Here is a 144,179-nt window from a genome sequence, read left to right on the forward strand (position 1 = left end):
AGCCTGTTGGGTTGGTGTCATCTTCATCCTTGTTGCCAGTGAAACAAGACTGGGCCTCTTCAGGATGTCATGTGGAATGAAAACTGATGTGCCAGATCTAACTAAACGATGATGACTTCTTGAGGTTGTTGGTGTGCTTGTTGAAGGTCCAAGAGTTACTTCTTCATCACTGTCACTAATATTATACACAGTGGTTGTAGTATTTATGTTGAACTCCAGCTCCATACTTGCTCGCCTCTCTGATTCTTTTTCCTCGCGGTTCACTTTACGCTGCATCTTATCTGCCAACAGTTTATCTTGGCAGCCAAATGTTGCACAGCGATCTGTCTTCATAGATTCCAGGAATGCTAAGTCTTCAGGATTCTTGATGTGAGAACTAGCATCATTGGGCCACAAGGGAAATGTCTCCATAAATTTCATCTCCATTTGATTCACCTTTGTGATGCTTGCTGGAGTTGTTCTTTGGTTGATAGGGATTGATCTAAGCTTGGAATTATCATCTGCAAGTTTGATAATTTTCTCAATAGCCTTGCGTTCAGAGATGATAGGAATATTAGCCTTGCCATAAAATGGTGTCACTTTCTGCAGTACAAGCTTTGCTGATTCCCACCGAGAGCGTCGTTCAAGTTTGCCATCTTCCGTGTGCCACATGAAACAACGTAGTACTTGTAAACAAGTTGGAAGTCTGGTGCCATTGATCTGGGAATCTTGTTCAGTTATGGCACTTCCAAGACCAAACACCTTGGTGGACTCTCTTGTTGCAACAGATGCTTTCTTTACTGTGCCATCCATTGTTTTATCTGAAAGAAAAAGGTAGTATTAGTAACAATAATGTCATTTCATAATTATGTACAACAAATAAATCAATTATCCAATTTTATTAGAGTATAGCCTAATAATTGTTTTAATCATCTTGTCTAGTTAAAAGATCTCTGTAAAGACAAGATGACTACAACATTCAGGATATTCTTTAATTTATATATTATATTTTAAAAATACTCTTCATTTAGCTTTATATCCATATTCTGAAAAAAATCATTATTTTGACTATGTATATTGTTGCGGATATGGGATTTGGCCTCCATATCCGCTTGTAAATATTCCCCTATTTCCCCAATACTCCCCAACTATCCCCAATCCCCCATTCCCTAGTCCCATTGTCTGTAAACAACACTCTATAGAACCGACCTTCCCCTTTTTCCCCCATTAAATGTCGTGCCCAGGTCCACCGCATCTCACGTAGACAACTTTCGGACATCTTGCTAGTTATTCTTAGTCTATGTCAGTTAAGGACTCGTTTCCATTAATTCTGACTCTTCATTGCACCAGAATGTGATTGTATGGCACCAGTAGTGAGTTTAGGACCTCCCAATACCTCCCCCCCAACCTCATCTCCGCATCCTCCCATCATCTCATGGAACAACAACAACTACAACCAAAGCGGGGGCGGCGCGGCCGCGGTGCGGGGAGTGGGCGTCCTCACTCCGGCTCGGTTAGCCGCCATGGCCCATGTGCTCCAGGTTACGGGGTTACCACGAAGGGGCTGGCTGTCAGCTCCTCGTCAAGGGCGGAGCCCGGTAACCCCCCCGCACCCAATGAGAAGCAACGGGCCGATTCCATCTGGGGCGGAGCTAACGAGCCGAGGGCGTGTCACTCCCCGCCGGATATACGCAGCCACTGACCGGACGTGAAGAGAGATGCGCCCCGAGCTTGAAGTGGAAAGGACCAGTCGCCACCTCCGAGCGCTGTGACACCTCCCTGCATCTACTGGACCGTACTGTATCCTGTCCCTGAGCCAAGAGTGCACCTTGAGCCATCGACTACCTGCCTTTCCTTGCCATCAATCCCCGTGTGAGTCAGTCTTGTCCCGTTTATCTGTCGTCTGTCGGGGCTACTATAAGACCGTAATTAAGTGCCTATCTTTCTATGCTGTCTCTCTCATCCCTGTAATCTAAACGTTCCGAACTAATATAACCTCCTCCGGAGGCCTTGAGAACTGTACCCCTGGTGTCGTGTCATTTAACCTAGCCGTTGTGTCCTTTCCTTCATTGATCTAGCGTAGCGCGACTCGGCCAACGTTCGAGTATAATCGGGTAACTTGTGCGAACACGGCGGCCATTCCGCTCGGCCCACCATAACATCAAAGTCGTGTCCGTAACAATTGGTGTCAGGAGTGTCGGATTCGGACCTGGGACTAAATTCATTTAGCCCAAATTTTGGAACACCAATTGTACCATTAGGGTAACAATTGGTGTCGAGGAGTGAGATTCGATCCGGAGCGCGTTTTACGCGCTCGAAATTATAACGGCGAAATTTGATTGTGTTTTACAAAATATAAAAACCCGAATTTTGAAAGTCACGCTATGGCAGACCAAGTCGGCTGGGGTCCGGTAGAGGAGAGTGAGGCAGGGTCGATCCAGGACCAAATTGAGGGACATGAGGAGAGCGAAGCAGTGAGGGTAGCAGACGCACAAAATAGCGTCGTTGCGCCCGACGTTGCGGGCGCGCAAAATGGCGCCTCGCAAGAGCGCGCGGTAGCCGAGCCCGCTGTATCAACGGGCTTTAACATGCAGCCGATTGACATGCAGGCCCTCATTGCGCAGCTACAGGCAGCTGTACAGATGAGTATGGGGAGCCAAATTGAGCGATTGGGTGAGCGGTTGGGAAACCAAATGGGGGCAATGAGGAACGAAGCGAGGGGTACCGGTGAGGGGTTAGACAAGAAATTTGGGAAGTTAGACAATAATTCTGAGGAGTTAGACAAGAAATTTGGGAAGTTAGACAATAATTTTGAGGGGTTAGACAACGGGATAAAAGAGGTGAGAAATGGGTTAATGGGGGTAGAAAACAGAATGGCCGCTCAAGAGAATCAAATGGAAGGGATGCAAAAGGGGTTAGAGGGGTTAGAAAACAGTATGGAAGGCAAATTGAGGGACATGAGGGACCAAGCGGAAAGGGAAGTTAAACAAATGGGGCAGCAGATAGAGGGGGTCAGAATGGGGGTAGAGACCAAACTGGATGCTCACAGGGAGGAAATGGAGCAGATGAGGGTGGCATCTGGGCAGGAGATGCAAGTGATGGGAGAGGAGATCAGAAGAGGTGTGAGTGAGGAGGTCGGAGGAGTGCGCGAGGAGGTGAGGCACTGTAAGGAGCACATGGAGAAGGAGGTGAGAAAGGGGACTGTAAAGTTACAAGGGAGCATAGAGGACCTGACGCAGGAGGTGGAACAGCTGACGGAGGGACAAAAAGGACTAACGGAGCAGGTTCAAAGGAACACTGCGGTATTAGGAGGGTTAAAAGCGACACAGAAAGAACTAAAAGACGACTTGATAGCGACGAAGAGGGAATGTCAGATGGTACGTGAGGAACTGACAACGAGGTTGGACGAGGTGATAGAGGTAATGGAGACGAAGGACCGGCAGGTGAGGACGCACATGGAAACGGTCAAGGTAGCCTTGGAGGACGAGCTTGAGGAGACGTACCGGGGAATAAAAGAGGTGAAGCAGAAATTAGAAGAAGTGGAAGAAGGGGTGAGCGAAATTAAGAAGCGACGGAGAGGGGATAAGAAAGAGATAAAAGAGGAAATGAAAGAATTGGTCCAAAGTCTGTGTTTGGATCGTGATGATGTGCTCATTAACCGGATGAGGGATTCGCAGGTGATGGAGGAGAAGCGAAGAGGAAGAGGACCCGGTGTAAGTGGTGACCAATATGGTCGTGCGTATGATGCGCCAGGGGATTTAAGAAGCTTGGGGGTCAAGATGGACCCGGGTGTTCGTGAGAGGCCGTGGGTGAAGTGTGCGACAGGTCTGGTGTGCGAAAAAGGAGGTGTGCGAGAAAGTCCGACTCTGGGGTGTGTGAGGAAAAAGTGCGTGCCAAGGAGTGAGGGTGCTGGCGAGAGTGAGTCGGTCGTAGCGCGTGTGCGAGGGAGCACATGGAAGCGCGGTGTGGTAAGTGTTCCAGAGGGTGTGATGGGAGAGTGTGCGCAGGAGTGTGCGCGAGAAAGGTGTGTGACGGACAGGTGCATGGGGAAAGAGTGCGCTGTCAAGAGTGAAGGAGAATGCACGCCTGTGGTGAGTGTTACAGAGGGTGTAACGGGAGAGTGTGCGCGAGGAAGGTGTGTAACGGACAGGTGCATGAGGAAAGAGTGCGCTGTCGGGAGTAAGGGTGAGTGCGTTGTCAAGAGTGGTGGTGAGAGTAGTGAGAGTGACAAGGAGCGTGAGTTGGTTGTGACAGGTGAGCGAGGATGTACACCTGGAATGGAAGGATGCACACCTGGAATGGTAGAGCGTGAGTGGGAATGCACGCTGGAATTGGTAGTGAGGCACGTGGTTGGGTGTGCGAATGAGAGAACACCTGTGATTGTCACAGAGGAGGTGACCGAGGAGGGGGTGCGAAGAGGTGTGTTGGTGAGGTGTGCGACCAACGAATGTGTGCCAAAGTGTTCGGTGGTCAGGTGTGTGACCAAGGCTGTGAGTGGAATGAGAGTACCTGGGTGTGTAAGGAAAGGTGCGAGGAGCATGGAGACGGCTGGATGTATGAGCACGAAAGGGGTAGCGTATGCGTGTAAGAATCCAGGTGAAGCATCGACGGTAACCAGGTTAGAGGTTAGGTCGACTTTTAGCCGAAGCGGGCCCTCGGTGCGTGCCGGGCCTCGCTTTGAACGGCCGCGTCCGGGCTCCACTAGGCGGAGCGGGCGGCTGGATAGGAAGGGTCGTCATGGCGACCACTTTTTGTTGAGGCATTCCGGCAGGTCGAGATCGAGCCATGGGATGGCTCCACGCCGAGGGGGTGTGTGGGATCTCGGCCCGGGTAAGCCCCCGTCTCTGCACCGAGTGCCGGACGCATCCAGCCGCTGGCACCAAACAACCCGCATTCATTGCTCGGCTTTACGAAGCCGGGCTTTGGACAGGAATTGGCGCACGGAGAGGCATTAGTGAGTAGACTGGGTGATGAGGTTAGTGTTTTGGCCCCAAAATTAGAAAAAAACAAAATTTGATGATTGGCAAAGGATTGGCAGTAGTGATTGGCAGATGATGGGCAGTGATTGGCAAATTTTTGATTTGTTGAAATTTGATGTGCAAAATTGGTAGTGAGCGATGGGCCCGGTGGGTAAGGGTGGCATCCCTGCCACCCTTCCCATAGTGGGGGCAAATGCGCAATAGCTTATGGGGTGTATGGCAGTGAAAACTAGCCCGGGTGGGTTAGGATATGGTGTGTAGGGATCTAGCGAAGATGACATTAGGTGACGTTAAGTTTAGTTAGTGACTGATACCTGTAGTGGGGACGCAGGTAGATTAGTGTGGATTATAATGACGAGGGAGCGCAATAGTTTAAAGGGACGACTGGGAAGCGCAAGTTTCAGAAGGGAGTAGTTAGCTGAGATGATGCCGTGTGTGTGAGAATTGAACAGGTGTGATTGCACAGGTGTGCAACTGGACAGGTGTGTGGAGCAGTGTGTGAGTAATGAGTGTTGTGGATCAGCGCGAATGCGCTTGGGGAGAGAAGGGTGCAGGTGGCACCAGGTGTGAGAGCACAGGTGTGCAGGTACAGGTGTGTGGAGAGAGTTGGAGTAAGTGGTACGGAGTGGTGTGCATGGTGCGAAGGTGTGGATGGGGGAAGAGTGGACCCCTTTCACGAGTACCCGGGGCGGGTAGTGTAAGTGTTAGGTAGAGGGTATAGGTAAATTGTGGATGGATATTGGCATTTGTGGTGCGGTTGCAGAATGGTATTGTGGATGGGTGCATTAGTGTTGTGGAAATGGCTGGGCGTGTAGCCTGTTAGTGTGTGTAGTTGGTTTGGGCACTCCACCACTGTGAGGATGTCGGCCAGGTGAGGCCGCAGGTGGGCTCTGGGAGCCGGTAGAGTTGTGGATGGGGCCCGAGGATCCGGAGGACGGACCCGGGTAGCCCAGTGCCAGAGAGGGCACCGAGTGGGGAGAGCGCCAGAGGGCCTTCCCCAGGTAGTTAGGTTAGGGTAAGGAGCAGGTAAGCTCGGAGGCAACTGCAGTGGTGGAGGTGTGCAGGTGGGTAGACCCGCTGGGAGAGGTACACGCCACAGCCCAGAAATTGTGCGAGGGCACCGGGAGATGAATCGGGGGAGTGAGACCCCAAATTGAAAAGCACCACAGTTTGGTCAATGGGAATTGGTTTTTAGAACCCATAGTGTAAGATGGCCAATGGATTGGCAGGGAAAGACCCCGGGTAATGTAAAGTTGTTAAAGTCATTTAGGAAATAGTTAGGATTGATGAACCTGTCGCACCATACGCAGCCACTTACCTGAGGTGGTGATGATGACTCCACACCTGCGTTTTCCTTGTTTTGTGTTGCAGGAAGTGAGAATTGCTGTTTGGATTTGTGAGACGCATCACGACGTGGATGAGACATTGGGGTGATTCCATCTCTCCCTCCTTAGGAGGGACTGATGATGAATTGGTGATGGCAAATTTTGATGTTGAGTTGGGGATGGCAAATTTTGATGAGAGTTGAAAATGGCAAATTTGATTGGTTAGGAGGGAGAGAAGACGAATTTGGTTTATGGGAGGAACGGGGAAGACAGTAGGGACGTTTGTTGATTTGTAAAGTAGATGTTTATGGGTAGTGTTGTGTTTTGTGGGTACAGTAAGGGGTAAGGGAGGGGCCATGTAGGTTACCTGGTGGGGGGGGGGGGGGGGGGCGTACGGTAGGAACGTACCTGTCTCACCTGGTTCCCATGTGCCCCCAGTGTGCATTACCTTGCATTGCGTGCACTTTTGCGCCCTTACCACCTTACTCACTTGTCTGCTTCTTTTGTCTCCCACCTCCGAGGATCTGGCTTTGGGGCAGAGAGAGAGGAGAGAGAGGTGCTGGCTCCGCAGTTGTGGGCCTGCACTTTCGCTGCTTGCTGCCTGGATCGATACACCATATGGACCGCAATTTTGGTGGCCACCCACAATGGACCGCAGTTCTTTTGCGGCCAAGCACCACCCATTGATGGACCTCTGGGTCAACGTGGCACCTATGCCAAACAGGTGAACCACTAATAGTTGGCCCCCTGACGGCCACAAATTAGAAATGGACGCGGTTGGCGCCTTTCTTTATTTCTAGGGAAGCAAGAAGGCCAAGTGCACCACACGAAGAGCAAGAGACACCTGCAGGGTTAGGGGTTGTTGTTTTTATTTTAATGAACAATGGTGACTGCACCGGTTGGTGCTTGGGGTGGTGCTTTTGGTGCTTGGAAGGGGTGCTCTGCACATTATTAAAGGCCGTAAGGCCACAGAGCACTCGTGGGTTGGTGTATCGATGCTGGCATGCGTGCTCTCTCTATGCATAACATCTGCATGTGTTCCTCCAAAAACAGGTCCTGGATCGTAGTGTAAATATCAGCGTAGTCTTGTGTAAATAATGCTCCCTACCGGCTGTATGTTTAGTTTGCGAATTCTTTCCGTGATTCGGTTACCCTGTGGGTGTGTTTCTGTGAGGAGAAGGGTGCAACGTCGCAGGGGGACATATTTACTCATTTGTGAATATCTGTAAAACTGTCGCACTCAGGGTAGAGTTAATAGTAGAGGGAACTACATCTGAGTGCCACACTAAAATAGGTAAAAATTTATCGGGTTGGGACGCCCCGAGGGTAGAGAAGGGTGCAATGTTGCGGATATGGGATTTGGCCTCCATATCCGCTTGTAAATATTCCCCTATTTCCCCAATACTCCCCAACTATCCCCAATCCCCCATTCCCTAGTCCCATTGTCTGTAAACAACACTCTATAGAACCGACCTTCCCCTTTTTCCCCCATTAAATGTCGTGCCCAGGTCCACCGCATCTCACGTAGACAACTTTCGGACATCTTGCTAGTTATTCTTAGTCTATGTCAGTTAAGGACTCGTTTCCATTAATTCTGACTCTTCGTTGCACCAGAATGTGATTGTATGGCACCAGTAGTGAGTTTAGGACCTCCCAATACCTCCCCCCCAACCTCATCTCCGCATCCTCCCATCATCTCATGGAACAACAACAACTACAACCAAAGCGGGGGCGGCGCGGCCACGGTGCGGGGAGTGGGCGTCCTCACTCCGGCTCGGTTAGCCGCCATGGCCCATGTGCTCCAGGTTACGGGGTTACCACGAAGGGGCTGGCTGTCAGCTCCTCGTCAAGGGCGGAGCCCGGTAACCCCCCCGCACCCAATGAGAAGCAACGGGCCGATTCCATCTGGGGCGGAGCTAACGAGCCGAGGGCGTGTCACTCCCCGCCGGATATACGCAGCCACTGACCGGACGTGAAGAGAGATGCACCCCGAGCTTGAAGTGGAAAGGACCAGTCGCCACCTCCGAGCGCTGTGACACCTCCCTGCATCTACTGGACCGTACTGTATCCTGTCCCTGAGCCAAGAGTGCACCTTGAGCCATCGACTACCTGCCTTTCCTTGCCATCAATCCCCGTGTGAGTCAGTCTTGTCCCGTTTATCTGTCGTCTGTCGGGGCTACTATAAGACCGTAATTAAGTGCCTATCTTTCTATGCTGTCTCTCTCATCCCTGTAATCTAAACGTTCCGAACTAATATAACCTCCTCCGGAGGCCTTGAGAACTGTACCCCTGGTGTCGTGTCATTTAACCTAGCCGTTGTGTCCTTTCCTTCATTGATCTAGCGTAGCGCGACTCGGCCAACGTTCGAGTATAATCGGGTAACTTGTGCGAACACGGCGGCCATTCCGCTCGGCCCACCATAACATCAAAGTCGTGTCCGTAACAATATAAATGAATTGTATCCCTATCCCTATGATGATGATATATTGCTACAGAGCACAATAATACCTTTACAAAGAGTTATTATATGTAGCAATCAGTCAATCCTTTCATTTTCATTTATGGGCCTCAAAACAGCTGCGTGTCAAATTTCCAACTCTGATACCACCGACTCAAAATATGAAATGGTGAGGTGGACCCAGAAGATGATGTCCAAACCTTACCAAATTTTGCATAGCAACTTTATTTTATGATTGGAACAAAATAAAATTTGGGACAGATCAATCCAACATCTTTTTAAAAATAGTTGGGCGTTTGATGCACCCTAAGTCACACACACACACACACACACACACACACACACACACACACACACACACACACACACACACACACACACACACACACACACACACACACACACACACACACACACACACACACACAATTGTGCAAAGGTTTGGGTTATTCCAATGATATTCATACTTTTTGGTATACTCATCAAATTATCAATGATAAGTCATAGTGTGTTTATTATTGTAAATAATCAGCCTTTATAATGCTCGTGAAACAAACGGCTTCAGCAAATAACAGGATGTGTCATTATATAGTATCAGTCACTACTTTGTGTGCCTGCCCTTTGACCTATTGAGTGCCATCACTCTTTTACCCCCGCTTCCTGTATACAATTGAAGCACTCTTACAGGAATATTGAGCCAAATATCCTGTAGTACATTCCACAGTTCTGTAAGATGAGTTGGCTTCCTCTTCATATGCTTCCAGGTAATCCCATATGGCCTCGATGGGTCTTGTACCCTGACTCTGAGGTGTCAATTCTAACAATTGGAGCACACCCGCTGTAGCCTTGTTCTCTAAATACTGTTTTAGGATATTAGAAGTGTGTTTTGGATCATTATCTTGTGGGAAAATGAATCCTCTTCCGATTAAACGATTTCCAGTAGGAACTGCATGGTGCTGCAGTATCTGCTTGCACTTCTCCTTTGTCAGCGTTCCATTTATTTTAACAAGTACCGTCACACCTCTGTACCTCTCAGAATTCACCTTATTGATTCTGAGGTACAACTTATCGTTCAAGTTGCCGTGCTATATGTTGCACAATTTGGTATAGCTGGAACTTCAACTTTGTTTAGTTTGAAAAAAGTGAATTTTAAACAAATGACTATTGTGACATTGCCTATATCGTGAAGATTGCACAAAATAACCGATTGGTTCACGATTCATTTGACTCATTCAAGAATAGGCAGGTGAATTTGGCCAAAAGGTGTCATGAATTTGAAAAATTCTTGCAATCGTACCATTGCATTGCATTGCATTTCAATGCTTTACATTCAATTAACAACCAAATGTCATATTCACAAAGTTCACTGGTAAGGACTGTGCAACAAGTAAATAAACCAAAAACAAATTTAACTTAATTATTTATTACATGGTCAACTGTCTCGCTAACATTCAAAACCTACTGAGGGGACACGTTGACCAATATTGAGATTGGACTGTGGCTAGACAAATTGGTTTAAAAAAAGATTTACAGGCATGTATAGTAACAAGTAAACGTTACGTGCATGTCACATGACATCCCCCATTTGCTCATTTTTGATGAACCAGTAAACTTGTGCTCAGTGTCCATCATTATGCAACCACAACCTTGGCAAGCACAAGAAACTTCAGCCAATAAAACTTGAAGAAATTAACAAATTGCTGATCATGCATCACCTTTACATATCTCTAGAACAAAGGCTACATTTCATCTTACACCAATTACACCACTCAACTAACTGACAGATAAAAACAAACCATATGTCTTGAATTCTACACAAACACAACTTTAAGTCTTTGTCTTCCGAGTCCAAATTTGGCAAAGTAAAAACCCAGAGTTTTACAGGAATAGGAAGTCCCATTACAACACAAGTTTTGCATCATTGACTACTGACGAGGAACAAATTTGTGATCGCAAGTTTATGTACTTATAAACTCGCCATTCAGAAGATAAATATTAATAAATCAATAGAAGTGTTGCACATTATGCACACTTGATGTAGCAACAAGTTGGTGAAAAGTACTTCACAGATCAAGCAAGTTTGAGATGTAGATACAAAAAAAATATTGGAACAGGAAAGGTTGGGGGGTAAGGCAACAAAGCCAATGAGAGAAAAAGCCACTTGGGCAATGCAAACTAAAAAAGTAAGAAAAAGATTTTTAAAAGAGTTTAAACAAAGGCATTACCGGTAATGTGAGGAAGGGCTGCAGAGTGGGATGGAATGACAATGTTGGGTGCCGTGATAAGTGGGACAGAAAGCGATGCAGAGCCCGCCGGCGAGATTCCACAAATGCTGCAGCAAACCTTTCTAGTACTCCCCGCATAACCTGCTTCTCTGGAAGTGGCTGGAACAGGGATGAACAGAGTTATACATTCATAGGAATAGGAATAGTCAGTGTTGCTTGTTGTGCATGAAGACTTGCACGAAAGACCACATGGCAATCCAAATAATCCTAAAGATCTTACCCATGATGTCTTATGAGTAGAACGTCTCCTTTCTTATACATACCATTATACAACTTGTATCAACATTTTAAAATCACCAAGTTAGAAGCAGAAGTAAAGAAATGGAAAATTCATTTTTGTTTACGAGTGATTATTTATGATTACAAACACAATATGAAAGGAACACAAGATGTTGTCCTGTATGGGCAGAGCATTGTCGTAGAATATGCCATCCTTCTGGAGAAAGTATGAAGCTTGAAAGTTAGAGTTGTTTTGAAAAACAATATTCCATTGTGTGCACCAGTATCCTGATAAACTGAGTAGTTATAACTAGAGAGTTCATAAACACCTTACCCCATGCAGTCTTGAGAAAAGGGACAGGGAAAGAGTCTTTTAAACTCTTGTTTTGCGTTTCCGAGCACGATCTATAGCACCTGCAAGCCACGATTTTGTCTGAATCTCGATATGCCCTAATGCTGAGAGTTGTTTAGACGAGATCACGTAATTTTTTGTCCAAGTACTGCTAAGCTGAGGGTTTTTGGAAGTGCCAACAAGACGATTTATGTTCTACAGTGTCAAGTATATAATTAAATAAATATAAAATAAAGGTTTTAAAGGCTGTGGGGGAAAAAAAAAAAAATTTTCCCGGAAGTTTACCACCATTGATGCACTGTCTTGTACAGGGTAATAAAAAAATTTGTTTTATCGATTTTTGGTTTTGAATTTGGCAGAATATAAATTCGTTATCCTTCATCGATCTTCTTTCTTCTTCTATATACTAGGGCATGCCCGTACTATATCTATATCTAAAATTATATCCCCCCCCCTCTATTTACATGAAATGGTTTGGTCCAAAGCGAACGGCTTGCGAGTGGTGACAATCCCCCCCCTCTATTTACATGCAATGGTTTGGTCCAAAGCGAACGGCTTCCGGAGTTTGGTAAAGAAATCGCCATCGCGTGCACAAACGCGCAGGAAAGCGAATGAATCGCAAATTCGTTTTTATTAGTTGTAAAACATAGTTTAACGCCAACATAGTTTGCAAACGTGAAATAAATGAATACGCTCTCAAATGTGCCATCCGAGGCAGAGTGTGCCCGCCACGTTCGGCACACGCGATCGTTCGCTGCTCTCTGATTGGTTGAATCGTTTTTTGGACATAGCTCGGTAAGTAATTGTCCGATTAATATGAAACCTTGAAAAGGCACATCCTCGGGTCCCCAGCAATATACCTGGCAAGTTAAAAGTATATCGGACCCGTGGTTGTCGAGAAACAGCGGTCACAGACAAACGTACAGACAGAGATTACTGGAATTATAGATAGATATAAAAGAAAGTTTTTGTTTGTTTGTTTGTCTGCACGCGCTAATCTCCTGAACGGTGAAAGATAGCAGGAAACCTCTGAAACGAAAAATGTCGGGACAGGCCACAGGAAGGTTATAGGCTAGGTGTTGAGGCCGGTCGGCCGTATTGAAAATCGCAGCGCGCCCATTTTCGAAAGGAACCTTCCTCGACTCAACCCCAACACACACTGCAAAAATGGATTTAATCGGACAAGCCGTTCTCCTTGAAACTGACGGAAACCAAAAGTTGACGGACGCCTGGACGACAATACCCCTTAGCCCAATTTGGGCTGAGGGGTGACAAATCAGTACCAAAATCTAGGGATTTACTGACTTTATGGGCAACATGAAATATTTTGGCTGAATCACATGACATTTCTGATCATATAACAAAACCTTGAATCAATAACGGTATTTCCTCGTGCACTGCCTACTTGGAGTGCTGGAGAGAAGAGTGGGAAAGAACAGCATATCGCAGGCAGTTCCATAGATTAGAGAGATGAGGAACAAGGTGTTGAGGTGTGCAGTCAGCAGAATTTTGAAAGTTTAACCAGGAAGGGGTTACTGGAAGAACACATGCATCCTGGAGTTGTTGGGAAGGGTCGAATGATGGAGAGCAGATGGAGCAATATGGGAGAAGAAGCGATAACAAATAAAGACAGACAACCGACCTGTCTGCCTGCAATGTGAAAGCAACAGAGCTCGTGCTTCAGCCTCGCCACAGATTACTTAAATAGGGTAGAAAGCTTTATATGGCACAGAATTCAGGAGAGACAGATACAGATATGATGCTGATGTGCCAGCCCATAGGGTAGAGCAGTACTCCATTGAGCTACGCACAACGGTCTTGGGGACAGTGAGTAACTGTGATTTTGCAAGGAAAGACCTCTTGCAATGGAATAGACACGTGTGTTAGTTTGATGATCTATCTGGAGCGGAAGGGCGAAACAGTAAGAATTTTCAGGATTGAAGGGCATGTTCCATTTTTCAGACCAGCATCCATTGAATCCCATATCAGCAGAGAGTGACGCAGCTGCATTCCACCCAGCGGTGGGACGGTTTACTGTATGACACCATATGGAGTCATCTGTAAAATTGAAGAGGGAGTTTTCCAGGGCATCAGATAATTCGTTGATAAAAATTAGGAAGAGGATGGGGCCTATAATACTTCCTTGAGGCATTCCAGCCATGACATAGAGAGGAGATTAAAGGATTCAGTTGCATGCTACACATTAGTTAGAAGAGTAGAGGAAGTCAGTAAGACATGTGTGGAGTTGGCCTTGGATTCCATAGGCAGAGAGTTTCGAGACAAAGGCGGGATGCCAGACTGTATCGAAAGCAAAAGCTGATCTCATGTCCAACATTGAGGACCTCCATCCATTGTTGGCAGAATAGAAGCAGCATTCTCAGAGTAGAGTGACTTGCTCTGAATCCAAATTAATGATCTGAGGTCATTGGAGAAAATAAATCATTTTAGGTCAACTGCGATGATAGATTCCATGACCTTGATGATGTTTGGAAGCAAGCTGTTAGGTATGTCATCAAGGGGATCGGTTTTTGCACCATGTTTATGTAATGTGGTGATGTTAGCTGACTTCCAAGCAGATGGATGATAACCTAGGGCAAATGACAGAGTGAAAAGAGCAGAAAGAGGATGCGCAAGAGCAGCAGAGCAGGTTTTTAGGGCACGTGAGCTGATGTAGACTAGTCCAGTTACAGAATCAGAGTCTAAGTTTGCCACAAACTTCTCCACCTTCTCAGGTGCAAAGGACAGGGTCCAGGAACAGTTGACTACGACTGGGCAGAGAGTAAGGGGCTGGGGACAATATTTGAAAGAACAAACTGAATTGAGGCATTCGGCTTTCCAACAAGTGGTGTCAGCTGTGGTACCATTTGAAGAGAGGGAAGTGATGGAAGGGGAGCATACTCCAAAGTCCAAAGACAGACTTAACAAGGCTCCACCAGATTTTAGAGGGAGACTAGGTTCAAAGTTAAATCTTGAAGTAGGACAGATGTTGTTTTCTGGCTCTCCCAAGAGTGGACACATACTTGTTGCCGGCTTTCTGGCTTGCCATTTGACGTGCCATTTTGGCCTTCTGACATTAGATCTGCAATTGATCTGAGATTTAAACTGAGATCTGAGATACTAAACCAAGTACATCAAATAAAGTATTATGGAGCTGTAACAGGATTTCGCACACTGATGCAATCTGTAAAAATTTTTACCCAAGTACTCCCTATTGCTCCTGTTATTGTAGAAACAGTGCACTCTAACCTGGAACCTTATAAAACAGTGAAAACTAGAACGGGCACTCGGTAGAGCGCATACCTTCGCCGCAGCTACTGTTCTGTACTTGGCATGGGAGTGTAGGGAACAGAACAGTGAACAGTTTGGTGCTGATTTCATGCAAATCGGATAAGAATTGACCTAGTTATGACAAAAAACGCACATTTTGCAAGGTCGTGACCCCCCTGACCTTTGACCCCCAACCGCTAGCAAGGGTAATGTCTTCACTGGGTCATGTCGTATATCACAAGATCGGGCATTGAATTCTGAACATTTTGGCATTAGTTGCATGCCAATTGGATAAAAATTGACCGCGCTATGGCAAAAATACGATTTTGACCTTTTCGTGACCTTGACCTTGACCTTTGACCCGATTGCTCCCAAAATCTAATCAAATGTGTCCCGGATAATAACCTATCATCCCACCAAATTTCATGCGAATCGGTTGAATACTTTTTGAGTTATGCGAATAACATACACACACACACACAGACATACAAATAAATACACAGCGATCAAAACATAACCTTCCGCTTTTGCGAAGGTAATTAGAACGGCACTCGGTAGACTGCATAACTCCGCCAGGCTGAACAGTTTGTTTTGTATCCCACTGATAGGCCGGATCTAGATTCGGACCTGAACCAAAATCAAATCGGCTTGTTCTTGTCACCTAACCAACTCGTCCACCAAGTTTCGTTCAAATCTGTCCATAACTTTTTGAGATATCAGGCTATGTATCGTTTTTGGCCCCATCTCCCAATGGTGAAGAATCACTTTTGGTTCCTCCTGATGACTCCATCTTTGCTCTTTACTTCTTCTGGTTCCTTCTGATGACTCCAATGCACTATTTGGTTTTAAAATGAAATAATTCTCGTATATGAATCCATATACAGATCTTCACTAACATCGAATCATTTCGGCCGTCATATGCAATACATCTCTGCCAAATTAAGTCCGAATCCATCCACAATTCTTTAAGACATCTTGTTCACAGACAGACAGACAAACAAACAAACAAACAGACAGACAGACAGACAAACAGACAGGGGGTGAAAACATAACCTCCATCCACCTTCGGTGGCGGAGGTAAAAAGGGCACCAAAATTTACTCAGCTCTTTATTGAGTCACAGTGAAGCAGTGTCCATAATTTAAAATACTAGGGCATGCCCGTACTATATCTATATCTAAAATTATATCCCCCCCCTCTATTTACATGAAATGGTTTGGTCCAAAGCGAACGGCTTGCGAGTGGTGACAATCCCCCCCCTCTATTTACATGCAATGGTTTGGTCCAAAGCGAACGGCTTCCGGAGTTTGGTAAAGAAATCGCCATCGCGTGCACAAACGCGCAGGAAAGCGAATGAATCGCAAATTCGTTTTTATTAGTTGTAAAACATAGTTTAACGCCAACATAGTTTGCAAACGTGAAATAAATGAATACGCTCTCAAATGTGCCATCCGAGGCAGAGTGTGCCCGCCACGTTCGGCACACGCGATCGTTCGCTGCTCTCTGATTGGTTGAATCGTTTTTTGGACATAGCTCGGTAAGTAATTGTCCGATTAATATGAAACCTTGAAAAGGCACATCCTCGGGTCCCCAGCAATATACCTGGCAAGTTAAAAGTATATCGGACCCGTGGTTGTCGAGAAACAGCGGTCACAGACAAACGTACAGACAGAGATTACTGGAATTATAGATAGATAACAAACTGTTTTGGAAATTAAACAAAAACATAAACCTGGTTACATCTGTGACTGCTTGTGACCTTCACCTACAATAACTACATTAAAATAATAATAAATGTCCTTGTCGAGATTAAGTTTCCAAAATTTCAAGTATTTGTGAGTGATTGTGTTGACAGATAGACAAAGCAAAGCTTATTACCTTCGCCACCGAAGGTGGATGGAGGTTATGTTTTCACCCCTGTCTGTTTGTCAAAAAGTTATTGGGAGCAGGAACATTGTACAAGATATCTCAAAAAGTTGTGGACAGATTTGGACGAAACTTGGTGGAGAGGTTGGGTGTGTGGCAAGGACGAAATGATTAGATTTTGGTGAAGATCCGGATTCGGATCTGGCCAGTACAATTTTTAAAGTGAATCTTCACCATTGGAAGATCGGGCCAAAAACGATGCATGGCACTGAAAACATGGCACAAACATGGCACTGAAAACATGGCACAAAAACGATGCATTTACTGTGATTCTGCAACTGGACCAGACGGCATCAGCCCACGGGTCCTAAAATCCTGCTCTGCCGCTCTATCTCATCCTCTCTCTGTTCTTTTCACCCTCTCTTTTGCTAAAGGTCATCTGCCAGCATCTTGGAAATCAGCAAACATTACCGCTTTACACAAAAAGGTGCAAAAACAGATCCTTGCAACTACAGACCAATCAGCCTGCTTCCATTTAATCAGCAAAGTCATGGAATCCATCATTGCTTCGGATATCAAATCCTTCCTCTTCTCCAATGGCTTGATCTCTGATCATCAATTTGGATTCAGGCCAGGTCATTCTACTCTGGACATGTTGCTTCTGCTGTCTCAACAATGAATGGAGGTCCTCAATGCCAAACAGGAAATCAGAGCTGTCTCACTTAACATATCACGTGCCTTCGATATGGTCTGGCACCCAGCTCTGCTCACCAAACTCTCCTCCTATGGTATCCATGGAAATCTCCACTCATGGCTTGCGGACTTCCTCTCTGGTCATAGGCAACGTGTGGCCCTGAATGGATTTCTCTCATCTCCCCTTCCTGTTCTGGCTGGAGTTCCCGAAGGTAGTGTTCTGGGCCCTGTGCTATTTCTGGTCTTCATCAATGATCTCTCCGACTCTCTGGAAAATCCTCTCTATCTCTTTGCTGATGACTCCACTATCTGCCGCTCCATTCCTCATCCCTCAGATCGGCAGTCTGCAGCCTACTCACTCTCTGCAGACCTGGACAAAATCACAGACTGGTCAAACAAGTGGAACATGTCTTTCAATCCTGACAAATCTCACACTCTTACAATGTCTCTCCGAAAGGACCAACTGGAAAACCCTCCCATCTACTTTCTCAACAATCCTCTCCAAGAAGTTCTGTCACTCAAGCTTTTGGGTCTCACTATCTGCCATGATCTTTCTTGGGAAAACCACATTTCCAAGCTGGCCTCCAAAGCCAGTCGCCGACTGGGCATCCTCCGTCGTGCGAAGTCCTTCCTTGGCACACCTGAGCTCCTCACCACATACAAGGCTTTCATCCGCAGCTCAATGGAATACTGTTCCCCCCTCTGGGCTGGTGCTCCTGCCTCACACCTAGCTTGGCTTCACGCTGTTGAGGCCAAAGCTTTCAGAATCATTGGAATCTCATGCGATGAAGTTAACTCCGAGGGCCTTTCACTCACTCACCGCAGGCAGGTTGGTGGTCTTTCTGTCTTCTACCGACTCCTCTCCGGCCTTGCTCCCCCAGCTCTCTCTGTGCTCTGTCACCCCAATATTCCTTCAGGTCGCACAAGATCTGCCTCTTATGGTTAAACTGCCAAAATCTAGGCTCTCTGCTCACCTTCACTCTTTCATTCCCCTTTTCTCCCACCTCTGGAACAAACTCCCCCACTCCCTTCAATCCCACTCCTCCCTCCAGGTCTTTAAAACAGCTGTTCACCACCATCTCTTATCTTCCCCCATCCAAAACCTTGATCTTTTCTACCCCCGCTAATTCACCCCAGAGTCCTTGCAGTGTTCATATGTTTTATACCTCTCCCGCCTCCCCCCCAAGTCCCCCCGATGTCCCTACTCTCAAATGTTGTATTTGTGTCCTTCCCCCTCTCTCCCAATCTTGTCTGCCACTCCTCTTGTTTTTTGTGTTTTGTGTGTCGGTTTGACTTTTTGTGTGTTTAATGTTAGCTCTTTCACGAGCCTCGATCTTGTATACAAAAAAAAAATGGCAGGATATCTCAAAAAGTGATGGACAGATTTGGACGAAACTTGGTGGACGAGTTGGTTAGGTGACAAGAACAAGCCAATTTTATTTTGGTTCAGGTCCAAATCTAACCCTATCAGTGGGATACAAAACATAAACTGTTCAGCGTGGTGCAAGCTTGCTCTCTACCGAATGCAGTTCTAGTTTTAATAGCAACAGGCAACTAATAGATTGTTTTCCAATTTACTGACAAGAAACAGGAAGCTCAACACCAATAAAGGCGTCGATTAATAGCTGGCAAGTCTGGAAGCCTAACAACCTTTATTCAAAAATATAAAAAAACATTTCAGGAAGGTGGGACAAAGGCCAACAAACCGGAATGATGTGTGTGGGGTGAGTCGTCTCCAATTGCCCATGTAGCCAAGCAAAGTCCTGGTAACGTCTTCGCACGGTGAAGTCTGAGCCACGAAACTCTTGCCGAGTCGTCTGCATGGGTTATTAGATGCAATTAATTATAACAGTCCTGTATTACGTTGAACCAATAATGTGAAGACATCAGATTATAAGTCAGGTGGCAATAAACATACCTGCGTGGCAACCTGATAAGTGATATAAGTCTCCATCGCGGTAACATGCTTCTCAGGCTCTTCAACTCTCACAAAAAGATCTCCACGATCCTCACCTTCATCCTCCCAAGTGCCACCAGGTGGAAATCGGTTGAGAAGTGAAGCTGGAGAAACCGGCCCTCGCTCGCCTGTGTCATACTAACACAAGGTTACAAGATCCAGCCAAAAGGATCAATATAATTAGATTATATAAACGCAAGATACAGCAATGCCAGGTTAGAGGTAACCAATGGGTAACGAGCAGATATTAAAAATAATATAATTAATAAAAGGAGTAAAACATGGATGCAAATTGTGTTATAGAAAAACTCCAACCTATCTGGAGCACCATTTCTAGGAATGTAAATTCTACCAATGGGGAGTTGGTTTTTTCAATAGAAAAGCTTGAGATGTGGAAGAGTGAGGAGAGTAAGACAGCAGGTAGATTCAACAAACAAGCATTCTGAGTATTGCGCTGCAATACATGTCCCCTACCGGCAGTCTGTCGTCCGTAAAACTGTTGGGGAAATTACCAAGGGTTATTTACCCACAGGTTCTTAATCGTTCCCAATCGCTAATTACCTCAGGATGGGCTCACCTGTGATTCGCACTCGGGACTTAGATTTATACACCTTACAGACAGGTCAGCAGAAGCACGAGAAAATAAGTTGTTGATAAAGAACCTTTCGAGTTGCTAAATATCAGTAATTTATTATATTTTCCGGTTCACGATCAATGATCGATGTGTATATATATATGTTGCTCGGCTTGGCACCGCCCCTCCCGAAAGCGCGCGCTGTGTCGCGCTGTTGACGTTCGCGAGACGAGGCTGAGGGCACGCGGTGCGGCTTGAGGAGAACTCTAGAATAAACAAAGTGCCATAACTTTGTCAAAAATGATCGAAACGTCGTGAAGTTCGAACTTGATCTGTAACTTATCATGAGGAAACCATGTACCAAGTTTGAAATTATTATCATTAAGAGTTTAGAAAAAAAAGTCCGGAAAACGGTTCTTTGCACGACGGACTGACAGACAGAGGGACGGCGTGCAAACCTATAGTCCCCTCCGGTGTACACTGGTAGGGGACTAATAAGTTGTTAATAAAGAACCTTTCGAGTCGCTAAATATCAGTAATTTATTATATTTTCCGGTTCACGATCAACGAGTATATATATATATGTTGCTCGGCTTGGCTCCGCCCCTCCCGAAAGCGCGCGCTGTGTCGCGCTGTTGACGTTCGCGAGACGAGGCTGAGGGCGCGCGGTGCGGCTTGAGGAGAACTCTAGAATAAACAAAGTGCCATAACTTTGTCAAAAATGTTTGAAACGTCGTGAAGTTCGAACTTGATCTGTAACTTATCATGAGGAAACCATGTACCAAGTTTGAAATCATTAGCATTAAGAGTTTAGAAAAAAAGTCCGGAAAACTGTTCTTTGCGTGACGGACTGACAGACTGACGGACTGACAGACGGACTGACAGACGGAGGGACGGCGTGCAAACCTATAGTCCCCTCTGGTGTACACCGGTAGGGGACTAACAAGGGAATTAGACTGTTCCTGGAACACCTTATGCTGCGGTCTCGAGAAACAAGAACATGACAAGGGTCTGCAAGCAGCAAATTTGATTGTTCGAGATGATGTAAAATGCTGGAACGTTTTGCTCAAGTACTGCACAGTGAAAGGGTTTTGAAAGCGCAAAAAGGCGATTTGTGTTCTATAGTGTACACATACATAATTCAATTGAAACAAGAAAAAGAGCAATCAGAGATTGCAAACCCTCGCCAGGATGTGTTTTCAGTGGTTTTTAAGGCTATGTTAAAAACAAATATGGCGGGCGAACCACGTGACCGATGACGTCATCATTATTTTTTTTTCTAAACTAATTTATTCCTACATTATGCTCAAGAAATTGCATCTTGATCGGATGAAGTTTTGAACTTGTCGAATTATGACGTCATAATGGAGGCACCTATGACATCATCATTAACGTATTTTATTCCCCATGGAGAGTTCTTTACAATGAGACGTCTCAACTTTTTATATTCAGCACTTTCGGAGATATAGAGGTGCAAAGTTTTTCGAATTTTCCAAGATGGCGGCCGAACCACGTGACCTATGACGTCATAATTATCATTAACAAATTATACAGGTGGAGTTTCACCTATAGTGAAGATTTCCTGTCAATCGGACCAACGGTTGCAGAGAAAATTATATTTATTCTGTGCGGACAAACAAACAGAGAAACAAACTGACTCAAATGCAATACCCTCTCCTCTGGCGAGGGTAATGAAGATTTTAAAGGTTGTTGCATGTTGTTAAAAAAAGAGCTTGTCAAATCGTCTGCTGTTGATTCAGCGTATTTTACACCACCTTATTTAACACATTGCATTTATTTTTCGTGCCTGTTGTTTGTGTCCTTTTGACAGCTAAAAACAGTACGTTTCCTGTTTGGAATGATTTCCCATTTTGTTTCATTGCCAGACAGGCAGACAGAGAAAAAGGTTATCTCACTCCTCTGCACATGCACAATGGGGACAAATTCAGAGCCAAAGTCCTACAGGTTTGTTTTCTGATTTGTGTTCAAAATATTCCATTCAAATGATATCAAGTTGTTCCTCGATCAAAAACCGACGTTTATCGACAGGCATAGAGCGACAGACAGCCAAAGTAACCCAATCGCTCAACTCTGCTTTTTGCTTCTTAGTCAGGGCCCTTCGGGATATTTTGGTTCAAATTCTTCCAAAAGAATCAAATTTGGCGCAGATGTTGCCCATGCCATACTCTTTCGATTTTTGACGGGCGCCAAGGGCGGTATGATCCGGGGACCATACCGGTCCATCCCGCCATGTCACCTGACCTATGACGTCATAATTAGGATATGCATCCAATCACATGGCGTACTATAAGTGGTCAAAGTTCAAAATGAATCGATCGAAAAATGAAGGCAGGGATCCATTTTTAAGGTTTTCATAAAATCCAATATGGCCGCCATGTCACATGACCTATGACGTCATATTTATGACATGTATACAATCATGTATACATGAACCCAGATCATGATCGCACAAAAATTAAACACAAGGATATGGCATACAGTTCATAAAACATCAAAATCCGTACCTTTGTAATTAGACTGATGAACTGCATATGCCTGAAAATTAGGAAATAGACATGTAAATATTTCCTCTAATTGTCAAAAATAAGGTCAGAGTTCGATTACCCAACCCAGAAACATAAAATGGTGAACCTCGCGTAAATCGACAAAAAACTCAAAAACCGACATGTTTGACTCAAAAATGACCTTTAAGATGACCTTGAGTGTTGACCTTGACCTCGAATCATCAAAACAACATCATAATTGGATTCCTCGACCTCGAAAACCCCTGAAAAGTGGTATCATACATGATTCCAACCCTTTTGGTCATTTAACTGATTTTCCTCTAATCCGGGTGGTGGCCATTTAGTATTTCGCCAATATTGGGGCCCCCGCGGGGGGGCGCCCGTCTCGGCGCCCGTCAAAAATCGAAAGAGTATGGCATGGGCAACATCTGGGCCAAATTTGGTGCTTTTGGAAGAATCTGAACCAAACGGCCCCAAAATATCCCTAAGGGCCCTGACTATCTCGTGTGTGGGGTAATGAGACAGGAGGGGAGGAAATCTGGCATTCCATAAATGGCAGAAAATAAGAAAAGAGTGGGACATGTGCGTGTGCCAGTGCACGCGTACATAAGCAACTCCAAATCAGTTCATAATTGCATCACAATATATACTTATAACCAAGTTTGGTCAAAATACCATCACTGGTTCACAATTTAGTGCAGCAAGATAATTTTTGCGGAACGGGACCTCTGTCCTTTGAACTCTTGATCCCATAATCTAATCAGTTCATGTTTACATATTTATACGGACTTGTTTCCAAGTTTGACTTGGGTCGCTTCGGCCGTTCTTAAGTTGTCGCAAGAATGAAAACCTATCACGGATGCACGCACACACTGCCAACTCGAAAACATGCCTCTGGTGACCTCGTCAACGGAGACATAAAAAAATGTTCGATAAACGAAGGAGGAATGAAAACACACAACGCACACGATGAGAATAAAAACGAACGGATGGACGGATGGATACCTGGAAGACTCTCCCTCTCCAAATCTGACCTCAAAACTCGACCCGCTCCAATTACGTCGCATAAAGTTGGCTCTTTTTCTCTTTTCTACAGATATTACTTCAGTTCCTGCTCCAAAGAACTTGCTGCTTGTGTATCTCCGCCATTAGCGAGACCATGGAATGAATTACTCGACAATCCACTGCATCGCATGATTATTGCGTGGCCATTGGTAACTCAAGGGTGGGCCATTATGGTGTATGTTTCTTCCCCTCCACTCCCAATCTCTGGAACTCTTTACCTTGTCACGTCTTTCCAAACACTTATGACCTTCCTCTTTTCAAAAATCTGATTTTTAACTTCCTCAAAAACTCGAAGACGACTCTCTCTTTCTTCACTTTTCTATGAATGCAGTTCTTTTATTTAAGGCCTGGCCTCGATGGGAACGATATAGTCCGTGACTGGAATCTTCAACATAAATTTAAAAAAGCATCCCCCTGACAGTAAGTAGCTTCCTTCATGGAACATCGAGAGCAATTAATCGCCCCGTAATCCATCACCAAACTAGAACGGCACTTGGTAGAGAGCATACCTCCACCAGGCTTACCAGTTTATGTTTTGTATAGGTGATGATAAGAGCCCACCGATAGGTGATGATAACATCGTCTGAATGCGTCCATAACTTTTTGAGATATTGTGCTACATATCGTTTTTGGCCCTATCTCTCAGGGGTGAAGAATCACTTACAAATTATAGGATCTACATCTGGATCTTCAGCAATATCTAACCAATTCTTCCCCGTCACACACCGAATCTCTCCACCAAGTTTCGTCCAAATCTGTCTATAACTTTTTGAGATATCGTGCTATACATCGTTTTTGGCCCTATCTCTCAAAGGTGAAGAATCACTTACAAATTATAGGTTCTACATCTGGATCTTCACCAAAATCTAACCAATTCTTCCTCGTCACACACCGAATCTCTCCACCAAGTTCCGTCCGAATCTGTCCATAACTTTTTGAGATATCGTGCTATGCATCGTTTTGCCATAATCTCTCAAAGGTGAAGAATCACTTACAAATTATAGGTTCTACATCTGGATCTTCACCAAAATCTAACTAATTCTTCCTCGTCACACACCCAATCTCTCCACCAAGTTCCGTCCGAATCCGTCCATAACTTTTTGAGATATCGCGCTATACATCGTTTTGCCATAATCTCTCAAAGGTGAAGAATCACTTTAAAATTATAGGATCTACATCTGGATCTTCACCAAAATCTAACCAATTCTTCCTCATCACACACCCAATCTCTCCACCAAGTTTCGTCCAAATCTGTCTATAACTTTTTGAGATATCGTGCTATACATCGTTTTTGGCCCTATCTCTCAAAGGTGAAGAATCACTTACAAATTATAGGTTCTACATCTGGATCTTCACCAAAATCTAACCAATTCTTCCTCGTCACACACCGAATCTCTCCACCAAGTTCCGTCCGAATCTGTCCATAACTTCTTGAGATATCGTGCTATACATCGTTTTGCCATAATCTCTCAAAGGTGAAGAATCATTTACAAATTCTAGGATCTACATCTGGATCTTCACCAAAATCTAACCAATTCTTCCTCGTCACACACCGAATCTCTCCACCAAGTTCCGTCCGAATCTGTCCATAACTTCTTGAGATATCGTGCTATACATCGTTTTTGGCCCGAACTCTCAAAGGTGAAGAATCACTTACAAATTCTAGGATCTACATCTGGATCTTCACCAAAATCTAACCAATTCTTCCTCGTCACACAACGAATCTCTCCACCAAGTTCCGTCTGAATCTGTCCATAACTTTTTGAGATATCGTGCTATACCTAGAATAATTATCGTGCTATATCGTGCTAGTGATCCTAGAATTTGAGGATCTCGCGAGATCTTGGAGACGGCGGCAGGGATTTTCGAAGCTCCACACGGTCTCCACGTTTTTCGAAGTTAAGTCTGTTCACAATTGTATTTTGTCGAAACTGTATTTATCTTTCGGTGTGTGAAGTTATTGTGTGCAACTTTGGTTGTTTCTCGGTGTTTATCTTTCATAAATTGATCGTCTGTTTGCCGTGTCGCGAGCAAGGCCTTGTACAGTGTGCACTGTACAACCTTGAGGCTTTGTTTTTCTCTCAGTGGTCCGTCGTTTGTGATCCAATAACTTTCGTTCTCTGTATTCCCAGTCTTTTCACCCATAGCCTACTTCCTTGTGTAAATCTCAACTCAAAAAAAAAAAAAAAAAAAAAAAAAAAAAAAAAAAAACATTTCCTTCTCTGTTCTCATTCGTTTATTCATTCTTATTCGTTCGTTCGTTCTTCGACCACGTGTTTCTCCCCCATTTCCCCAGATAGTTTTCACTCATTAACCTTCAATGTTTACACTTTCCCCTCAAGTTATGTATTCCGTCATATTTTATAACACCTTTTTCTTCTTCTTCTTTAAAAGGCTGCTTTCGACTTGCTCACCAAATCAATTCATCCCAAAAAAAATATCCATCTCCTATAGTGCCTTTGTTCTACATTCCCTAAACTCTCCTGCACTCCATCCTCCATCCAGCGTCCTTAAACGTATTTTTAACTCGAAGGTCACAAGAAACTCATTTTGCAATAAATGTTCGTTTCCCATAAATCGTACACTTTCAAAAATCCAATCTCACCCCTCCCCTCCAAATCTTCCCCATAACCCCTCCCCTCCAAATCTTCCCCATCACCCCTCCCCTCCAAATCTTCCCCATCACCCATCCCTTTCAAATCTCCCCCCTTGCCCCCTCCCTCCTAAACTACCCCCTCACCCCTCCCCGCCAAGACGCCCCCTCGCCCCTCCCCTCCTAGACTCCTGCCTCACCCCTCCCCTCCAAATCTCCCCCATATCCCATCCCTTTCAAATCCCTCCCCTTGTCCCTTCCCTCCCAAACTCCCCCCTCACCCCTCCCCTTCAAATCTCCCCACCCTCATTGCTTCTCAATTTCCCCCCGCTCACTCCCCCTCCTCAAAGCGTCCTCCCCGCTTCTTCCCCCTTCAAACTCTCACCTCCATCTCCCCCAACCTTCTGCCTCGCTCTTCCCCCTCCTCAAATAACACCTCATTGTGGCTCACCCAATCACCATCAAACTTTTTGTCCGCCCCATCCTTCCCTTTCTCCGAGCTATTCTGAAATCTCTGACACACCTTCAACAGCTCTCCCTACCTCTTCCACCTCTTCCACATCTTACCCTACCCCTCCTCCCCCCTGTTCTGTATCTGATGCTCCCCCTTCCTCTTCATTAACGGTATGGACCTCAAACATCCGGGGCCTTCGTTCAAACTTAACCGATCTCTCCATACAGGTTGCTTCTGTCAAACCAGACGTGATCTGCTTAACAGAAACATTCCTCCTTTATGATGTCTCTGATTCCATAGTATCTCTCCCGGGCTACTCCCTCCTCCGGTATGATAGACCTGAGCCTCGTCCTGGAGGCGGGGTTGCTATCTTTATCAAAAACTCTCTTCCTCACTCGCCCTGCACTGCACTCTCTCCACCTCACCCCCAGGAATACCTCTGGCTACGGCTTCCCCTTCGCTCCCACCTCTTGTTCATATGTGTGTTGTACCGTCCACCAAACAGTGATGACTCCATCTACATCTCGCTGTCTGATGATATGGACCAACTTCTATCTACTCATCCCAACTCTCTCTTCCTCATATGTGGTGATTTCAACTGTCATCATGCCAGTTGGCTGGGTGTGGGTACCTCTCTCACCAGCCATGGCTCCTCAGCAAAGGACTTCTGCGACTCACTGGGACTGACACAATCTGTCAATTTCCCGACCCGGATCTCAGTCAACGGAACATCTTCTCTTCTGGACTTGGTTATGACTAACTTCCCTGAAAATGTCTGCTGCTCTTCTTCTGCTCCGATCGGAACATCTGATCATGTCCTTGTTAAAGTGGACATCTCTCTGACCATCCTCAGGGAGCCTGCTCAGCGTCGACGAGTCTGGCATTTCACTCAGGCCAACTGGCACGGTCTTCAAGCAGCCATCAATCATCTGGACTGGTCTCCCATCTCTACCACCTCTGACATCAACTCATCCTGGGAATTCTTCCAAAGTAAATTGCTCTCTCTCATGCACAGATTTATCCCATCTCGTCTTCAGTTGTCATACCCTTCCTCCCGTCCATGGTACACGGAATCTTGTGGTGAGGCTGTTGCCCAGAAACAACTTACCTTCGTCTCCTGGAAAGCAAATCCAACGGAAGGAAATCTCATTTCCTTCCACAAAGCCCGAAACAAGTGTGTGTCCACCCTCAGGAGAGCCAGGAAACAATATCTCTCCGTTCTCAAGACCGAACTCTCTTATCTGTCTCCCTCTTCCAAATCCTGGTGGCGTCTGGTCAAATCCGTTTCTGGTGTTTGTTCCCCCTCCATCCCCTCCCTTACCTCAAACGGCTACACAGCTGACTCCGCACGTGAAAAAGCTGAATGCCTCAACTCTGTGTTTGCCTCTAAATCTTGTGTCCCAAACCCATCCCTCTCTGTACCCACCATACCCAGTCATACCCTGCTGCTCCTGGACTCCGTGTCCTTTCCTCCTGACAAGGTGGAAAAGTTTCTGTCAACCCTCGACTCTGATTCTGCAACTGGACCCGACGGCATCAGCCCACGGGTCCTAAAATCCTGCTCTGCTGCTCTATCTCACCCTCTCTCTGTTCTCTTCACCCTCTCTTTTGCTCAAGGTCAACTGCCATCTGCTTGGAAATCAGCCAACATCACCGCTTTGCACAAAAAAGGTGCAAAAACAGATCCTAGCAACTACAGACCAATCAGCCTTCTCCCAATTATCAGCAAAGTCATGGAATCCATCATTGCTTCTGATATGAAATCTTTCCTCTTCTCCAATGGCTTGATCTCTGATCATCAATTTGGTTTCAGACCAGGTCACTCTACTCTGGACATGCTGCTTCTGCTGTCTCAACAATGGATGGAGGTCCTCAATGCCAAACAGGAAATTAGAGCTGTCTCCCTCGACATATCACGTGCCTTCGACACGGTCTGGCACCCCGCTCTGCTCACCAAACTCTCCTCCTTTGGTATCCATGGAAATCTCCACGCATGGCTGGCGGACTTCCTCTCTAGTCGTCGTCAACGTGTGGCCCTGAATGGGTTTCTCTCATCTCCTCTTCCTGTTCAGGCTGGAGTTCCCCAAGGCAGTGTTCTGGGCCCCGTGCTTTTTCTGGTCTTCATCAATGATCTCTCTGACTCTCTCGAAAATCCTCTCTATCTCTTTGCTGATGACTCCACTCTCTGCCGCTCCATTCCTCTTCCCTCAGATCGGCAGTCTGCTGCCTCCTCACTCTCTGAAGACCTGGACAAAATCACAGACTGGTCAAACAAGTGGAACATGTCTTTCAATCCTGACAAATCTCACACTCTTACTATGTCTCTCCGAAAAGATCGACTGGACAACCCTCCCATCTACTTTCTCAACAATCCTCTCCAAGAAGTTCTGTCGCTCATGATTTTGGGTCTCACTATCTGCCATGATCTTTCTTGGGAAAACCACATTTCAAAGCTGGCCTCCAAAGCCAGTCGCCGACTGGGCATCCTCCGTCGTGCGAAGTCCTTCCTCGGCACACCTGAGCTCCTCACCACATACAAGGCTTTCATCCGCAGCTCAATGGAATACTGTTCTCCCCTATGGGCCGGTGCTCCTGCCTCACACCTAGCTCGGCTTCACGCTGTTGAAACCAAAGCTTTCAGAATTATTGGAATCTCCCGCGATGAAGCTATCTCTGAGGGCCTTTCACTCACTCACCGCAGGCAGGTAGGTGGTCTTTCTGTCTTCTACCGACTCCTCTCCGGCCTTGCACCCCCAGCTCTCTCTGTGCTCTGTCCCCCAAATATTCCTACAGGTCGCACAAGATCTGCCAGCAACCCTCTGATGGTTAAACTGCCGAAATCTCGGCTCTCCGCTCACCTTCACTCTTTCATTCCTCTTTTCTCCCGCCTCTGGAACAAACTCCCTCACTCCCTTCAATCCCACTCCTCCCTCCAGGTCTTTAAAACAGCTGTTCACCACCATCTCTTATCTTCCCCCATCCAAAACCTTGATCTTTTCTACCCCCGCTAATTCACCCCAGATCCACCTTGTTTGAAATTCCAACTTCTTTCCTGGAAGTCCTGGCAGTGTCCATATGTTTTATACCTCTCCCACTGCCCCCTTCCCACGCCCCCCCCAAAGCCCTCGCCCTCTCTCAGATCTCTCGATGTCTCCATGTCTCTCGGTCCCTGCTCTCAAATGTTGTGTTTGTGTCCTTCCCCCTCTCTCCCCATCTTGTCTACCGCTCCCTATGTTATATGTTTTATGTGTCGGTTTGTCTTTCTGTGTGATTAATGTTCGCTCTTTCACGAGCCTCGATATTGTATACAAAAAAAAAAAAAAAAAAAAAAAAAAAAAAATACATCGTTTTTGGCCCTATCTCTCAAAGGTGAAGAATCACTTACAAATTCTAGGTTCTACATCTGGATCTTCACCAAAATCTAGCCAATTCTTCGTCTTCACACCCAATCTCTCCACCAAGTTCCGTCCGAATCCGTCCATAACTTTTTGAGATATCGTGCTATACATCGTTTTTGGCCCTATCTCTCAAAGGTGAAGAATCACTTACAAATTCTAGGTTCTACATCTGGATCTTCACCAAAATCTAACCAATTCTTCCCCGTCACACACTAAATCTCTCCACCAAGTTCCGTCCGAATCTGTCCATAACTTCTTGAGATATCGTGCTATACATCGTTTTTGGCCCTATCTCTCAAAGGTGAAGAATCACTTACAAATTCTAGGATCTACATCTGGATCTTCACCAAAATCTAACCAATTCTTCCTCGTCACACACCGAATCTCTCCACCAAGTTCCGTCCGAATCCGTCCATAACTTTTTGAGATATCGTGCTATACATCGTTTTTGGCCCTATCTCTCAAAGGTGAAGAATCACTTACAAATTATAGGATCTAAATCTGGATCTTCACCAAAATCTAACCAATTCTTCCTCGTCACACACCGAATCTCTCCACCAAGTTCCGTCCGAATCCGTCCATAACTTTTTGAGATATCGTGCTATACATCGTTTTTGGCCCTATCTCTCAAAGGTGAAGAATCACTTACAAATTACAGGATCTAAATCTGGATCTTCACCAAAATCTAGCCAATTCTTCGTCTTCACACCCAATCTCTCCACCAAGTTCCGTCCGAATCCGTCCATAACTTTTTGAGATATCGCGCTATACATCGTTTTGTCATAATCTCTGTGTTGAAGAATCACTTTTAAAATTCTCTGATCCAGATCCTGATTCGAATCTTCAAGAAAATGAAACAAACTCTTCCTTGGCACACACCTAACCTGTCCACCAAGTTTCGTCCGAATCCGTCCACAACTTTTTGAGATATCCTGTTCACAGACAGACCGACAGACAGACAGGGGTGAAAACACAATCTCCGTCCACCTTCGCTGGCGGAGGTAAAAATGATGAAAACATTCAAATGAAAAAGCCAGACAGACATTCACAATCAATTTTCGCGCGCGGAATGAATCTCCCAGAAACGACCAAAGGCCGGAGGGTAGAAACCTCACAAGTACTACTAGTACTAGTCAGCATCGGTACAACACAGCAAGAGGGCAACAGGCCTCTGGAACTCGACTTGTTTACTCAGACGGAAAATCCGAGCCCCACCCGGTCCGCGATCGTGCAAGCAAAGACCCCCCCACCCTTCCGCTCTTCTGCAATCGTTAAACTCGCTGGGACCGGCCGGTTCATCTTACGCCAGTGGCGCTGCTGTCGTCGCATATTGCATCTTCGGAATCGGAGAAGGCGTCTTGAGCGAGGGGATGGGATACCGCTTCACTCAAACCAGGCGCCAACATAACAACTCCCGTCAGAGTGGCGCCGCTGAGCCGAGAAACACAAATGCTCGTTTAAAGCTTGCCCCATATATTCTCCCAATATGCGACCCCAACACAATGACCTTTCGTTCTCCTCCTACTTATTTTGTCATTGCCATCAATCGTTGATGAACAAAAGCTCAGGAAAGCTGGAATTCTATTGGAGATGTATATTAACGTTATTGTAAGCTCGGCTGGCTCCCTATAAGAGTTTTTTGTGATGCGTAATAACTATAAATATTAACAACTTTTATTGAAATTCAAACCGTGTAGGCCTACGTTCTGCAATAAAAATTTTAAGTTGTTATTCAAAATATGTAATGCCCGACAATCTTCCATTCAGAAACCAAGTACATTATCTGCCAATTTTTATTTTATTCCATTATTTATTAAGTACAAGCAGGGAAATTAAATTCATCCTCTGTTTATACTACCTCCATGTGAATCCTCACAAAATGTTTGACTTTAATAAATTTGTCCTTAAACTGATTCCGTGGGGGAGGTGCACGAACGTAGCTTTGGCCAAATATTACGTAAATACGTCAGACATACGGCGCAATGGCGCAATGACGCCAACAGGATCGGTAATGTTGCGTTGCAGCAGTCACAATATAGTTGCCAATGGGTGCTTACGTAAATCTGCATGTCCTCGAAACAGCGTCAGTTTGAAATAAGCAATTTATTTAATTCGTTCGACTGTTAACATGTTGATTCGGTTACGCCATTTTTACCATATCAGTGACAAATGTACGTTTACAGGGAATGACGTAAATCCAACGAATGGCTTCTGAGAACGCCGATGGAATCGTGGCTACGATCAAAGGGGTTGATGATGATAATCTGTCCCACAATATATTTTATTCGTTATTTTTGCCACAAATAAGCCCAAATAGTTTTTTGCCCAGAATTCTCTTAGTTTGTACAAATCACGTGGTAATTCTAAACTCAATCAGTCTGGTAGAAATGTTTAAGATGAGGGTGAAGGAGTCCGGGCTCCAGCATGATACGGACAAAAGGATGGCAAGGCACAAACTCGTCCGAGAAGATATTTATTCGTAAAACCAACTCGGGAACACTGAAACTCTCTCTAAAGCCCGTTTATCGGGCTGCCTTATAAAGCACAACCAGAAACCGAAACCGAAAGCCACGCCTCTCAGGCGAGGCGTGCTTCGGTGGTCACGTGATCAACAGGTGTAGCTGATTATACCCGCACCCGCGGCACGCTTTGGTGGTCACGTGACCAGCCACTCTGGCGCCGTGGTTCCCCGCCGGTGACGTCACCGGCTGGAGCAAGGAGATTCTGATGCAGGTCTCGCTTGGGGGACCCATGGGTCGCTACAAGGGTATAGAGAAAATAACTGCAGAATGGCTTTTTACAGCAGAATGGAGAGTGACAGGACCAGGGACCACAGCCTTCGAATCAAGTGGAAAATTCAGGTCTTTCACTCAGATAGTTAATGTATGGAATGGTCTCCCGAGGGAGAGGGAGTTGGCATCAGAAAGAGTATACAGTTCTAGATTTAAATTTGAGTTAGAGCCTTTCAAACATTGAGGTTAAAGAGCGTACATCATGTTGAGGACATTGGCAGGTTGAGAGCTAAGGTGGAGTGATTGTATATATGAGGAGTCCATCAGCGTCTGGAATTCTGCAGGAGGGATGTGGAACCATTCTTCCACGAGAAAGTTAATCAACTCACACTTGTTTGATGGAGGTGGAAAACACTGTGTCAGGTGTCGTTCCAGAATCTATACATATAAATGTGAACGTCTGTTTGTTCGGTTGTCCCTCATGGACAGCCTAAGGAAGTGACTTAGAGAGGGAAGAGGGGGTCCATGGGGGGTAACTTTTCACGACAAAAAACATGGGCTCAACAGATTTAGACTAGGGGCGTGCCCAAGGGGCGTGGCAGCAGGGTGTGCCCAAGGGGCGTGGCTTCCTCTGACTATAAAAAGCCCACTAAACTAAATTGCGTGTGATTTTATTTTCCGGGCAACGCTGGGTAACTCTGCTAGTATCCCATAAATGCTCGATTGGGTTCAAATCTGGTGACAGAGAAGGTCATGACATGTGGATAACATCAGTGTCATGCTCATCAAACCATTGGGCAACTACATGTGCTATGTGGATGGGGACATGGTGGGAGAGCGGGAGAGGGGGAGGAGAGGGGTTTAATAGCCGAAGCCTTTTTTATTACGAAAAAGGTAAAAAGCCAAAATACCCCAAAAAAACAAGAGGTCAGAAATCAACACGGCAATCAAACTAAATCAGTAACGAAAAAATCAAAGTAATAATCAAACTAAGTCAATAACAGGGAATCAAAACTATACACTAGACATTGCCCACCTTGTTGATCTCCCATTGCCTTATTAGCCACCCCCTATGATTAGAGGAGGGAGGCAAAAAATTATGGGTTGGCGACTTCGCCTCAGGGAGCAACGGTGAGTAAGGAATGGGAAGGAAAGGGAAGGTAGGGGTAGGAGGGGGGGGGAGAGCTGGGTCCTCCCTCCCTCCCCACCGGCGATCTGCCATGTCCATCCCCGACGTTACCCCGGCCCTGGATGGGCTGCATAAAGCACGGGTGTCTTTGCACCACACAGGTATCTTTGCCTTCAGACATTTTCCATAACTACGTTGCTGGGCCTTGCCATGGGGTGCTTTATCTTTGTTCTGTCGACCCCTCCTCGGGCACTTTTGTCCATTCACCTGACTCAGTGTCCTCATAGCCGGAGGAGAAGCCGTTACTTTCAACCACCAGCAGAGAAGTCTCTTGAACGGGGGTTGTTTCCCCCGACCCCACCACCGAAGCAACCACCTCCTCCGTATTGTACTCCACTCCCACCCTAGTGGACCAGCCCCCAACCTAACCACATCCAGGTCCTCTGTTGCTGGGGTGAGAGAATTACTGTCTCCTTCCTGCTCACCTCTCCTCTCTCCTCCTCCTTTCCTTCCACCCTCACATTGTCCTCCTTTGCTATGGGGGGAAGGAGGTGGGATGGGGGATTGGAGGATGCAGGGGATGCACACAAGTCAAGAAGAGAGAGAAATCTTTAGCTTGTTCTTCGGCTTGTCTTGGACTTCTTCGTCTTCTGGTTCAGCCTTGCATCTGGTCATCTGGTTCGGAGCCTCTCCAGGGTTTTACCGTCCTCCTTGGTCTTGGTTCACAGCACGTGACTTGCCTCCGCTCAGCCAATCAATTAAGATCTATCACGTGACTGTTGGCACGATACTCATTCGTAACGTTGACATTATAGGTAACAGTGACACGGCTTTGGACCTGGGAGCAGGCTCAAGGTTAACGGTTTGAAAGGTGATCGTTGTCTTTAAAGACGTTTCGTCTCTCTGGAGTTATCCATCGGCGACGACCGTAACAGTATAATAGTAGGTTTTGGGTTAAGCATTATACTACAAGTAACAGCATGTACTTATATGGCTATATTTTTGGTTTTTCAGTTTTTACATGAATTAAAGACACCTCCTGAGTTGAAGTTCCTTGCAGAGAAACTCATTACGAGAATGAGCCGAATACTGTACTTCCCGCCCTCTGGCAGGAGTCAGTAAGTGTATAGTTGAAAATTGCAACTCATCTTCACTCCTGAACTGTAATAACCTCTCCTACAACCACCGGGTGTCGCTATACGACACATAATTATCTTCTATATATATAAAAGAAAGTTTTTCATTGTTTGTTTGTCTGCGCAAGCTAATCTCCTGAACAGTGAAAGATAGGAGGAAACCTCTGAAACAAAAAAATGTCGGGACGGGCCACAGGAAGGTTATAGGCTAGGTGGCGAGGCCGGTCGAGGCCTACCTCGGCCGGGCCGGGCCCATTTCGCAATTAAAAGCTGGGCTGAATTATAGTAGTCAATCTTCTACGGCCGCGAGTAAAAGCTGAATTATGGTTGTAAATTCATTCAAAAAGAACCAAAAATGTCGGGACGGGCCTCGGGAAGGTTATAGGCTTGGTGGCGAGGCCGGCCAAGGCCGCTACGGCCGGGCTGGGCCCATTTCGCAATTAAAAGCTGAGCTGAATTATAGTAGTCAATCTTCTAAGGCCGCGAGTAAAAGCTGAATTATAGTAGTAAATTCATTCAAAAAGAACTAAAAATGTCGGGACGGACCCCGGAGAGGTTATAGACTAGGTGGCGAGGCCGGTTGAGGCCGCCTAGGCCGGGCTGGGCCCATTTCGCAATTAAAAGCTGAGCTGAATTATAGTAGTCAATCTTCTACGGCCACGAGTAAAAGCTGAATTATCGTAGTAAATTCATTCAAAAAGAACCCGGGCAACGCCGGGTGCTTTCGGCTAGTTACCTATAGAATTTGCGTCCCCTCCCCAACACCCCTTTTCCTGAACCCCCATGACTATTACTTTTTACAGCGTAGCCCATATAACATTGCTGTCTAGAACAGCGTTTATCTGTCCGTATGTATGTCCCCACAAATGTCCACCAATCAGAGCTGAGGATCTGCCCACATGAGGGGTGACAGCATTTGGTAACCATTACAGTTGCATATTTTACTTCAAGGAAATATAATAACCTTCTGTGGAACGTTTTGGGGTCCCCAGCAGGTGTTGTAAGGTATGCAGGAGGTTTCAGAAATTTCTCAATACAATTATGATTTTGAAATGCGATCGACATGGACCTTGCTCCCGAATCCGGAAGAGAACAGATGATGACGGCTCGCTGGTTTGATAATATCTCAATACAATCGTGATTTAACATTATATTTTGATATATATATACTATAGTACTAATTTGTGATTGGAATGATGAATGATGCTGTTTGGAATGAAAATATCTAGAGATTCTTGAGCTTAAAGCAGAATGAGGAAATGACGTAAGGGTTTCTATCCATGATATTCATGGATTCCCCGTTTGCAGTTTCAGCATTGATTGGATATAGCAACATTCAGACTGGGTACGTTATTTTGTCCAAGTCCTTCACGAACCTGCTGTCAATGCCTGACGTTCGACTGAAGGTGGCACAGGAATGTGGAATTTATTGGTTCATCTTTTGCTATTCGCCGTTTTTATACCTAAGCCATTCACGAACCGGCTGTCCATGCCTGAAGTCAAAGAATGTAACACTTACATTATTTGCTAACTGGTATCTCCACCCAGGTCATACTATCCTCTTCAACTAAAGTATCAAACAAGTACAGATACATTCAAAGTACACCACCCCCATGCCAAATAATTAAATATCCTCCAGCACGCCAGTTGAGTACCAGTTCACTGGTAATTCCCTGTTTGTCGTTAAAGGTGGCAAAAAGGATTGGCGTCAGGAAGGGCATCCGGCCGTAAAACATTGCTTCAAATAGGGGACCGAAAAACAACAACAACCACGGTTCCCGAAAAAGGCCAACCCCCGCTTTGCGGGGGAAAATGGCCTCTAAAGGTGGTTATTATTATTTTATTTTTTTACGCCATTGCCGGGCAGCTCATAGAGACTGTATTTGGAGGGAGAGGTGCACAATAATTGATTGATTAATTGCATAATTAAAATCAATAAAAGACTGTCATAAAATATTTTCTTAATCAATTGGCTAATAGCATAACTAAACCACTAGTGCTTCATCTGAAGATGTAAGTTTTAAAAATATAATTAAATAAGTCATTAATAAAAAAATAAAAAAAATAATTTATTCATCAATAAATAATTAATCGATTAATTGATTAATCAATAAATCAAAAAAACCCTTCACACCCAAATCACTTGGTCATTGCCATGTCCAAATATCAGCTTCCTCGCTCAAAAGGAGCCTGAGATATTGCCCAGATGAGAAAGAAAATAAATAAATGATTAATAATGAAAATAAATAAATAATAATCATAAAAAAATTCAATAATTAATCAATTGGCTAATAGAACACATAAACCACCACCATTTCATCACAATCTGTAACTTAAAAAAAAAAATTAGTCAATCGAATAATTAATCGATTCATCAATAAATTAGAAATACCTTTTACAGCCAAATAACTTGGTCATTGTCATGTCCAAATATCAGCTTCCTAACTTAAAGGATGGCTGAGATATCGCTTGGACAAACAAGAAAGAAAAAAAACAAGAAAACAAAGAAACAACCAGAGTGAAAACTGAGTACTCCCTTTCAGCATGTGTCATTGCCGAGCCCCCTTCGGTGCTCGGCAATGACGTTATGCAGCGCCTGGAGATGGCATAGGAAAGGAGCGGTGGACAACAAACAAACAACCAGCGGTGTACTAACTTGAAAATCACAACAAACCCAATTTGTTTTCAATGTTCGTCTTTCATTAATCATCCACTTTCTAAACTCCCCTCTTGCCCCTCCCATCCAAATCCCTCCCCTTGCACCTACACTCCTAAACTCCCCCCTTGCCCCGCCACTCTTAAACTCCCCCCCTACCCCTCCACTCCTGAACTCCCCCCTTGCCCTTCCACTCCAGAACTCCCCCCTTGCCCTTCCCCTCCTAAACTCCCCCCTCACTCCTCCCCTTCAAAACTCCCCCCCAACCCCTCCCATTCAAATCTCCCCCCATACCATTCCTCTCCAATTCTCCCTCCTCCACCCTCCTCCTCAAAGCTGCCTCCTCCCCACTTCGTCTCCCTTCTATCTCATACCTCCACCCCCCCCCCAACCTTCTTCTTTCCTCTGCCCCCCCTCAAACAACCCCTCTCTGTGCCTCATCCCTTCACCTTCAAACCTTTCATCCTCCTCATCCTTCCCTTTCTTGGAACTCTTCTGCAATCGCTGACACACTAACAACTGCTCTCCCTACCTCCCCCTCTCATCCTTCATCTTACCCTACTCCTCCCCTCCCCTGTCCTGTACCCGATGCTCCCCCTCTCTCTTCATTAACGGTATGGACAATGGACCTCAAACATCCGGGGCCTTCGCTCAAACCTGACTGATCTCTCCATACAGGTTGCTTCTGACAATCCAGACTTGATCTGCTTAACAGAGACTTTCCTCCTTCAAGATGTCTCTGATTCCTTAATATCTCTTCCTGGTTACTCCCTCCTCCGGTATGATAGACCTGAGCCTCGGCCTGGTGGTGGGGTGGCTATCTTTATCAAAAACTCTCTTCCTCACTCTCCTTGCACTGCCCTCTCTCCTCCTCACCCCCAGGAGTACCTCTGGCTACGGCTTCCTCTCCGCTCCCACCTTTTGTTCATATGTGTTCTGTACCGTCCCCCAAACAGTGATGACTCCATCTACATTTCACTGTCTGACAACATGGACCAACTTCTATCCACTCATCCCAACTCTCTCTTCCTCATATGTGGTGACTTCAATTGTCATCATGCCACCTGGTTGGGTGTGGGTTCCTCTCTCACCAGTCATGGCACCTCAGCAAAGGACTTCTGTGACTCACTGGGATTGACACAATCTGTCAATTTCCCGACCCGGATCTCAGCCAATGGAGTATCTTCTCTTCTAGACTTGGTTATGACTCACTTCCCTGCTAATGTCTGCTGCTCTTCTTCTGCTCCAATCGGTTCTTCTGATCATGTGCTTGTCAAAGTGGACATCTCTCTGGCCATTCTTAGAGAGCCTCCTCAGCGTCGACGAGTCTGGCATTTCACTCAGGCCGACTGGGACGGTCTTCAAGCAGCCATCAATCGTCTGGATTGGTCTCCCATCTCCACTGCCTCTGACATCAATTCTTCCTGGGAATTCTTCCAAAGCAAACTGATCTCTCTCATGCACAGATTTATCCCATCTCGCCTTCAGTTGTCTTACCCTTCCTCCCGTCCATGGTACACTGAATCTTGTGGTGAGGCAGTTGCCCTGAAACAACTTGCCTTTGCCTCTTGGAAGGCTAATCCAACTGAAGGAAATCTCAGTTCCTTCCACCAAGCTCGGAACAAGTGTGTGTCTACCCTCAGGAGAGCCAGGAAGCACGATCTCTCCTCACTCAAGAATGAACTCTCAAACCTGTCTCCTTCCTCCAAATCCTGGTGGCGTCTGGTCAAATCCGTTTCTGGTGTTTGTTCCCCCTCCATCCCCTCCCTTACCTCAAATGGCCACACAGTTGACATCGCACGTGACAAAGCCGAATGCCTCAACTCTGTGTTTGCCTCAAAATCCTTAGTCCCAAACCCATCTCTCTCTGTTCCCACCTTTCCCAGTCGAACCAAACTGCTCCTGGACTCTGTGACCTTCTCTCCTGACAAGGTGGAGGAGTTTTTGTCAAACCTCGACTCTGATTCTGCAACTGGACCAGATGGCATCAGCCCACGGGTCCTAAAATCCTGCTCTGCCGCTCTATCTCACCCTCTCTCTGTTCTTTTCACCCTATCCTTTGCTCAAGGTCATCTGCCAGCATCCTGGAAATCAGCAAACATTACCGCTTTACACAAAAAAGGTGCAAAAACAGATCCTTGCAACTACAGACCAATCAGCCTGCTCCCAATTATCAGCAAAGTCATGGAATCCATCATTGCTTCGGATATGAAATCTTTCCTCTTCTCCAATGGCTTGATCTCTGATCATCAATTTGGTTTCAGACCAGGTCACTCTACTCTGGACATGCTGCTTCTGCTGTCTCAACAATGGATGGAGGTCCTCAATGCCAAACAGGAAATCAGAGCTGTCTCCCTTGACATATCACGTGCCTTCGATACGGTCTGGCACCCAGCTCTGCTCACCAAACTCTCCTCCTATGGTATCCATGGAAATCTCCATGCATGGCTTGCGGACTTCCTCTCTGGTCGTAGTCAACGTGTGGCCCTGAATGGATTTCTCTCATCTCCCCTTCCCGTTCAGGCTGGAGTTCCCCAAGGCAGTGTGCTGGGCCCTGTGCTTTTTCTGGTCTTTATCAATGATCTCTCCGACTCTCTGGAAAATCCTCTGTATCTCTTTGCTGATGACTCCACTCTCTGCCGCTCCATTCCTCTTCCCTCAGATCGGCAGTCTGCAGGCTCCTCACTCTCTGAAGACCTGGACAAAATCACAGACTGGTCAAACATGTGGAACATGTCTTTCAATCCTGACAAATCTCACACTCTTACTATGTCTCTCCGAAAAGATCGACTGGACAACCCTCCCATCTACTTTCTCAACAATCCTCTCCAAGAAGTTCTGTCGCTCAAGCTTTTGGGTCTCACCATCTGCCATGATCTTTCTTGGGAAAACCACATTTCCAAGCTGGCCTCCAAAGCCAGTCGCCGACTGGGCATCCTCCGTCGTGCGAAGTCCTTCCTAGGCACACCTGAGCTCCTCACCACATACAAGGCTTTCATCCGCAGCTCAATGGAATACTGTTCTCCCCTATGGGCTGGTGCTCCTGCCTCACACCTGGCTCGGCTTCACGCTGTTGAATCCAAAGCTTTCAGAATCATTGGAATCTCCCGCGATGAAGCTATCTCTGAGGGCCTTTCACTCACTCACCGCAGGCAGGTAGGTGGTCTTTCTGTCTTCTACCGACTCCTCTACGGCCTTGCTCCCCCAGCTCTCTCTGTGCTCTGTCCCCCAAATATTCCTACAGGTCGCACAAGATCTGCCAGCCACCCTCTGATGGTTAAACTGCCGAAATCTCGGCTCTCTGCTCACCTTCACTCTTTCATTCCTCTTTTCTCCCGCCTCTGGAACAAACTCCCACACTCACTTCAATCACACTCCTCCCTCCAGGTCTTCAAAACAGCTGTTCACCACCATCTCTTATCTTCCCCCATCCAAAACCTTGATCTTTTCTACCCCCACTAATTCACCCCAGATCCACCTTGTTTGAAATTCCAACTTCTTTCCTGGAAGTCTTGGCAGTGTCCATATGTTTTATACCTCTCTCACCCCCCCCCCCTTCCCATGCCTCCCCCCAAAGCCCTCTCCCTCCCACAGTTCTCTCGATGTCTCCATGTCTCTCGGTCCCTGCTCTCAAATGTTGTGTTTGTGTCCTTCCCCCTCTCTCCCCATCTTGTCTACCGCTCCCGATGTTATTTGTTTTGTGTGTCTGTTTGTCTTTCTGTGTGATTAATGTTCGCTCTTTCACGAGCCTCGATCTTGTATACAAAAAAACAAAAAACAAACAAAAAAAAAACCAGAGTGAAAACTGAGTACTCCCTTTCAGCGTGTGTCATTTCCGAGCCCCCTTCGGTGCCCAGCAATGACGATTTGCAATGCCTGGAGATGGCATAGGAAAGGAGCGGTGTACAACAAACAAACAACCAGAGTGAAAACTGAGTACTCCCTTTCAGCGTGTGTCATTGCCGAGCCCCCTTCGGTGCCCGGCAATGACAATTTGCAATGCCTGGAGATGGCATAGGAAAGGAGCGGTGTACAACAAACAAACGACCAGAGTGAAAACTGAGTACTCCCTTTCAGCGTGTGTCATTGCCGAGCCCCCTTCGGTGCCCAGCAATGACGATTTGCAATGCCTGGAGATGGCATAGGAAAGGAGCGGTGTACAACAAACAAACAACCAGAGTGAAAACTGAGTTCTCCCTTTCAGCGTGTGTCATTGCCGAGCCCCCTTCGGTGCCTGGCAATGACGTTATGCAGCGCCTGGAGATGGCATAGGAAGGGTGTACAACAAGCCCGGCTACGGCGTTGTTAGACTATCGGTCTAATTTAATGCCTAAAACCTCAATTAAAATACAGCACAGCAAAAGGTGTTCCTCGAAAGTCATCCTTTTTCTAAAGTGGATTTAACCTTCGCTCTGGGAAACGTTTTTTTTAAATCATACTGTTGCGGATATGGGACTTGGCCTCAATATCCGCTTGTAAATACTCCCCTATTTCCCCAATACTCCCCAACTATCCCCAATCCCCCATTCCCTCGTCCCATTGTCTGTAAACAACACTCTGTAGAACCGACCTTCCCCTTTTTCCCCCATTAAATGTCGTGCCCAGGTCCACCGCATCTCACGTAGACAACTTTCGGACATCTTGCTAGTTATTCTTAGTCTATGTCAGTTAAGGACTCGTTTCCATTAATTCTGACTCTTCGTTGCACCAGAATGTGATTATATGGCACCAGTAGTGAGTTTAGGACCTTCCCATACCTCCTCCCATCATCTTCCCCATGAAACAACAACAACAACTACAACAACGGCGCGCGGGGGTGAGTGTGCGTCCTCACACCGGCTCGGTTAGCCGCCATGACCATGCGCTCCGACGGGGTTACCACGAAGGGGCTCCTTGTCAGCCCCTCGTCAAGGGCGGAGCCGGTAACCCCCCCGCACGCACCCAATGAGAAGCAACGTGCCGATTCCATCTGGGGCGGAGCTAACAAGCCGAGGGCGTGTCACTCCCCGCCGGATATACGCGGCGACTTACCGGATGTGACGTCAGATGCGCCCCCAGCTTGAGAAGACAATAACCACATCCGAGCGCTGCGACCTCCCCGCATCTCTAGACCGGACCGGGTCGATCCTGCCCTGAGCCCAGGTGCACCTGGAGCCATCGATTCTGCCTTTCCTTGCCATCAATCCCCGTGTGAGTCAGCCTTTTGTCCCGTTTATCTGTCGTCTGTTGGGGTTAATATAAGAGTGTGTCTAAGTGCCTATCTTACTATGCTGTACCTCTCGTCTCTGTAGTCTAACCTTCCGCCATAATATAACCTCCTCCGGGGGTCTTGAGAACCGTATCCCTGGTGTCGTGTCCTTTGAATCCCAGCCTTTGTGTCCTTTTCCTTCATTGATCTAGCGTAGCGCGACTAGTCAACGTTCGAGCATAATCGGGTAAACTGTGCAGACGTGGTCATACCAAACCGCTCGGTAAACTAACATCCACAACCGCGTCTGTAACAATACTTTAAAATCGTGAAATCTCGTCTCTAAGCTGTCTAGCCTGGATTCGAATCCCGACCCATCTATAAACGGTCATTTTGGTGTTTCACAGGCAGGGTGATTCATCAATGTGTGTGCCGTCCCTCGGATGGACGTTAAACTGGGAGTCCCGTCTGCCAGCATCGGTTGGTAGATGCTAAAGATGTCATGGTGTCCTTCACAAAGAGTGGGCGAGTATTGTCAGCACCATGGCCAAATTCCTGCCCTAACTAGGCGAATGTCAGGCCTAGCCAGGCCAATTCATGAAAGACTTGGGCCAAGCTTCCCCTGGCCGACCCCACAACGTGGGATAATAGTAATAGTTAGAGTCCCTGTATAAAGAGAGTTGCGCCATGCGCTGACCCGAGATTTCTGGTCACGTGATTTCGTGGCGCCATTTTGTGTCTAACTTCACCGTGCGTGAACGTCAGCTTGGTACGGGAATGTTGTTTATTGCCAAACAAAATGACTGGTTGTTCTGCTTTTGGTTGTTCAAACCAATCTGGGAAATATAAGATGTATAGATTTCCAAGTGATAAAGTCAGAAGACAAATTTGGGAAGCGAAAGTCAGACGAAAGAGCTGCAAAGCGATCGACTCCTCGAGACTCTGCCAGGAGACCACGCCGCTTGATGATCGATGTTCAAAAGCAATTCTATTTGCTCGGTTTTTTTTTGGTTGTCTGTCCGTTGAAAACCCTTTTAAAGGGAAGTGATTTGTGTTTGTTTATAATCTTCAAGGAGCTGACCAAAAATGCATTTCCGTGGGAAGAACCCTGCTCAATTTTTTTCGGGTAGTCCTAGCGGACCGCATATTGTCATTGATTGATGAAATGTCCTGGTACAGTGACATTGCCTAGTCTGCGGTTGGGTAGTCTGCGGGCAATGTCACTGTACTTTTTCAGAGGGAATTAATTTTGATTTTATAGGGGTGGGAAACCCATGGTCCGTTTTGTTTTCAGTTGTCTGTCCGTCCATTCAAGGAGTGAACGTAGTGGGATGAAGTGTTGGTCTGGTCAGAGTGTTGTATTACGGGCAGAGTTTTCTTACGGTCTGAATGTATGAATCATGTTCTGTACTGAATGTATGAATCATGTTCTGTACTGAATGTATGAACCAAGTTTTGTTCTGAATGTTTACTGTGTTGGCCTCATCGTGTTCCTGGTGAAATTAAACAAGTTATGGTGAATACGACGTCTTATCTGTGCTTTTCCATATCTGTTCGACGAGACGAACCGTGCACACTGCAGGTATTTTAAAAAGTTTTTTCTCTGTTTAATTACGGCTTGGCGCAGTCGAAAATTAAGTGTTAATTAAGTCGCCAGCTATGAAACATATTAATCGATCAGGCAATATCCATCAGAGTTCTGCGCAAGGGTGTAGTAATAAATGAACGTTTCAATCTTACTAGATGCCGATGACGTTTTCCTTATGTCAGAGACAGAAGCGGACTTGCAGCTTGTTAAATCATTACAATGGAAATTGAATATAAATGTCGATAAAACTAAAGTTGTACACTAGAAATATGGCAATACCACGTACAGAATTTGTTTTAAGTGTGTTAGACTATATGTCGGCTGGAAGTCCTACACCGGAATTGCTCTCGGCACCCTTTAAAAAATATTGGATATGCCCACACTCCTTTCTAAAAGTTATTAAAATTCAGAGAACGACAGCATTGGTTTGTCTTACTTATAATGTTAGCTCTTATATGCAGTGTTGGCTTGTAATATGCATTGCCATACCACTTTTAATATCACCACACAGCTCTTTTTCACGGCAATAGCTGAGTTTTTGACAAAACAAATATCACCTGTATGTAATAATAAGACTAAATATGTGCAGTAATTTTTTTTTTAGCAGGTTTAGAATATATCACCCCATATCGCGAATGTACATGTATATCTAATCCGACACACTTAGACACAAAATGGCGTCCAAATTTGAGTTGACACAACTCTCTATATACAGGGACTCTAGTAATAGTGGCCCTTAAAGAGCAACAACAACTTTAGGTTTAAAGTCATGAACTCGATCTTAAAGTCAAATATAATATCCTTCTATATCACGATTACCAATTAAGAAAGGTTATGAAAATTAGGAAATTCATCACCGAGATTGCGAGAACAAACCGAGATGAAGACGGGACTAAATTCCCATTTACCCATGAGGACCATAATTGACGTGACGCCAACCAATTGGCTCACCGGAAATGAGGTAATTCGTATCTTGCTACATGAAAATGTATTCACTTACAGGAAATGAAGTCATGTCGTTGCGCTTGGGACGGGAAGTGACGTGATACATTCAAAATGTATTCGCTTACAGGAAATGACGTAATTTAGTTGCGTTTGGTCCAGGAAGTGATGTACAGCGTACTGCGTACTTCATCAAAATGTATTTGCATACCGGAATAAGTGTAACTAATTACAAATGAGTCGTCATTTCGACTCTACAATTAATGCAGCTTTTACGTTTATACCTTCCCTCATCTAGCTCCACTTCATGTTTTCGTGTTTTGATTGCTTAAAATTTATCCCCTTTCTTTCGGATTCGGTCGTCTAACTTTTGGTAGATTTCGATTTTGTGTCTGATGGCGGAAAGATGTCGACTTTGGCTGTTGTCTGCTCTGCTCGTTTCCTTCCATCAAAGCTCAGGTAAAAATAAGAAGAAGAGGTGTATTATCTCAACCTACACTGTTTGGGAGGAATATGATACATTTACATAGATTATAGAGTAATGTGACTTCGCGTTGAATAAGTTTAACCGATCAGCTCTATCGATTTATATCTTTAATAATAATATATCGGTGATTTGAGATTGCGTCACAGCAGTTACATACACTTACTGTACTTCGTCCCATTGATCTCTGGGTTACGATTGATATATCTTTGAGCGCGTGATCGATATTCTCGTGATCGGGATCTGATTCCGAGTTGTTTTTTTTTCCACCCCTCGAAGTCGAGATTAAAAAGTTGACCGTGTCACGTGGTTCCAGAGAGAGTTCCCTGATGCGGACCCGTCATCCCATACGTCACATTTTGTGATGAACTTTGGAATTTGGAACGTGTGAACGCATTGAAGTACACGTTTAATTACATGAAATCGTAATATTCCATCGTGCGGTGTCGGTCCGTGAAAACTTTTGGCGAGAGCATTTCACGAACCGGCTGGCCAGGATTGACGTTCGACTGAACTCTGAAGGTGGCAGGAATTTGTTCTCGATCTAGATTTCGCCCTTGTTATGGGCTCATCAGGAGCCATCGACATCTCTGCCTTTGTCTATTTGTGACCATAGAGCTTTAATCTCAGTCTGCAAAGACTTGAGCACCACGCGGATGCCTCCTAGTTTGGAGGTGATGTGTTGGTATAATTGATGTGCATGACGTCAGTGTCATGTCATGGGGTTAGTGTGCTTCCTCAGTCAAATTGAATGTTCCTGACTGCAAACCTCCTAATTGTCGAGGAGCAGGGCAGAGACAATGTGTCAGCGTGGCAGGCTACACTTGTGGCTAACAGGTTGTGCAGCAATTGCTGGGGTGAGACTCAATCTGTGCCTTGCTTCCCAGTCAGGTTAGGGGCTTCAACCTGTGTATATTAATGACTTAGATTGGTCACAAATAAACAATTTGCAGTATGTTGTCCTGATGAGGGGAAAAAAATAAAAAATAAAAATAAAACCCTCCTCGGGACGGCATGGTGTTGAAGTTGTGGGAACTCATTCCTATGGAGGAGGGGTCCAATTGTATGACCATGCATTCTGGCCCTTCGGGGTCAGGATGCATGTGTTTTGATTGACCATGTGCTTCAGCCTTTGGGTTGATGTGCATGTGTATGCCAATGGGACAGTCTGGATAGACGGTGTGCCTTGGCTGTGGGGTCAAGGTGCACGTCCAAGGCCGTTTAAATGTTTGATTTTTTTTATTATAAAAAAGGCAGGCCCCATAAGGCCCATAATGAGGGCGAAATATAGATCGACATCTCTGCCTTTGTCTATTTGTGACCATAGAGCTTTAATCTCAGTCTGCAAAGACTTTAGTACCACGTGGATGCCTCCTAGTTTGGAGGTGATGTGTTGGTATAATTTATGTGCATGACGTCAGTGTCATGTCATAGGGTCAAAATCATATATATATGATAATTATATATACATATGTCATGTCACTTATACATACATACATACATACATACATACATACTGTTGCGGTTTTAGAACCCACACTCTTGTATATAAATTCTCATCATTAAAGGTTAAAGGTAGCACCCCTAGTTAGTCCACAAGCAACACGTAGGCCACCATAGGACTTCAGATATTTCATTATAATGTGTTTTAGATAAGGCTGTATTTCCAATAGTTGAATCTGCGTTGCGTCGATCAAATAAGAGTAGGCCCAATTCCGTCCATTTTGCGACCTCCCTCTCCAAGCGACGCCATTACGCGCCCCTACAGTCGGTGCCTCATAGCTCGCTCAAACGACGCCATAAGCCATGCGGTTAGGCCCGAGGAAAAAGGGGGCGGAACGCCAAGAAGAAGGTGTGGCCTGTCAACCAGTCATCAAAGGCGTGGCCGGTAAGCCCTCACCAGCCAACCAGGGCTGAGGGAACATCGCTGGCAGGCGTGGATTTTGGCTCGCGGAGTAATCGCGTGGCGCGATATATAAGCGCGAACGCAAAGCCCTTTCAGAGGACTCGTTGGGAAATGCGCGCTGTGAAAGGACTTGGTCGGGAGAGTGCATTGAAAGCGGACTACTTGTCGGGCGCGCTGGTGCTTCAAAAGACTGATACGGAGCGAACATTTGGGAGAGGACTCGCTCGCTGGCGCTGATAAGAGAACTTGGAGAGGGTGCGTTTAGCACGACCGTGCACTTATTACATACGCTGCGGGACACCAGGCTTCCCCCCCGCTATATATAAGGTCCGCTCGCGTCCAACTACGCGCGGAGCTGCCTGCCGGGTTTCGCCCGCTGGACTGGAGCCGACTGGAGCCGGACCCTCTACCTGGACCTTCCACCCTACCAGCTACAATCCCCATGTGAGTGTGTATGTTTGTCCTGGGGTAATAAGTTAAGACTGTTGTTAAGACTTCCCTGTGTGCTGCTCCTTCCTCTTCCTTGTACATCCTTTCGTTTCCTCTTTCCTTCTGTATATTTGTGAATAAATTACCTTGTTCTTTCTTGGTTTCCCCTAATCCGATCACATCCGTTCTTTCTTCCATTGAGTAAACGTGGCACGATCTAACCGCTCAGAATCTGGTTTAGTCTCTTTGTTAATAGCTCGGATCGCGGATTGCTATCCGCTCGGCATTTTCCATCGTATCCGTGGTTCGAGCGGGAGTTATTCCCTCGTTTCCGGCCGGCGTTGGTACTTAGGTAGTAGTGAACCCCTAGGCCTAACAAACCCTATCTAACGCCGTGCCGGGAAGGACGTTATAACTTCTAAGGACTCAGGACGGCCAGCTAAAAAGACAAGGGGATTACCCCCCCCCCTTGATAAGGGGAGCGCCGACCCCCGAGATCCGTAACAATTGGTGTCTGGGAGTGGGATTTGGACCCAAACCAAATTTTTTATATCAAGAAAAATTTGGTCAAAATTACGAGTGGCCAAAATTTAGTATTAAAAACCAAATTAAAATCGTGCCATGGATAACCAAGGCGATCGGATGCCAGTAGCGGTAGATGAAGAGGGGGTAGAGTTAACCCAGGACCCCAGGGAAGAAGTGGGAGAGATGGAGGAGGAAAATAATGAAGGTGCGGTAGTGGGGGTTGCAGGCGCACAAAATGGCGGCGCCTCGCACATGGCCGTGGCAGCCGAGCCCGCGGTGCCAACGGACTGGGGCCTATTTATGGTACAAATGAGGGCCTTTATGGTCAAGTCGGGTGAAGACATGAAAATAGAGGGGGACAAATCAAGGGCAGAAATGAGAGACGGGTTAAGTAATTTGGAAAACAGAATGGGGAAGCAATTAGGAAGTCAAATTGGGGGGTTAGAAAATAAATTGGGGGGATTAGAAAGTAAATTAGGGGCCCAATTGGAGGACGTGAGTAGCCAAATGAACGAAGGGATAACGGGGTTGGAAAACAGAATGGCCGCCCAGGAAAACCAAATGGAAGGAATGGAGGACGGGTTAACGGGGTTTGGAAACAGAGTGGGTGGCCAGATAGAGCAGATGGGGAGAGACATAGACCGCAGATCGGGCGGAAAGGTTGCGGGGGTATGCGACGAGGTAGCGCGGCTTGAGAAGCGCGGGGAAAGCGAGCCTGAGCAGAGCACAGCCGGGTGGACCGGGATAGAAATCGCGACCCGGGGTATGGGGAAGCCGGCGACCGCAGAAGTAGAAAATTTGATTTTATTAGCGCCAGCGGTCGTCGAGCTTAACAAGGAAAAAGAAATTAAAATCAAAGCAATAGTGGAAATTGGAGAGACAGCGGACTTAGAAAAGCACTCGTTGAAGGAAGAAATGGAAATTGTGCAAAGTCCATGTTCACATCATGATGCCGTACTTGCTAATCCTTATAAAGATTTGCAGGTGCGTGTGGAGAAGAGGATCCCGAAGGTAAGCCGGGCTGTATATGGCGCGAAAAGATTTGGCGTGAGAGGATTTTTTGCGCGCTTGGGACCCGGCGTAACCCTGGCGCTCGTAGAAGGTCCGTGTTGCGCTGTGTGAATGGAAATGGCGCGCATGTGCGAATGACGCCAGAGCGCGAGTGTGTTACCGAGAGTGAGAGCGAGTGCACAACAGAGTGTATGTGTGAGAGTGATTGCGACACAGGGTGTGGGATGGATGGTGAGAGTGTGCGAGGATGCACACCTGGGATGGATGAGGAGTGTGTGTGAAAATGCACACCTGGGATGGATGAGGAGCGTGTGCGAGGATGCACACCTGAGTTGGTTGTGGCGAGTGTGCGGGGATGTACCCTGGAGCGCGTGATTGGGTGTGCGACGAGAGATTGCACACCCATTGGTAGGTGTGCGCTGAGTGGGTGTGCAGCAAAGGAGTGCACACCCATGATTGTAACAGAGGAGTGCGTGATGATGGGTTGTGCGAGTAGAATGGATGCGCAAGAATATGCGTGAGAGGAATGCATGGAGTGGATAGAGACGCCTGGATGTGCGAGTAAGAAACGGAACGCGTGGTGTGAGCATGCGAGTGGAGCATCGACGCTAACCGGGGCAGCGCTTAGGCTGACGGATAGCCGACGCGAGCTCTCGGGGCGTGGTGCGCTTTGTGTGCTGCGGGGGCCGGTGGGGATCGTTGCCGCGTCGCTCCTGCAAGGAGCGCCATGCACGATTCGGGCCGGGCTCCACTCTGTATGGTCGGTGCCGCGCCGTAGCGGCAAGTGGCACGGTTCTGGGGGAGAAAGGCCAGGTCGGACCTTCGCCCCCTGGCGGGCGCGGCGCTCCGACCGGGCGAGGTTGGGTCATCGGGCCGGAGACCGAAAAGGTCCGCGCCGAGATGGACCCTGGAATCTTGGTCCGACAAAGCCTCCTCCCCAGAATCGAAAATGCCGGACGGACCCAACCAACAGGAGACCAAACCACCAGTATGCATGGCTCGGTTTTGCGAAACCGAGCTGTGAAAATGCATTTCCCCGAGAGGCTCAGAGTAGTGGACTAGTAGTAGTAATGGTGATAGTGATGTAGAGGGATGGTAGCTCTACCATCCCTCACATCCTCATTTGGGCAGAGGAGCAATAGATTATGGGGTGGCAGTACAAACTAGCCCGGGAGGGTTAGAATAATGTTAGGAATTTAGAAAGATGACCATAGGTGACTGAGATTTAAGTAGTGACAATTGTACAGGTAGTGGGGACGTAGAGTAGAGTAGTTGGTTGATAATGACGTGGGATGTGCATAGTATAAGGGATGACAGGGAGAGCACTAATATTAGGGGAGATAGATAGCCAGATGATGCTGTGTGCATGAGAATCTTTGTGGTGAGGGTGATGAAATGAGGCAATGCTCGAGAGGGATGTGTGTGTGTGTGTTGAGTGATTGACCTGCATGAGGTGCAAGTGAAGTACAGGTGAGTGGAATGAATGGTGTGGAGTGAGTGGTGTGGAATACGTGGAGTGGAGTGTATGGTGCGAAGGAGTGGATAGGGGAAGGATGGACCCCTTCATGAATACCCGGGGAGGGTAGTTCAAAGTTAGGTAGAGGGAGTAGGTAAATTGTGGTTGGATATTGACATCTGTGGTGCTGAAAGTAGCAAGGTATTGCTTGGTTTGGTGCATGAGTAAAGTGAAATGGCTGGGCGTGTGGCCTGTTAGTGAGAATGGTTAAATTGGCACTCCGCCACTGGTAGTCTGTCGGCCAGGTGAGGCCGCAGGTAGGCTCTGGGAGCCAGGTAGTAGAGTTCAGTGGTGCCCGTGGATCCCGAGAGAGGACCCGGGTAGCCCGATGCCAGAGGGGGCATTAGTGGGGTAAGGGAGCCAGAGGGCCTTCCCCAGGTTAGGGTGAGGAGCTAGGTAAGCTCGGGTGGCAACTACAGTGGCGGAGGTGTGCAGGTGAGCGGACCTGCTGGTGAGCCACACGACCCAGCCCCGAAATTGTGTGAGGGCACAAGGAGAAAAACCGGGGGAGTGAGACCCCAAATTGGGAGGCACCACAGGGATGGTCAATGGGAATTCGTTTTTAGAACCGCATAGAGTAAAGTGGCCAATGGATTGGCAGGGCAAGACCCCGGGTAGCTAAAAGTGTTAATGTCAATTAGAAGATAGATAGGAGAAAGTCTCTTCGCACCATCCGCATCCACTCACCTAAGGGTGATAGAACTCCACACCAGTTTTTGCAAGCATTTGGAATGTAAGACGCATCAGGACGTGGGGGAGGCATTGTTTGATATTCCATCTCTTCCTCCTTCGGAGGGATTGATGACGAATTTGGAATTAGAGGGGATGGGAAAGACAAGACGTTAGCGACGAATTTGTAAAGTGGTAAATTGTGTAAATACAGGGTAGGGGGCAAGGGTAGAGTAGGTGACATGGGGGGGGGGGACGACGAACGCTAGGGACGAGCTTTCTCGGCTCGCTCTCCCGCGCTCCTCATCTTACATTACCTTGTATTGATGTGTACCCTTGCGCCCTTCCCCCGCTAATCTGCTTTGTCTTCCTTCCCCGCTCATGGACCATGTTCTTTTGTGCCCGAGAGGAGTGTGCAGGCGCCGCGGATTGTGCGCCCGCACCCTTGCTGCCTCCTGCCTGCACTGATGCACCATATGGACCACACGTTCTGTGGCCTGGCACCACTTATGGACCACACGTTCTGTGGCCTGGCCCCTCTGCTGGGACCGACCATTGTTGCCAGCGGTATCTGGCTTGCGGACCACTGTGTTTTAAGTGGCATCGATGCCATGCAGGTGAACCACCTGAGCTGGCCCTGCTTGCCATACAAATAATAAAAAGCGGACGCGGTGTGTGCCCTTTTTATTAAATAAATAACATCAAGCAAGAATGGCCTCTAAAGGTGGTTATGTTTAAGCAAGAAGACAGCCAGAAACATCGGCTCAGCAGAGAAGAGAAGAAGAAGACACCATTTATTATTTTTGAAATGTGTTTTGTGCATTTTTCATGGATGGTGCTTTTATGGTGCTTATTGGTGCATTTCTTTATTATGGTGCATTCATTTAATGGGTACATATGGTATGGTGTATCGGTGCAGTGCATGGCAGTGGCATTTTCCTCTTTTCTAAAGTTCTTCTTTTCCCACAAAAGACAGGTCCTAGGTTGCAGTTTGTAAATAATCAGTAGTGTTTTGTAAATAATGCTCCCCACCGGCTAAATGTGTAGTTTGAAGACAAATCCGTAATTCAGTTAATTGTGGGCGTGAGTCAGTTAGGTAGGGTGCAACGCAGCAGGTGGGACATATCTAGTGTTAAAACTGTCGCACTCAGGGTGAGGTTAAAAGTAGAGGGTAACCACACCTAAGTGTCACATTAATTTAAAAGATAGCCCTTTTGTTTCGGCTCGGGGCGAGCCTGGAAAAAGGGGGGGGGGTGCAGTGTTGCGGTTTTCTGCTGAAAGGGGGGGTGCCCTTGTATATAAATTCTCATCATTAAAGGTTAAAGGTAGCACCCCTAGTTAGTCCACAAGCAACACGTAGGCCACCACAGGACTTCAGATATTTCATTATTATGTGTTTTAGATAAGGCCGTGTTTCCAAAAGTTGAATCTGCGTTGCGTCGATCAAATAAGAGCAGGCCCAATTCCGTCCATTTTGCGACCTCCCTCTCCAAGCGACGCCATTATGCGCCCCTACAGTCGGTGCCTCATAGCTCGCTCAAACGACGCCATAAGCCATGCGGTTAGGCCCGAGGAAAAAGGGGGCGGAACGCCAAGAAGAAGGTGTGGCCTGTCAACCAGTCATCAAAGGTGTGGCGGGTAAGCCCTCATCAGCCAACCAGGGCTGAGGGAACATCGCTGGCAGGTGTGGCTTTTTGGCTCGCGGAGTAATCGCATGGCGTGATATATAAGCACGAACGCAAAGCCCTTTCAGAGGACTCGTTGGGAAATGCGCGCTGTGAAAGGACTTGGTCGAGAGAGTGCATTGAAAGCGGACTACTTGTCGGGAGCGCTGGTTGCTTCAAAAGACTGATACGGAGCGCACATTTGGGAGAGGACTCACTCGCTGGCGCTGATAAGAGAACTTGGAGAGGGTGCGTTTAGCACGACCGTGCACTTATTACGTATGCTGCGGGACACCAGCCTTCCCCCCACTATATATAAGGTCCGCTCGCGTCCAACTACGCGCGGAGCTGCCTGCCGGGTTTCGCCCGCTGGATTGGAGCCGACTGGAGCCGGACCCTCTACCTGGACCCGGACCCTCTACCTGGACCCGGACCCTCTACCTGGACCTTCCACCCTACCAGCTACAATCCCCGTGTGAGTGTGTATGTTTGTCCTGGGGTAATAAGTTAAGACTGTTGTTAAGACTGCCCTGTGTGCTGCTCCTTCCTCTTCCTTATACATCCTTTCGTTTCCTCTTTCCTTCTGTATATTTGTGAATAAATTACCTTGTTCTTTCTTGGTTTCCCCTAATCCGATCGCATCCGTCCTTTCTTCCATTGGGTAAACGTGGCACGATCTAACCGCTCAGAATCGGGTTTAGTCTCTTTGTTAATAGCTTGGATCGCGGATTGCTATCCGCTCGGCATTTTCCATCGTATCCGTGGTTCGAGCAGGAGTTATTCCCTCGTTTCCGGCCGGCGTTGGTACTTAGGTAGTAGTGAACCCCTAGGCCTAACAAACCCTATCTAACGCCGTGCCGGGAAGGGCGTTATAACTTCTAAGGACTCGGGACGGCCAGCTAAAAAGACAAGGGGATTAACCCCCCCCCCCCCCCCCCCTTGATAAGGGGAGCGCCGACCCCCGAGATCCGCAACAATAAATACATACATACATACATACATACATACAGTGCATTCAGAAAGTATTCAGACCCCTTCACTTTTTTCACATTTTGTTATGTTGCAACCTTCTGCTGCAATCGTTTAAATTCATATTTTCCGTCATCAATCTACACTCAATACCCCATAATGACAAAAAGAAAACAGGATTTTAGAAAGTTTTGCAAATTTATTAAAAAGAAAAAACTGAAATATCACATTGACATAAGTATTCAGACCCTTTGCTATGACACTTGAAATTTAGCTCAGGTGCCTCCCATTTCTCTTGATCATCATTGAGATGTTTCTACACCTTGATTGGAGTCCACCTGTGGTAAATTCAATTGATTGGACATGATTTGGAAAGGCACACACCTGTCTATATAAGGTTTCACAGCTGACAATGCATATCAGAGCAAAAACCAAGCCATGAAGTCTAAGGAACTGCCTGCAGAGTTCAGAGACAGGATTGTGTCGAGGCACAGATTTGGGGAAACCTACAAAAAAAATTCTGCTGCATTGAAGGTTCCCAAGCACAGTGGCCTCAATAATTCTTAAATGGTAGAAGTTTGGAACAACCAGGACTCTTCCTAGAGCTTGCCGCCCGGCCAAACTGAGCAATCGGGGGAGAAGAGCCTTGGTAAGAGAGGTGACCAAGAACCCGATGGTCACTCTGGCTGAGCTCCAGAGATCCTGTGTGGAGATGGGAGAAACTTCCAGAAGGACAACCATCACTGCAACACTCCACCGATCTGGGCTTTATGGCAGAGTGGCCAGACGGAAGCCTCTCCTCAGTGAAATACACATGAAAGCCCGCTTGGAGTTTGCAAAAAAGCATCTAAAGGACTCTCAGACTGTGAGAAACAAGAAACAAGATCTGCCTATTCGTGGTTGATAAAATGCGACATGTTTCTCTATTCGGGGAAATATGTTTTAATATTTTCCTCTATGAATGAGGAACCGCCGGGAACCGATAGCATATCCCCCTTTTCTCCATTGAAACAATGCCGCGGCATACATTCACGGGATTTTCATCACAGATTTTCGTCGACATTCGCGGGTTTCATTATATGCGGATTTTTCAGGTACATATCCCCCACGAATAGCGGGGTCATACTGTAAATATATATATATATATATATATATATATATATATATATATATATATATATATATATATATTGTTGCGGTTTTGGGAAACCACTAAAAAGTAATGGCAACCACCATAAAGGTCCCTTAGAATAGTTATTTCATAGCAGACCATTATCTTAGCCATTCCCTTTATTTTGGGTTAGTGTGCCTTTATGCATTGGGGAAGGGAAAGATAGGCCCTCCACTCATAAGGGATAATTTACCAGGCAGATGCACAAAGATTGCATTCCCATATTGATTTAAAGTATTGTCCTGTGGCATGCTCTCAGTTAACACCGAGAGTACGCCATGGATGGCTAATCGAACTTAATGAGGCATTTCCAATTCAATGGCGGATCATACACGAGCAGGGGCAGTTTGGGGGAGAATGCCGCGGCTTACCTGACGGTCGGACGATGTCTTCACACTGCGAATCAATTAAACTCACACGAAACGAAATTGAAGTTGTTCGGGAAAGTAATACAAGGGTTTATTTAATAAATATCGGGACAGGAAAAGAACGCGCCGGTAATAACTAAACCCCCTTAGTGAGGACTCTTACCCATGGACTTTGAACTGCACAACAAATGGGAGTCGTGTTTGTGTGTGCAAGCTTGTCTGTCAATGCAGTGTCCATCAGGAATCGTCCAGGCTCCGGTGTTCACGCTCCGTCAGGCCTCACCGAGCGCCTCGTTCGCGCCGGTCTCGCCCTCTCAGCGGCATGCCTCGCTCGCCCGTGAACGCCAGGGAGGAGAATCTACGGCGCTCCAACGTTTCCCCAACGTCCGTCGTAATGCAGGCACTTGTGGACCACAAAGGAAGAGGTCCAAACGGGAACAAAAGGCAAACAGGGAAGAGGTCCAAGCACGAAGAAAGCCAAAACGAGAAGGGCTAAAATACCGGCGAGCCAGTTCTTTTATCGCTTGTTCTCTGACGTCAGTTCTCTTCCTCTGCCAATCAGTGCCTCCCTTCCCTGTGACCTTTCGCGCCTTTACACGTCACCGGCACGTGTCCTCCAACCAGCGCATAGCTTCTTACCCGTCTTTTCGCGCCCTCTTCACTGATTGGCCGAGCGCCTTTGGTGTCACGTCATCGTGTGGCACGTCCTTCATCTTCCCTACCCTCCAATCAGCGACCTGCCTCCAACTTGCCCCTCCGCCCTGTCAATCACAAGTTCTCCTGGGTGTGGCTCTCAGCCTGCCTGGTCGATGTCTGCTTGCCATGGCGCCGTAGTGTGTGACCACTTCCTGCTTGTCTTTTCGGTCAGTCATTGTGGCGGCGGGGGAATTTAATTAGTGTTGTGCTAATGGGCCTAGCTAATGTATGAGAGTGCGTTGCCATACGGGACACCGGGATAATCACAGAGGGGACGACATACAATGGAATTAGCATAATCCCTATGCTAGTTAACAAGCCCTGCCCCCTTGTGGCAGGGACACATACCCAACTTATCCAAAATCCGGTCTAACACAGAACTTATTACAGGTGAGGTTTTCTAGCACGACAATCGAAGCATGATGCCTATTCAGATCTACCTAAATCTATATATGCCCCGACCCAACCGACATAATAGTATTGAAGGACTAAAGACTGATCAAAGACCATTGGGATGAGCACCAATCAGGGTCTGAGGAACTTTGGGGGGGGGGGGGGGTTGTGGGGCGGAGTAGTAACAGGCTCCTCCAATCGGGAGCCAGGACACCCTCCAACAACGCCTCCCTCTCCCCCGACCCTCAGCGAGGGTGGACCAAAGGTGATTGAACACGTTTTTGCACTCTCTTGGTTTTTGGACATTGTTGACCGAGCACGTGCCTGCATTACTATCTCTCTCTCTTGACTTTTGGATTCCATTGGCAGAGCACGTATGCATCTGCTCTAGGCCGGACCCTCTCACAGGCCTCTGCAGGTGATTCACTCTCTTGGCTTTGGACATTTTTCACCTTGCACATGATTGCTCTCTTGGCCAGACTCTCCCTGCTCCCTCTCGCTGCACGTGTACTCGACAAAAAGGCCTTGGTCTTTGCACATGTTCATTGCTCTCTGCTGGCTGCAGGACTCCCTCTCGGTGCACGTGTGCACGATACTCACTTTCTGCACGAGCCCATGACGTATTCTTTATCCTTCATGAGATCACGACGTGCTTACTCCATGTGTCCCTGGCACCCGCTCTGCACGGTTCCAGACGCACTCGCTCTGCATACTTCCCAACGCACTCACTCTGCATGCTTCCCGACGCACTCGCTCTGCACACTTCCCGACGCACTTGCTCTGCTTCATTTCAACAACATTGAAAGATAAAGGTGATATAATATAACAAATATCATGAAACATTTACATTTTGTAGTCCATTGCATAATTTAAATAAACATAAATGCAAATTTCGCATGTGGAAAAAGTAAGTACACCTCTACATTTATCACTACTTCAAATACCTAAAATTAGAATCAGGTGCACCAGCTCAGGTGCAAATGATTAGAACATCGTTAGAGAGAATCTTGGAGGAACCTGTCTTATTTAAACCTCAGACATTTAGTTTGGTTTGCTCTTTGTTGTTGAAGTGTGCGGCGTCACCATGCCTAGATCAAAAGAGCTCTCTGAGGCCTTCAGAAAGAAGGTTATAGATGCCTACGAGTCTGGGAGGGGGATTTAAAAAGATCTCCAAACAATTTGAAATCAATCATTCGACTGTCCGGAAGATCATCTACAAGTGGAGAAGATTCCAAACAACTGCCAACTTGTTCAGGCCAGGCCGTCCCAGCAAGTTCAGCCCGAGAGCAGACCGCAAGATGCTGAAAGAAGTCTCTAAGAACCCCAGAATGTCATCACGGGACCTACAGGTAGTTCTTGCCACTGTTGATGTCAAAGTGCACGAGTCTACCATTAGAAAGAGGCTGCACAAATTTGATCTACATGGGAGGTGTGCCAGGAGAAAACCTTTGCTGTCCAGAAAGAACATCAGAGCAAGACTAAAGTTTGCCAATGAACACCTAGGCAAAGACCAGCACTTCTGGAACAATGTGCTCTGGACAGATGAGTCAAAGGTGGAGATATTTGGCCACAGTCCCAGAAGACATGTTTGGCAAAAACCAAAGACAGCATTTGACCACAAGAACCTGATACCAACTGTAAAGCATGGTGGTGGAAATATTATGGTTTGGGGCAGCTTTGCTGCATCAGGGCCTGGGCAGCTCACCATCATAGTATCCACTATGAATTCTTCATTGTACCAGACCGTGCTTGAGGATAATGTGAGGCCATCTGTTGGAAAGTTGAAGCTCAACCGAACGTGGACCTTGCAACATGACAATGACCCTAAACATACCAGTAAATCCACCAATGAATGGCTGAAAAGAAAGAAATGGAGGGTTCTGGAATGGCCAAGTCAAAGCCCGGATCTAAATCCCATCGAGATGTTGTGGGGGGATTTGAAACGAGCTGTGCATGCAAGAAACCCCTCAAACATCGCACAGCTGAAAGAATTCTGCATGGAGGAGTGGGCAAAAATTTCTCCCAGTCGATGTCAGAGACTGGTAGACAGTTATAAGAAACGCCTACTTGAGGTTGTTTCTGCCAAAGGGGCAATACCACCTATTAGAGCCAAGGGTGTACTTACTTTTTCCACATGCGAAATTTGCATTTATGTTTATTTAAATTATACAATGGACTCCAAAATGTAAATGTTTCATGATATTTGTTATATTATATCACCTTTATCTATCAATATTGTTGAAATGAAGATCAAATAGCTGTATGTTGAAATATGTTGAAAAAGTCAAAACTTTACATGGGGTGGACTTACTTTTTCACGTGATTGTGTATATATATACACATATGTTGTTCACATACCGTAGTGGACGGGTTCAATCCTAGTATAAAGAAAAGGCTACTCATGTTGGCTCACCTACCTTTAGAAGTTAAGATGACTATTGCAACATGTCATTTACACAGTGGTTGTATGATTCTATTTGTCGTTTGCTGTAGGGTACTTTGATGGCAATGGAAGAAGAAGAGGAGGAGGAAGTATTGATTGTCGTGTTGGACTACGTTTTCTTGCACTTGGAGATTGGGGAGGTCTTCCTCTTCCCCCATATATTTCTCCGCTTGAGCTCAACACAGCACACAGCATGGGAGCCATTGCGAAGAAAGCCCCTGTCGATTGGATTATTTCCCTTGGGGATAATTTTTACTATGATGGTGTTACCAATGATACTGATCCAAGGTTCCAGGTATTGTGTATTTGTGGTCATGTTTTTGATTGCTGTAGTAACGATTGTTTTTTTTTTTACATCTAAATTCTGATCCATTTTTCTAATGTCCTGGGTCTACCCCATGCAGGAGACCTTCGAATCTGTATTCACATCTCGTTCACTCTTTGTGCCATGGTTCATCATTGCTGGAAATCATGATCACCACGGCAATGTGACAGCGCAGATCTCTTATTCAAAAAGATCTCATCGCTGGTATGTGGAAAATAGTGTCCCTTCACCAGCGATTAAGACCACTGGGTGACGAATGGCCGGTCGTTTTTACTCCCTAGGCGGCAGCCCGAAAATTGGCGGTACTTTTTGGTGTGCGTGGAATGGAAGGCAGCGAGAGGCTTACCTGAACAGAAGCCACACAGGTTTATTCCTGAACTCACAAACAAAGAAACACGACACAACAAATGAAAAATGCCACAATAATGAATTTAATGAAGTAGATCGAAGAATAAAATTAATGTGGAGGTGAATCTAATATTTCCTATGGTGAGACATCTCCACTCGGACACAAAAGGTAGACAAGGGGAAAGATAATAAAATAAAATTCTCCCAGCTGGCCGGAACTCAGCTCTGGTCCCAAATTGGTGCTTGTGGGTTGTGGTGATTGGCGTTTGTCGAAACTGGTCAGGTCGGCAGTGCAGGATGAGGACGGCTGACGAAAGACCGTGCGTCAAAGCCCCCAAAATGGCACCGATCAATGACGCTAGCGCACCAAGCTGTGAAGAGGCTGCCAAAACGCCCTCCTCTCAATTCCTGGCCAGCAAGCACAACGTTGCCCTCAGCTCCCCCAAAGAGCACCACCGACCAATAATACCCCCTCCTCCAACGTTGCAAAGGTTCACACAAAAGCTCCGAAAAGTCTCCTCGCAAGCGCACACGAGCCAGCCGCAGCCGAGAGCCAGAGACAAAAACGACCGAGAGAGCAACTCTTCTTTCTCCTTCTTGAAGCTTCTCTCCTGACATCACACCGACCAATCATGAACCTCAGGGGCGTGGCCTGCCAGCCACGATCCTCTTTGGAGGCGGGGCTTAGTTTGGGAGCCTGTTTGCTTGGTGTGAGCGTCATTAAGGCGTGGCTTACTTTCCGATCGGCAATGTCCGGGCATTGTCGGCGGTTCCGGTGGTTTAATGCAAGTTTTGCATGGCCGGCCTTGTTGTAATTGTAAAAACGTAGGGAAAAACCACCGAGGGCAATCACATACTGGGGGAAAACTAATCTTGACCCCTATCTAATTACCATAGCTTCACCCCTCGTGTGAAGACACGTAAACAACTTAAGCTCCAGTTTCCCTACTTAAATACATCGAGATGTCTACTACGCGTCCACAGTCCATGCTATACCGATACGATCCTGCCTCTACTATGGGATTCCAACATCTACCCCCACAGACGTAACAATAGTCTGGACATTGAGGCTAAGAGGTTGAGTCTTAGTTGTGCAATAGAGAACAGATTATACTTGGTGTTGATGAGGATCTGCATTTTGTTTGCATGAGGAGAGGATTAATGTAATTCTGATCATGTTAACTGTGGTATAGTGTTACTTACAGTGGCCTGCAAAAGTATTCGCCCCCTACCAATAATACCACATTTAGATGAATTGCAAAGTATGTGGAAACAATTTTTCCAAATGAACTTTTTTATTAATAACTGAGGAGATCAAACAAAACAATGTTGAAGTTGAAGGACGTTACATGACAAAAATACCTGCAAAAAACATGTACAAACTAGAATCCGGGCACTCGGTAGAGCGCATACCTTCGCCGCAGCTACTGTTCTGTACTTGGCATGGGAGTGTATGCGATGTGAAACTTTATGTGAAATGCGATCGATTTTTAAAAATCAGAATTTGAGCAAATCTGTTTCATTCGTCTGTTAATATGCCTCCCCGATTGACAAATCTGCAATTTGAATTTCATTTGAGGTTGAAATGATTGCGGGAGATCGCGATCGCGTTATAGTGATGACGTCTTGGATGGACATCCTCTTCTTCAGTCGCTCATAACTTTGAGTGAAATACGATCGAGTTAAAAATAGTCAGAATTTGAGCAAATCTGTTTCATTCGTTTGTTAATATGCCTCATCTCTTGACAAATCTGCAATTATAATTTTTTTTGAGGTTGAAATGATCGCGGGAGATTGCGTTATAGTGATGACGTCCTGGATGGACATCTTCTTCTTCAGTCGCGCATAACTTTGAGTGAAATACGATCGAGTTAAAAATAGTCAGAATTTGAGCAAATCTGTTTCATTCGTTTGTTAATATGCCTCATCTATTGTCAAATCTGCAATTATAATTTTTTTTGAGGTTGAAATGATCGCGGGAGATCGCGTTATAGTGATGACGTCCTGGATGGACATCTTCTTCTTCAGTCGCTCATAACTTTGAGTGAAATACGATCGAGTTAAAAATAGTCAGAATTTGAGCAAATCTGTTTCCCAAAATCTAATCAAATGTGTCCCGTATAATAACCAATCATCCCACCAAATTTCATGCAATTCGGTTGAATACTTTTTGAGTTATGCGATTAACATACACACACACAGACATACAAATAAATACACAGCGATCAAAACATAACCTTCCGCTTTTGCGAAGGTAATCAAAATTCACTGGTTGCAAACGTATTGAGCCCATTAGGTCAGTATTTGGTGGAAGCACAATTTACTGCAATGGTCTCTACCAGATTTGCACAACGAGATGGTGAAATCTTTATCAATTTTTCACTTGAAAATTGCTCTAGTTCTGCCAAGTTTAAAGGGAATCGTCAGTCAATAGAGACCAGCTTTGTGAAGGGAACGGGATATTGTGATTTAATGAACACTGACCCTCGTCTCGGACATAGAGCCTTGCAGATCTTTCACACAAAGTATTTGGTGGATTTACAGTGACATCACGAACCAGTTTCCTGCTTGCCCGGATGCTGAGTTGGGATGGACGACCTGATCTGGGTCTAGGTGGTATGATACGTCTTCCACTTCATAATGATGGATTTCACTGTACTCAAAGGGATAACGAGTGACTTTGAAATCTTGTTATAACCCTCTCCTGAGCAATGCTTCTCCACCATTTTATGTCTGACTTCTTTGGAAAGCTCCTTAGTTTTCATGTTTGCCTTGTTCGTTGACCAAGTGAGTTGCACCTTAAAACTCCTTGGATAAGTGTGGTTCCTGAATTTTAAAGTTAAACCACTGATTGCATGCAGGTGAAACCTATTTCACTTATTTTGCAACCTTTCAAACAAATAATTTGCTCCTGAAGTGAGTTATGGTTAATTAGGCAAAGGGTTTGAATACTTATGCAACTGAGAATCATCTGATTTTCTCTGTTAATCTAAATTATTCATATTTTATCTGCATTTTTTTAGCTTTATCACTTTGTATTAGTTTGTGAGGACTCTATATATTAAGGTTGATTTGAAAGCATCATGAAATAAGCTCAGGTGGTATTAAATAGGAAAACTTTGGAGGGGGGTGAATACTTTTGCAGGCCACTGTATCATACTATAATTGGAGAAGTGTGTCTGTGTGTTTGCTTGTTTGACTTGCATGCATGCCTCAACCGCTGAATTGAATGAGATGAAAACTGTTACTTGTTCTCAGGGTGTGCAACGGAAGGTTTTTGGTGGTGAAAGAAAATTGTAGTCCTGCAGGTTCAGCGTTTCAGGGTGTGTGGGGGAACAAATCAATGTGCCCTATTTAGATAAATGGCATTTTGCCGATCCCTGTGGGAGTGTGTATTACACGCCATATTAAATACACCAAATCCAGGGGAATTAGCCTGCCCGTTCTTCACTATTTATCAAAAGTTGAATTTGCTCAGCTTGATTCAAGATTTTCAGTACTGCAATCGAATATTGTCACATTTTTAGCCCCACACCTCAACCGCTAATCATCATAGCTGTTGGGCGTGAAGCCATAAATGCCGAGGTCTGTCGCCTCGAGAATGGCCGGCTTATTGTGGAATTTAATATGGGACACCCAAAGTGGTGGTGGAGGCTTTTTATGTCTCAAGTTGCTGTTTATTAGGATTACAATTAACTTAATTTGAACCCCCAAGTATTTCCCAATGTACCGAAATAGGTTGCATGAGGGAAGAATGGTGGTAAATATGCCCATGGCCTTAGGGATAAATAAATGCACTTTAGTAGCACAGGAGAAAACATAAACAGCAATCACGGACGAAGATAAAGAATGAATGAACACACTTAACAAACAGAACCAGGAAACTTAAACCATGAAACTATGATTATTGAAATTATGAAACCATGAAACTTGGAAAAACCATGAAAGTATACAGTACTTAAACCATGAAACTATTATTATAACAAACTTTAACCCCATAAAGCACCACAGACAATCATTCAAACAGAAAATCGGGTGAGAATGAGCAGCAGGCAGCAATGTCCTTAGGAACAGCGACTTTCACAACAGGAGGATGTGCTGCAAAGTCAATGGCGTGCTTTCCACGAGAGCATCCGCCCCATCACTGTCCTCATGCTTCTCACCTCGTCCAGTTCCTCTTCAGGCACTGGAATGCCTCCATCAACGCTTCCCATTTCCTTGATATGTTGTCATCCCAGCCTTCTACGCCAATCACTGGCCACCCCCTGATCTTGCAACAGTGCCTCGACCTAATCAAAGGGCGCTGGCTCATTGGTGGCTGCGTTGTGCAGTGCAGTCCGTTGGCCCAGCGTCTTGCTTGCTGCCAATTTGGGGCACCCACGTGGAAGGGTGAAGCTTCTTCCTCTTCTCCAGTGCAAAGGATGGCTATGGAAGGGCACACTGCAGTGCGACATTTTTCTCGACTGTTCTCTGCTCGGTTCAACGCAGGAGAATGAAGTGACCAGACACCTTAACCTTCACTATATTCTACTGATTACATCATCGTTTCCTGGAAGCACACGCAACAATAGGACGACCTATCCCTATATTGACCTTAATACAGGGAATGAATGTGAAATTACCACGAATGTTAAACGGGCTAAGGCCTTATTTATATATCTGACCCCTCTCCCCATTCCCCGATACATAACATTATGTTAACAAAAGTGAGAAAGCACAATTGGGGTTACCTATTGTAAATGCATGTTATTCATGTCATGAAAATTTCTGCAAGCTATAATGATCATAACCCATTGAGACAAATCAAATGCACTAGTTGAAATATTCCCAATTATTTGAATATACAGTCATAGCAAAGTTTCTGCTTTGTCACGCACGTAAATGCAGGTTTTGTAAACAAAAGGATTTGGTTCAGATATAGTTTGTTTTTGTTCTAATAATGATGACGAGCTCAGGTAGCATTGACGAACACCAATGTGTCAATAATCATAGTTTCATGAATGAGGCTATTTTTTATTTTTTTTGTATAGAGTCGAGGCTTGTGAAAGGGCTAACATTTATCAAACAAACAAATCAAACAAACAAGCAAACAAAGTATATAAAAAGGGGAGCGGGCGACAAGATGGGGAGAGAAGGGGAGGAAGCACACAAACACAACATTTGAGGGCAGGGACATAGGGAGATGTGTGGGAGGCAGAGGGCCTGGGGGGAGGCAGGATAGGTATAAAACGCAAGGACACCAAGGACTTCCAGGAAAGAAGACAAAAGTCACCTCAAAAAAGTGGATTTGGGGTGAAATCAGCGGGGGTAGAAAAGATCAAGGTTTTGGATTGGGGAAGATAAGAGATGGTGGTGAACAGCCGTTTTAAAGACCTGGAGGGAGGAGTGGGATTGAAGAGAGTGAGGGAGTTTGTTCCAGAGGCGGGAGAAAAGAGGAGTGAAGGTGAGCAGAGAGTCTTGATTTTGGTAGTCTCTATATAAAAAAGGAGGAGTGTGTGTGTGTGTGTGTGTGTGTGTGTGTGTGTGTGTGTGTGTGTGTGTGTGTGTGTGTGTGTGTGTGTGTGTGTGTGTCTGGATGTCCGCTTATAACTCAAGAACTACACATCGGAGAAAAGTTTTAGACACAGATTCGGAATCAGCATAAAATCCCGGTGGTTTCAGGCTACGTTTTATTTTAATATCAATGGTTTAAAAAAACCGTGCCAGCTGCAATTCCATGGTGTAGTTTGTGGCGGCGTTAGACGTTCGGGGTGTATTGCAATGGTTTGGCGGGTTTGGCTGTGGGTCCAGAATAGCTCCCATTTCCTCATGTTCTTCCACTTTTATTTTGATTCTTCTGTTACAACGCCTGTTACAATGTCTGTTGAGTACCAGTTCACTGGTAATTCCCTGTTTGTCGTTGAAGGCGGCAAAAAGGGTTGGCGTCAGGAAGGGCATCCGGCCGTAAAACATTGCTTCAAAAAGGGGACCAAAAACCAACAACTACCACGGGACGGTCCCCGAAAAGGCCAACCCCCGCTTTGCGGGGAAAAATGGCCTCTAAACGGTGGTTGTTACAACGCCTTCCTTATCTACCTTATATCCCCCCGACGAGGCCTCTACATAATTTCATGCGGCAGAATTTCGTGCATTTTGAGTGAAAGAAGTGAGACGAAGTTGTAGGAGGAAGAAGAGGCGCGGTCACTGTGGAGGCCTCGATCGTGAGTGGAAATGGCAGGAATTGCGTTTGTATCGCAAAGTAAAGGATCTGCATTCATTTCTGAACTTGCATTGGTGGATTGTTATACATCTGCATTATTTTTCATTAAAAAACTTTATGTTGAACTTGAAGGATCCAGGCACGGACTATATATATAGCCCTCATTGAGGTAAAAATAAAAGTAAAAAGCCTGCTATCGCTTGCCAAGCTAGCCGTTCCCCCCTCCCCCTCCCCCTCCCCCTCCACTCCCCCTCCTCTCCCCCCTTCCCCCTCCCCCTCCCCCCTCCCCCTCCCCCCTCCCCCATCCCCTCCCCTCCCCCTCCCTCCTCTTCTCCCCTCTCCTCCTCCCCCTCCCTCCTCTTCTCCCCTCCCCCCCTCTTCTCCCCTCCCCCCTCTTCTCCCCTCCCCCCTCTTCTCCCCTCCCCCCTCTTCTCCCCCTCCCCCTCCCTCCCCTCCCCCCTTCCCCTCCACTCCCCCTCCCCCACCCCCTCCACTCCCCCTCCCCCACCCCCTCCACTCCCCTCTCCCCTCCCACCTCCACTCCCCTCTCCCCTCCCACCTCCACTCCCCACTCCCCCCTCCACTCCCCCCTCCCCCCTCCACTCCCCCCTCCCCCCTCCCCTCCCCCCTCCCCCTTCACCTCCCCCTCCCCCCTAGCATCCCCCCTTCCCCCTCCCCCCTCCCCTCCCCCACCTCCCCCCTACCCCCTCCCCCTCCCCTCCCCCCTGCCCTCCCCCCTCCCTCCTCTCCCTCCCCCCTCCCCCTCCCCCTCCCCTCCCCCCTCTCCCCCTCCCCTCCCCCCTCACCTCCCCTCCCCCCTCACCTCCCCTCCTCCTCCCCCCCTCCCCCTCCACTCCCCCCTCCCCTCTCCTCTCCTCCTCCCCCTCCCTCCTCTTCTCCCCTCTCCTCCTCCCCCTCCCTCCTCTTCTCCCCTCCCCCCCTCTTCTCCCCTCCCCCCCTCTTCTCCCCTCCCCACCCTCTCCTCCCCCCCCCCCCGTTCCCCTCCCCTCCCCTTCCTCCTCCCCTCCCTTCCCCCGCCCGGCAATGCCGGGTACTTCCCATGGCCAGCTGTACGTGGGCTGCTCGAGGGTTGGAAAACCAAGCAATCTTTCTGTCTTGGCACCAAGTAAGAAAACCAGAAATGTTGTATACCAAGAGGTTTTGAGAAATTGAAAATTGACAAAACGTCATGTAGGAAATGTACTGTGATATTGCTCTAAAATATACATGTTCTTTTCATCATATATTTGTATTATTGTTATTCAACCCGGGCGAAGCTGGGTACCTCAGCTAGTTTAACCATAAGAGGGTTGCAGGCAGATCTTGTGCAACCTGCAGGAATATTTGGGGGACAGAGCCCAGAGAGAGCCGGGGGAGCAAGGCCGGAGAGGAGTCGGTAGAAGACGGAAAGACCACCAACCTGCCTGCGGTGAGTAAGTGAAAGGCCCTCGGAGATAGCGTCATCGCGGGAGATTCCAATGATTCTGAACGCTTTGGTTGCAACAGCGTGAAGACGAGCTAGATGTGAGGCAGGAGCACCAGCCCAGAGGGGAGAGCAGTATTCCATTGAGCTGCGGATGGAAGCCTTGTATGTGGTGAGGAGCTCAGGTGTGCCAAGGAAGGACTTCGCACGACGGAGGATGCCCAGTCGGTGACTGGCTTTGGAGGCCAGCTTGGAAATGTGGTTTTCCCAGGAAAGATCATGGCAGATAGTGAGACCCAAAGGCTTGAGTGACAGAACTTCTTGGAGAGGATTATTCAGAAAGTAGATGGGAGGGTTGTCCAGTCGGTCTTTTCGGAGAGACATCGTAAGAGTGTGAGATTTGTCAGGATTGAAAGACATGTTCCACTTGTTTGCCCAGTCTGTGATTTTGTCCAGGTCTGCAGAGAGTGAGGAGGCTGCAGACTGCCGATCTGAGGGATGAGGAATGGAGCGGCAGAGAGTGGAGTCATCAGCAAAGAGATAGAGGATTTTCAAGGGAGTCAGAGAGATCATTGATGAAGACCAGAAAAAGCACAGGGCCCAGAACACTGCTTTGGGGAACTCCAGCCTGAACAGGAAGAGGAGATGAGAGAAACCCATTCAGGGCCACACGTTGACTATGACGAGAGAGGAAGTCTGCCAGCCATGCGTGGAGATTTCCATGGATACCAAAGGAGGAGAGTTTGGTGAGCAGAGCGGGGTGCCAGACCGTATCGAAGGCACGTGATATGTCGAGGGAGACAGCTCTAATTTCCTGTTTGGCATTGAGGACCTCCATCCATTGTTGAGACAGCAGAAGCAGCATGTCCAGAGGAGAGTGACCTGGTCTGAAACAAAATTGATGATCAGAGATCAAGCCATTGGAGAAGAGGAAAGATTTCATATCCGAAGCAATGATGGATTCCATGACTTTACTGATAATTGGGAGAAGGCTGATTGGTCTGTAGTTGCTAGGATCTGTTTTTGCATCTTTTTGTGCAAAGCGGTGATGTTGGCTGATTTCCAAGCAGATGGCAGTTGACCTTGAGCAAAAGAGAGGGTGAAGAGAACAGAGAGAGAGGGAGTGAAAGAGCGGAAGAACAGGATTTTAGGACCCGTGTGCTGATGCCGTCAGTTCCAGTTGCAGAATCAGAGTCGAGGGTTGACTGAAACTTTTCCACCTTGTCAGGAGGAAAGGACACGGAATCCAGGAGCAGCTGGGTACGACTGGGTACGGTGGGTACAGAGAGGGATGGGTTTGGGACACAAGATTTATAGGCAAACACAGAGTTGAGGCATTCAGCTTTTTCACGTGCGGAGTCAGCTGTGTAGCCGTTTGAGGTAAGGGAGGGGATGGAGGGGGAACAAACACCAGAAACAGATTTGACCAGACGCCACCAGGATTTGGAAGAGGGAGACAGATAAGAGAGTTCGGTCTTGAGAACGGAGAGATATCGTTTCCTGGCTCTCCTGAGTGTGGACACACACTTGTTTCGGGCTTTGTGAAAGGAAATGAGATTTCCTTCCGTTGGATTTGCTTTCCAGGAGACGAAGGCAAGTTGTTTCTGGGCAACAGCCTCACCACAAGATTCCGTGTACCATGGACGGGAGGAAGGGTATGACAACTGAAGATGAGATGGGATAAATCTGTGCATGAGAGAGAGCAATTTACTTTGGAAGAATTCCCAGGATGAGTTGATGTCAGAGGTGGTAGAGATGGGAGACCAGTCCAGATGATTGATGGCTGCTTGAAGACCATTCCAGTTGGCCTGAGTGAAATGCCAGACTCGTCGACGCTGAGGAGGCTCCCTGAGAATGGTCAGAGAGATGTCCACTTTAACAAGCACATGATCAGACGAGCCGATTGGAGCAGAAGAAGAGCAGCAGACATTTTCAGGGAAGTTAGTCATAACCAAGTCCAGTGGAGAAGATGCTCCGTTGACTGAGATCCGGGTCGGGAAATTGACAGATTGTGTCAGTCCCAGTGAGTCGCAGAAGTCCTTTGCTGAGGAGCCATGGCTGGTGAGAGAGGTACCCACACCCAGCCAACTGGCATGGTGACAATTGAAATCACCACATATGAGGAAGAGAGAGTTAGGATGAGTAGACAGAAGTTGGTCCATATTATCAGACAGCGAGATGTAGATGGAGTCATCACTGTTTGGTGGACGGTACAACACACATATGAACAAGAGGTGGGAGCGAAGGGGAAGCCGTAGCCAGAGGTATTCTTGGGGGTGAGGTGGAGAGAGTGCAGTGCAGGGCGAGTGAGGAAGAGAGTTTTTGATAAAGATAGCAACCCCACCTCCAGGACGAGGCTCAGGTCTATCATACCGGAGGAGGGAGTAACCCGGGAGAGATACTAAGGAATCAGAGACATCATGAAGGAGGAAAGTTTCTGTTAAGCAGATCACGTCTGGTTTGACAGAAGCAACCTGTATGGAGAGATCAGTTGAGTTTGAACGAAGGCCCCGGATGTTTGAGGTCCATACCGTTAATGAAGAGGAAGGGGGAGCATCGGATACAGAACAGGAGGGAGGAGGGGTAGGGTAAGATGTGGAAGAGGTGGAAGAGGTAAGGAGAGCTGTTGAAGGTGTGTCAGAGATTTCTGAATAGCTCGGAGAAAGGGAAGGATGGGGCGGACAAAAGGTTTGATGGTGATTGGGTGAGGCACAATGAGATGTTATTTGAGGAGGGGGAAGAGCGAGGCAGAAGGTTGGGGGAGATGGAGGTGAGAGTTGGAAGGGGGAAGAAGCGGGGAGGATGCTTTGAGGAGGGGAGTGAGAGGGGGGAAATTGAGAAGAAATGAGGGTGGGGAGATTTGAAGGGGAGGGGCGAGGGGGGAGTTTAGGAGGGGAGGGATTTGAAAGGGATGGGATATGGGGGAGATTTGGAGGGGAGGGGAGAGGGGGGAGTCTATGAGGGGAGGGGCGAGGGGGAGTCTTGGAGGGGAGGGGTGTGGGGGGAGTTTCGGAGAGAAGGGGCAAGGGGGAAGATTTGGAGGGGAGGGGTGAGATTGGATTTTAGAAAGTGTACGATTAATGGGAAACGAACATTTATTGCAAAATGAGTTTCTTGTGACCTTCGAGTCAAAAATACGTTTAAGGACGCTGGAGGGAGGATGGAGTGCAGGAGAGTTTAGGGAATGTAGAAAAGAGGCACTGAAGGAGATGGATTTTTTTGGGGGGATGAATAGATTTGGTGAGCAAGTCGAAAGCAGCCTTTTAAAGAAGAAGAAGAAAAAGGTGTTATAATATACGACGGAATACAGAACTTGAGGGGAAAGTGTAAACATTTTAAGGTTAATAACAGTGAACGTTAACAGTGAACAGTAATAACAGTAATAACTGTTATTACAGTAACAGTAATAACAGTGAACGTCGTTCGTGAACGAATAAACGAATGAGAACAAAGAATAAGAACAGAGAAGGAAATGTTTTTTTTTTTAGTTGATTTTAAACAAGGAAGTAGGCTATGGGGTGAAAAGACTGGGAAAAGCAGAGAACGAAAGTTATTGGAGCACAAACGATGGACCTCTGAGAGGAAAACGAAGCCTCAAGGTTGGACACTGTACAAGGCCTCAAAAGACACGACACGATTTAACACGATTTTCTATACAGGTATGAAAGATTTGCACCGAAAATCTTCCTCGGGACACACGATATGTACAACACCATAAAATAAATACAGTTATAACGAAAATACAAAAGGGAACAATTATTTAACTTCGATTTCGATGGAGAGTGTGGACAGCTGCGAATAAACGAAAACCTCGCCGGCAAGACCGGAAGCGGAGCCAAATTTATTTATTTGGTCGTGTTGTGATACTTTGACATTTAAAATGTTGAAGAAATGATGGATTTGGTAATATAACTTTTGTAAAAGACGATTGACTTGAATTTGGCCCAATTAGCATAGACCGAGCCTCATGTTTCAACACTGATCATAAAGGAGTGATAATGGAGGAGGGTATGGCATTTTGACAGATTTTCTTTGTAACCGTCAACTCTGCTGTTTGTAGGAACTTCCCAGACTATTACTATTCAAGATTATTTGAAGTTCCTGACGAGAGAGGGAAATCTCGAGCCTCATTGCACCTTCTTACCTTGGACACAGTCATGCTTTGTGGCTTACCCAAAGGTGGAGGAGATGGAGGAGGCCAACCCATTGGAGCCTGTGATTTACAGTCATCCAAGTCCCAGCTGCAGTGGCTTGAGGAACAGCTAGCACATTCCAAGTATGTATTTTTTATATATATCTATATTCTTTTTATGTTTACCTCATGGATATTTATTGTTAAAGCTCATTTCCTTGCTTCGAGTGTAGTACACAAGTGGATATTTTTTAATTGCTGGGGCTCATTATTATCATTATCCCCACACTTTAAAAAAAAAAATGGGGGGAGAGGGAGAGCTAATCTGGGCTATATGGCAGAGTGGCCAGACGGAAGCCTCTCCTCAGTGAAAGACACATGTAAGCCCGCTTGGAGTTTGCAAAAAAGCACCTAAAGGACTCTCAGACTGTGAGAAACAAGATTCTGTGGACTTTCATGTGACTTTCACTGAGGAGAGGCTTCCGTCTGGCCACTCTGCCACAAAGCCCAGATCGGTGGAGTGTTGCAGTGATGGTTGTCCTGGAAGTTTCTCCCATCTCCACACAGGATCTCTGGAGCTCAGCCAGAGTGACCATCGGGTTCTTGGTCACCTCTCTTACCAAGGCCCTTCTCCCCCGATTGCTCAGTTTGGCCGGGCGGCCAGATCTAGGAGTCCTGGTTGTTCCAAACTTCTTCCATTTAAGAATTATGGAGGCCACTGTGCTCATGGGAACCTTCAATGCAGCAGAGATTTTTTTTTGTAGGCTTCCCCAGATCTGTGCCTCGACACAATCCTGTCTCTGACCTCTGCAGGCAGTTCCTTCGACCTCATGGCTTGGTTTTTGCTCTGATATGCATTGTCAGCTGTGAGACCTTATATAGACAGGTGTGTGCCTTTCCAAATCTTGTCCAATCAATTGAATTTACCACAGGTGGACTCCAATCAAGGTGTAGAAACATCTCAAAGATGATCAAGAGAAAGGGGAGGCACCTGAGCTAAATTTCAAGTGTCGTAGCAAAGGGTATGAATACTTATGCCAATGTGATATTTCAGTTTTTTCTTTTTAATAAATTTGCAAAACTTTCTAAAATCCTGTTTTCTCTTTGTCATTATGGGGTATTGAGTGTAGATCGATGAGGGAAAAAATGAATTTAAACGATTTCAGCAAAAGGCTGCAACATAACAAAATGTGAAAAAAGTAAAGGGGGTCTGAATACTTTCTGAATGCACTGTATAACGATTTGTTGTCAACAACACAAATTTAATTATTGTATTGTTTACACGTGTGCCTGTTATTAAAGAGATTATTAAGAGGTTTACACAGGTTTATGATAAACACTTCTGTGTTCAGGCCTCATGTGACAATCTTGCTCACACACTGCCGTGATCGAATAATATGTATTGTGAAGATTATGTGTTGAGGTCATATGTATGCAAGCTAACGACTGAAACGGTATATTCCCTTGGTACGTTTCTCTCCTACCTCTAATCCTCCCCGGTTCGGTGCAATCAGTACGTTCTTTTTTTAAAACTTTTATCCACCATGGTACGAAGATTGGCACGGTATGCCTGCCAGAGCACTTATGGCGACTTCACTCACCATAATCGAGACAGCTCTGGAAAGGACCATGTAGGACGTATTGCACCTCTGGATTTATTATAACACCACCATGTTCATGCTCCCCCACCTGCAATCCTCCCCATCTGTTGTGCAGAGGTTACACGGGCTCAACTACTGATGTTAATTACTCGGTTTTTATTTATTTTATTTTGCATTCCCACGTCATGAAAACAAACTTTTCGTGAAAGTGATCTGTCCCTGGGCTAATACAATATTTTCGATTCTGACTTCAATACATATTGCATTAAATTTCCCCGGACAATGCTGGGTACTTCAGCTAGCGTAGTATAAATGTACGAGGTGTGTGTGTGTGTGTGTGCGTGTGTGTGTGTGTGTGTGTGTGTGTGTGTGTGTGTGTGTGTGTGTGTGTGTGTGTGTGTGTGTGTGTGTGTGTGTGTCATGTTTTTTGTGGAGTTATACTGGAGCTTTCTGATGTGGAACGTGATACACCAAAATGATTGCCATGATCTCCTGAGTTGTTTGGCTAATTAACTACAAATAATCCAGAAGCATTCCCATGTATTAAACGTTTGCCATGTTAAGGTGTATAGAGCAGCTTAATACGTCCTTCCACGGCATGGCATTCTAATTACAAAATAAATAATAAAAATAATGATAACATTGTAACTAAGCATGTCATAATAATAATAGTATCATTTGGCAATAATAATAATAATGAATGTGTAATCCTCGCCCTGTCCCAAGCACATCTGGGCTTGGTGTAAGGCAAGCTAATGCTCAAGTAGTACAACAGGAGGTATACTCCAAGGCCATGAAGCCAAAGGAAAATTTGGTCGAATGGACAAACGGGCCACGAGTTCACTAAACTTGGTAGTTAGCATCACCATATCTATATATATATATATATATATATATATATATATATATATATATATATATATATATATATATATATATATATATATATACGTATATATATATATATATATATATATATATATATATATATATATATATATACACATATTGTTATGGATTTGAGAATTGTGTTTTTTTGTATTGTGGTAAAATATCACCCTCCTTCCTCCATTTGTTGTGTATAAAGGTCAAAGGTCGTTCCCGTTAGTTATTCCATATACCACACGTAGCCAATCACAGATTTCCTCCTTGTTCAGTAGTTATCTCCTTATTATGTGTATTAGATTAAGGCTGTGTCTTCCATTAATTAACACTCCATTGCACCGAATTCAAACTAAGGTAGAATCCCTTTTCAAATTCCCCAAAGCCTCCATTCCCTTCACATTCCCCTTTCGTCAATTGCCAACTGCATTGAGCGGTTTGCTGCATTCTGCCGCTGCTGTGAGGTTGTGGTTTTTCGCGGCAAGACTCCATTAGCCACGAGGTCATCTCGGAGCGGAAGGTGGGAGGAGTCAGCCCAGCGCCAGGAACAAGGCGTGGCCTTGCCAACGCCTCCTCTGGGGGCGGGATCGGTGGGCCCTCGCGGCCAATCAGGGCTGAGGCGAGCTCGCCGATGGGCGTGTCCTGGAGGCCGCTGGCTTGATCGCCCGAGGGGGCAATAAAAGCGTGCGCGGAAGCCTTTGGGAGGGAGCTCAGACAGGGAGAGAGAGAGACGCGGCAGAAGCGGTACCACGCAGCTTTGACTCCACCAGGCAGCTTTGACTCCACCAGGCAGCTTTGACTCCACCAGGCAGCTTTGACTCCACCAGGCAGCTTTGACTCCACCAGGCCGCTTTGACTCCACCAGGCAGCGTTGGCTCCACCAGGCAGCTTCGACCCGTTACCCCGCAGGAACCAGGATCGGTGGCATCGGTGGCCGTCGAGGTCCAGCCCGGCGTCCCGTGCGGGATCAAGCCCGAACCATCTGCCCCAGCTGAACCTTCCTCTCTCCTTCCAGTCCTTCATTCCTGCCATTCCATCCTTCTGTGTACGTGAGTTTGTTCTGTGTTGTCCTGGGGTTTAAGTAAGACTGTCAATAGGTAAGCTAGCATTTGCACTGTGTTTCTTCTTCTTCTGTATTTTATTTTATTATCTTTCCTCCTCCTTGGTTACTTTTCATCGTGTACATAATAAGTAGTAATAAATTATATTCGTATTTCCTACCTTTTGTCTTCTTCTTCTTCTTCTTCTTCACATCCGTCGTCTTTGTCTTTTCCCCATTGAATACCTGTGGCACGATTTGGCCAACGTTCAGGATTGGGTTAGTCTCTGCTAATGGCTCGAACTTCGGGTTGCTAAAACCGCTCGGCAACTAGTCCATCTAAAACCGGGGTTCGAGCGGTACTTGTCTCCCTGTTCTGCGGAGGGACGGATAAAGGTATTCGGGATAAACCCTGGACCCATAACCCTGATCCGTTCCATCCCGTGGGAGGGCGTTACAAGTACCAGGACCGGGGAGACGGCCAGCTTAACAGGACAAGGGGCTAATCACCCCTTGCTAACGGGAGAGCCGTCCCCCGTATCTGTAACATTTGGTGTCGGGAGCGAGATTCGGACCTGAAGCGCTTAGCGCGCTCAAATTACGAGTGGCCCAAAAATTGTATTTTATAACATCCGAAATTTAAAATCGTGCCATGGATGGTCAAGGCGACAGGATGCCGGTGGGGGAATTAGAGGGTGTAGAGTCGACCCAGGACCTCGGGGAAATGTATGTGGGAGAAAGGGAGGAGGAGAACAATGAGGAGGTGGTTGAGGCGGTATCAGGTGCACAAAATGGCGGCGCTTCGCACGTGGTTGCGGCAGCTGAGCCCGAGATGCCAATGAATTTGGACCTGTTTATGAAACAGATGATGGCCTTTATGGTAAAAACAGACGATAATTTCAAAGGGATGGAAAACAGAATGAGGGGCCAAATGAGGGACAAAGCGAGGGGTACCAGCGAACAGTTGGGAAATAAATTTGAGGGTTTAGACAAGAAATTTGAGGGTAAATTTGAGGGGTTGGACAATAAATTTGAGGATGTGGACAATAAATTTGAGGGGTTAGACAACGGGATAAAAGGGGTGAAGAATGGGTTAACGGGGCTAGGAGCCAGGATGGAAGACAAATTGTGGGAAAGAGGGGAGCAATCCGCCCGGGAAATCAAACGGATGGGGAACCAGATAGAGGAGGTGAAAATTGGGTTGGAAGGTAAGATGGATGCTCAGAGGGATGAATTGGAACAGATGAGGGCGGCATCTACTAAAGAAATGGAGGAAATGGGGGAGGAGATAAGACGAGGTGTAAGCAAGGATGTCTCGGGGGTACGCGAGGACGTAAAGCGAGGTAAGGAGCGTATGGAGAAAGAGGTGAGAAGGGGGACGGCAAAGTTACAAGGGGGCATAGAGGAGTTGACGCAGGAGGTGGAACAGCTGACGTTGGGACAAAAGGAACTAGTGGAGCAGGTGGAAAAGAACACTGCGGTACTAGGAGGGTTGAAAGCGACACAAAAAGAACTCAAAAATGAACTCATAGCGACAAAGAGGGAATGTCAGATGGTACGTGAGGGACTGACAACGAGGTTGGACGAGGTGACGGAGGCAATGGAGACGAAGGACCGGGAGGTGAGGACGCACATAGAAACGGTCAAGGTGGCCTTAGAGGACGAAATTGAAGAGACGCACCGGGAAATAAAAGAGGTGAAGCAAAAGTTAGAGGAAGTGGAAGAGGGAGTGAGTGAAATTAAGAAGAGACGGAGGGAAACTAAGAAAGAGATAAAGGAGGAAGTGATGGAATATGTGCAAGGTCGGTGCTCAAATCGTGATGGTGTGCTTGCTAACCAAATAAAGAGTTTGCAGGTGGCGAAGGAGGTGCGGAGACGAGGTGCCAAGGTGAGTGGCGATATACTCGGAAATGTATATGGTGTGAGGGGAGATTCAGTCGGCTTGGGGGTTGGTTTGGACCCGGGTGTTCGTGAGAGGCCGCTGGTAAAGTGTGCGACAGGTGCAGGGTGTGAAGGAGGAGGTGTGCGAGAATGTCCGACTATGGGGTGTGTGAGGAAAAAGTGCGCGCCGAGGAGTGAGTGTGCTGTCGAGAGTGAGTTGGTCGTAGCGCGTGTGCGGGGGGGCACATGGAAGCGCGGGATGGGGAGTGTTACAAGGAATGTGACGGGAGAGTGCACACCTGTGGTGAGTGTTGCGGAGGGTGTGACGGGAGAGTGTGCACGAGAAAGGTGTGTAGCGGCGGAGTGCATGATAACAGAGTGCGCTGTCAAGAGTAAGGGTGAATGCGCGACCGAGTGTGGTGGTGAAAGTGGTGAGAGTGACACGGAGCGTGAGTTGGTTGTGGCAGGTGAGAAAGAATGTACACCTGGAATGGAAGGATGCACACCTGAGATGGTCGAGCGCGTGTGGGAATGCACACTTGAGTTAGTAGTCAAGCACGTGATTGGGTGTGCAAGTGAGTGCACACCCGTGGTTGTCACAGAGGAGGTGACCGAGGAGGGGGCGCGAAGAGGTGTGTTGGTGAGGTGTGTGAACGACGAGTGTGTGCTAAGGTGTGCGGTGGTCAGAGGAGTGACGAAGTCTATGAGTGAACCTGGAGGGTGTGTCAGGGAAGGTGCAATGACAAAGAGCATGGAGACAGCTGGATGTGTGATCAAAGAACGGGCTGCGGGGTGTAAGCATGCAAGTGGAGCATCGACGCTAACCGGGTTAGCGGTTAGATCGACCTGTAGCCGAAGCGGGCCCTCGGTTCGTGCCGGGCGTTGTGCGCCGCGGGAACCAGCGGGGATCGTAACCATGGCGGTTTGGAAAGAACGGCCGTACGCGATCCATGCCGGGCCGTGCGCTGAACGGCCGCGTCCGTGCTCCACTAAGCGGAGCGGGCGGCCCGGTTCAAGGACACCGAGGGAGGGTCGTCATGGCGACCCCTTTTTGTTGTGGCGTTCCGGCAGGGCGAGATCGGGTCATCAGGCGGGAGACCGGACGGCTCCGCGCCGAGGTGGACCTTGGGATCTCGGCCCGAGTAAACCTCCTTCCCTGCACCGCATGCCGGACGGATCCAACCGCCGGCAACGAACCACCCGAATTCATTGCTCGGCTTTGCGAAGCCGAGCTTTGGAAACGAATTGGCGCACCGAGAGGCTCCAGTGAGTAGACTGTGATGATGATCGTGTTTTGGACCCGAAATTGAGATAGAAAAAATTTGATGATTGGCAGATGATTGGCAAATTTTTGATTGGCTGAAATTGGATGGGCCAAATTGGTAGTGGAAGATACCCGATGTAGTGGGGTGGAAACTTTGCCATCTCTCACAGCGGGGGCAAAGGAGCAATAGTTTTATGGGGTTTATGGCAGTGAAAACTAGCCCGGGAGGGTTAGGATAAAGTGTGTAGGGATCTAGAGAAGATGACCATAGGTAACGGTAAGGTTAAGTAGCGACTTTGAACAGGTAGTGGGGACATAGAGAGGGTAGTTGGATGATAATGATGAGGGAGCGCAATAATATAAGGGGTGACGGGGAAGCGCGAGTCTTAGCAGGGCACCAGGTAGGTCAGATGATGCTGTGTGTGTGTTTAAAAGTGTACTCAGGAGTGTATTGTGAGAAGGTGATTGTGAGTTGTATTGAGCGTGGAAGTGTATGGAGCAGTGAGTCAGGAACAATTGTGATTGCACAGGTGTGCAACTGAACAGGTCTATGGAGCAGTGTATAGGTGAGTAATCGTGATTGTGTGTTGTGTTGACCAAAGGGTCCAGGGAGGAAGGAGGGTGCAGGAAGCACCAGGTGTGATGGCACAGGTGTGCAACTACAGGTATGGAGAATGGTTGTGTGGAATACATGGAGTCTGGAATATATGGAGTATGGTATGGATGGTGTGGAGTGAGTATGGTGGAAACTGTGGAGTGGAGTGGATGGTGTGAAGGTGTGAATGGGGGAAAAGTGGACCCCCATCACGAATACCCGGGGAGGGTAGTTTAAGCATTAGGTAGAGGGTATAGGTAAATTGTGGTTGGATATTGGCATCTGTGGTGCGTGTGGAAGAATGGTGTTTGGATGGGTGCATTAGTGACGTGGAAATGGCTGGGCGTGTGGCCTGTTAGTGTGTGTAGTTGGTTGAGCACTCCACCACTGTGAGGATGTTGGCCAGGTGAGGCCGCAGGTGGGCTCTGGGGGCCGTTAGAGTTGTGGATGGGGCCCGAGGATCCGGAGGACGGACCCGGGTAGCCCAGTGCCAGAGGGCACTGAGTGGGGGGAGCGCCACAGGGCCTTCCCCAGGTAGATAGGTTAGGATAAGGAGCAGGTAAGCTCGGAGGCAACTGCAGTGGTGGAGGTGTGCAGGTGGGTAGACCTGCTGGGAGAGCCACACGACCCAGTCCTGAAATTGTGCAAAGGCACAGGGAGTTGAATCGGGGGAGTGAGACCCCAAATTGATGAAGCACCACAGTTTGGTCAATGGGAATTTGGTTCTTAAAACCGCATAGAGTAAGATGGCCAATGGTTTGGCAGGAAAAGACCCCGGGTAGTGTAAAGTGTGTTAATGTCATTTAGGAAGTAGTTAGGTTTGAAATCTCCTCGCACCATCTACATCCACTCACCTGAGGTGACGACGTGCCTCCACACCATGCCATGTTTTATTATTTTTGTGCAAATGTTTGGAATGTGAGACGCATCATGACGTGGGTGTGACATCGTGCTTTGTTGTTCCATCTCTCCCTCCTTATGAGGATTGATGATGAGTTTGGTGATGGCAAATTTTGGTTAGAGGGATTGTGGGGACGAATTTGGTATAGGGGAAATATGGGGAAGACGTGACGGTAGCGACGGATTTGTAATGCGTAAATTTTGTACATATGGGGTAAGGGCAAGGGTAGAGTAGGTAACAGGGGGGGTGACGTACGGTAGGGACGAGCTTTCTCACTTCACTCTCCGTACGCACCTCGTCTTGCATTGCCTTGTTTGATGTGTACCCTTGTGACCTTACCCCTCGCTCACCTGTCTTTCCCCCCCCCCCTCCCCCCTTGACTCCCACCCGAGGACTGTGCGCCGGGGGGAGCGTGCGGGAGTCCGCCATTGTGTGCCCGAAACTCCCGCAACCAGCTGTCTGCATCGATGCACCACGTATGGACCACATGTCTGTGGCTGAGCATCACTGATGGACCCCATGGGTTGGGGCGTGGCCCCTCTGCTGGAACCGGCCATGATGGCCCGAGATCTTGCTGGCGGACCTCGGCAACGTGGCACCTCTGCCACACAGGTGAACCACACATAGTCGGCCCTGTGGGCCATTAAAAAAAAATGGACACGGTTGTGCACTTTTATTATGTCCAAATAGGCCGCCAGCAAGAAGACGAAGAAGACAACTGGAAGAACCATGGCCAGCAGAGGGAGCCGAAGAGGAAGACCAGCACCAGGGGTTTGTTGGGTTCTTTTTATTAATGAACTGTGTTGACTGTGCACCAATTGGTGCTTGATGGTGCGTTTTGGTGCTTTGGTGCTTCTGGTGCGTCGATGCAGCACAGGCTGTCTCCCCCCCCCCCCCCCCCCCCAAAAGAACAATCACAGGTCCTGGGTTGCGTTTTGTAAATACAAGTAGCGTCACTGTAAATAATGCTCCCCCATCGTTCATGTTGTAGTTTGAAGACAATTCCGCAATTCGGTTAGCTGTGGGCGTGAGTCTGTTAGGCAGGGTGCAATGGAGCAGTGGGACATATTTATTTGTGTTTTAAAACTGTCACACTCAGGGTCAGGTTAAATGTAGAGGGAACTACACCTACGTGCCACACTAAAGGTAAAAGGTTAATAGGCCCGGGTTGTGCCGAAGAGGAGGAGGGTGCAGTGTTATGGATTTGAGAATTGTGTTTTTTTGTATTGTGGTAAAATATCACCCTCCTTCCTCCATTTGTTGTGTATAAAGGTCAAAGGTCGTTCCCGTTAGTTATTCCATATACCACATGTAGCCAATCATAGATTTCCTCCTTGTTCAGTAGTTATCTCCTTATTATGTGTATTAGATTAAGGCTGTGTCTTCCATTAATTAACACTCCATTGCACCGAATTCAAACTAAGGTAGAATCCCTTTTCAAATTCCCCAAAGCCTCCATTCCCTTCACATTCCCCTTTCGTCAATTGCCAACTGCATTGAGCGGTTTGCTGCATTCTGCCGCTGCTGTGGGGTTGTGGTTTTTCGCGGCAAGACTCCATTAGCCACGGGGTCATCTCGGAGCGGAAGGTGGGAGGAGTCAGCCCAGCGCCAGGAACAAGGCGTGGCCTTGCCAACGCCTCCTCTGGGGGCGGGATCGGTGGGCCCTCGCGGCCAATCAGGGCCGAGGCGAGCTCGCCGATGGTTGTGTCCTGGAGGCCGGCGGCTTGATCGCCCGAGGGGGCAATAAAAGCGCGCGCGGAAGCCTTTGGGAGGGAGCTCAGACAGGGAGAGAGAGAGAGACGCGGCAGAGAGAGAGAAGCCGTACCACGCAGCTTTGACTCCACCAGGCAGCTTTGACTCCACCAGGCAGCTTTGACTCCACCAGGCCGCTTTGACTCCACCAGGCAGCGTTGGCTCCACCAGGCAGCTTCGACCCGTTACCCCGCGGGAACCAGGATCGGTGGCATCGGTGGCCGTCGAGGTACAGCCCGGCGTCCCGTGCGGGATCAAGCCCGAACCATCTGCCCCAGCTGAACCTTCCTCTCTCCTTCCAGTCCTTCATTCCTGCCATTCCATCCTTCTGTGTACATGAGTTTGTTCTGTGTTGTCCTGGGGTTTAAGTAAGACTGTCAATAGGTAAGCTAGTATTTGCACTGTGTTTCTTCTTCTTCTGTATTTTATTTTATTATCTTTCCTCCTCCTTGGTTACTTTTCATCATGTACATAATAAGTAGTAATAAATTATATTCGTATTTCCTACCTTTTGTCTTCTTCTTCTTCTTCACATCCGTCGTCTTTGTCTTTTCCCCATTGAATACCTGTGGCACGATTTGGCCAACGTTCAGGATCGGGTTAGTCTCTGCAAATGGCTCGAACTTCGGGTTGCTAAAACCGCTCGGCAACTAGTCCATCTAAAACCGGGGTTCGAGCGGTACTTGTCTCCCTGTTCTGCGGAGGGACGGATAAAGGTATTCGGGATAAACCCTGGACCCATAACCCTGATCCGTTCCATCCCGCGGGAGGGCGTTACAAGTACCAGGACCGGGGAGATGGCCAGCTTAACAGGACAAGGGCCTAATCACCCCTTGCTAACGGGAGAGCCGTCCCCCGTATCCGTAACAATATATATAATTTTTTTTTTGTTTTTTTTTTTGTTAAGAAACGAAGTAAATTACTGCATGGGACTAGTGTGAAAAAATTCTGACTCAACCCGGGACTCAAACCATTGAACCTCATCACTTATACAGTGACAGCCTACTGAGCTATTGAGTCTCTGGGATATCCTCAGATATATACACACACACACACACACACACACACAGTCACACATGTTTTATGGGCTGTATAATTTGGTAAATATAGCAATTGTGATTTGAACACTTGTGACCATATTCTATGAATCCTTCCTTGGTGAACATGATGATGTTCATAGCAAACAAGACTCTAATGTGTATTTCGACAAGTAATACAGCTTGTTTTACACTCGCCAGAGGAGAGGATATTGCACTTGGGTTCGTTTGTTTCTTGTGAAATCGAAGATTCGCAAGGATATTGGTTAGTCTGCTCTGTTATTCTGTCCATCTATTTCCTTGTCTGGTTGTTTGTCAATCGCCTACAGGTCACATTTTACTCTCACCTTCACGAAAGTTAACCACCTCTTAGATGTAGTGACGAGCAAGAAACCTATTGATTCTGAGGTAAAAAGGCAAAAGTCCACAAATCATCAATTTTCATCAGATTAACTTGATAGCTATATAGAGTATATAAAACCAAAAACACGGACGGACTGTGTAGCCTCGGTCGACCCACATGAGTATGTCTATTAATTACGTACTGCTTGAACGCGAGTTGGACTGTGAGTGCCGTCTATTTTTTTTTTTTTTTTTGTATACAAGATCGAGGCTCGTGAAAGAGCTAACATTAATCACACAAAAAGTCAAACCGACACATAAAACACAAAATAATGGGAGCGGTAGACAAGATAGGGAGAGAGGTGGAAGTACACAAACGCAACATTTGAGAGCAGGGACATCGAGAGAACTGTGGGAGGGAAAGGGCTTGGGGGGAGGTGGGAGAGGTATAAAACACATGTGAACACTGCAAGGACTTCCAGGAAAGAAGTTGGAATTTCAAAAAAGTGTATCTGGGGTGAATTAGCAGGGGTAGAAAAGATCAAGGTTTTGGATGGGGGAAGATAAGAGATGGTGGTGAACAGCTGTTTTAAAGACCTGGAGGGAGGAGTGGGATTGAAGGGTGTGGGGGAGTTTGTTCCAGAGGCAGGAGAAAAGGGGAATGAAAGAGTGAAGGTGAGCAGAGAACCTAGATTTCGGCAGTTTAACCATAAGAGGCTTGCTGGCAGATCTTGTGCGACCTGTAGGAATATTTGGGGGAAAGAGCACAGAGAGAGCTGGGGGAGCAAGGCTGGAGAGGAGTTGGTAGAAGACAGAAAGACCACCAACCTGCCTGTGGTGAGTGAGTGAAAGGCCCTCTGAGTTAGCTTCATCGCAGGAGATTCCAATGATTCTGAAAGCTTTGGTTTCAACAGCGTGAAGCCGAGCTCGGTGTGAGGCAGGAGCACCGGCCCAGAGGGGGGAACAGTATTCCATTGAGCTGTGGATGAAAGCCTTGTATGTGGTGAGGTATACCCCCTCCCCTCCCCTCACCCTCCCCCTCCCCTTCCACCAATCCTCTCCCCCTCGCCTTCCCCCCTCCCCTCCCCTTTAAGATATAAATTAATTACATACAGCCACGTGAAAAAGTAAGTACACCCCATGTAACGTTTTGACTTTTTCAACATATTTCAACATACAGCTATTTGATCTTCATTTCAACAATATTCATAGATAAAGGTGATATAATATAACAAATATCATGAAACATTTACAGTTTGGAGTCCATTGTATAATTTAAATAAACATAAATGCAAATTTCACATGTGGAAAAAGTAAGTACACCCCTACATTTATCACTACTTCAAATACCTAAAATTAGAATCAGGTGCACCAGCTCAGGTGCAAATGATTAGAACATCATTAGAGAGGATCTTGGAGGAACCTGTCTTATTTAAACCTCAGACATTTAGTTTGGTTTCCTCTTTGTTGTTGAAGTGTGCGGCATCACCATGCCTAGATCAAAAGAGCTCTCTGAGGCTTTCAGAAAGAAGGTTATAGATGCCTACGAGTCTGGGAAGGGATCTAAAAAGATCTCCAAACAATTTGAAATCAATCATTCGACTGTCCGGAAGATCATCTACAAGTGGAGAAGATTCCAAACAACTGCCAACTTGTTCAGGCCAGGCCACCCCAGCAAGTTCAGCCCGAGAGCAGACCGCAAGATGCTGAAAGAAGTCTCTAAGAACCCCAGAATGTCATCACGGGACCGACAGGCAGCTCTTGCCACTGTTGATGTCAAAGTGCACGAGTCTACCATTAGAAAGAGGCTGCACAAATTTGATCGACATGGGAGGTGTGCCAGGAGGAAACCTTTGCTGCCCAGAAAGAACATCAGGGCAAGACTAAAGTTTGCCAATGAACACCTAGGCAAAGACCAGCACTTCTGGAACAATGTGCTCTGGACAGATGAGTCAAAGGTAGAGCTATTTGGCCACAGTACCAGAAGACTTGTTTGATGAAAACCAAAGACAGCATTTGACCACAAGAACCTGATAGCAACTGTAAAGCATGGTGGTGGAAATATTATGGTTTGGGGCAGCTTTGCTGCATCAGGGCCTGGGCAGCTCACCATCATAGAATCCACGATGACTTCTTCATTGTACCAGAGGGTGCTTGAGGATAATGTGAGGCCATCTGTCGGAAAGTTGAAGCTCAACCGAAGGTGGACCTTGCAACATGACAATGACCCTAAACATACCAGTAAATCCACCAAGGAATGGCTGAAAAGAAAGAAATGGAGGGTTCTGGAATGGCCAAGTCAAAGCCCGGATCTAAATCCCATCGAGATGTTGTGGGGGGGTTTGAAACGAGCTGTGCATGCAAGAAACCCCTCAAACATCGCACAGCTGAAAGAATTCTGCATGGAGGAGTGGGCAAAAATTTATCCCAGTCGATGTCAGAGACTGGTAGACAGTTATAAGAAACGCCTACTTGAGGTTGTTTCTGCCAAAGGGGGCAATACCATCTATTAGAGCCAAGGGTGCACTTACTTTTTCCACATGCGAAATTTGCATTTATGTTTATTTAAATTATACAATGGACTACAAAATGTAAATGTTTCATGATATTTGTTATATTATATCACCTTTATCTATCAATATTGTTGAAATGAAGATCAAATAGCTATATGTTGAAATATGTTGAAAAAGTCAAAACTTTACATGGGGTGTACTTACTTTTTCACGTGACTGTACTAGTAATAAGCCCATCAAAATAATGGGTTGATGTGCAGCTTCGTGAGTGTGCCAAAGTCTGAAGCCTCGGCATAGTCAGTGTCAAGTGTGCTTTTATCATCTTTATTGATTGGACATCCTAAGGACGTAAATTAACTCGGTTTACTCTGTGTGCGTTGCACATTATGTGCAGGGAATTTCACCACGTGCAACCTTGTATTTATTATTCTAAAAAAAAACAACGCTTCTGTTCACCGCCCTTGAGGCTCAGTTTGCAAGCCACTGTCTGCAATTCCAATAGAAAGACATAATTACTCTTTTATGGAAATGTTTTTCGAGTTTGTTTTATCCTCAAAAATAGACTGTAGTGAACACACATTCGTGTTAAAAGATTGGGCTTTAACACCTATTTTTATGATGGGGGACAGACATCTGTACAAACACACAAACTGACATTGTTTTTATATGGTAGATTATTTGATCTTGACTACATATGTCTATCAATTACGTATTATTGGAACGTGCTTTTTCGATATTTTAGACTCTTTAGACCTTTTAGACCCATTAGACCCCCTAGACCTATAAAACAATTTTAGACCCCTTTTTACCCTTTGACCCTTTACACTCTGACCTGTAACACCATTTGACCAGAGTTGACTACTTGGACTCTAATTGCAAAATTTTGCGACTTGTGATGTGACTGCCTTGACAAAATTGACTTGAGGGCCAGACTTTGGTCTTGGTGGCTGAGGACTTGCAACTGGAGTCTATAATGTCTTGTTGACAATGTTCAGAAAATAATCATTGAATAAACATCAAATTAAAACGGGGTTTAAAATACTTTACTTACAAAATTACAAATTTACTTTAAAAATACAAATACAAATACTTTAAAATAAATGGTAAATTATTTTCAGTCGTGGGCGTGCGCAGTGAGTCCGTCTATTAATTACGTACTATTGGAACGTAACTTAGTATGAGTACTACATGCTTGGTATGCCTTATTATAACTATTTTAATGCTTGTATAAACATTTGGATTTGCTCGATTGGCGTTTTGACAAAATGGCCTCCTGAGCTAACTTGTTGCCAACGTGCCTGTTGTTCACTTAGTGCAACTTACCTGTTGGTGGCTGGACATTACCCTGTGTGGTCTGTGGCAGAGCATGGACCGACTAAGTGTCTGTTATCACTTCTGAGACCTCTGCTCATTCGTTACCAAGTTACTGCATATCTCTCTGGGCATGACCACTGCCTGCAGGTTTGTGATAGGAAATGGATATTTTGGCCAATATTTGGCATTTGTGGATTCTTCCAATTGTCAGATTTCTGCTTATTTTCCATTGGCACAAGTATAAAAATGAAAGGCATTTGTTTGTAGGGGTTAAATCGGGTCGGAACCAACTGACATCACATGATACCTAATTTAATTATCCTTATCAAAGTCTGAACCGACTTGATAAAGTTCCAGTATTAATATTGATATTTGAGAAACACTATACGTATAGTATATGTATATTTACATGTATCCTACAGAATATGTGTTGTTGATTTGTCCTTTACCCCTTAATCCCTCTTCCCCATTTTTTTTTTCCCCATATTACCAGTCTAACATGCCACTCTTTTAACCCCACCTTCCAAAATGCTGCCAACTTCAGTATCTCCAGGAGCCAGGTCTACCTGTGGGCTATGTCATCAGTGGAGCTGGTACCTTCATGAACCCCTCACTTGAGCACGTTGCAGATGTTCCTCCTGGCTCCCTACGGTTCCACTTTTCAGATATCGAGGGCCTCGGAGGTTTTGTATATGCGACTGCCACCGTTCAGAACCTCACCTTCTTTTACATTGACGGCCGAGGAAAAAGCCTATTCTCAGTGACCCTTCCTCCCCGAAGACCAAATTTGAAATGAATCGTTTGCTGCTGGTAGGGGACTACCTTTGTTGAAATGTTGTTCTGACCTATCTGTCAAACTGGTTGTAATTTATTTTTCTACCTTTTTTTTGAAGCTCATTTTAGGGTGACGGTGTCTTTACCGACAATCTTGTAGTGCCTGGTAATTCTTGTGAGACCAGTTCAGTTTACGGAAACTGAGAACCCAAATACTTTGAACGCACAATTTCTGGTAAGCCTGTCTCTTATCCTCACCACAATGCGGCCACCGTACTCTAGGGGTGTCGAGATCTCATTCTTTCACCATATTTACATCATTGTCGAGATCACCTGAGCATGCTCGACCATAGAACCACCTTTGGAGGACATTTTTCCCTGCAGAGCGAGGGTGGTTGGCCTTTTTTGGGCACCATGGTCCCCTTTTTTGAAGCAATGTTTTATGGCCGAATGCCCTTCCTGCCACCAACCCTGTTAGTCGCCTCTTGTGACACACACGGAATTACCAGTGAGCTGGTACTCAATTTGCCAACCCCGGAAGGATGACAGGCTGAGTCAACCCCCCTGGTGTTAATTCAGCGATCGACCAGAATTCGAACCCAGGATCCTAGGATCCCAAGCCGGCACCCTAACCGCTAAGCCAACACCAGGGGGTTCATATTAGTTCAAATGTCGTGTATCACTTGTTCTTGCGTTCATTATTGAATAACTGTGTCACCTTGAGGTTTTTGTAATGTGGGTCTGAACCACAAGAATAATTTTGATTATCTTGCGAGGAAATTACACCAAGTGGCCATGATTTCCACTTTTCTGAATTCCAACATTAATTTATCATTTGATCTGACCAGTAACTGTATGCGATTATATTAGGTGCGCGATGTTTGGAGTTATTTTTTTTCTTGCTGTTTTATACTTGTTTGTAATAAAAAAATTAATGGGAATTAATTTTGTTTTTAATAATACACAACATTCTTTTTTTTTTCATAAGGTCTTTTGAAATGCAACGATTTTGTAATGTTTACGAGCAATTTTTCATGTCAACAGTCGACAAATGCATTCACATGAAGCAGTGTTCGTTCCATTTGTATGTTTACAGTATGAAAAATTGCAATTCCTGTTTTTAATTTGCACTTTGTACAGGTTTGAAAAAACATTGCTATGTCATGTGGGTTTGTTTTTGAGGATTTATTTATCTACATTGCTGGCTCCCTCTTCATAATGTTGTGTTCTCTTGTTTTTATAGAATTCTTGCAGTTTGAAAAACAACTTTTTCTGAATGTCCCGTTTTATACTTTAAATTTACTGAAACATTGCACAAGGTTCTACATTAAACATATTCTTGCGGATCTGGTCTTTGAGGTAAAATGGGAGATAGATTAGAATAGTTATTTCAAAGTATGAGCACGTGTTTGGAAATATGTGGTCCTTTTGCCCAGTATCTGTATCTAAACCCTGCTTTTCCCATTTCCAACGTTCTTCAGCTTTCCCTGTCGTTTATCTGTCCTTGTATTGAACTTATTCTTCAATTAACAGCTAATTGGCACAGCCCACCAGTGCAATTGTGGGGTCAGCAGAAGAGCACCAGACGCACTCATAACATGGACAACTGTCGGGTTCAAGGCCATCGGACGGGCAGGTAAACAAGCTCAATTAATTTATAAGCTCCCCCTTTTACCATTGTCCTTTCCCGTTCCAACGGAGAGACTGGCGGTGATGGTGACTATTCCAAGTGGGTTTAGGATGAGGAAGACAAGCCGTAGGGAAAGGGAATTGCCCAGATGTTAAAAAGGATACACTAGCAGCTGTCAGCTTTGACATGGGGGAAATTTAAATTTGCAGTGGGGAGGCAGCAACAGAGCTGTCCTGGTGTCGGTATGAGTGTGGGGATAACCAACCTAAGCACGATATCTCCTGCTATATCATATGTGGCTTGGTTGTCAAGTGCCAACTGTGATATATAACAGAGGAAGGCGAAGAGCCAACCCATTGCCTTGAAGAGCATGATCTGCTTTGGTTTTGGTTTAGATGTGGATTTTGGGACAACCAACCTGAGCGTGATGCTCCCTGTATTATCATCTGTCGCTTGGTCATTGAGTAATTTCTTAGGCTTCCTTTGACATGCCATGTTAAGGTGTATAAAACAGCTTAATATGTCCTTCCATGGCATGGCGTTCCAATTACAAAATAAATAACAAAAATAATTACATCGTAACAAAGCACATATTAATTAATACTGCCGTTGTCCGAGCAGACAATGAAGACACCGTACTGAAATACAATCCGTTTATTTGAATACGCATGCGGAGAAAGGGTAGCATTAAATCACTCGCAAAACCCTTTCTAAGGTCTGTGCTTGTTAAATTCTCATATATATATATATATTATATATATATATATATATATATATATATATATATATATATATATATATATATATATATATATATATATATATATATATATATATAATATATAGCCAACCCACCTGGGATATATCAGCGTAGCAAAGGTTAAGATACAGAACGAGGAGATAACCAACAAAAGGCGTGCCCTGCACACAAAGTGATCTGTACACCAATTTGAAGGTCAGTTTCTTCGAAACGCAGGTGGTACATCTTTTCTCGGAAATGGCAAAAAGTTTTTCCAATCTCGAAGTTTTTATCATGCAGGCAAAACAATACATATAACTATAAGGTTCCACCTGTTGGCAGGTGGAAAGAAGCATAAGATACATGTTTTAAAAGTCAACCTTCCACAATACTAATAATAATAACAACAATAATAATATTGGTATAATTTGGCAAAAATAATAACGAACGTGTAATCCTCATTTCCCTCCACCTCCTCCACACTCCCGCCCTGGCGAAAGTACATCAGGCCTTGGTGAAAGACAAACTTATGCTCAAGCAGTACAGCAGACAAGTATGGTACAAGGGCGTGAAGACCAATTAACATTTGGTCTGACGGTCCCACTCGTCTTCACGTTTTTACCTGCGAACATGTTTGTTGTTGTTGTTGTGCTTGTTGAGGGAAGATTTTTCTTTTGTGTACCCATTGGTCGGAAAGCTGCTGGACCCCACCCACATTTGTCATTTGACTCCACCCAGCATGGCACCCAGATGTAATAATATGGCCGCCATCTTGGTTTTATGGTGGGCCAAAACATCGGGCCTGTAGGCCTCTGCTGATTATACAATGCCCGGGTTTGTTGCGTCAGATTGCCATTGGCTTTGTTTGGGTCGAGTGTTATTCACGACGACGAGGGGCCTCGAAAAATGTAATCGTACGTTGAATAAAAATTATTAGTAAGGCTTAAACCCGTCAGCGCGCATGGGCACGCCTCCGCAAAAAATAGCGTTACGTAATTTTTGAACGGTCCCATTACATATTACATATTGGGGTTAATCAATCCGCGACCGTGCGACGAATCAACTCGTTCTGATATAACCGTCGGGAGGGTGACTGATGAGAGGTGTTGAGTTAATATTGTTAAAGCGAATTCAATGTACGTTCCCCAATCAGCCTGTGACTAGATTTTGTCACAGGTTGTAACCACAGTGCAGTCATTCTTGTTTTACTATAAATTGATGAGGTGTGTGTGTGTGTGTGTGTGTGTGTGTGTGTGTGTGTGTGTGTGTGTGTGTGTGTGTGTGTGTGTGTGTGTGTGTGTGTGTGTGTGTGTGTGTGTGTGTGTGTGTGTGTGTCCTGGCTGTAATTTTTTACCATTTGAGTTTTGTCATCAAATTTTCAAAAAAGCTTTATTATTTAAACTAGCGTGACTCGGTGCGCTCCGCGCGCCTCACCACACGTCGTTTCAGAGAGATAGGCATCTTTGACCATTTCGGTGTCTTTTGAGTCTTCATGGTGTTTTGAGTCTTCAGGGCCATTTGGGTCTTCAGGATCTTTTGGATCGTCCGGGCCTTTAAGGGTATTTTGGGTCGTTAGGGTGTTTTGGGCCTTCGGGGTCTTTTGGGTCTTCGGTGTCTTCAGGGACTTTTGGGTCTTAAGGGTATTTTGTTTCCTTTGAGTCTTTAAGAATATTTGGGGTATTTTGGTTCTTCTGGGTATTGAAGGGTCTTTTGGGTATTTTGGGTCTTTGGGATGTTTTGGGTCTTTGAGGTGTTTTGGGTCTTCGGGGTATTTTAGGTCTTTGGGGTGTTTTGGGTCTTTGGGGTATTTTGGGTCTTCAGGGTCTTTTGGGTCTTCAGTGCCATTTTGGTCTTCAGGGTATTTTTGAGCCTCAGGGCCTTCAAGGGTATTTTCGGTCTTCGGTGTCTTTTGGGTCTTCAGGATCTTTGGGGTCTTCAGTGTCTTCAGGGTCTTTTGGCTCTTAAGAGTCAAGGTTGCATAAAATCGTCAATTTTTGTCTAATTGACCTGAAATGTAAAGAATTTTGCATATTGGGTCGCAGAATTGGTTCACCAATCAAAAGCTCGAAGCTGATTACTTTTTTTTTAGATCAAAAGCTGAAAGCTCAAGGTGGCATAAAATCATCAATTTTCATTTTGTATTTTTTGTTAAACTATTTTCATTATTTTGAGCATACGGAAGAAGAAGATGTCTGAATACAAACGGATGCGGACGGGCTTTGCATTTTCAGATGCTTTCTAGTTTGTGACTTGTTTTTAAAAAGGTCAATGGTGGATGATGGGTGTTAAAACCCAACTCTGGTCTTGCATTTTGCAGACATAATTCGGGTACTAATTTGTTTAGAGTGCCCCTGATAATTCACCTCTTCCTCGAAAGACACCATATTTTTTTTTTTTTTTTTTTTTTTTTTTTTTTGTATACAAGATCGAGGCTCGTGAAAGAGCGAACATTAATCACACAGAAAGACAAACAGACACACAAAACAAATAACATCGGGAGCGGTAGACAAGATGGGGAGAGAGGGGGAAGGACACAAACACAACATTTGAGAGCAGGGACCGAGAGACATGGAGACATCGAGAGAACTGTGGGAGGGAGAGGGCTTTGGGGGGAAGGCATGGGAAGGGGGGGGGGGGGGTGGGAGAGGTATAAAACGTATGGACACTGCCAAGACTTCCAGGAAAGAAGTTGGAATTTCAAACAAGGTGGATCTGGGGTGAATTAGTGGGGGTAGAAAAGATCAAGGTTTTGGATGGGGGAAGATAAGAGATGGTGGTGAACAGCTGTTTTGAAGACCTGGAGGGAGGAGTGTGATTGAAGTGAGTGTGGGAGTTTGTTCCAGAGGCGGGAGAAAAGAGGAATGAAAGAGTGAAGGTGAGCAGAGAGCCGAGATTTCGGCAGTTTAACCATCAGAGGGTGGCTGGCAGATCTTGTGCGACCTGTAGGAATATTTGGGGGACAGAGCACAGAGAGAGCTGGGGGAGCAAGGCCGGAGAGGAGTCGGTAGAAGACAGAAAGACCACCTACCTGCCTGCGGTGAGTGAGTGAAAGGCCCTCAGAGATAGCTTCATCGCGGGAGATTCCAATGATTCTGAAAGCTTTGGATTCAACAGCGTGAAGCCGAGCCAGGTGTGAGGCAGGAGCACCAGCCCATAGGGGAGAACAGTATTCCATTGAGCTGCGGATGAAAGCCTTGTATGTGGTGAGGAGCTCAGGTGTGCCTAGGAAGGACTTCGCACGACGGAGGATGCCCAGTCGGCGACTGGCTTTGGAGGCCAGCTTGGAAATGTGGTTTTCCCAAGAAAGATCATGGCAGATGGTGAGACCCAAAAGCTTGAGCGACAGAACTTCTTGGAGAGGATTGTTGAGAAAGTAGATGGGAGGGTTGTCCAGTCGATCTTTTCGGAGAGACATAGTAAGAGTGTGAGATTTGTCAGGATTGAAAGACATGTTCCACATGTTTGACCAGTCTGTGATTTTGTCCAGGTCTTCAGAGAGTGAGGAGGCTGCAGACTGCCGATCTGAGGGAAGAGGAATGGAGCGGCAGAGAGTGGAGTCATCAGCAAAGAGATACAGAGGATTTTCCAGAGAGTCGGAGAGATCATTGATAAAGACCAGAAAAAGCACAGGGCCCAGCACACTGCCTTGGGGAACTCCAGCCTGAACGGGAAGGGGAGATGAGAGAAATCCATTCAGGGCCACACGTTGATTCAGGACGTACCATGATGTCTCTAAGGCTCATAAGCCCAAGTATTACATCCCAATCAGATGGGTCACCATCTTATTTTCTCACCCGGCAGATGGTACGTCCTCAAGTTTGTAGTTGTTGTTCGTTACATCGTACAAAATAATGTTACAACGTACTCAAGTTTGTAGTGGGTCAGCTCGAAGGGAAAGTGCATACCATCTTGTTGGGCTTATAAACATAAGTCTTGCTTTAGATTTTTTTTCCATGGGATCTGATTGGATTTTCATGAGAAATGTAGTTGAGACTGTTGTAAAGGGGGAGGAAAAGGGGCCTTATCTTATTCAGGAAGCATGAACATTTCGAAATGATGAATGTGCACTGCAGGGATGCACGAGTGGATAAGATCAGAGGGTGAGCGCTTTCAAGAAAGCCGGAGAGCTGGAAGGAAATAATTTGAAAGTGCTCGTTTATAAACACGATTGTATTTTTAGATAAGTGTTATGGCATTGTAAATACTTCCTTAATTCCCATGACTCACACAAACTTTGCATTGGTTGAATCAATGGGAATGATGGAAGTTATCCTTTTTGTTTGAATGCATGTTAAGATCAATATAATTTCAACATAATCAACTGTCAATTTTTTATAACTATCAATACAATCTCCTATAATAATCAGCAGTTGAATGCACATCATTCATGGGACCATCATGGCAGTTATCGACCAGGATATGGTCCGAATAATTAGATAATTTCCGTTTTATCCAAGGCAATCATATTGTTCACCTATTTCTTTCAAGGTGTAAGTAGATGACATATAGCGAAGGAAGGTCTGCATCAGAATGTCTTTCCCCATCTCCATCACCACTGCCCTCCCTTCCTCCCCCAAAGACCATTTCCTCCTTACCTCGTTTCCCCGGAATGACTGCGGCCCCTGTGTTGTAGAACTGTGAGTAACTAACTGAATAAGAAAGAACGGCTTCTGCGCTCGGGAGTAAGAGCTTTTCTGTGTGACACGGCCTTGTTGATACGTGCCTTTTGTTAATTTGATAAACCGTTTGCAAAACGATCCGAATGTCCGTTACCATTGGTTCAACATCGTGTGTGTCGTAACAGCGAGTTCAAACCTGCCGTTTCGTTATGGGTAGCCATTGGCAAACGTTTCCACTTGCGCTATCGCTCGGCGGTCTGTCAATCACAGTGGAACATTGAGAGCACGGTACTCTATCTGGGTGGGTTCAATTCGCCAGAAAGGTAAAGCGGATTTAGATCCTTGACCCTGCCTGAATTAAATGTCTTGGATAGCATCCGTGGTTGCTTAGCAACCTACTGCACCACAGATTTATCCACTTACAGGATTGTCAGCCGGTCAGAGGATTTGAGAACTCCCCTCGTGATTCCTATCGCCCCAAATCAACAACAATATATATTTTTGTTTGGTTCCGGGGCTACAAGAGAAACTAGAACGCCACTCCGTAGAGCACATACTCCCGCCGTGGGTCAAGTTGGAATAATACGTTTTGTTTAACATCCCCTCTCCCCAAAACAATAAATGAAAAAGAAAGTAGGCCCTAACTGTCAGAGAATGCGCAGACAAACAAACAAACAAACAACAACTTTCTTTTATATATATAGATGTCGAAGAATATATATAGAATATATAGAAGAAGATAATGTAAAAAAAAAAATGAGCCCTATCTTCCAATGGTAAAAAATCCTTCAAAAAATTCCTGGATCCAGAATAATATCCTGAGCTTCACCAAAAACTAATCAATTCTTCCTTATCCCAAGGGCAATCATCCCACCAACTTTCATCCAAATCCGTTCTGAACTTTTCCAGATATCTTGTTCACAAACACACGAACATACGAACATACGAACACACACACACACACACACACACACACCCACGGACGGACACGATCGAATGCATTACTCCCTGGCGGGAGTAATTATACCAGATATTTGCATCTATTGGTAAAAGAAAAAGCATCATCATTTTTTGAAATACCAACTTCTTTCCTCGAAGTCCTTACAGTGTCCTTGTGTTTTATACTTCTCCCACCCCCCTCACCCCCTCCCCCCTTCCCACGCCTCCTCCCACAGATCTCCCGATGTCCCTGCTCTCAAATGTTGTGTTTGTGTGCTTCCCCTTCTCTCCCCATCTTGTCTACCGCTCCACTTATTATATACTTTGTGTGTCTGTTTGTTTTTTTGTGTGATAAATGTTAGCTCTTTCACAAGCCTCGATTCTGTATCAAAAAAAAAAAAAAAAAATCCATTTGTGTGCGCGTATGTGTGTTGTATCCACTGCCGCTGCTCGCTTGTATTCACAGAAAATGGTACGAACTCAACACCTCTCCTCATTGGATATTTCTCTTATTTCCTATATTTCTGTGAGTCTGATGTGCATTCAGGAACAGAACAATTATGGTTAACCATTTTGAAATTGCCACTCTTTCTTCTAAATGCTAAAAATTATGTTTCAAAGACGATTTGAATTACAGATTTCGTGCTAGTAACGGCAGGCCAGGAGTGCCCGGCTGGCAGAACCGAATCCGTGTAAACGCAAACATAGCGCGCATGCGCAAACGGGCTCGTTGATGTCATTTCCAAAGTTACGTACAGTATTGAACATGGGACATCCTCGGGAAGCGTGCTTGTAGTTTCCAGGTCCTGCCACAGTTTCTTGATTCTGTAAGTGGCCTTGGTCAAAGGAAAGCACAACATCCCACGAGAGCTGGATCGTCTGGTAAGGTCGACGACAAGACGTGTGGAATCTTATTTTGGAGGCAATGGTCCGAAGCCATGTTGTTAAAGCAATTTCTGCCAATGTAAACGTGTTTATCTTTTGTAGACGAGCACTGTTGCCAATTTGAATGCTCATTTCAGACATCCGTGTTGTGTTTGCATAAAACAAAACTTAACTTTTGCTTCAATTGACATCATGGTTTTTGTGGATAATAATAATAATAATAATTCATTTATTTTGTATAGCGCTTTTCATGAAGCCCAAAGGTGCTTTGACAGAGTGGAAAACATAATGCACAACAAAACATGAAAACAACAATTGCAAAAAGACAAGAATCAATAGGGAAATATTTAAAGCAAAAGGAGGGAGAAGGAGAAGTGATAGTCAGGGGTTAAATGCTGTGGGTTGAATGTTGAATGCAGTGCTGAACAGGTGGGTCTTGAGTGATGTTTTGAATGTGGTGAGTGAGGAGGAGTCTCTGATGGTGTGAGGTAGTGAGTTCCAGAGGGTGGGAGCAGCGATGGAGAAGGCCCTGTCCCCCCAGGATCTGAATTTGGTCCGGATGGGGGGGGGGGGGGTCAGGAGGTTGGTACCAGCAGAGCGGAGGTTGCGGGTGGGAGTGTGTCTGGAGAGGAGGTCAGCCAGGTAGGATGGGGCCAGGTTATGGAGGGCTTTGTAGGTCAAGAGGAGGATTTTGTACTGGATTCTCTGGGAGATGGGGAGCCAGTGAAGCTTGTAAAGGACGGGGGTGATGTGGTCACGGTGGTATACAGATGGATCTGTATACGATGGATGGTATACAGATCAATTTGCTGGTCTTCATCAACCATTATGTAAACACATCATACAAACAATACAAGGCTCGAAACCCTTGTTGCTTAATTTCTAGTGAGGATTCCTCATATTTCAGCAACGATGGCCTATGCTAGATATACCTATGTTAGGTACAATCCTAAAAGATAAATGGACAAACGACTGGAGTGAGAGATATGGATGAAATCAACAGATGGTCATTAAGGTATGCTAGTCGTCGTGGGAAGGAGAAGCTGACGTTTCGGGCATTGACCCTTCATCAGAGCAAAAGGATAATGGAGAAAAACAACAGTAGACTGAGAAGTGCTAAATTGATTAATTAATTCACACCTACTCCACGCCACCAAAAAAGTACAATTTTGGAAATTAGTTATCCAGGAAGGTAATAGTGGGAACACATTAAAGGTCCAGATTATGAAAATAGCATGAGTGGTTGAATTGTGGTTGGTGACAATTTCAAATTGTCCTGTTCTCCCACCTGTGGAACTGTGACCTGAGTCCCGAATCATGCGCTTTTCCCTCTAGACCTTCAAGTCTTCAATCCACCACCACCACCGATTGGTCTCTTCCATTTCTACTGAGCTTTAAGCTTGGTCTTGGCTGGCTTGTGATCTCAAGGTCCTGAGTTCAAGCCCTGTCAGCCATTGAATTAACACCACGTGGGTTGCCTCAGCCTGTCATCTTTCCAAGGTCGGAAAAATGAGTACCAGCTTACTGGGATGAATGAGCCATTCGAGTCTCCTGCGTCGAAGTGGCGACCCGTCCAGGATTGTGCCCGATAGCCTAGAAACTTCTTCGGCAGCCATGTACATCAGGAGATGCAAAAATTAGTGGTCTTCTTCTTCTTCTTCTTCTTCATGCTGTTAAATAACACTAGGTGGGGTGACTGAGCTTGTCATCCTTCTGAGGTCGGCAAAATGAGTACCAGCTTACTGTAACCAGGGGGCACTGCAATCAGCAGCACAGCCACACTCACAACAATGATGCAACCAGCAGTCTCAGGCTCCATAAGAAAGAATACATTTTCGTTTTCCTGGAACTGTTTTGCAAAGGAACAATTTGAGCCATTAGGTTTTACTTGTAAGTTGCTTATCTATTAAATGTTTACTGGAATCCACTGATCATGGCCCAATTTTGTTTTTTTCATCATTTTGTTTTTCGACCAAGACAACAGCTCAAGCTCAGGTCACACATGACACACTTTTCCAGGTCACCTGTGACACTGTTACCATTTCCAAGCACAAGAGACTCTTTTCGTACCAACTATCCCATGTTGCTCTCGGGCATTTAAGAGTCAACCAGGAAATGTAGAGCATGTAGATGAAACATGTAGATGAAACATGTAGATGAGACAGGGCAGGCAGATAACGAGTTCCTAAACGTCATTATAATCAGATAGCGACACAATTATCCTAAGACTAACTCAGATTAGAGAATTTAGAATTAAAATACTTAATATTGTGCTGTTGCCTTGAAGTGAAATAAAATCCACCAAACCTGGGAATGCCTGGTCAGTGTCTTCAAAACAAGGCCACCTTGTAGCAAATGGAAAGGAGAAAGAAGCTAGTGGGGTAAGGAATAAATCCAGGGGGGAAAGGGAACGCAGGGGAATATTTAGATCAAATAAGTTATTTTGCATCATTTCTGCATACCTAATACATAGATGATGCGAGATCAGAAGGAAATATCGCATGTAATGACCAGACAGCAAGCATTACGCTAGTTCACAGAACTGGATGGTCTGTACTCACTTATATTTATTTGGTCATTAATAGTTTGGTGTGACAGTTCAGTGAAGAGTTGGCTTTATATCCGCACCCGTCTCCGGAGAGCAATTGCGTGTCAGGTTGGCCTCGCGCCCTAGCATATGCGCACTCGCGTCTTGGCCATCTAGCCTGGGTTTGAATCTCAAATGACAGGCTGAGTCAATCCCCTGGCGTTAATTCAGCGATCGACCAGGATTCGAACCCAGGATCAGAGGATCCCAAGCCGGCACCCTAACCGCTAAGCCAACACCAGGCTTCGTCAGCCAATGATACAAAATAAGAATTATGTCTCATGTATGGGATCAACATGTACATCTATATATATAAAACACAGTGTGTGTGTGTGTGTGTGTGTGTGTGTGTGTGTGTGTGTGTGTGTGTGTGTGTGTGTGTGTGTGTGTGTGTGTGTGTGATGTTACCGATAGACTCCTAAACGGAGAGGCTTACGTGCTTGATATTTGGCATAGACATGGCCATTGAGCGTGGGACGAACATGGCCGAACTCAAAATATTTGACGATCCATATTTTTTATTTATATTTACCTCAGCGCATTTCAGCGCACGGAATCAATGGAATCAGAGCAGGTGGGCGCTGATTCGCTCAGAGCGATCACGTGATGACGCTATGAACGCTATGACGCTATGAACGATATGACGCTATGACGCTATGAAAAAAAAAATCGCTATGACGCTATGAAACGCTATGAACGCTATGACGCTATGAACGATATGACCGCTCTGAACGCTATGACGCTATGAACGCTATGAATGATATGACGCTATGACGCTATGACGCTATGAAACGCTATGAACGCTATGACGCTATGAAACGCTATGAACGCTATGACGCTATGAAAAAAAAATCGCTCGCTTTACCAAGGGGCTCGCTCTCCCCCCGTTCCCCTCCCCTCCTCTTCCCCCTCCCCCTCCCCTCCCCCGCCCGGCAATGCCGGGTACTTCTGCTAGTGTACATATAAGCATGTTCTACTTTACGCAAACAATGAGTTTTGGGAACTCGCATAAATCTAGTGCACCGAAGTTGCCATTTTACTGTTGTGTGGCCACCTGACTTGTGTGGTCATTACAGTTTGGCACATGGGATGACCACATAATTTATGCTTCAAATTTAATGTATTATTTGGTGAAGTAAGTTCTGTGCTGCTCAGTGATTTACCCAACTTCAGCGCACCAAACAGAAAGGCTTGTGGCCTTTGGAGAAGCAAGGCCAATGGAATGAAACCAAACACCATGTGTGGCTCATAAATATATCATGAATGTCTATATTGTGGATGTGAGCAGTTAATTGACGGAGGATTATTTATTTAGATGTTGGATCGCCATTTGGCTAATTTTCCCAGAAATTAATTTTAAAAAACTTTTCAACAAAGTATGTGTGAGAGAGATAAATGTTGGATATAATGATATGGGAGAATACAAAACAAGCACAGTTTCCATTTTGTCACATTCAATAGTGGAACAGCAGAGCGCAGGCCATCAAGTTAAAAAATCATCCTATCCTGAGTCCATTTGCAAAGTGACCCTGAACTAGGAAAAGGGAGAGAGGGGGGGGGGGGGTGGAGAAAATGAAGAAGCTTGGGGGTGTTAGTTGGAAAATCCATAAGCAGTAATTAGTTTGGGCAGATGAAACAAGCAGCAGTGTGTTGAACAGTGAGATGTTGTGCTAATCCACCATCTTGGATTTTGCTCTTAATGCACACTGCGCCTCTGTTTCTACCTTTCTCATTCCCTCTGCCTACGAGGGTGCCTTTCGATTACAGGAGACATTGAGAAATACTCTCGGTCTGGCCTGGACTAAAATGACTCATTCTCAAATTGGACTTATAAATATAACACAAGTGAAAAGCTTGAGAAAACAAGAAGAAAAAAAATCAACAACATGTTCTGTGAGTCTAAAACCAAGCAAGGCCAATTGGAGGATGTTTGTAGAGAAGAGAAGACGCTTTAGGGTAGGAAAGGAATAAGTATGAAGGTGGGCGAGGAGTGGAGGCAGAGGCTGTAAGGGTGGGGGTTGACGAGATGTGGGAGTGGACAGAGGAAGGAAGCTTACAAAAAGAGAGTGAGAAATAGAGGGCGTGAGAATAACGGAGTGCAAGTGTAATACAGTAAACGTAGAGAAGGGGAGAGAGAGAGAGAGAGAGAGAGAGAGAGAGAGAGAGAGAGAGAGAGACAGAGAGTAAGCTTATTTGATAGATTGACCCAATTGGATGTACCTGGGACTGTGAGATTAAAGGCAGAGAAAAAGAGTGAAACCACAGTGACAGAGAGGCAGCTGTAAAAAAAAAAGAAAAAGAAAAAGTTAGATAGAGTATAGATAGAGACAGAGGGAGAGAGGGGAAGAGAAAATGTGAACGGTGGAACGTGCCGTCATACTACTTACTGGGTAAGATGCTTTTAATTATTTCATAACTTGCATCGGTGCCATTGACTACCGAGCTCCTGGACAGTTTTACCCATTACTTTGTACATTATGATGTAATATTTTACGAAAAAAATGAACAGTGAATCATGATCTATGTATACCAATCAAAAGCGATGTAAACAGAAAAGAAACATTTACAAAGAGATTAGCCTATTTTTTTCAGCATTCAAAAGATGTTCGTACAAAAGACGAAGAAAACCAGCCGATGATGTTTTGCTGTTAAACTAATAAGATTTTAAATTACAAATCACCGTTAAGTTAAAGAGACTGACAAGTAGAACCACAGATGTGAAGAATTTCATCTCAATGTTTGACCAATGAAGGACTGTCTCGTTAGGATTAGGGTTAGTTGTTAGGGTTGTTATGGTTAGGGTTAGGGTTAGGGTTAGGGTTGTTATGGTTAGGGTTAGGGTTGTTAGGGTTGTTAGGGTTAGGGTTAGGGTTAGGGTTGAAGAGTGCACCTGGATTTGATTTGATAGAATTTTGAAGCTGTTGTTACCTTTTGTTGTTACCCACAGGTTTCTGCTCCTCCTCATCATATTCCATTATCACCTTTTGGTAAATACTCAGTCTGGAGATAGGGGCTAATGGTCCACATTCACCCATATATTCATGCTGCTAATTCATCACCCGAGAGGCATCTTTTTGAGTGGCACAAAGTTCTCCCTGATAACTCTTCCTTTTTCTTGTCTATGTAACAAATGTTATGTTCGACTAGGATTCAGTTAGAAATTCGATTTGCTGATGGTACAACCGATGCAGTGCCACCATGGGTTACGTTAGGAATTTAGAATACGCCTGGAGTACCGCAGTGCGCAATGGTGCACTCCTTTCAATGGATATGTGAGGATATTTACCCTCTAGGATGGGAGACATGGCTCAATGCACCCGGTGAAATTGGCCTGACGGTTAGGGCGGTGGGCTTGGGATCCTAAAGTCCTGAGTTTGAAAACCCGTTGAATTAACGCCAAGTGGGTTGACTCAGCCTGTCATCTTTCCGAGGTCGGCAAAATGAGTACTAGATAACTAGTTATAGAGAGGCATTGATTGCATCAGCTGCAGACGCACCCACAGAAAAATGATGCAACCAGCAGTTGGGTGGCTGCACACGAACCACCCAGTTCATGGTGAAGTCTCAAATTAAATTTGGAAAAGGCAACTTGAAGTTAAATTGGCTAACTGAGCAATGCTGTCAGACATGTTATGTCATGTTGTTCAACTAAGGTACGTATTTGCTTATTTTGTTTCCCTTCAGGTCATCGACCTCCTCCACTGGTCATAAATCAATCAATGGAATGTACAGGTTGTTCCACAAAGACTTGGCCAACTTTGGTTGTTAATATATCTAGTACCACAAATGATACAACGATGCCTTTGTTTTATATGACACAGAAACACAAAGTTTTCTTTATTTTCAGGTCTGGTGTTTTAATGTGAATTAAAATGGCGACCACATGAGAAAGCTCAGTGCGTCGAATGGTTCATCGAGAAGCGATCTGATATGCAAGTTCAGCGTGATTTCCATACAGGGTATGGAAGGAATGCACCATTGCGGACTAGTGTCCGAGAGTGGTACAAGAGGTTTAAGGAGACTGGAAGTTGTCAGAAACAGAAAAGTACCGGTCGACCAAGCACAAGTGCAGCAGACGTTGATCAGTACATCATTTCAACAAAATCCTAGAAAATCAATCCGACGCGCATCCAGAGAACTGGGACTACCAACCACCACTGTACACAATATTTTGCATGAAAGACTGAAGCTTTATGTCCATAAAGTGCAGATTCTGCAGGAACTCAAATCAAATGACGGACCCAAATGCAGGGTGTTTGCCTTGGAAATGCTCAGTCACATAGAGGACCACCTGGCCCCCACAATCACCAGACATAACCCCTTGATTTTTTTCTGTGAGGGTTTTTCAACCTGCAGGATCTTCATTCCCGGATCACAGCTGCATGTGCACTGGTGGACACAAACATGCCGAGCCGAACATGGCAAGAACTCGTGTACTGCCCTGATGTTATGCGCACGACAAACGGAGCTCACATTGAAGTGTATTGATGGTGTGCACAAAACGTTATGAGTTTCTGTATCATATAAAACAAAGGGTATCATTGTATCATTTGTGGTTCTAAATATATTAATAATCAAAGTTGTCCGGGTCTTTTTGAAACATCCTGTATCAAATTTTTTTTTTTTTTTTTTTTTAACAGAGTGTCGGTGGTGAAAACCAGTTCCTGTGCAACGGTTACAGACAGGTTGTGGTTTGCTGTTGCCTTTGCAGCAGCCAGCCAGGGCAGGTTTTGTTCGGGGTGGAAACAAATGACTCCCGTGGTAACGTCCACCAAAGACAAGTACTGGTAGAGTAGTCCTCTGGTTTAATATCCATCTGATGGACGGTGCACACATTGATGAATCGCCCTCAATGTCAAATACCAGGGTGACTAAATCGTGATTCAAACCATCAGCTCAGAATGTTGAGTGTACATCTTTCCAGGCCATCCTGTCAGCTATAGGTTAGATGTTGAAAATAATAGAAATCTCAGTTTTTGGAAGATTATGAAGGTTTGTGAGTCAGCTACAAAGAGACTATATTTTATAATGCTTGCCCAGTTAATAGGATGCATTGGAAGCTCAAATAGTGTCGGTGGAGACGGGCAGACACAATTAGAGCATTCAAAATACTAGAAGGGCACTCGGTAGAGAGTATACCTCTGCCAGACTGAACAGTTTGTTTTGTATCCCACTGATAGGCCGGATCTGGATTCAGACCTGAACCAAAATCTAATCGGCTTGTTCTTGTCTCCTAACCAACTCATCCACCTAGTTTAGTCATAATCCGTCCCTAACTTTTTAAAATATCATGTTATTTATCGATTTTCGCCCGATCCCTCAATGGTGATGAATCACTTAAAAATTAAATAATTCTCATATCCGAATCCATATTCAGATCTTCACAAAAATTTAATCGAATCGTCCTTGTCAGACACCCAACTGGTCCACCAAGTTTCGTTCAAATCTATCCATAACTTTTTGAGATATCCTGCTATGTATCGTTTTTGGCCCTATCTCCCAATGGTGAAGAATCACTTAAAAATTTAAATAATTCACATATCCGAATCCATATTCAGATCTTCACCAAATTTTATCGAATCGTCCTTGTCAGACACCCAACCTGTCCACCAAGTTTCGTCCAAATCCGTCCATAACTTTTAAAGATATCCTGCTATGTATCGTTTTTGGCCCGATCTCCCGATGGTGAAGAATCACTTAAAAATTTAAATAATTCACATATCCGAATCCATATTCAGATCTTCACCAAAAATGTATCGAATCGTCCTCGTCAGGCACACAACCTGTCCACCAAGTTCGTCCAAATCCGTCCATAACTTTTTACGATATCCTGCTATGTATCGTTTTTGGCCCCATCTCCCAATGGTGAAGAATCACTTAAAATTTTAAATAATTCACATATCCGAATCCATATTCAGATCTTCACCAAAATTTAATCGAATCGTCCTTGTCAGGCACACAACCTGTCCACCAAGTTTCGTTCAAATCTATCCATAACGTTTTGAGATATCCTGCTATGTATCGTTTTTGGCCTGATCCCTCAATGGTGAAGAATCACTGAAGAAATTAAATAATTTTACATATCCGAATCCATATTCAGATCTTTACCAAAGTCGAATCGAATCGTCTTTGTCAGACACCCAACCGGTCTACCACGTTTTGTCCAAATCCGTCCACAACCTTTTGAGCTATCCTGCTTTGTATCGTTTCTGGCCCTATCTCCCAATGGTGAAGAATCACTTTTAAAATTCTAGTAGCCGGATCCGAATCCGGATCTTCACCAAAATCTAATCATTTCGTCCTTGTCACAAACGCTGCATCTCTGCCAAATTTCGTCCGAATCCGTCCACAACTTTTTGAGACATCTTCTTCACAGACAAACAAACAGAGAGACAGGGGTGAAAACATTACCTCCATCCACCTTTGGTGGCGCAGGTAATAACTATAGTCTCTTTCATTACTAAGTTTTCCAATGTTTGCATTTTTGTTTTTACTTGCATTGGATTTACAGAGGAAAACAGATTCGACTTTGGAACAACAACCCCTTCGTAATTAAATTGTGAAATATTTTTTGTGCTTGGAAGAGGAAACATGTATTTGCAAATGCCAAACCATTGTTCCAGCATTGTCACGATGTTGTTGTTGTTTTTCCAGACTTGGGTGATTCACATCAATAACTTTGATCCAGATGTGGAGCGAAAGGGCGAAGGAAGGGCAACGCAAGAGCGACGTTTTGACAGAGACACTCAGATGATAGTTCAGCAGGGAGTGGAATAAGACACAAAAAACGCCCGAAGATCATTTGAGAAGCATGTAAATCAAGAAAGACTATCAACAAAGGCTGTTCTCATGTGGAAGATTCATACAGTGGCACGACGCTATGATAAAAGGCCTTAATTCCTGACTTCCAATGACTGAGAAGTACTTATTAAAATTTTTTTATGACACAATCAGTGAGATAGAAGATTGAAAATTCAATATTCTGGCACTTACACACAAAAATCAAGAGAAGGCATCGAGGTTCAACACTTGTACTGGACTGAGCCGCTTTGCTTATGGGCAAGAAAAATCTGTGCGTACAATTATTATCAACGATGTTATTAAACACAACTGTCGGCAGTGACGCTGCAACGGAACCATCTGATGACTGTGAAAAATACGATGTGCACCAAACATCGCCATGGTTTTCGGTATTTTTCTGTTTAGCCGGGGTGGTGTCCAATGCCGGGGCCTTGGTGGCCCTGAGTAAGGCCAGTCGCAGGACGGGCTTCGGACCAGGCTGTTCTGCTTTTCAGCTCATCCTCACAGGTCAGTTATCTTATCAACTGCTGTTTATTCATTACAGGCAAATAATGAATTATTTCCATCTCACTTCTAATATTTGGAGTGTCTAAAATCGCAAAAAAAAAAAAAAAAAAAATGGAGTATACAAACCTCAATTTGTGTTTGCTTGTTTATTTATTTATTTATTTGTTTTTTTATATATGCTTCAAAAACTAAAATACTACTCAACAAAATTCAACCAAATTTTGCATGTTGCCCATGGGTACCCCAAGTATGGTTTATATTGGGGTAGCATATTCGGGTGAGGTAGTTCAAGGTGGGGGGAATACCCAAGTTCTCTCTATGTAAATGTGTATTGTATAGCATTACTTGGTGGTATCCGGTATTGCAAATCTTATTCTTATACAGTACTGACAGTGGTACCTGGTGTTTTCCGGTGCTGTTCTAATCCTTTTGGCATTTTGAAGAAATCAATTTTTTTTCCTCTATTTTTATGGGGGCTGAAAGCACTTCTCTACACTCACTAAGCAATGGGGTCCGGGATCATTTACTATTACTTTTCACTTAGCTATAATAGCTTCGACACAATCGAGCGATTAAGAAAACAAGAAGATCCCAAAAATTCCAACTTCTTTTTCAAAATTTGAAAATAAATTTCCTCCAACACTCACTGATGAGTCTCTGAAAGTTTAACGAAGATCCGTTAGACCATCTCTGAGAAAGATGACGACTCCCACACCACAGAGACAGACATACGGACATCTCTCTTATGGTATAGATAAGGAAAGTTTGAACAACTTGATAATATGCATTTACGGTGATGTTGAAATATGAGTGAGAATAATAAGAAATTTTCAAAATGTTGCATTTCACTCATTTTAAGCGGAGGTTCAAACCAAAGCATCCAACACTGAGTTTCGCAGCGGAGCGGAAGTGATTTTTGCTCACGCCTTATATAAGCAGCAAGGATAGTTGATGAAGGTGTTAGCTGACGTCCAAGCAGATGGAACGTGACCTCGGGTCGGGTCATATAGAGTGAATAGAGCAGAATGTTTGTGAAGTTTAACATGTTGTCTTTTCATTAAATCTGTCAGCAAAGTGACGGGTAATTTTTTCCTAGTACTGGATATAATCAAATGAGTGTTATAACAGCTTTGGCATCAACTCCAAATTGCCTGTGGTTTCATTTCTGCAGTATGGACATGAAATGAATGGATATTTTCCGCTGTAAAAGCTTCATTTTTACGTTTATTCAAACCGTTTAACCTTCAGAAAAATCACGTGACACTTCAATCTAACAACGAATCTCTGTTCAATGAAAGAACAAAAGATTGAACTGTATTGTATTAATTATCTTTACATATTAAAAAGCACTGTTATATAAAACTCAATTATATGCTATATCCCATATACATGATATCACACGTTACTGTAGTTTATAGTATTTATCATAGTATGAAATGAAGCATTCTATATTACATGCTACATTAGTTATCACAATGTTCACTCGTCAATCAAGGGAGGTGCAAAGCACCAAAGTTCATAGAAGGGGCGCCAATTTGATTCATACACCCGCATGAAGAAGTAAATGTATTTTATTTGCCAGATGTAGGGCGCCCCTTTATATGAACCTTTCTAGAGCATTACTTGGTTCCTCCGCAGAACACAAGGGTAGTGCAGCATGCGCAAGAGATTTTTTGAATGCTCCTTATTTTGTATTGTTTGGCATTTTCTACAAGCTATGGAATGTCCCTTCTTTTCTATACTTTGCCACATGGCACATACCCTTATATAAAGGGACCTTTTCTATGCTCCTGGAATTTTACCAAATAATGTACAGTATTACTCGACAATGCAAGTATTCATAATAATAATAATAATAATAATCTGGATGGGGAGCACAAGATCACGATGGGAACAAGGTGTGTTGACTGCATCAAAATCTGCACTCAATAACAGGTTGAAATCAGGCCTAAAACGCTAAAAACATCCTGGAAAGTTGCACCTACAGGAAAGTTGCATCAGCAGCGGAATTTTATGACGTCATTGACTGTTGATCCTGGCCCAGGTGAGCTTCTGGACCTGTGGTCCTATTTTTTTTTAGCTCATCTGGTCCTATTACGTAGTTCCAGGGAGCTTATTGGATGGCGCGTCGTCCATCAGTTCGCCAGTCTGTCCATCAGTCCGTAAACATCTGCAACTTCTTCGTCAAAACTGCTGATGTTATTGTGACGAAACTTGGTTAAAATTATATTTGGTATTGAAGGAACTGCGCTCCAACGCGAGTCGAAAGAATTGACGCGACCAAAGACGGAATTCGTCCGAGTTGCTTTATTGAAACAAAACAGCTCAGGTATTCTGACCAGCCCGTTTTTCGGGCAACAATATATATACACATTTATGTCGGGAAGTTTGCCCGGCAAAAGCTATACCGGGCATGCCCGGGTATCAAGGGCGAGCCTTGGAAAGGCGAGTCTGGACCTGCCCGGGCGTGTTTGGCTGCGGCCTGGCAAGTCGAGGCTGGGCGTGCCCGGGCGCTCTGGGCGAGCACTGGAAAGGCAATAGCGGGCATGCCCGGACGCTCTGGGCGAGCCCTGGAAAGGCGATAGCGGGCATGCCCGGACGCTCTGGGCGTGCCCTGGAAAGGCGATAGCGGGCATGCCCGGACACTCTGGGCGAGCCCTGGAAAGGCGATAGCGGGCATGCCCGGATGCTCTGGGCGAGCCCTGGAAAGGCGAGAGCGGGCATGCCCGGGAAAGACGAGACCGGGCGTGCCCGGGAGGTTCGGGCGTGCCCGGGAACAGTGAGTCCGGGCATGCCCGGGAGAGGCGCGTCTGGCCGTGTTCTGGCCGGTGCAAGGCGATTATGTACATCCAGCAGTAACCGCTACAGTATGTTGCAACTCAAGTTTGTTCACAGCGTTAAAAAGATTGGGTTCTAAGGAGGTCTTCCGGGGGTCAAAGTGGGTTCAGGTTTGCCCCCCAAATAGGTATTTGCCTTCTTCTCCGAAACTACACACGTAATTTTGATGAAACTTGATCACAACCTTCATCACCCGTGATGTGCAAAAGTTTGTTCACGGCATTAAAAAAATCGGGCTATAAAGGGATCTTGGGGGGAGGCGTGTGGGGAGAAAAGGGTGGGGCGTGTGGGCTGCCCCCCAAAAGAGGTATTTTTTCGTTTGTTTAAAGTCTTATGATTACATCTTACTATAATTCACCAAATGTCTGTCCATCTGTCTGTCCGTCCATCCATCCGTCCATTCAAAGGTACCACAAAAATGGCTGAACCCATATCGCAACGATATTTGAGGTGGATAATCCTGCGATCTCCTGGAGTAAAATAGGCTGTATTGTTTTTCCAATTTCAGCTTTGGCCTCCAGCATTTTCAGGTTTGGACTCCCGCATAACGTTATTTTCCTGAGTGCTGCACAAACGGCTGCACCGATCGCTGCACCGATCGGACTCGGTGATCGCGGACAAAGACCTTTTATAAGGACATGGGTTGAATCCATGCTTGAGAGAATGCCAACCCCCTCCCCACCATCACGGCCGTCTCTCCAACTCACAATCCCACGAGATATGCGGAAAGAACGACCCAAAACCAATTATCTTCTTTTTGATTCATATGTAAACATCATTAAAAGTAAATAATGACCTCGGCCAAAGTTCAAACGACGTCGGTTTAATCTCTACATGAGAGAATTCCACATAGCTATTTGGGCAGTGTATAAGCCAACAGATCGCTGTCTCCATCGATCTTGCCGAGCCTATCGGCTCAAAATCCTTTTAACTGTTGACTTGGTAGTTTTTACAATGAAGGAAACATTAACAATGTTGTTAAAAGTTTATTTTGTGATTAATTTGTGATTGGAGTTATGTTGTTTGGAATGAAAAAAGAGATATCGAGTTCAAGTAAATGACGACATGCCGTGCTGGTTTCTACTTTCTGAATGTGAACTTCGCGGATCGCCATATGCAGATTCGCCACGGACCCACGATCGATGTTTCTATACGTGAACGTACCCGTTTGTTTGCGAACGGGTACGTTTTTCATGGAAGTCCTTCACGAACTTGCTGTCCATGTCTGATGTGCGACTGAAGGTGCTACAGGAATGTGGAATTTATTGGTTTCATGCTTTAGCATTCGCCGGATCTGCATTGCCTGTTTGCTTCTGGCGCACAGGTATCTCACTAGTTAGTATGATTCTACATGCTGCCTTGTCTTTAAGATACCCTCAGTCGGTGTAGTATACTGCTTTATTCTAACCAGGTAGCAACCATGGGTAATGGCCTAATTTTTTTGTAATGCAGTGATGTTTGCTGACTTCCGAGCAGGTGGAAGATGACCTAAGGCAAATGATAGGTTGCAAGAGCAGTTGGTCAGGTTTTTAGTACACAGGTATTTACAGAGCACAACACAGTAGAGCTATTTCACAAGTTTCTCATTGAGGTTATTTTGCACTAAGCATGACTGATCATACACCTGCATGAAACATTTTAATTATGATATTTGGATAAAAATGTGTCTTTGTTAATGCAACTAAAATGTAGAACATTGCAGTTCAACAACAAAATAACTACAGCTAATTTTGTGTTGTGCAGGACTTATCGGTACAGACCTGCTCGGTCTGCTAGCCACGGGCGCGGTGGTCATCCCTATCCATTTCCTCGATGTCAAATGGCGAACTGCAGACCCCAATCAACACTTATGCAACACTTTTGGAGTTGCGATGGTCTTCTTCGGGCTCTCGTCCCTGCTGCTCAGCTGTGTTCTGGCGCTCGAGCGTTTGTCAGGGGTCACAAGACCTCTGGCACACATCATGGCCCCACGTCGTGCCTGCTGGGCTATTCTTGCTGCCTGGGGTGTTGCCTTTTTTGCCTCCATTGCACCCTTGGTCGGTATTGGCTCCTATGAGGTGCAATGGCCAGGCTCTTGGTGTTTTTTGGCTACTGGGCCACTCTTTTCCCAGACACTGGACATCCGCAACACTTCATTAATTGTCGCTGTTGTTGACTCTTCTTGTACCTCGGTATCTGCCCAGCCTCTCAAAGCTGATGGTTATAATTTAGGCATTCAGGTTCTTCCTAAGCCAGCAACCAAGATGAGGCCAACACCTGATGAAATGATTCAAACAAGGCCTACTTTAGGTTTTGCTGTTTTGGAAAAGACACTTAAACTGCGAAGTAAAACAGTGATTCCTCATAAAGATAGCATGAACTTTACACTTAAAACTAGGCTTCATGCATTGAAAAGACTCGGTCATCAACAAAGGCCTGAAGGAACACCTACAACATTCGTTTCAAGTGGTGAGGTGGAGCACACCAATGAAGGCAGCAAGGGAAGATTAAAGCACACCAATGACACAAGAGGAAGAATGGGCCCCAGAGGTCCTGGATGGGGTGCACTCGCTTTTTCGGTGTTGGGCCTGTGCTCGCTGGGAGTTTCTCTCACTTCCAACGTGGTGACATCAGTTTGTTTAGCACGGCGTGGTGGAACATGGAGTGGCAAGCAACGTCGGTGCAACAGCGGACACGAGGTGGAGATGCTGGTGCAACTGTTGGGCATCATGTTTGCAGCAACGGTGTGCTGGTGTCCACTGTTAGTGAGTTTACATCACTCCGTCTTCAAACTTCATCTGTTGTTTCTCTTCGACATTTTACCTTACCTCATCTCGCCCCAATGCCCCTACCATCATTGTTTCACTTGTTTAATTCACTCGAGTTTACTTGGACTGTCTTGTCCTGGGTTTGCTTGCCAACAAAACTGGTGCAACTAAAACTTGTCTAGTGCATTGTCAGCAGGACACATTGCGTCATAGAGCACACCTTCGCATGTAATATGGTTAATAAAGATGTAATTGCATTTTTATGGCGTAGCCCATAGCGCAAAGCCGTCTAGAACAGTGTTTGTCTGTCTGTATGTATGTATGTCCGCTCAAACGTATACCAATCAGAGCTGAGGATCTGGTCACATGCCAGGGTGATGTGATTACGTCTGATGTCATTACGGTGGTACGGCGGCTGACTCCGCACACCGCCATTTTGATTCCAATTTCGTTTAGGCCGAGCATATCGTCGAACCTGTCATATATCACAATTGCCATGCTCTACCTATACGTTTTTTATTCAGTGCGAAACACAAACAAACCGGTTGTTAAAATGTCCATGAAATATCGAAAACATCGGCGTTACGTCTCTTCCAACAATACGGTACGTATAGGCCTTAGGCTTCATGCCTCACCTTCGGACCGCTTTGGACAAATTAAGCCCAGGTTTCTTAACACAGTAGTGTATCATTTCAGTAGTATCGGTTTCGTAATAATAATATAGTGACTATAACCATAACACTTTAATCCCAATGTCATGAATGAAAAGTTAATGGATCGAAGTGGTGTATGGTTCATGAATCGATGATAAGCAGTATAACCGCGGTAGTAAAGAATTAGCCTTGGTTTTTTTCCTAGTAATATCATTTACGTAATAATGATAACGTAACGTTCATATTATAGTAAATGTAATCGTAACAGTAATCCCTTCGTAGTGACTGCAAAGTTACTAGAGGTTAAAATATATCTTCGATACATTAAAGTAGCGGCAGTTTTGTGTCATGCTACGTCATTACGTCTGTCTTCAACTAAAGTATCAAACAAGCCTGGCTACGCCGCTGTTAGACTTTCGGTCTTGTTTTTAAAACAAAGTTATTTGAACATGCACCTTATCCAAATTGAAACTTCCTGTAATGGGTTTGGCTTATGACCAAAAATCCAAACAGACAAACTCAGAGCCATGGTGTGACCAGGGTGTGGCAATCACCCAGGGGAGGATATGCAGCTTGATGCTCATTCCTGCAGTCTCGTAATCAAGTTGCAACAGGTACTTTAAAAGAAGAATGTAGAGAATCTACCACTAAATGAAAAATACACATGCACCTTTCACACCCCAATGCCATTTTGAAGACGATCAAACAAGTTTTTTGATAAAAACAAGAGGATATTACATGGGGAACTTATTGAAATGTTTAAGACAAGGAAGATGGCTGCAGTAAATTTGTTGAAAAATGTCAAAAAAGGGCAACATTTACAAAATGAAACAGGAATGGAAATAAGAAAGAGGCATTTATTTGGCCGACTGAGGGTATCTTAAAGACAAGGCAGCATGTAGAATCATGCTAACTAGTGAGATACCCGTGCGCCAGAAGCAAACAGGCAATGCAGATACGGCGAATGCTAAAGCATGAAACCAATAAATTCCACATTCCTGTAGCACCTTCAGTCGCACGTCAGACATGGACAGCACAATAATTTCTCAATGTGGACGAACGTGGCCGAACTTGGGGGAGGAAGGCGGATGGGGTTATTGAATATAAAGACAACTAGTCGGCCAGTTGGAGGAAATTCAAAAGCACAGGAGGGTAGACCACCAAGAAAGTTGAAGCAGATGCTGCTGTAGCTCTTGTTTTAGTTTTCATATTTATCTAATATGTTGATACCCTTTGAAGTCATGCTTTGTCAAGGTTTACTGTCTCCTTCTGCAAACACAGAAAATCATATGGAATATAAATAATATTATCTGTTCTCCACACGCACGCACGAATACGTGCACACACACACACACAGACAAACACACATGCACACACACACACACACACACAAACACACGCACACAAACACAAATGCACACAAACACACACACACACACACGCACACACACACACAAACACACATGCACACACACACAAACACACACACACACATACACGCACACACACACGTGTGCACACATGCACACATTATACGTGCACACACACACACACACAAACACACACATGCACACACACACACACACACACACACACACACAAACACACACACACACACACACACACGCTCAATACTTTTATTCATTCCATGTATGTGTATGGGAAGAGATGGGATCAGTTCTTCACCCTTTCCCCTCTCCCTCCTTCTCTTCAGTCTGTTACCCTTAACCTCTCACCTGCATTCTATCACTGCCAGTGTTCGTATTATCTTGATGACATTCTTTCTTTGCCTTGAGGGTTCGATATATGAATGTTGGGTTGTGGAATTATTGTCTGCATAAGAGGGCAAATGACCTTTTCATTGTGAGTTTTTCTCCTCTTTTATTCTCAGGATTGACCAAAAAATTTAAGTAAATACATTATACAAGGTGTTTATAATGTCCTTGTGCAACTTCCAACTTTAATAACTTTGGATGTACACGACACATGATAGCGGCAAACTGGAAATGGCATGAATGAATGATCGTTTTAAGGCCATTTTCCCCGCTAGAGCGGGGGTTACCCTTGCGGGCCCCATGACAATCATGGTTCCCTGTTTGAGGCAATGTTTTTATGGCCGGATGCCCTTCCTGACGCCAACCCTTAATCACCTCTTATGATGCGCAGGGATACGGTGTACCTATTCTAACCGAGGTACACACCGGGATCATTCATCCCAGCAAGCTAATACTCAATTTTCCGACCTCGGAAGGATGACAGGCTGAGTCAACCCCCCTGGCGTTAATTCAGCGATCGACCGGGATTCGAACCCAGGATCCTAGGATCCCAAACCAGCACCCTAACCGCTAAGCGAACACCAGGCTTAAACTGGAAATGGCATATTCAAGCATAATTCGTTAGGTTTAGTTAATGTTGTGTTGATATTTTTTCATTTAATTTCAAATTTTACATTTCTTTTTTACAATGACATTCTTTCGCCTCCACTCATTCGTTCCTCTTTTTCCCGCCTGTAGAACCAACGCCCACATTCCCTTCAATCTTATTCTTCCCTCCAGGTCTTCAAGACAGCTGTTCAACACCATTTCAGATCGTCCCCAATCCAAAACCATGATCTTTTCTACCCTCGTTAACCCCCTCACCTCACCCTACGGCTACGCCAAGCCTACCTCTCACCAAGTTTCCAGTTTTCCCTCCTGAGAGTTTCTTTCTGTATCCATCTTTTCCACCCGATGTACAGTGCATTCAGAAAGTATTCAGACCCCTTCACTTTTTTCACATTTTGTTCTGTTGCAGCCTTATGCTGAAATCGTTTAAATTCATTTTTTCCCTCATAAATCTACACTCAATACCCCATAATGACAAAGAGAAAACAGGATTTTAGAAAGTTTTGCAAATTTATTAAAAAGAAAAAACTGAAATATCACATTGGCATAAGTATTCAGACCCTTTGCTATGACACTTGAAATTTAGCTCAGGTGCCTCCCATTTCTCTTGATCGTCTTTGAGATGTTTCTACACCTTGATTGGAGTCCACCTTTGGTAAATTCAATTGATTGGACATGATTTGGAAAGAAACACACTTTTCTATCTGAGGTCCCGAAGTTGGCAGTGCATAACAGAGCAGAAACTCTACCATCCAAGGAACTGTCTGCAGAACTCTGAAGTAGAATTGTGAGAAGGCATATATCTGGGGAAGGATATAAATAAAACGATATATAGATTGAAAGTATTATTGAAAGTTCCCAAGAGCACAGTGAGCTCCATCATTAGGAAATGGAAAGAATATGGAATGACACAGACTCTTAGAACTGGCCGTTCGACCAAACTGAGCAACCGGGCAAGAAGGACCTTGGTCAGTGAGGTGACCATGAACCCAATGGCCACTCTGACAGAACTACAGAGTTTCTTCCCTGAGATGGGAGACCTGCCAGAAGGACAAGTCTCTGCAGCACATCACAAATTCTGGCTTTATGGAAGAGTGGCCAAATGGAAGCCATAACTGAGAAAAGGCACATGAAAGACTCAGAGACCATGAGGCAAAATATTCTGTGGTCTGATGAGATGAAAAATGAACTATTTGTCCGTCTGAGTTCTCAATAACAACTCGGTTAACTCGGATAACTAACAACTCAGTGCAAAGTGCTACGTCTGGTGGAATCTGAGCACACATCATCACCCATCTAACACCATCCCTACGGTGAAGCATGGCAGCATCATGCTATGGGGATGCTTTTCAGCAGCAGGGCCTTGGAGACTTGTGAGGATAGAGAGAACAATGAATGGAGGCAAATTCCTGAGGAGAACTTGTTTCAGAGTGCAAAAGACCTTAGACTGCGGCAAAGGTACATGTTCAAACAGGACAATGATCCCAAGCAAACAGCCAAAGCAACACTGGAATTGATTCAGAATAAGAATGTGAAAGTCCTTGAGTGTAAATGATAGTAAAATGTGAAAGGCCCAGCCAAAGCACAGACTTGAATCCCATTGAGAATCCGTGGAAAGACTTGAAGATTGCTGTTCACCGACGCTCCCCATCCAACTTGACAGAGCGTGAGCAAATCTGCAAGGAAGAATGGGAGAAACTCCCCAAAAATCACAATTCAATTCATGGAAGAGAGAGCACTACCATGCAAGGATAAATTTCTGTCAACAGTTGGAATAAAAAAATCCACAATTCCCCTGAGTTTCTTGTCGAGTCGTCATTTTCTGAAGAGGCAACATTCCACCACAGCAGCAAAGTTAACCGCCACAATTACCACATTTGGGGAACAGGAAAAACCTCAGTAACTCTTGCAACATGAAAGAGACTCACCAAAAAGCAATGTCTGTCTGGTGCACCCCCAGGAAGTTATGCATCATTGGTCCTTTTTGATTTTCAAAGAGCAACAGACGATGGTGAATGTTCTTCTGCAATTTTACAGAAATCCATTGTCCCTGATCTACAATGAATAAATCTTTCAGATAGCACGTTCTTACAGTGGGACGCTTCTCGAATGACATCTTCCCAGACAAGTATATCGGCACACATGGATCAATTACTTGCCCAATTCGTTCTTCATCTGACCTATTCCTATTGGACTATATTTTACGGGGCGAAGGAAAACTGTTGTTTACTCGTCTAAACCACATTCTTTGGATGAACTTATGGCTACGATCACAAATGCCATTCATGAAATCACTCAGCAGCAACTGGGGGATGTTTTCAAGGAGTTGGAAAATCGGATTGAACGATGTACTACAAAAGATGGCTGAAGCCTAGAAATCTGAACTGTATTCTGTAAAAATAGGGGCAATGCCCCGACACTCACCTGGTAGAACCAGGGAATGACGGGTACATGTGGATGGACCCTAGAAATATGTAACGGAGAGGAAAGCAAACACCTATTTTGGGGGGCAATCCCTTCATTTTTTAAAAATTCCGTGAACAAACTTTGGTACGTCACGTGTGATTAAGGTTGTAGTCAAGTTTCATCAAGCCATGGGTGTAGTTTCGAAGACGTTCCAAGTGTTTCCATACAGCCTCACGGAATGCTTGACTGACGGACGTGTGATGCCAATAACTTCCCTGAACAATTTTTGTTCCAGGTGAGATAAAAAATGTTTTGAATTGTGCTGTCATACACCGGTTACAGTTTTAGCCTGGTGTTGGCTTAGTGGTTAGGGTGCTGGCTTGGGATCCTACGATCCTGGGGTTTGAATCCCGGTTAATTGCTGAATTGACGCCAGGTGGGTTGTCTCAGCCTGTCATCCTTCTGAGGTCGGCAAATTGAGTACCAGACCACTGGTATTTCGCTGTGTGTCGCAAGAGGCGACTATCGAGGTTGGCGGCAGGCATCAGGCCATAAAACATTGCTTCAACAAGCGTTGCACCTAGGTCCCCCGTCGGTGAAGTGATGTGAGTTGACAAAGTGGAAGACGCACGGCGGCCATCTTGGATTTTGACGTGGCGACCCAATTTTCAATAGCGTTCTTCCTTATGCCGAGATACACCCACACACCAAATTGGAAGTTGGTACTTCGATTACTTTTCAAGATATTCCGCTCACAAGTTTCAGACATATATATGGTGGCGGCCATCTTGGATTTTGACGTGGCGACCCAATTTTCAATAGCGTTCTTCCTTATGCCTAAATACACCCACACACCAAATTAGAAGTTGGTACTTCGCTTATTTTTCAAGATATTCAGCTCACAAGGTTCAGACATACATGGCGGCGGCCATCTTGGATTTTGACGTGGGTTGCACCCACGCACCAAATTAGAATTCGGTCCTTCGCTTACGCACGCACGCACGCACGTCCGTACGCACGCACGGACGCACGCACGCACGGACGGACGCACACACGGACGGAGGGGAAAACCATCGTCCCCCTTTCGCTCCGCGGTGCGACGGGGGACAAAAAGGGGGCCCACGGTGCCCAGAAAAAGGCCAACCCCTGCTCTGCAGGGAAAAATGGCCTCCAAAGGCGGTTCATACACCGGTTACAGTTTGCTTCTGTTATGTTCACTTCCAAAATTAGTAAAACTTTAAAAGTTGCCACGAGGACTTTATAAACACCATATGCGCCATTAATCAAACGTTATTTATAAACATCTTGTGCACCATTAATCAAACCTTTATTTGTGCGCCATTAATCAAACCTTTATAAACATCTTGTGCACCATGAATCAAACCTTTATAAACATCTTGTGCACCATTAATCAAACGATAACGCCAAGAGAATCCCATTTGATCACATCATGAAATACGGTGCATCGCCAGCATCAGATGATCGAGTTCTACCTGCCTTCCCCCACCCTCAGGTCATCCTCGAGTGGATCGTATTGTCGCAACCTTCCCTTCACTGCCAACGCTTGCTGCTGTCGATCCGCTTGGCCACGTGGAACCAGATACTGGACCCTTGGGTCTACATCCTTTGTCGACGATCGGTCCTGCGTCGTCTCTGTCCGAAACTGGCTGCTGCCGTGATATCGCCACAAGGCTCAGTTACCAATAGATAATTATGCATGTGTGACATGGAACAAAGACCAGGCAGCAGGAAATACTGGGAGGGGATTCTGAGTAGATCTGGTTCTCACACTCCCTCCATTTCACCGTCCTTGTCACCGACAATCACACTGCACCAGCAAGGTTTGCATTGATTGGACAGCTCAGAATAATGAAACATGGAAGAGGAAGAGGCGGGAGTAGTGTGTGTGTGTGTGTGTGTGTGTGTGTGTGTGTGTGTGTGTGTGTGTGTGTGTGTGTGTGTGTGTGTGTGTGTGTTCGTGTGTTTGTGAATCAGATATCTGGAAAAGTTCTGAACGGATTTGGATGAAAGTTGGTGGGATGATTGCCCTTGGGATAAGGAAGAATTGATTAGTTTTTGGTGAAGCTCAGGATATTATTCCTGATCCAGAAATTTTTTGAAGGATTTTTTTTACCATTGGAAGATAGGGCTCATTTTTTTTAAACATTATCTTCTGTATATTCTATATTTAACATTGTGATAAGAAAATAGTCTTCATATTTGTTGTAAATGTAGTTTATACTCGTGGTTATGCGTTAGAACGGTGTACTTTTTAAGCAGCGTCGTTTTCAATGTTCATTTTTTTTTTTTCTAATAAAGACATATTCTGTCATTTTAAAACCACCAAAGTGTGTATTAGGTTTCCCCGTTTCATAAAATGTATCGTTTGATACGTATAATGCTTTAAAACTGTTTTTTTTTTTAAACCTCTGAAGAGATATTGTGGCGGACACGAAAGCCCACTGGCGTGGTGATATCATTCCGCGCACCAAGTGGGCGGCGGCCACGCCCAAGGGGTAGGCGTGGCCTCAGGATATACACCGGACGCGCAGCCCGGAGCACGCCAGTGCTACAGTGACCTCTTGTCAATAAAGACACTTTTGTTTTAACCGCGTTGTCCGCTTCCTCCTTGGTAGCAAGTCGCGCGCGTAGCACCGCGCTTCATTGGTGACCTCCGACGTTCTGGTCAGCCGTCACTGACCACCCGAACCCGCCACAGCCATGGCAACCAACGCGGTAGCGATAAAGCTCCCCGAGTTCTGGGAAGCTCAGGCGGAGATCTGGTTCCTGCAGGCCGAAGCCCAGTTCAGGCTTCGACGCATCACGGCGGACGAGACACGCTACTGCCACGTGGTTGCCTCCCTCGGGGCCGGCGCGGCCGCCCGCGTCGTGTCGGTCCTGAGGAACCCACCGGCCGACGACAGGTATGAGGCGATCAAGCGTATCCTCCTCGCCACGTTCGGCCTCACGGTGGACGCACGGGCCGATCGCCTCTTGGACCTCCCCGAGCTCGGTGACACGCGACCGTCGGTCTGAATGGACCATATGCTGTCGCTCATGGGCGACGAAACCCCGAACGCTCTATTCCGGGCGTTATTTCGACGCCAGCTGCCGGCACGAGTACGCCTCGCGTTGGCCGGTTCCGCGACAACGGAACCCCGCGTGCTCGCGGCCGAGGCCGACAAGTTCGACGCGGCTTTGGACACGCAGGCGAGTTTCGGTGCGGCCGTAGCGGCTCCCGAGCCCGAAACTGCTGCGGGTGCCCACCCCTACTACGCGACGCACCGCGTAGCCACTGAACCTCCTGCGGGTGCCCACCCCTGCTCCGAGGGGCGCCTCATGGCGGCTGCCACGCCCCGCCCACCACCACCGCGGCCACCGCGGCCTCCGGCTTCGCCGCAAACCTGGTGCCATTTCCACGCAAGGTTCAGCCACGAGGCTCGGCAATGTCGCCCGCCGTGCTCATTCGGCAGGTCGGGAAACGCCCGGGCCGGCCCTCGGTAGTGGCACTGAGCACCGGCCGATTAAACAGCCTCCTGTACATAACGGACACCTTATCCGGGCGCCGTTACCTGTGCGACACGGGAGCGCAGGTGAGTGTCGTTCCCGCTGGTACGTCCGACAAGCAGTCCGCGGGCTGGGGCCCCGCGCTGCTTGCTGCCAACGGTACGCCCATTCGCACGTACGGAAAACGCTGCCTTTCTCTGCGGTTCGAAGGGCAGGTTTTCCGATGGTCGTTCATCACTGCCGACGTGCCTATGGCACTGCTCGGCACGGACTTCCTCTGTGCCAATGGCCTGTTGGTCGACGTCAAGCACAGAAGGCTTGTCCAGGCTGAGACGTTCAGCTCGCTCGCTTGCGCGCTGCCCGCCTCGTTGAGCAGCTCACGGAGCGGCTCATCGAGCGGCTCGCCGAGCAGCTTGCTGAGCGGTTCGGTTCCGGCCAAGTTCATCTGCACGCTTCCGGCAGCGGACGAATTCACCCGCCTCCTCGCCCGTTTCCCGGCCCTCACGAGGCCCACCTTCTCGGCGGAAACCGTCAAGCATGGGGTGGAACATCGCATCCCCACCGCCGGGCCACCGGTCTACGCCCGGGCACGCCGCCTCGAGCCGACGAAGCTCGCGGTAGCTAAAGCGGAGTTTGCTACGCTGGAGCGGCTCGGCATCGTGCGGCGCTCCAAGAGCGCTTGGGCGTCGCCGCTCCACATCGTGCCCAAGCCCGGCAGGGGATGGCGACCGTGCGGGGACCACCGCCATCTCAACGACGCCACCACCCCCGACCGCTACCCCGTCCCCCATATTCAGGACTTTTCCGCCCGCTTGGCGAATATGTCCTTCTTCTCGAAGGTGGACCTCATACGCGGTTACCACATGGTCCCCGTCAGGCCGGAGGACATCCCGAAGACGGCTGTCATCACGCCGTTCGGTCTTTTCGAATTTCTTCGGATGCCCTTCGGTTTGAAGAATGCGGCTCAGGCGTTCCAGCGCCTCATGGACAGCGTCTTGCGCGACTTGGATTTCGTCTACGTCTATCTGGATGACATCCTCGTCGCAAGCGCGTCCCGCAAAGAGCACCTACACCATCTTCGCACGCTCTTCGAACGTCTGGGCCAGCACGGCCTGATCGTGAACCCCGCCAAGTGCCGATTCGGTGTCGCCGAAATCGACGTTTTGGGGCACCGCGTCACCAGGCACGGGGCCGTCCCCCTACCGGCCAAGGTGGAGGCGGTGAAGGGGTTTCCGCGCCCCCGCACGATCAGGGGGCTCCAGGAGTTCCTGGGCATGGCAAACTTTTACCACCGTTTCCTGCCCCGCATCGCCCAGCTCCTGCGCCCCTTGCACGAGGCCCTCCGAGGGAAGCCGGGCAAAGGTGACGTCACCTGGACAGAGCAGATGGACGCGGCGTTCATGGGCGCGAAGCTCGCCACCATGCTCGCGCACCCAGCGCCCGATGCACCGATCGCCCTCACCACCGACGCCTCGGACTACGCGGTGGGCGCGGTGCACGAGCAATGGGTGAGTGGAGCTTCGCAACCTCTGGCGTTCTTCAGCCGGCAGCTTCGCCCGCCCGAACGCCGGTCAGTACCTTCGACCGCGAGTTGCTCGGGCTCCACCTGGCGGTCAGGCACTTCCGCCATCTACTCGAGGGCCGTAACGTTCACGGCCTTCGTCGACCACAAGCCATTGGTGTTCGCGATGGGCAAGGTCACCGAGCCGTGGTTGGCCCAGCAGCAGCGTCACCTCTCGGCCGTGTCCGAATACACGACGGACATCCGGCACATCGCGGGGAAGGACAACCCGGTGGCGGATTGCCTTTCCCGGTCCTTTGCCCACGCGGTCCACCTCGGCATCGACTATGCCCGGATGGCGGCGGACCAGGCCGCCGACCCCGACGTCCAGGCCTTGCGGACCGCCGTCACGGGCCTCCGCATCACCGAGGTGCCATTCAACGGCATGGGCACGGCCCTCTGGTGCGACGTCTCCCTCGGGCGGCCTCGCCCCATCGTGCCCGCGGGCTGGCAGCGCCGGATTTTCGACTCCATCCACGGCCTGTCCCACCTGGGCACGAGGGCCTCCCAGAGGTTGATCGCCGACAAGTTTGTCTGGCATGGCCTCCGGAAGGCCGTCCGCGGCTGGGCCAGGACGTGCCTCGCGTGCCAGCGCGCGAAGGTGCACCGACACACCCAGGCCCCATTGGCCCCGTTTGCGGTGCCGGAACGTCGGTTTGACCACGTTCATGTGGACCTGGTGGGACCTCTGCCCCCCTCGCGGGATTTCACCCACGTCCTGACCATGATGGACCGCACCACCCGGTGGCCGGAGGCCGTGCCTTTGGCATCAACGACGGCGGCGGACGTCGCGCAGGCGTTCATCGCCACCTGGGTCACCCGGTTCGGCGCCCCCTTGGACATCTCGTCTGACAGCGGCCCCCAGTTCGCCTCGGAGCTCTGGGGGGTGGTCGCACGGGGGCTCGGGGTCCAGCTGCACCGCACCACAGCCTACCACCGCCAGGCTAACGGCCTGTGCGAGCGGTTCAACCGCTCGTTGAAGGCCGCGCTCCGGGCCACCCTCCGCGACGGTGGCTGGGTCGACAGCCGTCGACGGCGGCTGGGTCGACCCTGGGTCCTGCTGGGCCTCCGGACGGCGCCCAAGGAGGACCTGCGCGCATCCATGGCGGAGTTTGTCTTTGGACAACCGCTGCGGGTGCCAGGCGAGTTCCTCCCCGACCCCACGGCACCTTGGTCCGCGGCGCAGGAGCGCTCCGCGCTGCAGGAGACCGCCCGGAGGTTCGCCCCGGTGCCGATGGCGCACCACGGGCACCCACACACGCACGTCGCCCTGGAGCTTCGCACCCGGAGTATGTCTTCGTCCGGCACGACGCCCACCGGACACCACTGCGGCCCCCGTACGACGGGCCTTTCCGCGTGCTGGAGACCGGGATGAAATACTTCACCTTGGACATCGGCGGTACTCCCGACCACGTCTCGGTGGATCGACTCAAGCCGGCCCACCTCGACGTGGACCACCCACCGCCGGTGGCTTGGCCCCCGCGTCGGGGCCGCCCCCCGGTGGGCGGACCCCCGGCACCGCCCAGCACCGCCGGCACGCCGCCCCCCGGTCCGGCACCCATCCCGGGTACAGCCGGGGGCATCCCAGCTGGCATCCCTGCACCCCGGACGCCGCCGGTTGCCAGAGGGCGCTTCGGCCGGGTCATCCGTTTGCCCCGCAAACTGGCCCTCCAGGTGCGCGGGAATTCTGGGGGGGCGCGTGTGGCGGACACGAAAGCCCACTGTGGTGGTGACATCATTCCGCGCACCAAGTGGGCGGCGGCCACGCCCGAGGGGTAGGTGTGGCCTTAGGATATACACCGGGTGCGCAGCCCGGAGCGCGCCAGTGCTACAGTGACCTCTTGTCAATAAAGACACTTTTGTTTTCACTGCGTTGTCCGCTTCCTCCTTGGTAGCAAGTCGCACGCGTAGCACCGCGCTTCAATATCAACATTTAGCTCAGCGAATGTCATTCGCGGTGTCAGTATTTGATGAACTTATTAGTCTGGGATCCGAGACCTCAAAATTTGATTTTGAAGTGACACCCCTGCTATAAAATGTTTGACCCCTAGATCATGTCTGTGGGGGTGTTAGCCACCAGAAAAGTGACTTTAGCAAGGGAGTTTGGATTGCGCGAATTCTGTAGGGACATTTTTTAACTTGGGGCGTCAACTGTAAAAAAGCAAGAAATTTAGGGGTAGGGGAAATTCAATTGACCATATATCCCATAATACAGGGGTGAGTGCAACAAATTACCACTCATTCTTTTTGTTATAAAGTTGGCTTTTATATGAAACATGATTCAATGTGATTGGACCATCCATGAGGTCAGCAGAGGTCAAAAGGTCACGGAAAGTGGGTTAAGCTAAAAGTTTAGCTCCTTCAGTAAATAAAATCACATTTTTCCGACTTCAAGCTCAATATAGCCAAACTTTTACACCCAAAATATGTTGTTTGTACCCCTCTGATGTTTTTGGGAAAGAAATGCCCCGACTGAACTTAACTTACTGGCATGTATGTCACTTTAGATTTGCATAACTTTAAAAAAATCACCAAAATCGGGCATTCACACTATCTATTTGCACGGTACTCTTCAACATATTTTAAAACGACAAGTCATACCACATACTGTCTGGAAAAGTGTCATTACCTCTCATCATCATCATTGTGCCATCCTCGACGTGGACCACCCACCGCCGGTGGCTTGGCCCCCGCGTCGGGGCCGCCCCCCGGTGGGCGGACATCTCACTCATCATCATCACCATCATCAGTCAGAAGCCGTCCACATTTTTCTCTGTCGCCATTGTAGGCACATGCAATGATGCATGGTACTCCAGCTTTCGCACAAGGGCAATTCCTCAGGCAGTTCGGTTTCTGCTTACATTTGCAGTACTTCAACTTCGCAGCAGAAGGCTTTGATGGCTTGCTCTTCATGACAGGAATTAACCTGTCACCATCCACACTCCTGCCATACTCTTCAGGTGGAAGAAGCACTGGATTGCTGAGTGAAGCTTGCTTGTATAAGCTGATCTGACAAAGGCTCCTGAGAACGTGGAAGTGAAAAGCATCTTCTGTTGGAGGAAGGGAGCGCAGATCTAGTTTGCTAGATGCAAACAAGTGGGCGCGGAGCTTATCCAGGGATGAATACCCTGGCTTGCCGTAGAGATCACAAAAGAAGCTTCGTGCTTCAGTTATCACCTGATCATGTGCAGAAGGTCCGGATTCATGTCGGATGAAATTGGACAACGCTGGCTGTTTGTGAACATGCTGGAGTGCGACTTTCACTGCTCTCTTCTTACCCCGTTTGAAAGGATAGCTCACCGAATCACAACCTGACAGAATGTAGGAGATGAGCAGTGTGTCTGTGAGTGCCAATACGTCCTTTCCAACTGCTTTGGCCAACTCATTCACCAAGTCATGGATGGGGAGGAACAGATCATCCTTTTCCACCCATAACTCAACAACGTTTGTCAACCGAGGGAAATGATACATTGACAAGACGATGATATCTGTATCTGTAGCCTGAATGACAACTACGCTGTTGTCACAGCTAGCAATGTGAGCAAAGATTCTGGTGTCCGCCTCCTCGTGGTTAGGGCAGTAAAGCTCATCAACATTGGTATGTTCCGTCTGCGTCACACGAGTTGCCTGGGCGTTGACCCCAAGGACCAGGCAGAAGCCATCAGGCCAGGATGACTCCTGGGACCAACGTGAAGCAAGATACGACAGCAGATTGGTCTTGTTACAAGGGTTTGACAGGAATGTGTTCCAATCAGGGATTTTCATGATGTCCACTGGAACAAACTCTGGCAAGTTGGTATTTGACTCCCGTCTCTGGCGTTCATCCCCTTTTAGACTCTTTAACCCAAAATCATATTGATCGCCCACGAAATGCACTTCAGTGCAATGTCTGGGTTTCATGTTCAAGAGTTTGTTCCTGTACCTTTCCTGAAGTTGGTCAAATGTACTCGAACCAAGTGTGTTGAACCGCTGGATGAATGCCATTGCATCGACTACATAAACTGCATCAGATGCAGAAGGAGGCAACTCTTTTAACGGTTCCCATGACTCGGCAACCTCTGCCTGTAGAGTGGATAGATAGTTGGATTTGCAACCTTTCCGCATGGAAAATCCATTCTTCTCTGGCTCAAACAACGAGGGAGGGTACTCAAGCCATTCGTAACTAAATGCCTCAGTCCGTGCCTCATCACTCAGGTCCTGTGCGAAACAAAGTGCCCTTGTCACTGCACTCTCCTCTCTGATGACTTCTTTCACAGTGTCCATCTTTTTCTTACTTTTCTTCAGATGCGTGGCGAATGTTTCTATCTTCGGTTGGACAATCTTGTCTGCATTCGTCGTCGTGGCAGCATCCATTGCGTCCAAGCCTAGACGTTTGACATCTACCAGGGTAGTTGCTGCAAGAATCTGACCTGTGGATATGTTCATTAGTTTATCTGTCGCAAGTGAAGGATTGAATGGGTTTTGCATCTTCTCTTCCACGGTCCGTTTGATCTGCAACACGGCTTCCATGTCGTCTTTCCTCAGCTTCTCGTGGTGGTCAGATTGCGGCGAGGCCATTTGTGCCATCTGTTTTACACTTTCAGAGACAGAGGTCATGAACGGTAGAGCCTTGATGTACTTTTCTCGTGCTGATTCAGACTGTGTTATACCCTTAAGGAGGCTTGTTTTGCCTTCCCTATTGTAGGTCTGTTCAAGGGCAAGGTCTGTCCACACACCATTAAAGTCTCCTGCAGTCTGGTGAACTGTGAATTTGCCAGCTGCAAACTCCTCGTGCACTTCTGGTGCTGTTTCTGGAAGCTTTTGCATCTCACTGAGATAGATCGGAAGGCAGGACATGTACTTACTATGGCCGGAAGCAATGGTATAGGGTAGCATATTCTGTACCTCTTGTAAGTGCTGTTGCCACAGCCCAGCTCTCAGCATGGATGTAACGCCTTAGGATAAGCCCTATGTCTATGTACATGCTCCAAAGATGGGCTGTCACTCCTAATCCCTTCTCAAAATCTCCCCAGAGCAACTCCAGTGACTCTAGGCATTTCATGACTTCCTTCATGAGTGCAGCAAATTCGTCCTTCTCTTTCCTGTCAAAGGCATTTCTAAGACTTTCAAGCAGAGACGAAAGCAAAGAAAGTGTCTCCTCAGTCTTCTCGAACAACAGCCATTTCACAAATGCCTCCCACTTCAGCATGAACAATGCCTCACTCAACCATGAATGATAACGGACCATCATATAATAATCTTTTCCTGCCATGACTTTATTGGCTCTACCTCGACCACAGATATCACTAGAAACCAGAATGTCCTCTATGCCACTCTCCATTATGAAAAATCCAATAGATCCCAAGAAGTTCTGGGCAATATGGAATCCTCCAAGTCGAACAGTAACATCTTTGTACTTTTCCGATTCCTTCCTAAACAACCCCTTTACTATGTCATATATCGCCTGGTCACAAGTCGCCACCGTCTTAGCCTGACCCATCTTAAGACTCAAGGTGACAAAGTAGTCCAATGAGGTCTGGACTACATCTGCGTTGGTTGGGTTTTGTGGAAGCAATGGTCCATAACCAATCTTTGTTTTCTCTGTATGTTGCCCAGAACTGTATTCAAAGAAGCTGCTCCATGTCAGGCTACCAGTGTCCTTGTCGTTTTCACCCGTCATCAACTGTGTTGGACACATCCTCAGTAGGAACCAAACGATGTTCTTGTCAGCTAGAAAGCAGGCTTCCCCCTTGTCATCATGAGGAAGTTCAATATCACGTGATGACCTAGCCTGTCTTCTGTCCTTCAGTGTCAGTTTACGACTTACTGGAACGAATTTGTCTGGTTCACTGATAGTCAGTTTCCTGGTTTTCTTAAGGGGCACTGCCCCCACTACCTCCTCCCTCAAATGTGTACTGATAAATTATATTTGTTGTAGCATCAAAACTACCACCATCTTGTGTCTCTGAATGGAAGTTTAAGGCTGAAGATCGATGGTAATCATAAAGATCAGCAAGAGTGAAGCAAGTTGCTGAAACAAATGTAGCATAATAATCCCTAGCACCACACAAAAGATGAAAAGCATCAACCACCGCAGTAAACCATCACTATTACGATCAATGTAGGCCAGAAACAGTAGAGGGATGCAAGGAACATATTGTGACATATACATATGTGAATTATTTGATAAAGGAGCTAAATTTTCAGCTTAACCCACTTTCCGTGACCTTTTGACCTCTGCTGACCTCATGGATGGTCCAATCACGTTGAATCATATTTCATATAAAAGCCAACTTTATAACAAAAATAATGAGTGGTAATTTGTTGCACTCACTCCTGTATTATGGGATATATGGTCAATTGTATTTCCCCTACCCCTAAATTTCTTGCTTTTTTACAGTTGACGCCCCAAGTTTAAAAACGTCCTTACAGAATTCGCGCAATCCAAACTCCCTTGCTAAAGTCACTTTTCTGGTGGCTAACACCCCCACAGACATGATCTAGGGGTCAAACATTTTATAGCAGGGGTGTCACTTCAAAATCACTTTTTTACACATTTCCAGGCCTCGGATCCCAGACTATTATAAAGACTTAGTTCCAGATTTGTCAATGGCTGAGGTATATTAACAAACGAATAAAACAGATTTGGCAAAATTCCAACTTTTTTTTAAAAGATCGCATATTCACCCAGGGTTGTGAGAGGCTGAAGAAGAAGAAGAAACCTCGCATGGGCTTCCCAGACCAAATAAATAATTCTGGTTCTGGCTCTGCGATTTTCAGGTTTATTACTCCCGCCAGGGAGTAACGCATTCGATCGTGTCCGTCCGTGTGTGTGTGTTCGTATGTTCGTGTGTTTGTGAACAAGATATCTGGAAAAGTTCTGAACGGATTTGGATGAAAGTTGGTGGGATGATTGCCCTTGGGATAAGGAAGAATTGATTAGTTTTTGGTGAAGCTCAGGATATTATTCCAGATCCAGGAATTTTTTTGGGAAAGATTTTTTCTGTTTTACTGCATTAAAGCTTTTATTCTTATTCTTAAATGATGTTTTTCTCCTCTAATTCCGAGATATATCAAAATTAATTCTCTGACAGTTAGGGCCTACTTTCTTTTTCATTTATTGTTTTGGGGGGAGGGGATGTTAAACAAAACGTATTATTCCAACTAAACCCACGGCGGGAGTATGCGCTCTACTGAGTGGCGTTCTAGTTGAGACTTGATTCCACTGATGTTCAAGAACAATTACATTGCCTATTACATTATGATGTATGAGTCACAATAGGTAGTTTTTTTTAATTCATATTTTGCTTCTTCTTTGAAATCCCCAAGGGTTACCACCTTCTTGTGGGGTGAGCCGGGGGGGAACGGTTCTAGCCCAAGTCTTTCCGGAACCAGTTGGCGAGGCCCAACATTCGTCTGGCAGGAATTTGTTCAGGTTATGGTGATAAATCGTCTGCTCTTCCCAAAAGACACCGTAATATATCTTTACCATCTACTAATGACCCAGTGCTGGTAGATGGGTCCCCCGGCTCAGCGTTCCTGTGATGTATGGAACACACATTGGTGCATCACCCGACATGTTAAACAATAAGGTGACCGTTTACAGCTGGGTCGACATTCCAACACAGGTGAAACAGTTCAAAGGCAAGCATGTATACCTTTAAGCTACCTGCCAGGTCTGTCAACCACACAAGTTTACGATCATTAATTTTTTAAAATTTTTTTGTATACAAGATCGAGGCTCGTGGAAGAGCTAACATTGATCACAAAAAGACAAACTGACACATAAAACACATGACAAAGGGAGAGGGAGAACAAGATGGAGAGCAGGGACATCGGGAGATCTGTGGGACGGAGAGGGCTTGGGGGGAGGAGGCGTGGGAAGGGTTGAGGTAATAAAAAAACACAAGGACACTGCTAGGACTTCCAGGAAAGAAGTCGGTATTTCAAAAAAGGTGGATCTGGGGTGAATTAACGGGGGTAGAAAAGATCAAGGTTTTGTATGGGGGAAGACAAGAGATGGTGGTGAACAGCTGTTTTAAAGACCTGCAGGGAGGAGTGGGATTGAAGAGAGTGAGGGAGTTTGTTCCAGAGGTGGGAGAAAAGAGGAATGAAGGAGTGAAGGTGAACAGAGAGTCTTGATTTTGGCAGTTTAACCATAATTTGATTTGTTTTACTGTGATAGATATAGTCAGCAATTCCAATCTGCATTGCATTTGGCTGATATTGCACGTAGAACCATCTAATTATGAAATAGGCAAATATGGTGGAGTTTTTGTATGGTCCTGGTTTGTTCAGCGCCCCACACTCCATCCCAAATCTCTTCCTTACACCTTACATCCTCTTCGCTACAATTACCACATTTGGGGAACAGAAAAACCTCAGGAAGTCTTGCAACATGAAAGAAACTCACCAAAAATCAATGTCTGGCTGGTGCAGTCCCAGGAAGTTGCGCATGATTGGTCCTTAAAAAAAAAAGAAAAAGTTCTTCTGCAATGTTACAGAATTTTATTGACCCCGATCTAGAGGATTCAATCTTTCAGATAGCAATTTTTTACAGAACGACGGTGCTCCTTGCCTCTCTGCTTCGAATGTGCGACATTTATCGAATGATGCCTGCCCAGACAAGTATATTGGAAGACGTGGACCAATTTCTCGGCCAATTTGTAAAACTATCCTTTATGGTGCTGTTAAAGCTGTTATTTATTCATCAAGATCACATTCTTTGGATAAACCTATGGCTAGGACCACCATGCAATTCATGAAATCATTCAGCAGTAACTGGAGAATGTTTTCAACGAGTTGGAAAATCGGGTTGAACGATGTACTACAAAAGATGGCGGTTATGTTGAAGCCCAGTAATTTTAATTAAGCGTCTTCTCAATGTATGTCTCATAGACTCATACCTGCTCCTTCTGCAACCTGCCTTACCTGCTTTCTCCAACCTGCCTTTACTCTCATCTCCTTGCACTCCCTCCTTTCTCTTCTCTCCCTAATCCATCCATGGTCCATTACTCTACTTTATCCACTCCACCCGGCACCCTTTCTCTTCTCAATTTAACCCCCATGCATACATAATAAGTGGATGACCCATGCAGAAAACCATATTTTTAATGCAATCCATGAGAACTTTCTTCCATTTTATTTTCCTCCAGAATTTAAAATACTGGTATACACCCGCTCCCTACAGGAGCAGAGGGTTATGCATCGAATAAAGGTCACAATTGGGTCATAGTGTTAACAAGCAATCGCGACTGTTTAAAATAGGTAATCATACGTGTTTGTGGTTTGTAATATTTTTTTAACTTCCGGTAAGTATGCCTCATGAAACAACGATAAGCTATTTATACACATTAACAGTAACACGGCATTCGTTCAAGGAGGAAAAACCCCTGGGGGAGGCGGATAATATTAGTATTAAACAAGAATGTATCAATTGAATGCAGGTTTATTAGCAACAACGATGAACAATCAATCTGCAAGACAAAGAAAGCGATGGTAGATATTAGAATAAGATAATAGATACAGAATATGCAAATAACAATGCGCAGTATTACACAAGATGAGAACGCAATAGAGAACAGCACCATACAAGAGTTGTCTATCTCCCTTTCCCAAAAACGTTCAATTGTGACACAGAATAGAACGAAACTGGAGACCGAGAAAAAGGATCACATGAGTTTATAATTGATATTCTTCTGAATTGAATCGGGCTGGTGGTTTGATAATTCGCTTCGGGCGGCCCGTCACCACCCGATCAATCGTCGGAGTCCTCTGAGGGCAGTTCGTAATTTCCTGGTCCATTGTGGGAGTCTCCGGTGGGTGGTTCACTATCGCCCTGTCCGACGCCGGAGTCCCCTCCAGCTGGTCCATCATCACCCGAACCGTCAAGGGGGCAGAAATAGGCAGTGACCGTGGAGGTGTGGCGGTGGTCTGCACATGTGGTTGGTTAGCGACTCTCGCGGGTGGTGTCATCGCGGTGGTGGAGCGGAGTGTCTGTGATGGTAAGCCCGGCGCAATGACATGTTGGGGTTCACCCTTCTGGGGAGTGGTAACAGGATTGAGACAGACTCTTGGAGCGGCGATGGGTTGGGTACCAGACATTAAGTATTTCGGTACGATTGGCATAACACTTGGCATAACGGTTGGCAGCATGCCACTTTTGCCAGTCGTAGTGGGAGTTGTCATGCTGAAAGGCGTAAAACGTCGCAGGAACTTACGATTCCGGAGAGTGATTCTTCCGGAGCCATCCACCTTGACAACGTATTGATCGAATTGTTTTACCTCAATCACGGTTCCGGTCCGGTCCCATTTTCGTGGTTCCAGGCCGGTCTGGTTCTGGATCCGGACATGGTCCCCGACGGCCAGTGGAGGTAGTTTTGTCGTGTGTTCAGAGAGTCTTTCGATCTCCCTGGCATGCCGAATGCGCAAAGCTTCCTCACGATTGTTGCGTGTTTCCCGCCAGGTGTCCGATGGCAAGTATCTGCCTGGGATGATGGGTATGAAGTCCTTGACTGGCCTCTTGAAGATGATCATGGCTGGAGACAACCTAGTGTCCTGATCCGGTGCATTCCGGTACTGGAGTATTGCACGTTGGAACCGATCAGTGTCTAGTTCACCATTGGAACCAGTGTTATCGGTGATCATTCTTTTCGATGTTTTGACTGCGATCTCGGCACGACAGTTGCTGTGTGGGAAGGCAGTGGATGACAACCGATGGTTAACGCCCCACCGACGCAAGAAGTCTTGGGTGTCATGTGCCGTGAATTCTGGCCCACAGTCAGATGCCAATTCGTCGGGGATACCATAAGTGGCGAAGTTCGACCGCAGACATTTCACTAGGCCTTGTGCCCCGCCAGTAGTTAGCTGAATGATTGGCCAATTAGAGTAACGATCAACGGTGACCAAATAACTCCGACCCTTGTGATGAAAGTAATCTGAACAAACGTACTGGAAAGGGTAGGCAGGTTCAGCTGAGGCTGTAGGTGGAGCACTTGGGTGCGATGGGGCCATCCGATTGCAGTGTGAGCAGCGATTGCGCATCTCATGAATCTGGGGAGTGATTCCAGGCCAAAAGATCGAGCTGCTGGCCCGGGTGGTCATAGCCGTGACTCCTTGGTGAGCAGCATGAAGATTCTCAAGGACAAGCTTCCGTAGCTTCGGTGGGATGATAATCCTCCCCTTGTAGACCACTATGCCATCAATAGTGTAGAGGTGTTCACGGAAGGGAAAGTATTCCAAAATGGACACAGGGAAATCGTCCCGACTGGCAGGTAGACCCTGCTCAATAGAATTGAGTAACTGCAGCATCTGAGTGTCACTTGCTGTTTCGTCCCGAACATCGTCCCAAGTGACGGACCGCACAGAATCGAGTGTCTTGATGGCTGCCATAGAAATAGCCATTTCCATGCCAGAGTCGTCATCTGTGGTCCACAGCCCAGTCAAGGTGTGCTGTCTTAGTGTAGTCGATGTGGCCACATCCATAATGGAGGAAATGTCATCCACCAGTGGCAGTCGTTCCGATGGTCTGGCACCCGACGGATGTCGTGAAATCGCATCTGGTACGCAGTGTCGTTTTCCCGGGATGTGGATAATTCGGAAACGATATGCTAGGGTCCTTTCTTTCAAGTTGGCAAGCCGCGTGTTATGGATGTCCTCTAATCGTCTGTCACCAAGAAGCTTGATTAAGGGCTTGTGATCGACGGCAATAATCAGGTTCTTGCATCCCAACACAAAATACTTTACTTTTTCCAGGCTGTCCGCCACTGCTAGAGCTTCACCCTCTATCGGAGCATAGCGCGACTCCGCTGCATGGGTGAAGCGGCCTCCAGCAAGGGTGATTTTCCAGCCATCGGGGCAGCACTGTGGGGTTTCACCAGGGCATCTGCAGTGTTTTTGGAGGAGCCAGAAGCCAATCCCATCCTTCGACCAGTCAGTTGCGAGACATGTTGTCCGTTCCTTGTCAAAGATCCGGACCCCATTTGCGACTTCAGATATGATGAGTCGTTTTGATTCTTCGAATAGGGATTGTAGTGTTGCATCCCAGTAGAAGGGGGTGCATGGTTTTAGGAGGTCCCGAAAAGGTCGCATCCTCTCGGTCATGCTGAAGCAGTATGTTACCTGATTGACTAGCCCAAACCAGGAGCGAATGTCAGTAATTGTTTTTGGTGTGGGGAAGTCCTGTATCGCTTGGAGATACCTTTGGCATGGTCGTACACTGTCCATGGTGATCTCGAATCCAGCGAATTCGACCGTGTCCTGACCAAAATGGAATTTCGTCGGATTTTGCGTAATCCCATTACGGCCGCACAGGTCGAGCCAGTTGCATGTCTGAAAAAAGCTCTCTTCCAATGTGTCGCTCCACATGATGGTATCATCAATACATTTGGACTTGTTTTTGAAGTCCGATACGATTTCGTCAAATCGTCTGGAGTATCCATCACCTGAAGCGATGTAACCTTGGGGAGTGGTGCAGTAACGGTATCGGCCCCATGGTGTGATGAACGTTGTCAGATGGCGGTCACATTCTCTGATTGGAACGCTGTGATAGCCATTCCAGGCGTCTGTTACCGTCTTTTTGGTGTTATGTGGCACCGCCATTGCTTGATGGAAGGGTGACTGGGTGTGGTGGGTCTCACGTGTGCAGTGCGCATTCAGTGGTTGCAGATCAACTGTCCTCCGTGGGGTCCCATCCTTCTTTGGACAGACGACCATTCTGCTGCACCATGTCACTGGTTCACCAATTGGCACCGGTTCCAGAACCCCTAACCTGATGTCGCGATCGATACCAGCCTTGACTTCTGCCTGCCAGTGTAAGGGGACAGGCACTGGGGTGTGCACCGCTTTTGGTGTTGCCTCGGGGTCAACCATCAGTGTGAGAGGCGGACCTTCCATGTGGGGTAGTGGCTGGTGTTCGCAGACATTGAATGTGCTGCTTTTGTAGTACTCCAGTAGCCATTTCTCCAGCCTCTCTCGGTTCTCGTCAGTGGCCGGAAATGGGATAGATGTAGGCAGTGTAGGGGGAAGCGATCTTACCGGGCAGTTACAATTTGCATCGATAACTGCTGCCACTGCAGCACCAACTGTGTTGGATTCGCCAATGGTTGGGAAGCTACTAGACACGAGGCCTAGATCGACGCATGCTTCACGACTGAGATACATGTTCCGTGTGTCAGGTGAGATGTAGCAGATTTGTCGGGTTTCAATAATGTCGCCATTGGCTGTGCGACCAGACAGGTGTAGGAGCATGGCGCCGATAATCCGGACCCTTCCACTGTTAACAGCATTCATCTTCAGGTTGACAGGTAACAGGTCTTCATTACGCAGCCCGAGTTTGTGGAAAATATTAAGTCCTGTGAGGCAGCTTTGACAGCCAGTGTCGGCCATGGCCTGGAGCCTGGCCGATTTTGGTCGGGATGACAGTGGCTGGCCGAAATGGTCATAAGATTCCTTATCGATCCGTGCTATGAGTTTTATGTACGGCTGTGGTTGAGACTTCTTCTTGGTCCAGCCAGAGAGGTGGTCAAATATATGGTGGTCGAGGTGTAGTGGAGTTGACAAGGTGGCCATGGCCCTTTTAATTTGCGGCTTCCAAATGGCCGTTTCTCGTTCCGTGACAGAGCAGAGGAGATCGTGGACCTGGCTGCTTTCATCCACATCATGAGCATCCATTGATTTGTCCGTAGGTTTGTTGTCCGCCTTTTTCGTGCCTCCCCGGCAGACATGTGCAAAATGGCCGCGAGTGGCGCATTTACTGCATGTTTTCCCGTAGGCATTGCAGAATTGACGCCTTTGGTCGATGTTCGGCTGTTTGCCATGACCAGTTTTGCCGCAATAACTACAAATGGCCGCCTGCTTGTCGGTAGTGATCAGGGCTCTTTTGTTCTTCCAGTTTTTGTATTGGCTTGCGCCATGAGCGCCTTCACTATCGAGCAAGGCATTCTGGGAACGTTTCCCTGCTTCCTTGGCCTCGACGAAAATGAGAACTTCCTCCAAGCTCATGTTCTGATTTTGATCGCCGAGAATGTCCTGTTGTATATCTTGATCGGCGAGTCCCCGACATAGGACATCGCGAACCATGTCCTTGGTGTAGTTGACATCAGTAGGGGGATTGCATGAGCATACAACAGAAAACTTGCAGATCTCGGCTTGACCAGCCAGACGGGCTGCGTAGGTACGAATTGGTTCTTCTCGGTCCTGTCGCATGTTGTGGAGGTTTACGCGGGACACCATGGTATTCTCCTCTCGGACAGCAAGGGACCGAATGGCTTGTAGTATAGCTGCCTCGTCCTTGATTTCAATGCGTGGGTTGCTGCGGTGGAGGTCACGTCGTAGGTTATCATCACAACATTCAAGGAGTTGAACGCGAACATCATTGCCGATTATCTGGATCGCTGCCTTGTAACCATCCCATCTTCTGGTGAAATATTGCCAATCTTCGCTGGTACCGCCGGTTTGGATACGAGGACGGCTGACTTTGTCCGGTTTGGCTGGTGCAATGGACGTGTGGGTCATGGCGTGGATGGAGAGCTGGATAGCAGCAACGGCATTGTCAGTGCTGTCAGTAACGTAGACACAGCTCGGGAAGGGGCAGACTGCAGCAGGCATCTTCAGATGAGTTGATTGTTCATAAACAAGAATGTATCAATTGAATGCAGGTTTATTAGCAACAACGATGAACAATCAATCTGCAAGACAAAGAAAGCGATGGTAGATATTAGAATAAGATAAATAGATACAGAATATGCAAATAACAATGTGCAGTATTACACAAGATGAGAACGCAATAGAGAACAGCACCATACAAGAGTTGTCTAAGTATTAATATTGTTTTGTAATAACATGAATATTGGGCTTTTATCAATAATGTTGTTACTCTTATTATGAGAAGCCGCATTGGAAAAACGCCACAATGAGCTATTTATACACCTTAAGGGTGTAGTACTGGTGAAAAATTGAGAAAACTACATAGGTACCTTTGAGAGGCCTTTACACAAAAACAAAGTCAAGTTAATATCTAATTTTCAGTTTTTCTTGAAAGATATAATCTTGGCTTTAACTCAGACCAGTTTCAACGCTTCTTTGTCATATTGCATGCATATAATTTGCATAAATTAGACCGTCAATAAAAAACAAGGAAAATCAAAGAACACATTTCTACTTCTATCTTCTATGTCACCTATCATTCTTTTCACACAAAACTTGGTACATGTATTATACATGTGTTACTCTACTACCTGATGAGAGGATTTTGTGAAATTATGTCAAATGTTCACTAATTAGCTAATTATGCCAATTACCAGATAAAACTTGGTTGTCCTTCAATAAATCCACAATGGCTACTCCTATAAACAAAAGCCTTCATCATTTTAAAGGAAGTGATATTCTGAATATCCTGTCCAAATTTCAGCCCAAAAGAATGATGCAAATTAAAGTTATAACATATTTCATGCAAAATATTATATTTCTTGTAAATTGCGTGTAAAGATAACAATAATTAGGGGTACTTCTATGACCTCTAATAGCATGGTTCTTGTTTATAAGACTATAAGGAAACTGTTCAGCTAATAAAAATTAAATAAAAAAAAATCACCTGTTCACCAGTACTACAACCTTAACACGGCATTTGTCTAATGCGGAAAACCCCCTTGGGGAGGACGACAAATGAAGTCGCTACAATCTCCGTCGTATGACCTTAAACCACCCTGGAAAGTTTGGTAGAGATTGGATAAGTCACGACGGAATGTGTCATGGTCAGACATACAGACACAAAATGGCGCATTTTAGTATGATGACGATTGATTTGTACCCATGGAAAGCCAGAACTATACGTTACATCCCCAGTCATGTATCACAGCCTCTCAAAGTGTATACGTAGTGAGCTATTTCTGGCACTCTGGACAAATTCCAAATTCCTGCCCTAACCTTTGCATCAGCGACATAGTCATACCCTCGGCCAATGATGCCATCCCGCACACTTGTGCTGCATACCAAAGAGGTGTATGTAATTTTTTTTTACAAGTAACAATCAATCATTTTTAGTTCTTTTATAGCATTCTTCAATTAAACAACATTTCTCAACATGCTTTCTACTACAGTATTTGTATTAAAAATGTCACTTTAAGACATTTCAAAACTGGAAATGATGACTGTTCGCATAATAAAAGGCAGAATGTTCCACGGTCGAGGAGTCCATATGAAAAATGCTCAGTCATCTAGAAAGTCTTCACCCGAGATCAGCGAACTACCAGAAGATTCCCTTTGTTAGCTGTTGAAGTAAACATGATCAAGCATGGTACAATGAAGACTCAGAGTATTGGACTCCTGAGAATCGAAGTAGTGGACAGAACGATATCCAGGCCTGGCCAGTCTGGTCCTGTTCCATTGGAGAGTTATGGTACTAGGCCACAAGGGTGTTCAACTATGATGAAAGAATGCTAGGATAGGCAACACTATTCATGGTCAAAGCAGCATTGATGAATGGAATGTAAATGAAAAAAAGGCAGACACATTTACACATCATTTGCACACACTGTACAGTATCTTGTTATAGGATAGCTCTTTTTTCTCTCTACAGATTCTACGGTTTGTGGGTTTGTTTGTGGGCGAGTTGACACACTCTCACACTCACACCCACACTCACACACAATCACACACTCACACACCCACACACACACTCACACACACACACCCACACACACTCACACACACACACACCCACACTCACACACACACACACACACACACACACACACACGCACGCACACACCACAGGGATTTCCTTAAATGGCTGTCGACCTTGGGAGAATTAACTTCCTGGAATACACTGGGTAAAGACGATGCCATCTGGTGACGGTGCTTTGCTCTCTGTAGTCAGCAGAGCATTTTGGGGAGAAATTTCACCTCCCACAGAATGTCAAATGACAAGGATTATCCATGCTCTATCCTCTAAATGCTGAGTATTGTTACGGATTCGGCCCTAATTATGGTTGTTATTGTTATTATTGTTGGTTCTCAGTAAAGGTTATTGTGGTTAAAAGGTTTAAAAGCGCTCATGACAAAAATGATGCCGGAAATCGGATAGGGCACCGGAAGAGGTGGAGCGAAGAAGAAGAGGCGTGAGGAGATCGTGAAAAGACGTTTTTGTGGAAGCTCCGGACCGAGCGTTTGAGCGTACAGTGCGAGTGAACTTTGCGTCCTTGAAAGGAAGTTCGTGCAATAGGTGATATCGCCGGAGTGCTATGGAGCCTGGGTAGTCGGGTATCTGCATTGAGGTTCCGGAGTATCCTTGCCTCAAAGCCCCGGCTCGAGTGAAAGCCGTCCGCCATTTCGCCACGTGCGCTACCTTCTGTGAAAAGGTTTTTGTCGCGTCGGCCGGGCACTAGTCCCCGGTGGGTTGCTGGGGACGGCGGTGCAAGAAAGTGGTTTTTGAGGGTTATAAGGAGACTCGCTGATTGAACCGCAAACGTGTACATCGGAGCGCGTCTTTGGGAGGTTTCCCATTCCACCGCTATTGTGCTGGGTGTTGGACCACGTGACCTATGGGTTGCTTCGATCGACCACGCCTCAATTGATTGTGATCGGACATTGATCCAACGATCGCTGGAGCGAATCGACTTCGCCTTGGAGGGGTACAGAGACATTGGGGGAGGGCTGTGATTTTGGGTTAAAGGACAAGATAAGGTGGTACCATCTTAAAATAGTGATTGTAGGGCGAATTGCTATTATTTGTGTCGTGATTCCGGTGTGATTTATAATATATTATTGTTTGCTCATAACCCTTGGTGTGGTTTCATTATTGGTTTGATTGATTTCAACCAAGGATGACATATCTTTCTGCCGGGGACCCTCTCGGGGTTCGGAGGTTTACCGAGACCAGGGGATAGGGGAGGACCCGGTAACAGTATCAAGAGAGTAAGCAGCAAGTATACCATTTCTGACCCTGGCCAAGTCTTTGGTATGACCCGGCCAGAGCCACAATCAAGACCTCCGAGATCCAAGAGTCAGAGTGGACGTTCTAAGTTTATAACCACAATGCCCCAGATTCTTGTAATTTTATTATTAGTCCCCTACAAGTTTCACCTGTGGGTACTATAGGTTTACTCTCCCTCTGTCTGTCTGTCTGTACATCCATCCCACCTGTCGTTTTCCAGACTTTTTCTCCATACCTTTTAACATATTCAACTGAAACTTGGTACATGGATTTGTTATAAGTTACAGAAACTGCAACTTATTCTGTAGCTTTTCATACCTAAAATAATTTGTCCTACTGTACATGGCTCACAATTGCTGAGTTCTTGGAACATGAATTGGGATTTGTGATTTGGAATTTGAAACCAGTAGGGGAACATGTATTGCAAAGCAATTCTCCCCCTTGTTAAAAATCATTTTTCTGCCCAACATAGTTTTGCACATTGAATGTCAGGAAATCCAATCCTCCAACCCCTCCACTCTTGCTCACTTTCTCTCCATTTTACCCCCGAGTTCATCTCCTCTAAATCCTCAAATTAAATCCCAGTCTCTGGTTAATATTGTCGCGCGACCACCTTTGATTAATATCAGGCGGTCACGGATGCAGATCGTGAAGGCCTTAACCCCTGAGACGAAAACTCAATGGCGGATTCCAGAACCAAAAAGCTACACCAAGTGTGCGGGATGGAGGGAGGCGGCAAGAGCCCTGCAGCCTTACCTATTAAGTCAATCACACGGAAAACTGCGTTCAGGTATATGTACAGAAAATAATAGAAGGGTTTATTGAAGGAAAAAGGCAAGGACAGGAAAAGCACGTGCCGGTAATGAAAAAAGGTAACTAATCGGGACGTCCCCACACACAGATTTCGGATACGAGACGAGGGAGATGAATTGATAAAAAGAACACGTTCATTATGCAAAGTGTAACCGCAGAGCTCGGGCTTATCTGGTCCTTGTCCTCTTGTCTTTGGCTGCCGTCCAACATGGCTCCGTTCGGCCCCGATGTACCCACGAGGCCTCGCTCCAAACTCCAAAGCACCCAGCACCGCCCCCAGCACCACGAAAAAGGCACCGCGCGTCCAACGCAGGCCGGCGACTCCAAGCGAGGTCAAGGGCAAGCGAACTCCACTCGGGCTACGACCCACTCGGGTTGCGCCAGACGAAGAAAACCGAGCGCCGCTAGAGACTGCCAGAGCACGAGCGTAGATGTCCAAACACCAAGAGAGCAACTCAACTACTGGTAAACTCAGGCCGTGTACTGCGAACCAACGCAACCAGGGGCAGGACTCTCCTCACTCGAGATCGCACCGGGACTGCCAGGGCCAGGAATCTGCACGCAGAGTTCCGCGCGCTCTTTTTATAACCTCTGGTATGACGTCAGCCTCGGCGCGGCACCCGACCAGAGCCTCGTAACTTCCCGCCCTTTGTCGACCCGCTTCGCGCCTTCCACATCCATTCGCGCCAACAGATCACAGCCCTCCTGGGCGTGGTACTCAAGGTGGATAGGCCTGTCGGAGATGCACATGGCGGCGGCCATGCGGCAGTGTCCTGGCCTGGTTTCTTCCGAAGTCAGGTCAGAGGGGGGGGGGGGGGGGGGTTATTTAGTGTTGCGCTAAGGACTCGTCGGAATGTCTATGTTGGTCTGCAGTGCCAATAGGGACAAAGGTTTGGCTAACCAGGTGAGGAAACACAGGGGCTCTACTCTTTAATCCCTAACTCTACTTAACACCCGAACCTCCTGGTAGATTCACAAGTATACTCCTTACCGACAAAACGCCTACACATGAACTTATTACAGGTACTTTTCCTTACCGCAACACCTCAAAGCATGTTACCTACTCAGCTCTATCTGCTCCACATATCACTACCCCGCCAGACATAACAATATATAGGGAATGCTGTGTTGCATACTTCTAGTGTTGTTGCATACTGTCTTTCTGTCTTCTACCGACTCCTCTCCGGCCTTGCTCCCCCAGCTCTGTCTGTGCTCTGTTCCTCAAATATTCCGACAGGTCGCACAAGATCTGCCTGCAACCCTCTTCTGGTGAAACTGCCAAAATCAAGACTCTCTGCTCACCTTCACTCCTCTTTTCTCCTGCCTCTCGAACAAACTCCCTCACTCTCTTCAATCCCACTCCTCCCTCCAGGTCTTTAAAACAGCTGTTCACCACCATCTCTTATCTTCCCCCATCCAAAACCTTGATCTTTTCTACCCCCGTTAATTCACCCCAAATCCACTTTATTGAAATACCGACTTCTTGCCTGGAAGTCCTTGCAGTGTCCGTGTGTTTTTTTTTTTCCTCTCCCACCCCCCGCCCTCCCTTCCCATGCCCTCTCCCTCCCACAGATCTCCTGATGTCCCTGCTCTCAATTGTTGTACTTGTGTGCTTCCACCCCTCTCCCCCCATCTTGTTCTCCCGCTCCCTTTATTGTATGTTTTGTGTGTCCGTTTGTTTTTTTTGTGATTAATATTAGCTCTTACACGAGCCTCGATCTTGTATACAAAAAACAATCAAAAAAAACCTTGCTTGTTTCTGCTAAGCTTTGATGAAGCACAAACTTGTTGGTTTGATCGACTGTGGAATAGTGGATCCTTGGGTTTTTTTGTGCTGGGATTCATTGGCTTGATTTCCCAAGCACGACTTGTGTGGAACACAGATAGTCATGTGCGTTTTCATCTGAATTTTTGTATTTCTTCTCACATTATATTGCTGTCCCTCATTTTGATTTTGTTTATCAGTCCAATGCAGATCTGTGTATCATATTCCACATCAGTTTATTAGTCTATTAGTTCGCGGTTCATGAATTGCCAGTTGATATAATAATCGTCATGGATCATTATAAGCAGGTTGCATTGCGCCTGCACCGAGATCAAGTACTACCTATAGCTTGGAAATGTGGCACACATTTGCTGAAAAAAATGGCCACTTCCTGTGTGTGGATGTTCTTCCACGTTCGTTTAAACGATCGGTTTATTGGAGACGAGCAGAAGTACCCGGCGTTGCCGGGTGGGGGAGAGGAGGAGGCGAGAGGTGGAAGGGGAGGGGAGGGGGGGGGCAGGGGACGGGAGGGGAAGGGAGGGGGGGGAGGAGAGGGAGGGGGAGGGGCAGGGGAGGGGAGGGAAGGGGTGTAGGGGAGGGGGAAGAGGAGGGGAAGGGAGGGGGGAAGGGGAGAGGGCGGGGGGAATGGGGGGAGGAGGGGAAGGGGGCAGAGGAGGGGAGGGGAGGAGGGGGAAGGGGAGGAGAAGGAGGTTGGAAGGGGAAGGGGATGGGAGGGGGGAAGGGGACGGGAGGGGAGGGGGAGGAGGGGAGGCCATGTCCTTCCCAGGCCCAATGGCCATGTCTATGCCAAAAATCAAGTACGTGAGCGAGTCTGGCGGCAAGGATGGAACATCACGTGATCGCTCTGAGCGAATCAGCGAGCTGCACTGGCACAGGCTGAGATTCAGTGTATAATGTTCCTCGCTGAAATGCGCTAAGTTAAATATGAATAAAAAATATGG

The 144,179-nt window shown here is 46.3% G+C and overlaps 3 protein-coding genes across 10 annotated transcripts in view; 2 read left to right on the forward strand and 1 right to left on the reverse strand.

The window, feature by feature from the left end:
- The window catches only part of SNX30 (sorting nexin family member 30), a 52,819-nt gene extending 21,232 nt beyond the window's left edge, over nucleotides 1-31,587 (reverse strand). Inside the window, exons 1-5 of one of the 4 annotated variants that reach the window (XM_078771226.1) lie at nucleotides 31,293-31,433; nucleotides 22,479-22,509; nucleotides 19,341-19,517; nucleotides 19,129-19,239; nucleotides 10,967-11,125 (exon numbers count right to left, since the gene is read on the reverse strand). In XM_078771226.1, coding sequence (XP_078627352.1) covers nucleotides 10,967-11,125; nucleotides 19,129-19,239; nucleotides 19,341-19,517; nucleotides 22,479-22,509; nucleotides 31,293-31,324 — 510 coding nt within the window. In that variant the 5' untranslated portion in view covers nucleotides 31,325-31,433. Of the gene's footprint in view, nucleotides 1-10,966; nucleotides 11,126-19,128; nucleotides 19,240-19,340; nucleotides 19,518-22,478; nucleotides 22,510-31,292 lie in introns of all 4 variants that reach the window. The other 3 variants (XM_068107785.2, XM_068107786.2, XM_068107787.2) reach the window with 3 other exon arrangements.
- Nucleotides 31,588-45,487: 13,900 nt separating this feature from the next.
- Nucleotides 45,488-89,271, forward strand: ACP5 (acid phosphatase 5, tartrate resistant). 5 transcript variants are annotated; one of them, XM_078771224.1, is made up of 6 exons: nucleotides 45,488-48,193; nucleotides 59,654-59,898; nucleotides 60,008-60,132; nucleotides 71,959-72,174; nucleotides 87,151-87,298; nucleotides 87,696-89,271. In XM_078771224.1, exons 2-6 carry the CDS (start codon nucleotides 59,797-59,799, stop codon nucleotides 87,945-87,947), a joined length of 843 nt encoding a protein of 280 aa, XP_078627350.1. In that variant the 5' UTR covers nucleotides 45,488-48,193; nucleotides 59,654-59,796; the 3' UTR covers nucleotides 87,948-89,271. The 5 variants fall into 5 exon arrangements, with proteins under 5 accessions (XP_078627350.1, XP_067963883.2, XP_078627351.1 ...); XM_068107782.2 differs by having other exon boundaries at nucleotides 45,505-45,818; XM_078771222.1 differs by lacking the exon at nucleotides 60,008-60,132 and adding an exon at nucleotides 52,309-52,516 and having other exon boundaries at nucleotides 45,828-48,193.
- Nucleotides 89,272-97,740: 8,469 nt separating this feature from the next.
- LOC137422709 (thromboxane A2 receptor) lies at nucleotides 97,741-120,262 on the forward strand. The gene is made up of 5 exons (XM_078772612.1): nucleotides 97,741-97,752; nucleotides 101,639-101,714; nucleotides 106,531-106,632; nucleotides 111,214-112,214; nucleotides 119,174-120,262. The coding sequence occupies exons 1-5, from the start codon at nucleotides 97,741-97,743 to the stop codon at nucleotides 119,369-119,371; spliced, it is 1,389 nt and encodes a 462-aa protein (XP_078628738.1). The 3' UTR covers nucleotides 119,372-120,262.
- Nucleotides 120,263-144,179: the final 23,917 nt, after the last annotated feature.

The sequence above is a fragment of the Myxine glutinosa genome, chromosome 2 (assembly GCF_964187855.1).
Source record: "Myxine glutinosa chromosome 2, kmMyxGlut1.1, whole genome shotgun sequence".
In the NCBI taxonomy this organism is placed as follows: domain Eukaryota; kingdom Metazoa; phylum Chordata; class Myxini; order Myxiniformes; family Myxinidae; genus Myxine; species Myxine glutinosa.

What these genes read in the sequence shown, in the direction of transcription:
- ACP5 (XM_078771222.1), top strand. An exon ending in GTGGCATCGATGCCATGCAG is followed by an intron (nt 52,517 to 59,653) that starts GTGAACCACCTG and finishes CGTTTGCTGTAG; the next exon opens with GGTACTTTGATGGCAATGGA. An exon ending in ATACTGATCCAAGGTTCCAG is followed by an intron (nt 59,899 to 71,958) that starts GTATTGTGTATT and finishes TGCTGTTTGTAG; the next exon opens with GAACTTCCCAGACTATTACT.
- LOC137422709 (XM_078772612.1), top strand. An exon ending in GCCGTCATACTACTTACTGG is followed by an intron (nt 101,715 to 106,530) that starts GTAAGATGCTTT and finishes TTTTCTGTTTAG; the next exon opens with CCGGGGTGGTGTCCAATGCC. An exon ending in TGTGCTGGTGTCCACTGTTA is followed by an intron (nt 112,215 to 119,173) that starts GTGAGTTTACAT and finishes CCCCACCCTCAG; the next exon opens with GTCATCCTCGAGTGGATCGT.